Source organism: Crassostrea angulata, chromosome 9 (genome assembly GCF_025612915.1).
Source record: "Crassostrea angulata isolate pt1a10 chromosome 9, ASM2561291v2, whole genome shotgun sequence".
Taxonomy (NCBI): Eukaryota; Metazoa; Mollusca; class Bivalvia; order Ostreida; family Ostreidae; genus Magallana; species Magallana angulata.
In genome coordinates this window covers 10,347,100-10,449,514 of record NC_069119.1, presented here as the reverse complement: position 1 = coordinate 10,449,514, position 102,415 = coordinate 10,347,100, and the positions used below count along the sequence as shown (strand labels likewise).

At 32.9% G+C, this 102,415-nt stretch overlaps 8 protein-coding genes and 2 pseudogenes across 12 annotated transcripts; 2 read left to right on the top strand and 8 right to left on the bottom strand.

The window, feature by feature from the left end:
• Positions 1-1,054: 1,054 nt before the first annotated feature.
• LOC128163692 (uncharacterized) lies at positions 1,055-5,871 on the bottom strand. Its single transcript, XM_052827323.1, has 3 exons — positions 5,460-5,871; positions 4,297-4,707; positions 1,055-1,576 (listed from the first exon to the last, which is right to left on the bottom strand). The coding sequence occupies exons 1-3, from the start codon at positions 5,809-5,811 to the stop codon at positions 1,098-1,100; spliced, it is 1,242 nt and encodes a 413-aa protein (XP_052683283.1). The 5' UTR covers positions 5,812-5,871; the 3' UTR covers positions 1,055-1,097.
• Positions 5,872-9,360: 3,489 nt separating this feature from the next.
• LOC128163337 (uncharacterized) lies at positions 9,361-10,439 on the bottom strand (annotated as a pseudogene).
• A 3,041-nt stretch (positions 10,440-13,480) lies between these two features.
• LOC128162712 (uncharacterized) lies at positions 13,481-25,697 on the top strand. 4 transcript variants are annotated; one of them, XM_052825996.1, is made up of 6 exons: positions 13,481-13,582; positions 14,067-14,118; positions 18,296-18,479; positions 19,673-19,783; positions 20,694-20,952; positions 21,248-25,697. In XM_052825996.1, the coding sequence occupies exons 3-6, from the start codon at positions 18,351-18,353 to the stop codon at positions 22,615-22,617; spliced, it is 1,869 nt and encodes a 622-aa protein (XP_052681956.1). In that variant the 5' UTR covers positions 13,481-13,582; positions 14,067-14,118; positions 18,296-18,350; the 3' UTR covers positions 22,618-25,697. The 4 variants fall into 4 exon arrangements, with proteins under 4 accessions (XP_052681956.1, XP_052681953.1, XP_052681954.1 ...); XM_052825993.1 differs by having other exon boundaries at positions 19,673-19,858; XM_052825994.1 differs by lacking the exon at positions 14,067-14,118 and having other exon boundaries at positions 13,487-13,582; positions 19,673-19,858.
• On the bottom strand, positions 25,512-49,729 carry LOC128162711 (uncharacterized). The gene is made up of 18 exons (XM_052825991.1): positions 49,406-49,729; positions 46,582-47,159; positions 46,121-46,217; positions 45,221-45,834; positions 44,303-44,371; positions 41,440-41,461; positions 40,462-40,563; positions 38,884-39,023; positions 38,289-38,505; positions 36,922-36,999; positions 36,554-36,644; positions 35,956-36,027; positions 34,606-34,767; positions 33,940-33,968; positions 29,453-29,493; positions 28,976-29,044; positions 27,824-27,931; positions 25,512-26,890 (listed from the first exon to the last, which is right to left on the bottom strand). Exons 1-18 carry the CDS (start codon positions 49,680-49,682, stop codon positions 26,393-26,395), a joined length of 3,264 nt encoding a protein of 1,087 aa, XP_052681951.1. The 5' UTR covers positions 49,683-49,729; the 3' UTR covers positions 25,512-26,392.
• Positions 49,730-51,299: 1,570 nt separating this feature from the next.
• LOC128164134 (C-type lectin domain family 17, member A-like) lies at positions 51,300-54,273 on the bottom strand. The gene is made up of 4 exons (XM_052827877.1): positions 53,881-54,273; positions 53,178-53,257; positions 52,664-52,760; positions 51,300-51,568 (listed from the first exon to the last, which is right to left on the bottom strand). The coding sequence occupies exons 1-4, from the start codon at positions 54,245-54,247 to the stop codon at positions 51,327-51,329; spliced, it is 786 nt and encodes a 261-aa protein (XP_052683837.1). The 5' UTR covers positions 54,248-54,273; the 3' UTR covers positions 51,300-51,326.
• Positions 54,274-56,270: 1,997 nt separating this feature from the next.
• On the bottom strand, positions 56,271-58,613 carry LOC128163336 (asialoglycoprotein receptor 2-like). Its single transcript, XM_052826905.1, has 4 exons — positions 58,247-58,613; positions 57,824-57,903; positions 57,327-57,423; positions 56,271-56,521 (listed from the first exon to the last, which is right to left on the bottom strand). Exons 1-4 carry the CDS (start codon positions 58,611-58,613, stop codon positions 56,271-56,273), a joined length of 795 nt encoding a protein of 264 aa, XP_052682865.1.
• A 4,246-nt stretch (positions 58,614-62,859) lies between these two features.
• On the bottom strand, positions 62,860-65,518 carry LOC128162856 (uncharacterized; annotated as a pseudogene).
• A 4,616-nt stretch (positions 65,519-70,134) lies between these two features.
• On the bottom strand, positions 70,135-74,706 carry LOC128163335 (versican core protein-like). Its single transcript, XM_052826904.1, has 4 exons — positions 74,352-74,706; positions 73,793-73,872; positions 73,277-73,373; positions 70,135-70,601 (listed from the first exon to the last, which is right to left on the bottom strand). The coding sequence occupies exons 1-4, from the start codon at positions 74,704-74,706 to the stop codon at positions 70,360-70,362; spliced, it is 774 nt and encodes a 257-aa protein (XP_052682864.1). The 3' UTR covers positions 70,135-70,359.
• A 4,037-nt stretch (positions 74,707-78,743) lies between these two features.
• LOC128164046 (asialoglycoprotein receptor 2-like) lies at positions 78,744-86,054 on the bottom strand. Of its 2 annotated transcripts, XM_052827764.1 has the most exons (5): positions 85,763-86,054; positions 85,488-85,567; positions 84,560-84,656; positions 81,924-81,935; positions 78,744-79,016 (listed from the first exon to the last, which is right to left on the bottom strand). In XM_052827764.1, exons 1-5 carry the CDS (start codon positions 86,052-86,054, stop codon positions 78,790-78,792), a joined length of 708 nt encoding a protein of 235 aa, XP_052683724.1. In that variant the 3' UTR covers positions 78,744-78,789. The 2 variants fall into 2 exon arrangements, with proteins under 2 accessions (XP_052683724.1, XP_052683723.1); XM_052827763.1 differs by lacking the exon at positions 78,744-79,016 and having other exon boundaries at positions 81,527-82,023.
• A 2,411-nt stretch (positions 86,055-88,465) lies between these two features.
• LOC128164331 (protein LSM12-like) lies at positions 88,466-93,520 on the top strand. The gene is made up of 5 exons (XM_052828122.1): positions 88,466-88,624; positions 89,133-89,266; positions 89,579-89,688; positions 90,458-90,584; positions 92,808-93,520. Exons 1-5 carry the CDS (start codon positions 88,489-88,491, stop codon positions 92,883-92,885), a joined length of 585 nt encoding a protein of 194 aa, XP_052684082.1. The 5' UTR covers positions 88,466-88,488; the 3' UTR covers positions 92,886-93,520.
• The last annotated feature ends 8,895 nt before the right edge of the window (positions 93,521-102,415 follow it).

The window sequence follows — 102,415 nt, the reverse complement described above, 5'->3', positions numbered from 1 at the left end:
TCTACTTGGGACAAGGAACTTTTATTCCGTTGCCCTAATTTCATCGAGCAGCAAAGAAATTGTATGATCGTCCAGGGGAAAAAGCACTGCTCGCTGACTATATAAATGTATATCGCCTTATGAACACCAACCCTTTATACAATGTAATAAAATCAGATTTAATCCTGACCTGCTAATTGTGTTTCTAACTGGTTAGTTTTTTGTTGTTGAATATTATGATGTTGGGTCCTAATGATAGGAGGCTGTATGCCTTGGAATCCCTTAGTCGCCTTTGAGATATTTAATAACAGTACAGAATAGAAACCGTAAGGATCATTTCACGATTCCTATATGGTTTAAATTCGGTTTTGATAAGGAACGCTTATTCCCTGTTGGCACCTTATCTCAACTAGTTACAATTAAACAAAGGCTATTGTCATCTTTATTTACCCACTACTAGAAATTATTCGTTAGTTTGATATAAATATATAGATGTACATTGTTTGATCCGAAATTTAAATAAATATTATGGTGGTCTTTAATATGGTCATGACTAACACACAACTTCTTTTTGGACTAAATGTGTGTCGCCTGACTCGGCATATCAACACCAACAAAAAATGACCATGTCCATGTTAACTGTTAATTCTTTGTCTACTCCAAATATTAATATTCATAGTGTCCTTTCAAATTAGTTTTTAATGTTGGATGCAATTCATTGCAAGGTTTATGCTTTGGAGTCAATCGGGGTCGCTTAGATTATTTATTTTTCTAGCAAACTCTTTCTTAATCTTTTCAGCTAAATTATTTATCTTCCCTTCTTTTTCCTTTTTTAGTAACCACTATGATTTCCTTATCTTTCTTATGCCTTCTATTTCTAGAACACCTTTGTCACTTTTCATCACTTGCAGCTGATGTTTGCAATGTGTACTAACGTACAACATTATTTCCTGGAGGCCAAATTCGTTACAAATTTTAGTCAGTTTGATCGGCATGCCTTATAATATACTTATTTTAAGGTAGGATTAGGAACATCATAAAAGCAAATAACAAAATGATAAAACTAAAATGGTTCATGATAATTTTAATTCTGATAATAAGTGTTCTTAGACAATGTCCTAGGAAATCCGGAATCCGGAAAATGACCATCTTCCTATGTCACTGCTATGAAATGAACCCTGGCCCCCGCTTATTGACTTGGTCAATACAACATCTCCGGTTTGCAACATGAGGATGGCAAACCCAGTAGCCATTTCCTCCTCGTAATGGCTTTCCGTGTCAACATAAATAGAACCCTTGTATGCCCCGTTGTGAACCAGCTGGACAGATACCTCTCCATACTCCCCAGTTTCTCCAGCAACATGCTCACCCGAGGCAAAGGCCGTGTAGCAAAACGCGTACAACCCAGTTGAAGGCGCAGTAAAGGCACCTGTATGTTTGCTGTAGCCATTGCCTTGATTTGTAACCTCAGTATCATACAAGAAAATGTGATTCGCACCCACTCCACCGAAATCTTTAGAAATGTAGGCATAAAATGCTACAGGGTCATATGCAACTTCAGGTGCAAGGAATCTACGAACAAACTGGCTTTTGGAATCTGAAAGAAACAAAATTAAAATACATAATGAAAAATTTGAAGAGGTTATCAGATATTAAAAGAAATACTATCTTGAATTTTTTTTTTGTTGATTTTTTAAACTGTCATGCAATTATTGTATTTGTTGTAGAATTTAATGATCGTGTTAAATGACAATTCTTTTCGATAACTACGTAAGCCAGTGATAAAGACGAAATAATGAACAACAATTTACAAACGTGCTACTGCACATATGTATTCTTTGAAGAAATCGGTACCTCTCAGCTTTTATACATGTGTTAGGCAGGTTATACCTTCATTGTGCAGATGCTCTTTTTCGATCGTAGATAAGATGGTTCCATTTGGGGTGAACACGTCAGCTTGAGGTATATTAGAACTTTTATGGTTTTCATATCTTCTTTTCAGCGTCACAACCATGCGTCGGAGGTTAGTGATTTCCACCTCTTGTTTTCCAATAGTTTTGGACTGTTTTTCAATGGTATTGCTTTGTATTTCATTGACTTCGTTTAGTCTCTTTATCATATGAAGCATTTCTTCCATCCGTTCCTCCATATGGACCCTCCATTTAGCATCGCTTGATTCTGGTAACGCTACAGCAACAGTTGTTGCAAAACACAGAATAACACAGAGACTATAAGGACTATCCATGTTTTAAAATCTTAAAATTATGTCTTATCTGTGCACGTATTAGGTCCATAATCTAATAATAACAATTTCTTATCATCCGAATATTACAAACACGATAGACTGTGATTGTACATGAAAAATATGTACAATAGTATAACATGTAATATTTCAGATTCACTTCAAGTCCTTGATGCATTTCTAATAAGGTTTGTGCATTGCATGAATTTAAAATAAAACTGCACTGAGTAACGCGATGTTTGAAAAATAGCAAAGAATCAAGATTTCCTTAAAAACAAAGCATTTCAAAGTCAAATATAGATACGTACTATTAGATTCTTTCAATTGTGCCGATGTAGTTATTAATAAATGCAAAACAGTTATTATTACCGGCACATTGTTTAAATGCCGGTAGTGTATGTGGGGATTTGAATATTTGGCCGGAACTCTGTATTTCGAAAGGGTGATGAGCAATGAGGCTCCAAGTAAATAATTAATAGAAATATGAATATGTATATTGTGCTAAATTCAGCATACCTCAATTTTCAATACGTGTATTCTTCAGGAATACCTCTTTTATCAATATAACCCCTCCCCCCAAAAAAGAGAGAAGAAAATAAACATCTTTATTGTGCAGTATGAGTACACTTTTACCATCGAATTGTTATCACACCTCTTTAATATATATATATATATATATATATATATATATATATATATATATATATATATATATATATATATATATATATATATATATATATATATGCAAAAGCACAAAGGAAAATAGACATATTCCCCACTCATTCTATTGTTCATAAAAGAACAAATGGTCACAAATTAGAATGGATTTGTCGCTAGAAACATGCTAAGATTCCACAGCTGTGTATCCCCCAAAAGTTTTACTGACACCTTTCACTGGGTATGACTTTTAATTCACTCTTCAATCACCATAAGCATAATAACAAAAAATAAATAGCATGGTAAAAATAAAGGCTACCGATCAAGTTAATGAAATATAGTCTCTTTAGAATATTTTGCAATACACAAGTACTTACATGAGTTTCAATCTATTCCCCTCCATTTTTTACCCGTATTTTTTTTTCATTTGAAACTATCCCAAGCAATCATCATAAAATGGGGGAAGGGGGGGGGGGGGGTAATTAAAACAGACAGTCAACTTGAATAGTAAAACTTTCTCAAAATTTATACATAATTTTTAGCTTAAAAAATGAAATAAATCTTTAGCTTTTTTATTTGTCTTTTTTGTGATTTTTGCAATAAACATGTTTCAGTTTTTGATGGCATACAATATCGCACATGCTGGTAAATAATTCTGTGTGAGCTTTATAATTTGTTTTTAACAAATGTGAATTGCATTTATATATATATATATATATATATATATATATATATATATATATATATATATATATATATATATATATGGATTTTTATTTACCTTTGCCTTACTTTCAAGATTAATCTATTTACATGTTTCGTATCTGCGATACAAAATTCAAGTACTTAAATAGTGTACTGTATATATCCGGGTTTACAAAGACTTATTGTAATTAAATTGCCCCTAAATTGAGGTTTTTAAAAAAATTTTTTTAGCGGAATTGTAGCTATATAAATGATAATTCGAGATACTGGGCCCTATAATTTATTCATGCACAGATCTTGCGACTTATTGCACTTGCACACAAAACGATCACAAGTTTTGGGGTTTAATCACAAAACTGTAAATTAACTTTAATTCGCGGACAGGAACGTTTTAATTGCGAGAATCGCAAGTTTTCCCCAGCAAATTGAAAAATAATGTCGTTGCGAATTAAAGATGTCTATCAAATATTTAGTTTGAAAATAGTTCAATTGTAATGACGTAATAATGAAATTCTAGTTACGTGTTTTAATTGTGTAAGCATATGATTAACTCTGTTCATTACAAAACAAAAGTATTAAATGAACCAAAAAAAGGAGAAAAATTATCTGTATCACTTTAATATAATATTTTTAAAAAATATTCTTCTAGGCGATCTGGAACCCGGAAAATGACCACCTTCCTATGTCGCTGCTGCGGAAGGAACCTTGGCCTGCTTTTCTTGACTTGGTCAATACGACATCTCCGGCTTCCAACACGAGGATGGCGAATCCAGTGGACATATCTTCGTACCAGTTGGATTCAGTGTCGACATGAATAGAGCCCTTGTAGTCATTGTTATGAATCAACTTTACCGAAACGTCCCCACAATCACCGGTCTCTCCAGCAACATGCACACCCGAGGCAAAGGCCGTGTAGCAAAATGCGTACAACCCATTGGATGGAGCAGTGAAGGCTCCTGTATGCTTGTTGTAGGCATTGCCTTGGTTTGTTATTACAGTGTCGTAAACGAAAACGTGATTCGCACCAACTCCACCAAAATCGCTGGAAATGTAGGCATAAAAGCCGGTGGGAGTATTACTTCTAGGAGAAAGAACTTGCCGGATGAACAGATTTTTGGAGCCTGAAAGAAACAGATTGAAGATGTTCGGAGTCAACTCAAAGAGAAAAAGGACTTTATATGGCACGGGGCTTATACGGCTCTCTGAAAGGAACATCACCAATCTACTTTTAATAATTCTTTGCTTCCTGTGTTCAGATAAACATGACTGTGAAATTTTTTTTTCATAATTTTTATTTTGATCCAAATGCCCACAATTGTGAAATATGACATCTTTGTGTTAACCTTTTCCCGCCATTATCGCATTTTTTGCATAGGCCTAAATCGGCTTGTTGTCAAGCAGTTTTTTTTTCGAGCAATTGTTTGAACAAATAAAATATTTTCATCAAAGTTGTATCTATCAAAGACTTATAAGTGAAAAAAATATATTTTGTCAACTATTCCAAAAAATAACATAACAATTTGATGAACTTTTTAAAATTAAAAATTATGGAGGCCATACTAGGCCCACATCATATATATATATATATATATATATATATATATATATATATATATATATATATATATATATATATATATATATAAAACGTTTCATACAAATAGTGTTTGTGTTCAACAGTTTGTTTTGTGTTTTTTTTACACTTTTCATTTTTGATCAAATTAAGGCAAAATATATATCCTCTAAATTCTGCTCGTTTAATGAAACTAAGGGCAATACAGAATTCAACTGCTAAAATAATCAACACATGTACATGTATATGTATACTAATATATCATCTGTATGTATCGATATTGTGAAAAGTTCAATACACCTTCGTTGTACAGTTGTCGTCTTTCCATTGGCGATGGTAAGGTTCCATTTTTAGATGAACCGTTAAGCAGCCTTCCACTTTCTTGTTCCAAGTTATCAGATTGTCCTTCCAGTGCCTTGATTCTTTGCCGAAGATTCTCGATTTCCACTGCTTGTTTCTGAATGGCATTCGTCTGTTTTTTAAAGACTTTACTCTGTTTTTCAATGCGATTTTTATTATTCTGTATCGTCTGAAGCGTTTCTTCTAACTTCTCTTCTATTTGAACCCTCCATTTAGAATTGACAGTTTCTCCATATGCTAAAGCAAAGATAGCGAGAAACATGAAAACGCAGATTCTGTGCTGTTTGTCCATGTTATACCAGATCTGTAATGAAATGTACCAGCAAAATCTGAAAACAGCAGAAATTAAACAGTGCACGAAGCTCTTAAATAGTTGACACATTACGAAAATTACGAAATTACGAAAGCCTAGTGAGGTCAAATTGAAATGTTAGAAAAAAAATTAAAAGTCGTTATTACGAGATAAAAGGTCGTTATACTGAGATAAAAAGTCTTTAATATGAGTAAAAAAATTCGTCATAACGAGATAAAAAGTTGTTATTAGAGATAAAAAGTCGGTATTACGACTTTCAAAAGTCGTATAAACGACGTTATTACGACTTTTAAAAGCCGTATAAACGAGATAAAAAGTCTTGTTTACGAGATAAAAAGTCGTTATTACGACTTTCAAAGTCTTTACTGCGACTTTCAAAAGTTGTATTAACGACGGTATTACGACTTTCAAAAGTCGCACTAACGAGATAAAAAATCGTTATTACTACTTTCAAAAGTCATATTAACAAGATAAATAGTCGTTATTACGAGATAAAAAGTCGTTATTACGACTTTCAAAAGTCGTTTTTACGAGATGCAAAAGTCGTTAAAAAAGTCGTTATCACGGGATATTGCTTTATATATACCGTTATATACGGAAGCCTATTTAGGACCTATCAGAAACATCAAGGGCTCTTAACGTGGGGCTGAAATGTTCAGGGTCATCTACGACTGTTATATCACTACCACTGTGAAAATAAAGTTAAGTGGTCATATCTAGTTTTGTATGTTCGGGCCCCTGCTTAATTATAGAACACCATTCATTGTAACGGGATATTAAATTATGGGTTCAGAAACATTGAGGGCCCTTACCGTGGGGGCTGAAATTTTTAGGGTCATTTACTAGTTGTAAACACCACTACCACTGTAAAATATGCGATGTGGTCATCTTTAGTTTTTGAGATTTTGGCCGACACTTGTAGAACACTTTATTCAATATCATAGGGTTTTAAAGATCGGGCTCGTAAACATCAAGGCCCCCTACCCTGGGGGCTAAAATTTTTAGGGTCATCCACTAGTGGTATACTCATAACACCGTGAAAATATGGTAATGTAATCATCTCTAACTTTGAGATATGGGACCCTAAAAATCTCTTAAAACTACTTTTGATTTTGAAATAACGTTTTATCTCGTAATAACGACTTTTTATTTCGTAATAACGACTTTTGAAATTCGTAATAAGGACTTTTTAACCTGGTTACTACGACTTTTTATCTCGTAAAAACGACTTTTTATATCGTAATAGCGACTTTTATTCTCGTTAATACGACTTTTGAAAGTCGTAATAGGGACTTTTTATCTCGTAAAGACGACTTTTGACATTAGTGTTTTAATCCGTAATAAAGACATTTTATCTCGTTAATACAACTTTTTATCTCGTAATAAGGTCTTTTAATCTCGTTTATACGACTTTTATTTCTTGTTATAGCGACTTTTTATTAATTTTTAACATTCTAATTTTACCTCACTAGGCTTTCGTAAGAAATAACATTTAACACATGTATAGTATGCAATTACCAATTAATGTTACATATACTTTAAGTTTTTACGGCAAACTACGTCTAGAAGCTTTTAATTAACCTCAACAAAGTTTCTACGTATTGTTTTGACTTAGTTGTGTCCAATCAGATCGTTGTAAACAGAGCAATTACATCAGAGTGCTACCTACTTTTACAGCGATGCAGTTAAAATAGTACTGCGTGGACAGCAGACAAAAAGATGCGGGATTTTACTAGTATTCAACGCGGGCGTCAGAGAAAACATTGGATTGAAATTTCATTGCAGGAATTATGATACAATCGGTGTTGTAACAAATCAGCAAAACGCATATTATACTTTTCCATACAAGTATATAAAATAAACTTTGGACAGGTTACGCTTTTTTCTTACAAATGTCAATTACTTTACATCTAAAAGTTAATTATACTTCGGAAGCTTAAACTTTCCCAAGTTTTGTCATGTTATTGTATTACATAGAAAGAAGTTATATTCATTCCTTAGGTAAGTTTTTTATACAATTTTTAACCGGGTTTTCCAAAGGAAAAATCAGATTATTGAAATGGTGAAAATGGCGGGCGGGCGATTGCCAAAATGGTACCTCTATTGTACGGATAACCCCTCGTACTGTTTTCAAGATAGGAAAAAATTGTTGTTTTTCAGATCAATTGTTCATATATCAGAGATGTGCATATCACTTAAATTTTGATTTTTGATAATTCATGAAAAAAAACCCCAGCATTTTACTTTGGTTTTTTTTTTGAGACAAAATATGGCATATATATTCTTACACCACCTCATATCTCTGAATAGGTAGTGTTTATCGATGCAGGGTTGACAAATAGATAATGATTACTGTTCACACAATAGAAAACCCGGTTTGATGTCACATTGACAGCTTTTTTCTCCTTCTTTTGTTTTGGAATTACAACACTTTAGAAATCGTAGATGAACGATTATAAACTGAATTTAAATATCTGTTACGAAGTTCTAAACGTTACATGTACCTATACCTTAGAGTTTGGAATGTGTCTCAACTGCCTTCACTTAAAAAAAATAATCAACCAGGCAACAAATACATTTAATAACATATGTTACCAAAAGAAACCATGAAGGCGTTTTTCCTTTATACATAGAGATAAAACATATCTGATGGCGTTTGTATACAGATGTACATGTATTACCTGACTTGAGAAATAAACAGCAATTTAAAAAGTTCACCGGGATATGAAGTTGGTTGGTCACGTGATCCAATCATGTGAAGCCCGAACATAAAATATACATGTATATCTAACGTTTTTATTTGTGAAATTCGTTTTTCGCGATTTTCATGTTTCAGTTTTTTATAGCATGCAATATTAGACATACTGGTAAATTCTGTGTGAATGGTTTGTTTTTAACAAAAGCAAATATGTGGACAGCTTTTTATATATTTATATCAATTTACAGATTTTTATTCACCTTTGTCCTTCTTCCAAGATTAATCTGTTTACATGTCGCTTAATTATCTGAAATACAAGTACATCAAGTACTAGAGTAGCATACCGTAGATATGCGGGTCTGCAAGCGGGTCTAACTGTAATTAAATTGCCCTTCCCTTAAATTGAGTTTTTTTTATTAATTACTTGCGGAATTGTAGCTCTATAAATGATAATCAGATCTGGCGCCTTATTGCACACAAAGCGATTACAAGTTTGGTGATAGGTTTTGGGTTTTTTTTCCCTCAAAACTGTAAACCAATTTTATTCGCGGACAATCTGAATGTTTTGCAAGAATCGCAAACTTTGTTATTTCCAGCAAATCTCAAAATAATGTCGTTGTGAATAAAAGATGTCTGTCGAATATCTAGGTTGAAAATAGTTTCATTCTAATGACCTAATAAAGCAATCACAATACCAGTTACGAAATTCAATTGTGTTTAATGTAATAGCATATGATTAACTCTGTTCATTGCCAAAAAAAAAATTAAATGAACAAAAACAGATTTTTTTTATCTATATCACTTTCATATAACATTAAAATAATATTTTTCTAAGCGATCTGGAACGCGGAAAATGACCACCTTCCCATGTTGCTGCTGCGGAAGGAACTTTGACCTGCGTCTCTTGACTTGGTCAATACGACATCTCCGGCTTTCAACACGAGGATAGCGAATCAAGTGGACATATCTTCGTCCCAGTTGGCTTCAGTGTCAACATGAATAGAGCCCTTGTAGTCTCCGTTATGAATCAGCTTGACCGTAACCTCCAAATAATTACCAGTCTCTCCAGCAACATGCACACCCGAGGCAAAGGCCATGTAGCAAAACGCGCACAACCCATGCAGTCGAGGGCGCAATAAAGGCACGTAATAATTGGTATGCTTGTTGTAGGCATTGCCTTGGTTTGTTACTAAGTGTCGTATGTAGAAAGAAGTTGATTCGCACCAAGTCCACCAAATTCGCGGGAAATCTAGGCAAAATAGGCGACGGAAGTATTACTTCTAGGAGAGAGATCGAAATCGCCGGATTTTTGGAACCCGAAAGAAACAGATTGAAGATGATCGGGGTCATGCAACTCTAAGAGAAAAACTTCATATTTGATTTGTAGGGGGAAAATACATGTGAATTAACGCTTCATTTATAAATAATTGTGCTTAATAATTTGTTGACACAATTGATTTGTGTTCAATCAAAAACAAAACATATTCTCTAAATTCCATATTCGTCTAATGAAACTAATAACAATACAGATTCCAAATGCTAAAATTTATTATCTACATTTCGAAGTATAATAGTATTAGTCTGTATCAATTGTATGAAAAGTTCACTCTACCTTTGTTGTACAGTTGTGACGTCTTTCTATTGACGCCGAAAGTAAGGTTCCATTTTCAGATGAAACATTAGAGATTAGACATTAGAGAGCATTCCATTGTATTGTTTTTTCAAATTTATCGGATTCCAGTGCCTTGATTCTTTGCCGAAGATTCTCGATTCCCACTGCTTGTTTCTGAATGGCATTCGTTTATTTTTCGAAGACTTCACTCTGTTTTTCAAGAAACTTTCTATTATCTGTATCATCTGAATCATAAACGGCATTGCTTCCATCATTTTCTCTATTTGTACCTTCCATTTAGCATCGATAATTTCTCCTTGCTAAAGCAATGGTAAAAGAAAACATGGAAACATAGATTTTGTACTCCTTGCCCAGATCTGTAATTAAATGTACCTGAAAAAACTGATACCGATCGACAAAAAACATGTGCATGATCTTGTAGATAATCGGTATCAGGAGAAAACGTACCCGGGAGAAAACGTACCCAGGAGAAAACGTACCCAATTTCTAGGGTACGTTTTCTCTAGGAGAAAACGTACCCGGGTACGTTTTCTCAAAGAGAAAACGTACCCTATGAAAATCATAATTATACTACTGAATAATATAATTTTTAATATTTTTAAATACTATTTTGTATTTAAATGTACAGAAGTGTAAGAATTTTATAGATATATGAATTTAATACTTTATAATTTTAAAGGGGTTGGACATATTAAATAATTTTCAAATTCTACTTTAATGCATATTTTAATGCATATTTGTATAGAAATATATTTATTTTATGAATAATATCTTTATAATAATTGTAGCAACTTTTATTTTAGTACGAAATAATGACCTGTCATAAAGTGTTTTCAGTCAACTTCTAATTATCCATTTACCGTTAGCCTTACCGATTTGAGTTTCTCTATGCGAGATCCCCTGATTTTAATTAAAGTGATAATCAATTAAATACCTGAGCAGTTATTATTATATAAATAGTGCCTGTTTGGGAGGGTAACAGTTGAAATTGACACCCCGAGAAAACCATTGTCAACCGACGCGAAGCGGAGGTTGACAATGGTTTTCGAGGGGTGTCAATTTCAACTGTTATCCTCCCAAACAGGCACTATTTATTTTGTTATACTGAATGTCTTAATTTAAGAAAATTCTACTGCTTTTATATAGGAATAACGTGAATTCTACAGCGAACCGTACGCGCATAATTTTCGCGCATGTAACATTTTTTAATGTTACCCGTTGCTAAGTGCGTTGCTAACGCTGAGGGCAATAGAAAATATTATTAACTGCGTCTTAACCAATCAGATTTCGGTATTTAACATGAAAGTATAACAATATGCAATATAATGTATTGCCTCCCCGTGCAGGAGGTAGAAATATTCACCCTCCACACATTATACATGTCAGTGGCGTCGAAAGCAAATTGAATGTTCAATGTTACATCTCGTAGTAGTTTCCATATATATGAATCAAACAAATATTTAAAAGACTTGGACTTGGTTATATTAAGCAACCTTGTATTATAGATAATTTTCAAAAAAATGGAGAGAAAAAAACCCCACGACTTCTTGAGATACTCATCATATAGTTCTTCAAATGAGATTGCAATAAAAACTAATAATTTAACGGTTTCATTAATGGTGGATTAATTGTCGACTAATTAAACTGATCAGGCCATGTTCGTGTATGATATGTTACAAATTATTGTCTTAATTTAAGTACGTGACCATGGTGACTATGCATTTAAAAACAACAGCAACAAATGATACAAATGTTCATTGTATATTTTATTTTCTTTCATTTAAGAATATCTATGAAAACCATTATTTATTATTTTCATAGGGTACGTTTTCTCTTGGAGAAAACGTACCCGGGTACATTTTCTCCTGGAGAAAACGTACCCTATAAATTGGGTACGTTTTCTCCTGGGTACGTTTTCTCCTGCATTCTAGATAATCTCAGTGACTTTTAGATTAAATATGATCAATTTTTGAACAATTTGCATGATTTCAAAATATGTTCACTAAAACCCAAGGAACTTAGTATTTTTTGTTTGCTTTGGAAAGGTGACAAAATTATGGTCTAGAAATGAAATAAATCTTTTGTATAGTATGTAGTTGCCAGGGTTTTCGGACCACTCCTTTGAGATTATGGGGAGCGGAGTGGACCGAAAACCATTGGCTAGCGAAGATGTTTCCAAATGGTATTACTCTTAAGTTTGTTATTTCATGACTATACACTGATCGATTATTCTTTAGAAACTATTGAGATCAATTTGTACGAGTAGTTATAGCGAGCGCAGCTCGCCGGCGCGCAGCGCCGGCGAGCGAAGCGAGCTCTAAGAACCAGTGTGCGCGGGAAAAAGAACGAGCTAAACCTACAGTTCATCAAACAAAATTTTTTGTCTACGTCCCATAATGCTCTCTAATGTTTTCACCCGTGGTGCTATGCCAAAAATGGCCGACTTTTAACTCGTAATTTACAGTGACTTAAAGTTTGAAGACACGTTTTGAGTACCGCATATGCTCTGACGAGACTCAAAAGATTTGTTACATGCTTCCATACCTCCGTATTGAGTCGAGAAACGTAAACAAAGACGAACAAAGTCATGGATGACGTCACAGTGCACTCGCGCTATATTTCCCGCGATAAATTTAGAGGTGGATCAAACATCTGTAATGCGTGTACTAGCTATTTCAGTATAGACTGCGATACCTGCCTCATTGACATATGATTTGTTTTTATTTTTTTTTAATATACCGATTTTATGTATATATATTAGCAAGAGCCATAATTTACTGTCATATCGATCCATTTCAAGCTAATTGTGCATGCATAAGTAGGGAGGAAATAAACAATAAGACATTTTGAACTAAATAAAAAGGAATAAAATGAAAAAAATTAACAGTTAAAAAAATTATGTAGATATTGCATATAGTCAGACCATTAAATTTAAAAGTGGGAAATTACACACAAACAAACAGGTACCTATCTCTCTCTCTCTCTCTCTCTCTCTCTCTCTCTCTCTCTCTCTCTCTCTCTCTCTGGGAGGGGGATTGCGCTGTATGTATCATAACCATTAAAATTAGTACATTTGGCATACTTATTGTAGAGCAATACTCTCTCAAAAATTATTTGACGTTCGTTGATACCTAAATAAAACTATAAGTTGACAATGATGCAAGGTATGTGTAATTCGTGTTGCGCTCGCCAGAACGGTAGCACCGTAAAACATATTAATAGTGAGAAAGATTAATAAGAAATCGGCCATCTAACTCATTTCGGAACTTTCGTGTCCGTTTAGTTAGCTGAATATGGATTTGTAGTTTACGTTGCGTCGACAACTTCTGGTAGGCCTTCACCTCCTGTCGTTTTTGAGTGTCGGCAGAAAGCGAATAACAACAAAAAGTCCGACAAATTTCTTTAGGAGAAGTCTTAAGGTGAGAGATAAAAACACGATGGATGTTGTAGATAAAACTTGATGATGTCTTATGAAAGAAACTTTACGACTTAGCTCCATGTTTGTATGGTTTCTTTGTTCAGTGGTATTTTCAAAATGACCAATGCATATGTGACACTCATAGTGTAGCCTTTATTTATTGGCAATAATAAAGCCTTTCTAGTCACTTTAAATATGATTATTTTTATTTTTAGGTAATATTTCGTAATGTTGTTGCTTTTTTGTTCAGTGATAATGGTATATCTCTATATTACATTTATATTTCCTAAAGAGAATATATTCAATAATTTGTCTTTATTACCATTGAGTGTTTACCATATAAACTCATTTTGTAAATGTGGAGTTATTCTTAACTTAAGGCTGTTTAAAATTTTTACCTTAATGCATACACATGATAATGCAACTTTAAGAATCGAAGCATTTAGCGAAAATTCAAATATACTGTACAAATTTTCATTTTTTAGTGGATTTTGGTGCCCCACGTTGTGTTACGTGAACGGGATAGGGAAAAATAAGGTACATTTTGCACAGCACCTCTACATATCAAATTTATGTTAATTCTTTGACAAGATAAAATTAAAGTCCATATATATCAATGGTTTTGTCCTTTGAACTCAGTTCTATATATATAGTGTTGTAATTTTTCCTACCTATGCTTACTTTGGGGGAAGCTACATATGTATCCCAACCTCTTGCTGTGAACATTTGAACTTTAGATTATTCCTTTTTCCTGTATGCACGAGTAGTACTTAATATAGAGATAACAATTTTTTAAGGAGGAAAAAAGACCATTTACAAAGGGAGAGAAATGCTGCACCATGACTGTTAAACAAGTCCACGCATATTTTAAACGCAATCCAGTCCTGTCTGAGAAAATTGAAATTCAATTCACATGCCGAGTTCTAATTCAGATCTAGCCCATTATTTTTGATAAATTGTCATTTAATCTGAGAGACAGTATGTTATGTTTTTATATGCATTTTGAAAAATAAATTCAGCGATTCAACCATTTTGCATCAAATTGTGAAAATATAAAAATCCCTAATGCTGAATTTTAATCATATTTTCGATTATTTATATAATCTGTCAAAAACATGAAAGCAAGATTATAAAATGGCGATCTGTGCTTTCTCATGATTATATGCAAATATGAATTCCCCCAGTTTAATTAGGAATTTACAGCTGCAATATACCAGGGTATATAGAAAGCTACACAGTAAGAATATATATTACATGTAATGAATATGATTGATAATCATTGGTGATTGAGTACAGTAAGTAGATCGACCATACTACAGGGTTTTAAAAAAAATGTTGAAATTAAAAGATATAGATAACACTTCCAGATGCTATTTATAGATAATTTAATAATACAGTAAAACACGGTTATAGCGAACAGGCTTATAATGAATTGACGCTTACAGTGAAGTGATTCTCATTCTCAATGACTTTATTACATGCTGTAAACTTGAGTGATTTAATGAATTTTGCCTATAACGAATTAAAATCACCCGTCCCTGACACTTCGTTATAAGCGTGTTTTACTGGTATTATTATGGTACATTTTATGAAAAGCCCTAAATACTAGATTACATACAACCCAATCTTAATTCCTAAAGAATGTAATTAATAATAAATGATGCTAAGCCGACTTTTGAAGGGGTGGTCAGAAACAGGAGATAGTTAGGATGTAATTTATTTACATGTAAAAAGACATGCAGCTACACACAAATTAAAAGGTACAAATAATGTATGGTTATCTGTTAGCTTTAAAGTATGTTCTACTTTTTTGAAATATCCACCTTAATTGGGCTAATATGCAGTGTGGTATTTTGTTGAGACAGATGACCAAAAGTTTAATTATGTTTTGTGTCTACTTGTGTGTACTGGCTTATATTCTTAACAATTCAGATTCTAACCAACTTTTAATGAAATACTGTGGAATCATCATTGTTCGTGTGGGACAAATGTTCGTGGCTTCCGAGGGTAACCCTTGCACACGTATTTACATCCCCACGAACGTAGATACAAGCATTTGTTTAGTATTTATTTACTTGTACAAAATAGAAATTGCTACTGACGAAATTACGTCCCCACGAACCTGGAAAATTTTGGTTACCCACGAACATTGACCCCCACAATTAAAAATGATTTTACAGTATGCATATCCACCAAGAGAAAAACATTCTGACTGTTTACATGTTTTATGTATGACATTTGTAATCTGCTTTTAAATTACCACACTATACTTATGGAAAAACCCCCCAAAACAAATAAAGCACAGCTCTAAATTGAAGAAACTAAAAAACTTACAACATAGGTTATTATTATAAATTACAAATATGATATTTTATTGCAAAAATCTTCGTACATAATTTGTAAATGACAAGTCTCATAAATTGTATATAATAGGGAGTGAAAATCAAGATTTGATTTGTTGACATAAATCTGCAACATGTAAATTGCCTCATTTACAACTGCGCAGTCTTGCATCTGCTTGAAAGAACATCTGGCTTCATCTTTGCTGGTTTATACATTACTTTTATGTACTGGTACATGTATATGCATTCACTTTTTTGCAAGTACCAGTATATATTTAATATATATATATATATAGAATCAAGTGCATTGCACTTCTGTTCACGTAAATGAAATAAAAATTAGTTTGTTCTAAGGGTAAAGGTAAAACAACTGTCTGTGAACAAATTACCGGTATATGGATTAGAATTCTACTTATGACATATTTTAGTAAACATATCACATTTGTTGGGTGTGGGTTGGGGGGGGGGGGGGGGGGGCTGGGGCATTTACATGTACAATTTTTTGCCTTTTACATGCATTTTGATTTTGTATTTAAAAACACCATTTTATTGTAGGCAATACATGTCAAACCAATTATAGAGTATTTCATTTTTTAAAGAACTTTTTTTTGGAGGGGTGGGCGGGTGGGTTAGAGGTTGTTGGCCAATCCAGTTTCTTTTAAATAAGGATCGAATGATAAAAACAAAATTGGATACATATAATATATATTAGTATTTACTGTAGAATCATCATTGTTTGTTGTTGACCAATGTTCGTGGCTTTTATGGGTAACCCATTTATGAATTTACATACCTATGAATGCATATACAAGCATTTGTTGAATATTTATCAAATTATGTAGAACTTGCTACCAACGAAATTATGTCCACACGAAACAGGAAAATTTTGGCTACCCACGAACCCTGACCTTCGGAAATAAAAATGATTCCACGGTAGTTCTTTCAGTCAGTAATCACATGAGACTGAGTCCAGGTAGTTGGATTTGATCTGATCAGAAATCAATCAACCTCTCATTGATCATTGATTACGACAGAATTGATTATTTTGGCTGGGGGGATGTATATACATATTTATCAAAAGTGAAAGCTTCTCTTGTGGAAATATGAGAGTACAGTGTATAGGAAGGAAAAAATAAAACATCTGAAATTTGGCATAGCCATGCATTCCAGTGGTGAATAATGTCCAGTAGATGAGAGAGAGAGAGAGAGAGAGAGAGAGAGAGAGAGAGAGAGAGATTATTAATTACATGTATGCAAATATTATGGGAACAGACATCCGTGTTAAGACCACCACATGCATGTAAGTAAATGGTATGTGTATTAGATACTATTGTAAATTGTGTACAAACACTGCTTGAAAATGTGCAGATATGTATACGTACACATATTCACGTCGGAATTCTGTAGGTCGCGTTTTTAACATACGGATATGTTTGCCATTTAGTGTCAAGTGTACACACGTGCAGAATTCACGTGTACTGTGTGTGTGTGTCTACCGTCTCGTCGAGGTTTACGTTGAAAAATGTCGAGATAAAGACAGAGCTAACAATACACCGAGGCTTATTTAAACACCAATAATCTCAATACGTTCGAACTTTCAGACGTATATTATTGATACAACTCGTCACAACCCTTCCTTCCGAATTAGTAAGCAAGGGGTGGGTGGGGTGAAACATTCATTCTCAATTTTTGCTGACGTCGTACTCTTTCGCGGGCTTTGTTCTTGGGGGGAAAGTCGTTTATGCATGTATTAATCGAAAAGTCACATAATTTTCGTTTACGTAGATAAATAGAACATGGAATATCCCCGAAGAGTATATACATTTTTATATGCCTATAGACATCTATAAACAAGACGGCCATTTCCTCGAACGACCGCTAAATAATTAACGAAAATATAAAAGATGTTATGTCAGCAGTCGATCATTCATTTACGTAAGGTCCAAGCGTAGCCCCGCCCACTTTGGCGTGCATGTTCGCCATGCAGACTACGGCGGTTCCTAAAGTCTTCTACTGCGATCAAAACAATCCCACAATATACATCTCTTCTTAATCAGATCTGTGAGGCATTTTATCCCCCGATTTCCTTATGAATACGTCGTGTTAATATATCACCCTTGTTGATTAGCGATTGATTATGATATATTAAGATTGATTGAGTGGGCTCTCATTGGTCCGATTAGACACGAGATTTTCCCCCCTCGAGGCAGAAAGCACTTTCAACGTCGGACAATGCAAAAACACATCCACGTAGATTAGGCAATTATGATGAATTCAGATTTCAGAATAATTTTATACAGACAAACTATGTTTCAACGAACGTGATACGAACTCGGAATACTCAGTGATATCTTGTTTACTTTTTAATCCAGGTGTGATCCGGTGAAAAAAATAACAACATCTCGACAGACAGGTGTTGTTGAGTGTATGCGAGGCTCCAAGCGGGAGGCGGTGGAAATTCTTAGATCTCTAATGGATCTCTCGGTGGCGGAGAGTCTTCAAGCCTTGGAGCGAACTGCAGCATGGGTGAACCAGGTGGCCCAAATGCGGCAGATGGTAAGAGTTATATGTGTACTGTTTTTAAACGAGCACCTGTTGAGTTGGATTATTAATTCTCTCTCTCTCTCTCTCTCTCTCTCTCTCTCTCTCTCTTTCTCTCTCTCTCAAAAACATTTAAAGCCTGGGATTGTTATGAAGTAGAGATTGAGGGCATGTAAAATACTAGTATACAATGGAATAATATCTTGTATGTGACAGACAACTTTTTTCCTATATTAATAGCTATGTCTGGAGAATTCCTTCTGGCCATGGCTGGTCTCACCTATAGCTGACTCACCTGTGTCATTGTCTGCTATGTTTTGTCACGAACACACAGTTTCTTTCAAAAGAGGTTGTCAATACCTCTTGCCATTTCTAAAATGCTTTTAAATTTTTTCTTACATTCCTAACTTTCCTCTTATCAATCACATTATAAATTCAGCAATTTTGGAAGTAATTAACATTGAGTAGATATTCATTTGTATTAATCATACTGATGGATGTGTGAAGTTTACAGTATATAATGTTTTCGTATAGCCTTACATACAGTGGTATAAAAGAACAATAGACAAAAGGCGAATCTATAACAAACATGTAATTTTTTCCATAAAGTTTCAACATGTTACAACAGTAAAAATAATTGTTGAAAAGACTCTGGCCAGAAAAGGTACATGTATATTGAATTTTATTTCATAACTTAAAAAAAAAACTTTCACTAGTGGTAACAAAAAATATATCAGTAAGTTTTGGATTTATTTTCTGCAACCGAAATGATATGTACATGTAATTCAACTTCAATTGGATTTTTTGTGACAGTAATGATGAATAGCACCTCAAAATGGAATATATTGAATATATTCACTGAAATAATGACTTAACATCCTAAGGAAATTTTTGTGACACTGAAATCATAATTTCCGCCTCCAAAATGGATTTATCTTCAATCTTAGGAAGTTCTTTTTGTTTATTATTCAAAAACGGATTTTTTTCCCCAATAATATTCGTTTTCTTATAATGATGTTGCGCTGTGGTACATGTAGATTTAAATATGATACTTTACATTAAAAAGAATTGGATATTAGAACAGAAGAAGTTTTACTTCTAGTGTTAAATTAGCTAGGTGTTATATCACCCAAACTCACTATAAAAAAAAATTCTGCACACGAAAAGCTTTAATTTCAAATTAAATTTTATTTTTTTTCTATGAACAGTCCAGTTTCCAGGACATCAAGGAGGATTCGATGGGGGACAGTAATCCGGACCGTGACGCCTACAGCGACAAAGACTTCGACGATATTCCGGACAGCTACGAGGGTCTACAGGTAAACTATGATAGGGAGACGTTTGAGTCGAGCGACGGAAGCCGTCAAGCTGATGCTGGGTCATCTAGTACGATGGTTAGTTTGTATTCAAACTAATGCAAGCTTCTGTAGTGTACAAGATATTTTATTGCAAGCTTCTGTATCAGATATATCAATGCAATGTTGTCTTATTTAGTTATATATTGAAATTGATAACTAGTGATGTATGATCAGCTTCGCTAGCCGAGGGTTTACAATTCACTCTGAGCAGATCATAAACCCTTGGCTAGCGAAGATGGAGATATATGGTCATGTAGTATGATGGTTATTTTGTTTTAAACTAAAGCTATAAGCTTCTGTATTTGATATTTTAATGCTGCAGAATTTTCTTGTTCAGCTACTATAGAGATTGCTTTTCTAGTTATGCTAGGTCTAGTGTGATGGTTAGTTTAAGGTTTTGTTATTCATCCATTTTGCATGCACTGTAAAATTCTGATTTTTTATCAGTTCTTAGTTTTTGCTGGGGTATTAATTTTCAGAAATGAAGAATTCTGAAAAATGATAGAAAAAGACTTTCTTCAAATAACCAGTACTGTAATTGTTGAAACAGTGATATTCTTTTCAATCTATGTGGTAATCGTTAGAACAAATTTGAGAAAATTTCTACCATGAAAACATTTCCGAGTTTATAGCATGTATACCTGAATGACAAATTTTCGCAAATGTCTAATGTGAATTACAATCATCAACATATATAATATTATATGTATTTTTTATTTGAAATCAGCTTCTAATGAAAGATAAACACAAAAATTTGGTTTCAGTTAGAATTTTTGAGATGACATTTTTGCCTTTTTTTTAGTAATTTTTTATAGATCTTTAACCTTTAAAATAAACTGCAAGTTGCTTTAATTATGACTATTTCGTCCAGGACTTTGTGGATATTCCTGCCACCGTTCAGGAGTTCAAGGCCGCCTTGGAAAGTTCAGGGATCTCCCAGAGGTTTGCGGCCAAGTTCATCATGGATTCCACCAGTCAGGGTAACCTCAGCTTCCTGCTGGAAAAAGGGAAATCCAAACACTGGTCAGAGCTAAGCTGCAGGGGACGTCTACCGTACATCCGCATGAGGAGGTGGCTGGACAGCCCCGAGGAACAGAGGATCACCCTCAGTCAACTCAGTATGACCAAAGGTACAACCGCCATCTTTAATTTCTGTGCTTATCTCTCACATTTATTTTTCCATTTTATCTTCACCTTGATTGTTTTCTTTCACTTCTTTTTGAAGCATCTCTTAGATTTGTTTGTTCTTGTCGAATATAATTTCTATGTACATGTACCTCTTAAGTTATCTTTATCTTCTTGTTTCAATATCTCTCTGATTTCTTGTTCATGTCTATAATCTCATCTAATTTCCATACCTCTCATGTTAACTTTCTTTTTTTTTTTTCTGCTTAAGCATTCAGTATTCATTTGAAATATTTACAGAGTTCAAGAAAACTGGTCCTAAGGATGGGAGTGGCAGGCGAGGAAAATTCACACTGTTTCAGCTGATGGTGCTGTGTCGATTTTTCGAGGAAGACCAGAATCCTTCTCTTAATACCAGGATGTTATTGGCCGAAAAACTTTTGGTTTCCCTAGAACGAATTACAATTTGGTTCCAGAATCAGAGGGCTCGGGGATTTCCTGCTAAGCGCGTATTGTGTCTCATGAGTGTTGATCGACAGAACGCTGAAAGTGAGAAAGCAGAGTTCGGTAGAAAGTATAAAAATATACAGGATGACATTCAAAAAAGGACACAGGCTCTGACTGGTGCACTTCAGAACATGGCTGGAACCACAGCGCCAAGCCCAACCTTGAATGGAACCGAGTCAAATCTTTCATCAAGTTATTTCAATGGATTATCGACTGAAACTCAGAGCCCATCTGCAGGGCCAAGAACAATGGATTTATCCTCTGCTCCAGGATCAGTACGTTCTCTTTCGGCTTCGCCGCATCTGAGTCAGCGATACAAGCCGTACGATATTCCGCCGGTGTGGGGAAATAGTGACAGATATGGAAACTTTACAAACTATCTGCTGCAGCAGACGACTAGCTCTGCCGGCAACAGCATTCAAAACCCAAATGTTATTCAGTCGGACGAATCAAATGCCAGTATGAAGAAGGAGTTAGGGGACCTAGGGATGAATTTGACACCAGGGAGAAATCTCCCAGAGAAAAGCTCGGGATCAACGGATCCAAGACCAGCGTTTCTAGTGCAGAATATGGTCAATTCTTCCAGTGTTTTCAGTCGGCCTTATCCTCACAATGCATATCAGTTAGGTAATATTGGACAAAATGGCGTACCAGAGAAAGAGGGAATAACAATGACCAAGTCGTCCGATTTTCAGATCCCGATTTCACCCGCACCAAAAATGTCTGAAATGGAAATGACCTCTTCAAAAAAACATGAAAAAATAACTAATGGGAATGTTGGAAGTATTTCTGATCATGGTGATGAATCAAATGGACCCCAGTCTTTACGAACCGTCGTCAAAGAAGAGCCAAAGGGGGACCAAGGCCACATAGGATCCTCCGTTTATAACAACCCATCTCCACCGATTAATAACTCCTCTTATAATTACCCAATGGGAAATCATCTCAACGGTCACGTAAATTTTGCGTCCATCAAAGTAGAAAACGTTGAAGATGATGCTAACATGTCAAAACCAGACAGAATCACTGCAAGTCAGTCAGAGCGTTCTGGAAAAATAAATGGGGCTTACGAGAGGGCGCCATCATCTCCCTCACTGACGAATGGCAGAGCATTGAACTCTGAACTTGCTTCTTTGAAAAAAGAGGTGGATCGGTTTAATTAATTATTTAATAATTGATAATTTAAAAGTGGATAGATGGAGTTGCAAATCAGATGATACACTCCGTTTACCAAGGATTTTGGCATTAATTAAGATGGTTGTGTGGTAACCAAATGGTTAGTTACTGATATAAATCTGATTAGATGAGGATTTTAGTACTAAGATTATTGTGCATGTCATGTTAATTTCGACAGTGTTGTGTACTACAATATTTGTAGTTGTCTTTTGAGTTTTTAAGTTGTAATCCATCATAGCACATAATTTTCATGTTTTTTCTCTTTGACGATAAAGAGATTGAAGTTCAAGATGTGATAACATTTTCTGGTACAAATTTTTGATATTGCATTATTTTTTTCCTTAATCAGACTAGTGTTACTTTGTTAATTTGCTTCGACTGGAGGAATAAGTTGTGTGTCAAAATTATGCATTAATATGTATACCAGTATGCTCCAAACTCTATCTGTCGTTATCAATAAAAGCATCTTCATTATTAATAATTAAGTTAAAAATCAAACAAAACTTCATAAATACATCCCTCTCCTGTAATTTCACATTAAGTTACCTCACTACATCAAGACTTATGCTTTTCAAAAATTACACTACGTCGCAAGATGGCAATTAAATTTTTTTTTTTCATCAATCAATTTGGTTGAACAACACCATAGCTCAGTGGTAAAAGTACAGTACTGGGCTTGTGAATGGCAAATCATGAGTTCAAATCCGCCCAAGGTGTTTGTTTATACATGTATTTACTGAAATAAATTTTTGAAAATCATGATTTTTATCCAAAACTGCTAATCTTTTCACCTATTTGACTCGTATACTTCTTATGCCTCATGCTATCTATCATAATCAAGTGCATGTAATTTTTTTGCTTATCTAAGAGAATATTTCTAGGTGTAGTGAGCCACCTTAATTTTGATATTTCATTCACAGTGATATTCTCCTTTCTGATCATTTTTTTTTGGTACTTTATATCAGGAATTTATCCTCCATTCTTCAAACACGATGAACTGTTGTGCTTAGAGTCTTACTAGTCACAATGACTGAGCATTTTTGTTATCATCTCAAAAGCTGAATTCTGTTAACTCATCCTAAGCATGCACACATGTAATATATCAGTGTTAAAAGAAATTATTTTAAGGTTGCACATCCCTCAGGTCAAAAAGTGATATTGTGTGAATGGGAAATAAAGTAACTCCTGCATTACAACATGTTTAATGAACAATCTCAAGGAAAAACAAATTGTCTAACATAGCTGAGGGGTGTACAACCTTAAACTGATGGGAGAAAAAATGATATGATTACTGTATTAGTCTTGTTTGTTTAATGTTTGGATATTAAACTCCAGAATGAACAGTGCTGAAGAATGTTATAGAGCTGTTATTCAGTATATGAAAGATTATCACAAGGTTCTTGTAGGAAACTATGTGTGGATCTAAAAAGGGATTGGGGGTCGAGGAAAAACTCGAATTTCTTAATTTTGCTTTGTACCGTAATATTACCAAAAGTTATTCCTCAGAACCCTCCCCCTTTTTTCTCCTCCCCTGGAAAAAATTTCTGGATCTGCACATGGAATTTGAGAGGAAACTTGACAATAACTAAATACATGTACACACGAATTGTGTTGGATTAATCGTCTGCGTATATTTGTAATGTTTGATAAAATGTGAATTTTGTATGTAGATCTGTATCAAAAGTTTTTTTTGGAAGAAAAAACCCCCAACCAGTTTATTTGTATAGAATGATGCATGTATTTATGCCTAGTAATTTATTTCACTTTAGTATGTTTGTACCAATTTGTATTTATATATGTATGCCCTTGATGGTTGTGTGCCTATTGTTAACTATACAAAAAGTTTTATTATAAACTCACCCTTTTGATAGGTATAGTTTTTAATAACTATATATATCTCATTTTGTTAGTGTACTTGATGTGATACAATTTTACATGCAACAAAAAGCTGGAATTTTTTTTTGTAACAATCGCTCTTTGCTCAGTGAGCTTTTAAAGGTCAGATAGCAAGGTCATTAGGTCAGCAAGGACCCAGGTTCAGGGTCAAAGTTCAAGAAGCAGGACTTATGATAGTTTTCCCCATACTTGGCTATGTACATGAATATGAATGGATTAAAAAATTATGGCATTAAAAATTGAGTATATACCACACATCTTGCATTGATCATAACACTGTTAACACTTATTTCTATCAGTATGTACATTAAAGAAAATTCTTTATGTAAACTTAGAAATGTACATTATATACGACAATTTGGATTCATATGAATGTAACTTCCTGTTAATTATTTAAAACATGTAGCATTTGTCACCTATGTAAAATTTATTTAGTAATTTACTGAAGTATACATTACACAAGCATTTTAAAAAATCTATACAAGTTGTTAGATCTGTTGAAAAGTGTAGGAAAAAATGCAAGTACATACAATCATGTAATATCCAATGCAGTTAATTTTTGACATTAACTGAACTAAGAATTTTTTTTATTTAAGAAATAAGGAATCATTCTTTGAGTATTATGAGGTGATCAAATAGGGCCAGGAGTGATCAAATCCAATAAAGTCCAAAGGGCTTTATGATAGATTTTTTCGCCTCGCAGTATTTGATCACGTCATAATATTCAAATGACTCCTTGTTAGTTACATTTAAATAGATATTTATATAGATAAATATTTTTCACAATTGTACCATTAAATATTAAAATAGTCATTGATGGAATGTATTGGACTATAAATTACAAAATTGACTCGTAGTGTTTATCACAGACAAAGACATTGGAAAATATAATTATACTGGTATGAAGCTACAGAACTTTCCATATACTGGACAATGCTGCATACATTTATACTTTTATCTATTTAAGGTATCAGATAATTTTAAGAAGGAAATTTTGTTATGTGTACTTTCAGCCTATGTAAAAAACTGTGAAAAATCATGCAAATGTTTTGTGCAAAATAGCAATAACTTCAGCATCACACAAATTGAAAACCATTTTGTATTTGTGGTCACTGAATGGCATCTTCTAGATACATTTACTTGTTGAAATAAAGTATCAAAAGAAATTGGACTACTGTGTTAATGAATCATTTGAGAGTTCAAAAACATTCTTGCAAATTTGTTTCTATAATAATCTTCTATTCCCTCATTCTGTATACCGTAATTTTTCACATTATTTTTGACATATTTTTTCTGAAGAAATTCAAACTATATAAAAACATTGCAAAACAGTTTTAAATTAACACCTACAAGTTTTCAGTAGTTCACTTGTATCAACATATATTTATTGCAAATTGTAACTTGACAGACATTAAGCATAGAAAATTCAACTTTCTTTCAATTTAAAATATGAACATTTATTCAGTATGAATAAAATAGTATCTACCATAATAAAAAAGTTGTTGATTAGTTTGAAAAAATGTACAGCAAATGTACAAAATGACAACAATGTTCAAAACATATAAATATATAAGTACATGTGCATGCTTTCAAATTTAAAACTTTAATTTCCTATAAAAATGAAACAAGTACTGGTATACAATCTTGCACAAAATTTTCATTTTCAACAGATAAGCTTGTCTTGGGATAATCAAAACATTGGCATAAGATAAAATCAACCAGTCAAAAAAATTACTGATTCCAACCATGAGAATGTATTGATTCCAACCATGAGAATGTATTGCTGCTGAAACACAGGAATCTGCATGTCAATATACATGCACATGTAAAAGCACTATTGCGTAAAATGGTATCTGCAATTTTGTATCAGTATGTTTGATTCTCAGGGGGTGGTTTAGGCAGATCTTCGCTGGGGGGCAAGGGAGGTGGCACCTCTCCCTGGTTAACAGCACTGTAGCCCCACTGATACCCCTCAGGGGCCTGCTGGGGTTGGTACTGTCCCTCATAGAACGTATAACCAGGGTACTGGGTATTTGGCACCGAGCCAGGAAACTGAGGAGCTGCAACCGGATTCGGATTGTTCGGAAAACTCGGATTTATCGGATTCATATATTGCAGTCGTGAATCCAGACTTGACTCTGTGGTGCTGTGTGTGATGGGTTTGCTTAACTGTGGGCTTGTTGAAGAAATCCCCTGGGCATAGGGCACTGAGGCAGGGGCAGGGATGGGAGTTGGGGCTGTTTTCTGAACACTCTGTGTGCTGGGAGTTTTCCTGGCACCCTTGGAGGAGCCTGGCTTGGACTCCTTGGTCCTGGTTTGTACTGAACTGGTCTGTCCAGCAGCGGTGGACAGAGCAGCTGTTAGCTGTTAAAAATATTATAAAAGTAATCTATGTAAATATAGTGTTATCTGTTAGAAAACTCTAAATAGTTTATAATAATCATACAAGTAATCTATGTAAATATAGTGTAATCTGATAGAAAACTATAGTTCGTAATAATCATAAAAGTAACCTTTGTAAATATTATAGCATTGAATCATGATTTTTTGAAGTATACACTCTCATAACTGCAGCGGTGTGTGCATACAAATTGAGAAACGCGCGTTAGCGTGTTATGAAAATTTGTATGCACACACCGCTGCAGTTATGAGTGTATAATTCAAAAAATCATGATTCAATGCTTATATTTACATTTTTTTTAACTTCTTGCATTGTCTGCAAATGTGATTCATACCTTAAAATTCCTATCTTATCCTAAGGGTAAGTTAATATTAATGGAAGAGCCACAGTAACAGCCACAAACATGAACTTTGATTTTCGCTTGTGACGTTGCAGTTTACACCGTTCAACGTTTGTGACGTCATAATAAAACTCGTCAATTTGACCTCTGACTACTTGTTGCATTTAGAGGCATTTAAACATCACGGAATTTAATGGAAAAACACAGTAGAATGTAAATATAGTGATCTGATAGAAAACTGTTAAAACATGAAATGTCCATTTTAAGAAACTTGAGACAAGATTGTTTCATCCTTTAAAAAAAAAAAAGATTGAAAGCAAAACATGTAGATTAAGCATTCACAAGTTAACTGTTTTCTAGTGATTGAAACCTAGTACATTATTATTTTCATTATGAACAACAGAGTTTAAAAAATAATCGGCATTTTTGACACTCCAACTGAAGAATACTAATTATATAGAACTAAATTTGTAGTGACATGGACTTTTATTTTAAAGTGGATATATTCCTCTTTGCCACTTTTCTTGCTTATTGTGATTTTATTAAATATACACACCTCTTTGGGAACGTTTTTGAGTCTGTACTGTAGGAGAGCCTGGGTCAGTGCATTAGAGACCTGAAGGGCCATGGCTGCATCTTCTTCTGTCTTGATCATAGTTTGAGACTGAAAAAAACCCCAAAAATAATAATGAATAAACACTGCCTCCAAGTCAAATTCACTGAGATAAGCATATTTTGTAGAATAAGCATGCTTCAAATTTTTACTGCAAGTCATTTTAATTCCACAGTCATTGCATGCTTTAGAAAATTCTATTTTAATAAAACATGGTACTTATACCATGTAGTTAGAAAATACCAACACTCGTGATGGGTTTAATTGTGTAAGAAAATGGTTAATCAAGAAGAATGAAACTAAAACCACTGCGTTATTTCCTCAATCTACAGTACCGGTATAATGTAAAGCCAACTTATGTTTGAGATGACTTCATTTTGCAGTGAGGGCTTTTTAAGGAAGCTGAATAGTCAACAAATGAACATTCGGGCTGCATTTTACAAAATAACTTACGACAAAGTCGTAAATATTTACAGTCTCGTAAAATGGTTTAAGAGAACAAAATTGACATAAAACCATTTGTTAACAAATATTTCAATTCCCATAGTTATATTTTCCAGCCATAAGAATAAATCATTGATTTATAAATGATTAATTTTTTTTGGCCTTAGTTCGTGATTAATTAGCATTCATTAATTTTGTCGTAAGTCATAAGTCCTTTTGTGAAACGCAGCCCTACCTAAAATGTTCAGATATAATTTGTAGCCATAAAGTTTATTTAGTAAGAAAAATCCATATATTTATATTTCACTATTTGAATTTGGATACATTCCTATATTTTTATATAGAGCTCTCCTATTAAAGGAGATCAATACAGTTTAAAAATGGCCAAGACCATCAAGCCCTCTTAAGTGGTTTTAGTTTTAGTAATGTACAAAAGGTATGTAGAAAATATGATAAACATAATCATATGAAAGACATAAATAGACTAAAAGTAACAAGAAATGGTTGCAATAAGACAAGAATGTCACAAACCTTTTGCTCCATCATGAAATTTATTAGCACATGAATTAAACATTGGTTCACAGGATACATTTTCAACAATTTCATGGTTTAAAAAAATTTGAAGAAAAAAAAATGAAGTTTGATTCTTACCAAAGCAAACATCATATCAGCTGCTGAGTTTGAGGATGCCTCTGGAGTGGGAACTTCCTCTGGGGCTTTCTGTTGAATAATGAGTGTTTTAATTAATGTTTTAAAATTTATGTATTATCATTTTAATTAAAACTACTTGCTCTTGCACCTGTGTAGCCTCAAAGAAAATGTATTTTTGTTATAACACTAGCTTGACTATGTATATAATGTATTCTTATGTGTTCTTCTCAGGTATCTCTGAGTGAAATAGCCTGAGGTAAATTTATAAGATTTAAGTCTATATATTCATTTGACAAAACCTTGATTTTTTATTAAATAGAAAAAGAAGACTTATCTATTAACCATAAAATACTGCGACAAGATGCTTCACTTACAGTGAATAAATCATAAAAGATTATTACCCAGTAACAATGATGATTAAAATCTACTGATAATATACAACCAATCAAATTACTGGAAACAAATCATTCACATTACCTTCTCTGTTTGGATGGGAGGAGCATTCTGTGATGTCTCAGCTGAAAAAAGATGTAAGGTACTATCATGTAATTGATTATTGCTGTAATATACTGTAAACGTTTATTTGCGTGGGAAATTTTGGCGCAGTAGCGAGAGCCAAGTCATCATGATTTTTTCTTGCAGCAAACCAGCCTTTAAATGTCTCTGGTATTAATTTTCCAGATAATCAACATCTCGTTCAAAAATCTAAGACTCTGTAATTCAGTTTATTTACTCCAGTAAATTGTAAACAAGAGGCCCATGGGCCACATCGCTCACCTGAGGAACACTAGGTATGATAAAGTCAGCTTAATGGAGTCATAATCTGGACAATGTACAATAATACATGTAGATCCTGTATAAATAAAATCCATTTTCCCCCCTGGATATTCTTATGTTCTAACAGGATGATTTTGTAACGTGCAAGGGGGTCACTGCCTGTGATCCCCGCGGGCCCGTACCGGAGATCAACTGGGATAGCCCTGATTGCTGCCAATATTTACAAGAGCAGACTTTAATCACCGCTCCTGCACATATATAGGGACTCAACGTTACGCAGGCAGGGATGACCACACACCTACGCAACTCAACAGGTACCAATGTTAACGCAAGCAGGGATTGCTGCACACTGTGCTAGAAAGGCCAGAACACCAGCAGGGATGACCACACACTAGTGCTCCGCCGCAACCACCACCATTACAAGCAGGGATGATCGTACTCTTCTATTAATGCTACACAGGGCAGTGATGACCGCAAACTATGTATCATAGGTTAGAAAACACGAAATTAGATAGAGCAGGGATGTCCACACACTCAAGCTATCCCAACCTGTTCAAGTTTAACCCCAGACAGTCGCTCAATGTAACTCAGTAGACACTGTCCCTATATATGTGCCGGCCTAAAATAGTTCATAGTATCTAAAAATTGGAAATCAAAAATAAATAAACTAATCCGTCTTAACACAAAAATACTTATGCAGAACAACTTATATACATTGAATATTAATTATTGTATAAAAATAATCATCACAATAATTGGATAACAGTGGATGCATTAATCAAAATAATCAAGAAACAATAAATCAAGGGCAATAACTCAATACAGTATAACAAAAAGATTCTAATGAAAAAATAGCTGCCTGCTTCCAGTCTTCGAAATAACCCGGGAGTCCGATGCCCGGGGCCTAGTAAATTTGCAGGCGGGCATGTAAAAATTGCCAAATTACATGCCCGGAGGGCATGTGTAAATTTTCTGTCAATGTACTATGTGTTTTACTTGCCATTTCTTCCATCGTACCCAAGGTATTCGCGTAACTTGCTTTGTGCAGTCTACATTCTCAGTACAACTTGTCAAATAAACGTCAATCGTAATCATTGAAGTGTTTAGTTAAACCTATTGTATATATACGTTTGCTAAATAACAGAAAGTGAATAAAGCGATATGGAGCAAGTTCGATTACAAACCACTGTCGCCGTAGTTCGACTAAAATGATATTGAACTCACTTTAGTCGGACTTAAATGAAACGGTGGTCCAACCAACGGAGAGTCTCTGGTCTGTCTTTGGTCAGGTAGTTTAAAAATGGCGGCAGAAAGCGAAACCTCCAAAAATTGCTTTTTTTAATTAGCACAGCATGCAATGTGTTAAATTTTAGCGCGCACACATGTCAGATTTAATGTATTTACAAGGTATTGTCCGTCTTTTTCATGAACAGTAAAATTATAAGTAGCAATTAACATCTATTCATTTTTTTAACCAGACATAGACCAATGTGCATTCGAACACAGTTAATTTTCCTTCATACCGTGGTTTAACCCGGATAATGAACTCACCCATGGAGATGACAGAGCTTGAAATTGAGATGGGGCTGGAAAGAATTTGAATCATTGTCCCTAATACAATAAAATTGATATAAAACCTTTATTTATTTATTTATTTTGGTTGCACCATACATGTACTGGTAAAAATAAGAATTTTGAGTTGGGCATGTTAAAATGATGGGTCTACATGCCCGAAGGGCATGTGCTGAAAAAAATTTGTCGTGAAGACTGTGCTTCAATTTTATAGTCATATCACATGTTGAGAATTGCAGTTCTCAAAAAGATCCTTTCAAATTGTTTATATATGGGATATTCAGCTACATCAAACTCTGAACCTTCTTGTGAGACCAAAGAATTGTCCTGGAGCCAAATTCTTAACAATTACAAAGAATCATCTTGCTGATTAGTTTCTGAGAAGAAGATTCTTAAAGATTTACTCAATATATTCCTATGTAAAACTTTAACACCCCCCCCCCCAATGTGGCCTCACCCTACCTCCAGGGATCATGATTTTCACAATTTTGAATCTACACAACCTGAGGATACTTCCACACAAGTTTCAGCTTTCCTGGCTGATTAGTTTCTGAGGAGAAGATTTTTAAATATTAACTCTATATATTCCTATGTAAAACTTCAACCCCTCATTGTGGCCCCACCCTACCCCCTGGGGTCATGATTTTCACAACTTTGAATCTACACTACCTGAGGATGCTTCCACTCAAGTTTCAGCTTTCCTGGCTGATTAGTTTCTGAGAAGAAGATTTTTAAAGATTTACTCTATATATTCCTATGTAAAACTTTAACAACCCCCCCCCCCCCAATGTGGCCCCACCCTACCCCCAGGGATCATGATTTTCACAACTTTGAATCAACACTACCTGAGGATGCCTCCACACAAATTTCAGCTGTCCTGGTTGATTAGTTTCTGAGAAGAATTTTAAAGATTTACTCTATATATTCCTATGTAAAACTTCGACCCCCCAATGTGGCCCCACCCTAACCCCTGGGGTCATGATTTTCACAACTTTGAATCTACACTACCTGAGGATGCTTCCACTCAAGTTTCAGCTTTCCTGGCTGATTAGTTTCTGAGAAGAAGATTTTTAAAGATTTACTCTACATATTCCTATGTAAAACTTTAACACCCCCCCCCCCCCCCAATATGGCCCCACCCTACCCCCAGGGATCATGATTTTCACAACTTTGAATCTACACTACCTGAGGATGCCTCCACACAAATTTCAGCTGTCCTGGTTGATTAGTTTCTGAGAAGAAGATTTTTAAAGATTTACTCTATATATTCCTATGTAAAACTTCGACCCCCCATTGTGGCCCCACCCTACCCCCTGGGGTCATGATTTTCACAACTTTGAATCTACACTACCTGAGGATGCTTCCACACAAGTTTCAGCTTTCCTGACTGATTAGTTTCTGAGAAGAAGATTTTTAAAGATTTACTCTATATATTCCTATCTAAAACTTCGACCCCCCATTGTGGCCCCACCCTACACCCAGGGGGTCATGATTTTCACAACTATCAATCTACACTACCTGATGATGCTTTCACACAAGTTTCAGCTTTCCTGGCTAATTAGTTTCTGAGAAGAAGATTTTTAAAGATTTACTCTATATATTCCTTTGTAAAATTTCGACCCCCCATTGTGGCCCCACCCTACCCCCGGGGATCATGATTTTCACAACTATCAATCTACACTTCCTGATGATGCTTTCACACAAGTTTAAGCTTTCCTGACTGATTAGTTTCTGAGAAGAAGATTTTTAAAGATTTACTCTATATATTCCTTTGTAAAATTTCGACCACCCATTGTGGCCCCACCCTACCCTCATGGGGTCATGATTTTCACAACTATCAATCTACACTACCTGATGATGCTTTCACACAAGTTTCAGCTTTCCTGGCTAATTAGTTTTTGAGAAGAAGATTTTTAAAGATTTACTCTATATATTCCTTTGTAAAATTTCGACCCCCCATTGTGGCCCCACCCTACCCCCGGGGATCATGATTTTCACAATTTTGAATCTACACTACCTGATGAAGCTTTCACACAAGTGTCAGCTTTCCTGGCCGATTAGTTTCTGAGAAGAAGATTTTTAAAGATATACTCTATTTATTCATATGTTAAAATTCGACCCCCCACTGTGGCCCAACCCTACCCCCGGGGGTCATGATTTTCACAATTTAATATCTACACTACCTGAGGATGCTTCCACACAAGTTTCAGCTTTCCTGGTCTTATGGTTCATGAGAAGAAGATTTTTGAAAATTTCTCGAAAATTTTCATAAATTCCTAATTATCTCCCTTTGCAAAAGGGCGTGGCCCTTACTTTTCACAGCTTTGAGTCCCCTTAGGCTAAGGATGCTTTGTGCCAAGTTTGGTTGAAATTGGCCCAGTGGTTCTTGAGAAGATGTTGAAAATGTGAAAAGTTTACAGACAGACGGACAGACAGACAGACGGACGACAGACAAAATGTGATCAGAATAGCTCACTTGAGATTTCAGCTCAGGTGAGCTAAAAAGGTCTTTGCAAATAAAATTTGGTTTACATTAACTTAAAATGGAATTAGTGCTCTGTGAATTTGACCTCTCTAAAAGATGTTGATGAACAGTTATGTAAACAAATAAATACCTTGAACATTGCTTTGATTATTCTTCCCCCTAGAAAAGAAATTCAACAGTTACCATACTTTTTTTTAGGACTGTTGTATGAAAATTACATCTTATCCATTTGGCTATTCCAGTATGTTCCATTATTCTTAGGCTTACAAATTACAAGATCAATGAGAAATCTCAATCATTTAATACAAACTAATAAATTTGAGAAAGAGTCATTTTATATTAATTGATTGAAAAATTATCAAAACTTATGACATTGCACTATTTATCTACTGACAAAGGACTACAACTTAGAACTTCCCTTAACATTCCAACAAATTTATCACTATTTATCCAAAAATGATTTTCTCGGTTTCCTGTTACATCTGTGCTTTGATCCAAACTTTTCCACACTTTTCCATAGAACTTCCTATCGTACTTATTACATGTATATTGACTTACTGTAAATTCCTAATTAAACGCAACGAATTCATGTCCGCGTTATATTAGGACAAGCACCCCTCACGGATTTAAAACCTCACCTTTATTTTCTGAGAGTTGGTAACTATAAAAAATATGAATAAATGTCCGCGTTCACGATTTCATATTCTCGCTATTTGATACTTAACAGCGGGAATTTACAGTAATTATTTACATAAATTTCAATATTTATTTTACATCTCTGCCTTTTCATTCTTACATTTTCTTTTGCCTCTTCCACTCAAGGAATTCCTTGAACAACTCTTTGTCTTCGTCGTCTGTGTTGTTCCCTGGGGTCGGGGGCACCCTTTGGGGACCCCTATGGTCTCCATGACGACCCTGGTTATATGAGGTGAATTGGTTCTCCCCACCAGAATAACCTCTGAAATGTGATTAATACTAGGACTTGAACTTCATTCCTTCTCTTTTAAAGCAATAGTTACTGTATTAATTGCAAACATTTATTACTACATGTAATAATATTAAATAATATTGATATTAAAATACTACCATTAAAATTATGATAAATAATTTTTACTAATTAAAATACAAATTTTTTAAACACGCAAAGATGAATAAAAAATGCATTGAAATGATGGTGATGAAACAATCATATCCATAATATAAATTATGCAACATGAAAGCCCTTTATATATTCAGATTAGCAGTGTATACATGTGGCATCAGGATCCACTTGCAGCTATTTCTTACAACATTGCTGTAAAAAAGAATCTTGATATCAGACGGGAGATTTAGTAATGGATATACAGTAAAACTCGGTTATAGCAAAAGTCGTAGGGACAAATGGATTTACTTCGTTATATCCGTAACGAAGTATGTATCCGTATAAGGAATTCGTAGTAATAACTATAACAAATTCACTATAAACATGTTTTCTTATGCAAGACTACAATTTTTGCTAATTGAGGCTTAAAATAAAAATACATTCCTTTGATACCTTTAATAATCGGATTAAAAATTGAAAAATTTACATGAAAATAAATTCATTCAAACTATTATATTAAATGGTAGTGCAAACATTTTAAACAGTAAGAAATCCGTTATAAAAGTGTTAAATTTCATTATTATTCACCTCAAAATCAGTTCACTATATTCGTAAACTTGTTATATCCGAATTCATTATAACCGTAAAATTTTGCAAAGATTTGCTAAGAAATTTACAGGGGACTAAAAAAAACTTCGCTTTATCCAAAAATTCGCTATATCCGTGTTCGTACTAAACGAGTTTTACTATACATGTATGCCCAAAAACAGTTCTGTATGAAAAAATATCAGACAGTTTTGAGGCCCATTAGGGCTGAGAACTGTCTGATATTTTTTCATACAGAACTGTTTAAGGCATGTCTTGTACTTAAAACACCTCCATTGAATTTCATTGTTGATTTACCTGAGACAGTCCAATTATGAAATATATCTCTACTGTAACCCCTGGTGATGGTTTGATATTAAGAAGCTCACTATCATTGGACTGTCACAGGTAAAATCTTAGACTGCTGGAACAAAGGAATGACATCACAGCAGTGTTTTAACATTAGTGTAGATGACTGACCTTTGGTTGCCATTGTGGCTGTAGTCAAACACTGACTGGTTGTTGTAATCATCCACACTGCCATAGTTATCTCTGCATGTAAATTAAGAGAAAGATTTTTATGACATGACTGCATTGTAGTTGTATTCCTATCAACTTTATTACATGCTTAATATTAGATTTGTGGTTGTTTGAAAAATCGAAAGTAAAATCCAAGGAATTGGGGGGGGGGGATGGGGGGAGGGGGGGGGCATTCTAATACTATTTTATTCGTTCTGATTAAAAAAAACGTTTCTTTGATAGGCTCACAAAGATTGCTGCACAAGGATCAGAATTGCCAAGTAATCCAATAAAGGGTCGTGTCCCTTTGAACTTTTCAATTATCAATACTGTAAAACAACTTTTATTTGCATGTGAAAATTTTTGCGAGGCTCGTTATCTAGGTGTCATAACAACATTGATGTAGATAAGATTTGATTGCAAATATTATTTGCTGTGAGCCAGTCTATCTACTGAAAAGTGAAAATCATGAAATGCTTAAAGGTTTTAAGTGTGTATTAATATTAGTAACAGGTCAAGGAAAGATTCTCTTGTTAGGATGAACCCCTGGTTCCTATACCTGTGGCCCCTGGGCTGCTTTGAAGGGAAGTCATAGGGACTCTCTGAAGCCCTCTTGTTGTTGCCTCTATCTCTGCCACCACCATAACTCTCTGATAGGAAAAATATAAGACACATTTATACAACATGTACGATGAATTATTATAGCACGCCAACTACTCACTACGCCAACAGAATGTACTATAATTGCTGTGAAACATCAAGGTTAAAGCTGGTTAAGTTTTAAATTCCAATAAATTTCTTTGATAATTTGTTTAATTTTTAACCTATGGTACCATATAATAGCTTTACCATGCTCTATAGCAGTGTTATAGTCATGTAGGATGTCGATCTTCTCTTTCCAAGTGATTAAATATGATATAGTCTTACCTTGCTTAGCCAGGATATCTGGAGTAATTCTCTGTTTTTTCTTCTCTTGTACTGGTGGCCCTGGTTTGTTTTTAAGATCTGAAAGAAGATGGGAGAATAAGATGGTGCAACTGCCCATTTGGTTTAGTCGTAAAATACAATTTCAAATTAACCATTTTTTCAATTAAATATATTTGATATATTCTAATACAAGTTTACAAAAGGGTTATTTCTAACTATATTCAGTTTGAAATATTTCAAAAAACGATAAGAAAAAATAATAAATCCTTAAAGTTTTGATGGTATCGAACCCACAACTTAAAAAAAACCCAAGCTTTATAAAGTTACCTAATGCCTGGTGCTCTAACCACTGAGCCATTTCATTTACTACAAAGTGCGTTGTTTAAATGCTATATGAGATGTTGGCAACGAATTTACGGACTTGTATTATTTTTCTAAAATGTTCAATTGTTGGGCTACAAAATGACATTTTAAAGTATAGTGGGTCATATCTCCACATTTTTGTTGATTAAAATTGGTTCAAATTCCATTAAATCGCATTTTGACTATGACAAAAATATGGAGTTCATGCAGTCCCAAGAGAAAAGGCACTGAAGTTATAAAAGCAAGACAATTTGGAGGTTTTGACATGCATACAGCAGTTTAAATCAACCTATTACGAGTATTTAAATCAACCTATTACAAGTATTTAAAATATTCAAGGGTTACAAACTGATGTTACGTTAAATATACACTAATTTTAATCATTTTTTAAAAAAATTATCAGATTTAATAATATTTTGATTTTGCAGTATCTAATCATTCCTCATATGGGCATATTACACGCCTTATTCACCCATCTTCTTTTACATTTTATGATAAATGTGTAGTACATTATACATATAAACTAACAATGTAAAGATACAAGGATGGAAATGAAAGATACTGATTATATTAAATGAAATTTGACGCAAAATACACCAAACATTGTGCAGATTGAAAAAAATTTTCACGAAGTCATTTTTTCTCTAACAATTAGATGCAATGTGTTAAACATTTTTTGTTTACAAATCTCTTCAAAATTCATTTTCCCACTTATAATGCAGCAACAGATTTTTCCATATCTACTAGTATGGATACAGAATTATTATCGCCCCATGTTTTATTGTCCTTTCACACTTGGAAGCATTTTCGCCCCGACCAAGACACAGAAAATATACTTTTTTTCTAATCAACACTGACAGTTATTAAAAACTTGTTTTGAATTTCCTGTGTCTTAAAATCTCCCTATGACAATGAGGGCAAAAGTGGGAATATGATAAAGGCTTAATTAAGGCAATTGTTTCCCTTTATAGTTACATACATTATCATTATTCTTGACTACCGACCTTCCAGAAACGTGTCCACTGTGATTCCGGATTTACTCAGCAGATTTGCCGCTATTGTCTCTGTCGCATGATCGATCTCCAGCTTGACCTTGATTTTGCCCTGACCGTCACGCTTCATGCAGTCAAGAGCAAATTCCTCTGCAGATGCATTTTGCTCAGACTTTTTCCTGCTCGTATTGGAGTTCATATGGCTATAAATGTCTGGATGGTTTTCTTTCTGTAATAGACATTTTATAAAATGTTTTGGTTCTTCTAAGTTAACTGAAAATTTATCATCTGATAACTACTTGTATATATGAATTATCAATACAAGAGATTTCAAATGCCATGATCGAGTGTCTACAGTCGTTTTCTACAGTCAATTCAATTATCAAATGTTTTGTACAATAGATACATTTTCTGTGCAAGAAACTCCTGAAAAAACCCCCAAATAAACATGTGTATTAACTGTTTAACAAAGACTTGACTGGCCCAGAGGCTCTGACATATTGGCAGGCACACTATGCCAGTGGTTGAACCATTGAGTATTGAAACTCATATATTTTGACTGACATTCACACATTGACCGGCTTAGTACTTAAGAGTAGGTACTTACAAAGTAATTCATTCTGTGTTTGAAGCCGGTGGCATGCGACAGGACCGTATTCATGTCACACTTGGATTCACACAAGTTACAGACGTATGTCGGCCGAATAGATGGGTCAGATTTCTGGAACTCAGTGAAATATTGCAAACCTGTAAAACAGATGAAATAAAACATGAATTAAATTATAACTTACAATTTTGTTAAGATAAAATTACAGGCAAAGATTAGATGGCAAAATGTAAGCCTGTTAAAAATGATAAATATATCAATTTTGAAAATACAATCATAAACAAAGAATAGCAGGCATTCTGGAAACCTGAAAACATACCTATGACAAACAATATGAAATTATAGGCAAAGTTATATACATGACTTATGTATAATATATTGTATACTTGGTTATTTTCGCCCCTTGTATTTTTTTGCCCTTCTACACTTGCAAACAGTTTCGCTCTGTCTTGATTTCACCATGATACAGTTGTCTTACCGGTAAAAGAGATATAAATTGAGACATTGGAATTCGCCCAGTCTTAAATTTGCCCGCTGACAACGAGGGCGAAAGGATTGAAAATAAAAGGGAGGCGAATATTTCACTGCATACAAAACATGGATCACTACATCCCAGACTAATCTAACCATATTCTCTTTTAAGAAGTGGACAGGCATAGCCTCAGTGTATTGGATCAAGGCTATTAAATATATACATGTCTGTCCACTTGTCTAAAGGGTGTAGCCTTACCAATGATTGGCAGATCTGACTATTTACAACTTTATATGCCTGTCCACTTGTCTAAAGGGTGTAGCCTTACCAATGATTGGCAGATCTGACTATTTACAACTTTATATGCCTGTCCACTTGTCTAAAGGGTGTAGCCTTACCAATGATTGGCAGATCTGACTATTTACATCTTTACATGCCTGTCCACTTGTCTAAAGGGTGTAGCCTTACCAATGATTGGCAGATCTGACTATTTACAACTTTACATGCCTGTCCACTTGTCTAAAGGGTGTGTAGCCTTACCAATGATTGGCAGATCTGACTATTTACAACTTTACATGCCTGTCCACTTGTCTAAAGGGTGTGTAGCCTTACCAATGATTGGCAGATCTGACTATTTACATCTTTACATGCCTGTCCACTTGTCTAAAGGGTGTAGCCTTACCAATGATTGGCAGATCTGACTATTTACAACTTTACATGCCTGTCCACTTGTCTAAAGGGTGTGTAGCCTTACCAATGATTTGCAGATCTGACTATTTACATCTTTACATGCCTGTCCACTTGTCTATAGGGTGTGTAGCCTTACCAATGATTGGCAGATCTGACTATTTACATCTTTACATGCCTGTCCACTTGTCTAAAGGGTGTAGCCTTACCAATGATTGGCAGATCTGACTATTTACATCTTTATATGCCTGTCCACTTGTCTAAAGGGTGTAGCCTTACCAATGATTGGCAGATCTGACTATATACATCTTTACAAGCCTGTCCACTTGTCTAAAGGGTGTAGCTTTACCAATGATTGGCAGATCTGAATATTTACATCTTTACATGCCTGTCCACTTGTCTTAAGGGTGTAGCCTTACCAATGATTGGGAGGTCTGACTTCCTGATGACGTGCTCTACTCTGGAGGGTTGAGAACAGACTACCATTTTTTTCTTGTCCTCCTTAAACTCTGCTCCTGGATCTGTAGATAAAAATAATGTTAAATACCATATACAACTAACAATAAATCAAAACAAAAATAAAATACAGTATACCTTAGTCCTTGTTATACATTTTACAAAAACATTCTTTTGATAAATATTTTTTTATAAAGATTGTCAGAACAAATATGTAACTATTTCAAATGTTTTATTTTCCATAGAACAGCTTTTAAAATGTAGATTCTTTTTACTTTCGATAAATTTTTAAAATTATTGTTATTAATTGATCTTCAATTTTTTACAGTTTATATTCCTAGATCAATAAAAAAATTCTATTGAACAAATAACATATCTTTCCCTCTCTCTCAATTCACTCAATCTTGCATTCTTATAACTTGATCAGTTTATTCACTCCTTCTCTCAATATTTAAATTCATGTGTGTATGTTTTTAAGCTATTTATTTACGCATTTGTCATATTCAAATTTCAATGAACTTTAATTCAGAATTACAACAAATCTATTCTCTTGTTAGAGATTCTATAAAACATACAAATTTTTTTGATCAACAAAAAATGAATTTCGGAAAATTCATTTTTCTTATCAATAATATCAAAATGTCCCAATTTTTTCTTTTTGATCGGCATCAAATCATTATTATATGATGGACTTCAAAACATTTCAAAAATTCTGAAATGCTTCAGAATTTTTCAATTCCCAAAGGAAAAACCATTTGGGAATTATCACAATTTGATTCCAGCCACAGTTTAAGAATGCTTTATTTTCCAAATATCTAATTTGGAACTTTAAACTTCCTCAAAGGTTATCTGCCCTTTGAGTATACTTTTTAAATATACAACGAACATTCACCATTTCTAAATACCTGTTTAGAAATGTATTTTAGGTCTTTCATACTTACCCCCTTTTCCGAGAAAAAATTTCTGTTAAAGAAAATAAACAAAAATATGTAAATTTATTCATGAAAATTAAAGTATTATATTTTGTGAATCAACACAATGAAATTAGAATCTGTAAAAAATCAAATATAATGCAAGTATACACAATATAATCTGTTGAAGTCAATATATTATTTTTCCAATTAATTAGTACGATAAATTAATCAATATAATTTATCTGAAGAACTGCAGTCACTGTACTGAATTTATTTTGTTTTACAGATGTAAAATGAATTCAATTTGCATTAAAAATGAAATACATGATCTTTTAAATAATTGTTTTTAAATTTTAGCAATCGTTTCTAATCAATTTTAATTTCCAAAGATGTAAGGAAAAACAACAATTATTTATACATGTTTAATTTAGTAGAGTTCATGCCATATCATAACATATATCATATCATGTTATCATACCTCTACTTATTTTTCACTACATGAGAGTAATTTGATATATTTTACTGATTCCCTGACAAACTGATTCCCTGCAAAACAGACTGATTCCCTGCAAAAAGTTGGGTCAGTTCGATGAACTGATACACCCATATTCGGAACACTTAGTATTTTCTTTTCACCAATTGAAAGGAAAAGTTCCAAAATATTCCGAATAAAATTATGATTATTCGATTCATAACCACATTTAATTCATGTTGCTTTTTGATTGGCTATACGTATTCATCATTTTCGTATAGCATAACTTGCCTACATGTACATCAAAGTACATAGTACATCGCACGTGTAATTTCATTACATGTACATTTTTTTTTATCAGGAACTTGCTCTCTGGGAACTGGAATCTTGCTGACTCCCTCAATGGTATACTTTAATTGGAGAAGTATTGTAGATAACTCACCAAAATGTATTAATTATAGAATTTTTAAAACAAATCTCAATTTAGAAAAGTACTTGTTGATTTTACCTACAGATCTACGGATCACGTTTACAAAATTACGAACATGTAATCATCGATTCCCCATTGAAACAGGTAGATGGCATAATATTGAAAAACATTTAAGAAAATGTACAATGTGTGATTCTAATAGTATTGGGGATGAATTTCATTATATTTTAGAATGTACATATTTTGTAAACGACAGAAAAACGTTTTTACCCAAGAGATATTATGAAAACCCAAATATTATAAAATTTAACGAGCTCATGAATACTTTTAATGTAGAAAAACTAAGAAACTTTCAATATTTATTAAGAAAATTTTCAAAGTCTGTTCTTCCAGAAACCAACTTTAACAACCTATTGTATTGTGATTTTAACTTTTTTTTGGTCATTATTACTTCTACTGTACATGTGATCCTTGACTGTATTCGTGTACATTTGTATATACTGATTTTGAACCTCAAATACCAGTGAACTGGTCTTGAGCGAATAAAGAATTGAAAAAAAAATTGAATTGAATACTATTGCATTAACCTAAAATTTTAGGGTTACCGGAAAATTAATTATAATTATATTAATTTAACAATATAATAAAAACATAATTAATCAATAAAAATTGTCAAAATTAATGTTAATTAACAACTAATTTGTAAATTCAGTAATACAGAACACTGTAAAGCAACTTTATTTCCAGGTTTTAAAGAAATAAACAGCAATTTAAAGAGTTCACTGGGATATGAACTTGGTTGGTCACCTGAAAAAATCCTCTGAAGCCTGAAGGCCAAATTATGTGTGAGTTTCTTTACTCAAATATACATGTACACTTCATGTATATAAGCTTTAAAATACCACCGTTTATTTTAAAGCCTGCATGAATCCATTATTTCTTGATAAGAAATAACATCATCAAGAAATGAATGTTTTGGGCTACACACAGTACTTCTACAGGGGGTCAGTAAGACCATTAATTCAACGGCCCGGACCATTCACAACTTATGTTAACTTTGAATTCAACAAGTTCATGAATTCCATCCTCTTCAATGCCATATTCTCTAAACGTATGGGATTGAATGTGGAGAAATATATCAGAATTCTAATGGAAGACATTCTAATCATATATTACATGTATCCTAACATGCATTACACTATGACTTTTAAACTGATGTTTTATTCACAAAATTTAATGCCCTGTTTTTAAATTGGAAACACCAGTCAACAAAATTAAATAAGGTACAAAATTAATGTACGGTATGCACACAACTATTTATGCTATTCAAAATTTTTTTAAAGGAGCTTTCAGACAGAATGGATACCTAAATAACCAGAGCACATATTATCATGTCCTGTTATCCATTTCTTTGTATTGAGCTTGTGTTTTGTTTGTGTCATTTTTTTTTTTTTTTTTTTTTTTTTGGGGGGGGGGGTTCTCTTGTATGTAAAATGACCAATGTGGAATTCATGTAATACATGAATTCCACATTTATATGTTTTATTAAATATTTGAAACTGTATTTATCACATCTAAATTTTGTTGTGTAATAAAATTCAAATTTATAGATTTTTAGGTAGGAATTTCCATTTCAAATCCATTTCAAACAAAAGTTTTAATTGCTGTCTTTTTCCGATTTTCGGATTGATCAATTTTTCTGCTGTTTTAAAATGGTTTTATTTGTTTAAAAATCCTTTTAATTGTTGCACAATTACACTTCAGGAAGCAAACAACCTTATTTGCTAACAGTTTTATGCTGATAGAATCTCTCCAAAGTGTTTTAAAAATCTGTTCCAATATTTTTCATATTTTTCCCTCTTTCACTTCTTTCTCAACAATCACACACACTTTCATTATTACCAAAAATTCTTTGCAGAATAAAAATACAAAATAACAATTCAAATAACATGAAAAACTGAGTCTTCTTCTCTTCCTTGTCAACCTACCATTCTATGCTTGGTTCCTTCAACATGCATTTCAAAGTTCTTCTGACTCGTGCAGTTAACATCGCAGACCTGTGGATTAAAAAAACTCATTTTTTTAGCATCATCATTTGGTGAAGTTTTATTAGGCAGATATCAAAATAAGCTATTTTACTCATATTTCAACTTAAGTTTATTAATCACTTAAGCCCCCCCCCCCCCCCCCCCATCCTAAAAAAAAATTACATTCCCATAAATATAGAGAACATTAACTCTGCCACTGAATTGTCACCACAACAGCATCAAAGTTATTGAGAAATAGTCAATCTCTACAATATGACAGATAAAAGAACTATATATGATATGAGTTAAATTTGGGACCCATAATTCGCCATTTTCTAAAGTGTTTCTGGTACAATAAAATGTATATGTTATATTTTAGAAAAAATATATTTTTTACTTTAATATTTATTTAATTTATTTGCACTCACTGGCAGTATATGACATCAGAAGTGAAGCTGTTTTTATAATTCAACCAAAATCAGTCAAAAATTGACAGTTTTCTTATTGTTTTATGGATGGGAAAAATAGAGCGCATGCTTGAACAAGGAAATTTTTTTTTCACTAATTAGCCTTGGCTAGATACATTTCTGATTAAAATATTTTGTTTGTTCAAGCATGCACTCTATGTTTCCTGCAAGAAAAACTGCTTGAAAAATTGCAAAATTGGCGGGAAAAGGTTGTCTTCGCGATGTCATATTTCTAAATTGTGGGCAGTTGAATCAAAATGAACATTATGTAAAAACATCACATATATATCTGTACAAAGAAAACAAAGAATTACAGTAAAATGATGATGTTCATTTTAGGGGGCCATTTTAGACCCATATCATATATAGTCCTTTACCCAGCACACATATAATACATGAATTTCAAACAGACCTTGCAGTAAAAGTCACTCGGGAATTGAGGCTTTCCAAGTGTATCTGGGTCAATGTCCCTCTCGCTTGCTGGAATTTTCTCGGGGGGCTCCATCCAGTTACTTGTGTAAAAGTTGTAGTCATCCTGACCTTCCCCTCCCTCCATGTTGCTGTCGTCATAGGCCCTGCCCTGACCGTAGTTTTCCTCCCGGCGGCCGTAATCCTGGAAGTTACCTCCTCTCTCATTGTACCCAGAATACCCCTCCACTTCCTGTTCCTGTCTGCCTCTCTGGCCCAGTTCTATTGCGTTTGCATCGCTGAAATTTATACCATACCTATTGTGACCTTGGCCTCTCCCTTGTCCAAATGAACCTCTGAAATTCTGCCCTTGACTGTGTCCTCTGCCATGACCTTGATCAAAATGACCTCTGCCATGACCTTGATCAAAATGACCTCTGCCATGACCTTGATCAAAATTACCCCTCTTGGCCGGTGACTGGTACCCCCCTAGATTAATTCCCCTCCCTATGCCTCGTTTGGGATTGAATCCAACCTGACGCAAATACTCCATGTCCCTCTCTGAGGCCAAATTTTCCATTTTGGTAGTTGATGCAGGTGAAAATGTCACTGCCTCATCTGAAGTATCAAGAAGAAACATATTTTATTTCTCATGACACACTCTGCTGACCTCTTTTATGTATAATGTTATTGTAATAAGAAAAATTCCAAAACCATGAACTATGGTTTATGTGGGTTTTTTTAGCTGAATGATTTTTTAATGAAGATAAAATTCTACTGTAGCTTTAGGTCATTAAAATACAGAGCCAAACATAATACATTTATATTAAGAACTTTTGGAAAATAAATTTCATTTTATCAGTATCTCAAATTTACAAAAGGAAAATTCACCCAGACCCCATACCTTTTTCTTCATCCATTGTTTGACTTGTATTGTTGTCTTTTTCTGCCTCCATTACTTTCTGAGTGTGGAGTAAGCCTCTTGTGTGTTTCCAGTATGCCTGAAACCAATCAAATTTTTCCCTGAAGTCAAGGCATTTCAGTTTTATAGATAAACCTGTGTCATCTGAATGTCTCAATATGGTTCACTTTCAAAACATATTTTGTGAAGCATGAGAAATAAAATTGAAAAAAAACCCATAAATGTATTTTGTTGAGCAAGGTGCCCCTTAATGTGCCTTCATTGAATGAAAATGCTATGGCGACTCAATTTCACAGTGAAAGCTTTTTGAGTGTCCCTTCAACTCACCTTTGTTACATTTCATTATCAAAAGCATAACTTTTAAGATATAGAATAACCTCCAAATTTTATTGACCAATTCTACTTCAATTTCTGTTTATAAACTTCAAGGGTTAACAACTAACCTCATCACTTTCAAATGGCATTTTACAATAATGACAAAAGCCTGTATCTTCTTCCTCTCCTCCACCTTCTTCCATCCCCTGACCTCCCCATCCTCCTGAATCATTTCCTCCATAATTTTCATCTTCTACACCATGTTCTTGACTATGGAAGGTCTCTTGAGTTGACTGCTGGTGAGACTCTTCTACATCTTTAGAAAATGGCTCCTGATTGGCTGATTCATCATAGTATGGATTCTGATTGGCTGACTCCGTTGGGAAGTCAAAATCATTCTGATTGGTTGTTTGTTCAGAAAAGGAGTCCTGATTGGATGATTCATTAATGTTGGAGTCCTGATTGGATATATCTTCATAAAATGAACTAGGATTGAAACTTGGCTTGGTGATCAATTGTTTATCAGAACCTGAATTTGAATCAGGATTTTTAATCAGTGGTTTCTGAGAACTGGAATTGGAATCTGACTTGTTTATAACCTTTTTATCAGAACTTAAAGTTGAAAACGGCTTGTTTATCTGTTTTTCAGAACTTGTGTCCTTGCTTTTAATTTGCCCTGAATTATTGTTTTGTCCATCTGACACACCTAGAGTAAAAAAGCATGAAAACATGAAATAAACATTTGTGAAATTTAATATTATTATTATACAAGCATTAATCAGCCATTAAAACAAATTATAAGCACTTTTTAAATTTCAATTTGACATGCCAGAATTCTTTAAATGTGTTGGTCATTATGATGTCTTATGGTCAAGATCTAGTAAATGAAAGGTGCCTACAGGTTTATGAAATTCAAGATATAAATTCTTTTAATGATGCTTCATAACATATATTTGTTTCATAGGGTGTACCGGGGCTTTAATTTTTGGTAAACACAATGAAAAATCATGTTTTAAACAACCATTTTCTATGAAATATGAAGGATAAAAGAAACAAATATTGGAGTTTTGTCCATTTTTGACTAATGAAATATATCTAGATTGCCTGCAGTCTCTCCAAATATCGACATTAAACAAGCTCCTGACCTCCTCTTTAAATGTTTCAATGTCAAATTGAATATAGGTACCGGGATTACTTTTCCCGTGAATATAGAATGTCAAAATATTGTTTTATTTTCCACATAATTCCTTTAAAGTCGTAAAATACGGGAAAAGATTCATCAAATCAATTATGACGTCATAATGGTTCTAGCACCAAAAAGACACGCTGGATTCATTTACTAGATCTTGACCTTAATTAAATAAGTCATTTTTTTTCTTATTTCGATCCTGATGAGCTAGGAAAATTGTAGCTATGAAATGAGTTACAAGTGCATCAGCAAGGATACTTATTGTTATTTATGCTTGTGGTAAAGTATGCGTTTTCTGGAGTGAACCAATATGTGTGGGTAAAAATAAAAAACATTACATATTTTCCCTCACGTTTGCAAATTTAGTGTCACATTATGGGGCCAGTGATGGGGTTTAAAAGAAAACCAGAAGCAAGTAAAGTGAAGATACATGTACCAGTAGAAAAATGTCTGTGCATGGACATGGTGGAATTTTTTGAAATTGAATATTTGTCCAGAATGTGTTGGTAATAAGATTAATAATTAAGTTCAAAATAAGTGCTCGTGATTTTGCCCCGTAAATTGCAACTTTTTTAAAACGTTTACCAAAAACTGTATTTACCAGGTCATCCATCCAATTTCTTTTTAGACGAAAGTCTGTCCCAAGATATGTATGCCGCACATTTTCCCAAATTATACTATAATTATAAATATCTGTTTTCAAAACGATGTCCATACAATAGTATGAAAAAATCACAAGATTTCCCCTTTGGAACGCCCCTCTAGCTTCTCGGGTTTCAATACACTTCTAAGAATATCAAGTCTACACAGTACAAGGATTTTGTATTTCATGAGAGATGAAAGTACCCAGTTTATAATGTTGAAAAATTGTGCAAGGTATTTCGAGTGACTTCAGAATGAAGAAAAGATGTAAACATTTCTCTGTAAAAAATCTGTTTTCATTCCAGACCTGTGATTTTTCTGAGTGAAAAATGATTTGTTGATGAAGGTATCTTGGGAGTTTTCCCTTTCATCGATTTCAATTGCACTTTTTTCACAGGTTTGTGTATTTTTTATTAAAAATTGTCCAAATGTGTGGCATATATATCCTGGGGCAGACTATAGACGCGATAAATCTTGCTGAGATTACCTACAGTTTTGATATAGACACTTCATGGTAACTTGAGACTTAATACTGCTGAATGGCAATTAAATTAATAAATCTTGCTGAAGTTGGTGAAAAATTAAATAACGTAGATTAAACAATTGACATAATGTCATAACACCAAACTATGAGCGCTTTGATCACTAACTACAGTCGCCGCAGTTTGACTACATTAATGAGATCGAACTCACTTAAGTCCAACTGAAATAAAACCGTTGTCCAACCAACGGAGAGACTCTTGTCTGACTCTGGTCAGGTAGTTTTAAGATGGCTGCGGAAAGCAAAACCTCCAAATTTTGCTTTTTTTAAATCAGCACAACATGCAATCTGTTAAATTTTAATTTAGGCGCACACATATTATTTTATGTGTATTGTCCTTCCTTTTTCATGAACAATAAAATCATCTCATTTTTTATTACCAGACATCGAAAAATGTGCGTTCACCGTAAGTTTTCCTTCCTACTTTAGTTGATGATCGAACTGGCCCTATGTCATTCTGCCCTGCAAACGAGCATTACCGCAGTTACCATGAAGAAAAGCTACGTGTAAACTTCCAGAAATGCCATTAGCATAGCGTCTGTGTTAAAATGAAAATATAAGACAGTCTATGGGTTTGTACCTTTTACATCTGTAGGAGGTGTTTCAACCTCGCTGCGGGGAATCATTGGGGTAGCTTTAAAACCCCTGAATGGTGTATTGAATGCACCTCTGGGAATAAACTGTCGTGGTCTTGGAGCCCTCGATGCTTCAAAACTAGGTCTTGGGGGCGCAGCTAATAGCCCTCTGGACGGACGCACTGCAGGGGCTCTTGGTCGAAGGAGGGCAGGGCCGCCTGGGCGAGGGTACTGAAATCTCGCTGCATGTCCAGGGAATCTACCTCTTCCACGATACTCCATATTGATAAACTGGTTCTCTACGGTAATGCGAACCAGTCAACAACCGTGAGTAAAAGCTAACCTAGGACTGACTTTACTTCCCGGATTGATAAATTCGATTTTTGTGGTACACATATTTGAATGTATTCATAGTGCATGTATTCTTGTTTTATGTAATATCTGTGTGGTTTTTTTTTGTTTTTTTTTTAAGCAAAAACCAAGTAAGAAATTACCACGTGTTCATGAAAGAGAATAGAAGACAGCATGCAGACACGGTATCCGATACATCATATCTTAGGAACAACATGTACAAATACAAACACAAATATGTTATTGGCACAGACACAATTACAATAATTGGCAAAGGCCCAACATATGCATATTAAAAACAGAAGTATTGTTTTTATTACCTATCAATATGGAAGTTATACGTGTATAATGGATATTTTACATTCACATGAGAGGAAAATAGTTCTGACAATTAAGTTTGTGCACTGTTTTTGTATGATATACATTTATTAATAGATGAGAGAGCTATTTTCAACACTTTTGAAGATTTACAGAAAACAGAAAATAGAGCGTAGCCTTAAGGATATCTGACATATACCTGACATATCTGTACATCCACTCGAATAATGCTCCTGAAAGAATGTTTTTGTCTAAATTCATATTTTCAAAGCTTTCTCAGATTTACATGTAGCTGTGTTGTTGATTTTTAATACATTTAGAAAAAAAAGCAGCAATTCCTACAGTCCTAGTTTCTTTACAAACTGAATCAGTTTGTTGGGTTGTCTACGAATGACTATATGAACGTTCCGCCCCCATCTATAACACTGCTACAGTAACACTGCCAAATATAAACTGATGAATTGAACATACTTTTTTGTGTACAAAATTAACGCTCTCTCAACCCATCGTCTTAAGCTTCCTATGTACAAGCAAGATTATCGCAGAAGATAATATCCTCATTGATTTTTCCACATCACCAGGAATCACTTGAATTTTAGTACATGAAAACTCTCTCAACCCATCGTCTTAAGCTTCCTATGTATAAGCAAAATTATTGCAGAAGATAATATCCTTATTGATTTTTCCACATCACCAGGAATCACTTGAATTTTAGTACATGAAAAGTCGGTTTAAATTTATTCATGTATTTTTTAGGACCCTTGAAGTTATATGAATTTTGTTATTAAATTTAAATAGCTTATTAATAATCAAAACTTAAGTGGCTCAGGAGTTAATCTACATGACTTTATTAAGTCAGGCTAGACTATTTTCGATTTTGGATGTATATTTACTTAACTTCTGGAATAAAATACTAGGTTTATAATATTTTTCGTGATTGATTACTAGTAATATTTTTCGTTTAATTTGTTTTCCAATAAATTGTCAGTAGATACTGCAGGAAATTAAAATTAGGTATCTGTTTGAATAACGTCAATTAAAAAAAAAACCTGTAGCTTATGTATTACATGTACCTGAATGACAACCGAGAACATTATCTAAAATATGAAACAGATTAAAACTATATATATATATATATATATATATATATATATATATATATATATATATATATATATATATATATATATATATATATATATGGTATTTAAAAAATGATAAGATATGAAACAGACTGAGCCGTAGCTTTAATTCACATCATTTTTTCCTCATTTTACAGAGATATTGAAAACAATCAAAGTTGCAAGAATAGTCATGTATCTTTCCCAACCGATACAAGGCAACACAGTTTTCATCACCGCCCATATCTGGTTGGGATTCATCCCATTTTGGATATAGAATTGGTTTCCCGCTGGTATACGTAAATAAGGAGGATGTCAGATTGCGATGTGCACCGATCCAAAGAGAACAGCTAAAGCGCAATGGGCATTGTATATCAACTGGAATGAAATTAAATTACAAAATATAATATTACCATTATATTACCATTTAGTATCGCATGTAGGTACATCAGTTTTTATTTAAATGATGAAATGGGCAATAATTTGGTAAAAAAAGATAAATTTTAAAATTCAAACTACTTACTAGTATTATCACAAGTTTCTCTTTAACATATAGCAATGTATTTTTCTATAAATGCAAGCTTGTCGCGCTACCTATTTCATAACTTAACGAGATATTATATTATTTTAAGTTGTAGAACTTGTTTATCAGTCGTTGTCAATGAAGCTAAGTTTAACTGTAATGTTAATAACTATGATGCATGTACATCAAAACCAAATTACACGTACTAAGGTAAACCCGTGTTAATCGCAAACAGAGCACTATTTGACACACAATAAGTCAAAATAAAATCCCACTTTGTATCAAAAACACCTCAATAGACCAAAATCATTAGCACCAAAAATTTACGTTGTCATGGCCTCTGGTGTTACATGACTTTTTTCAGACCCCCCCCCCCCCCTCCCGTGTTAAATTCAAACTGATATACCGGAGAACACTCATATTCAGATGTGATTATCAATAAAATTTAAGTCTGGTAATTATTTAAAGAATAAGGAATCATTCTTTTAGTATTATGATATGATCTATTGTATGGACAGGGGTGATCAAATCCAATAAATCCCGAAGAAATCTTTGTTAAATAACACAGATAGTTAAAAAGTAAATTCAGAAACATTGGTAATGTTAATATTATAATATCTCCAATGCATCAATTAAAACGAATACTGTAATGCAAGTAAAAGTATGCTTTTTAAAATGCAAATATTTTATATCTCACTTTGAAGCAATATATGCTCATTTGAAATGCAGGTGCTACTGTATGTCTTTCAAATTTGGCTTTGATTTCTTTTTGCATGTATATATTTTAGAAATCAAAACGAATGTTAGAAAGCTTACAAATTATTTTTTAAAATAGACATAAAGTATGAAAATATAAATTGAACAATTTTGCAAAATATCAACGAAAGTAACAAAGATTCAAACAAATTTCAAGTAACTTGAATAGTTCAATTAATCACGTGATCACTTACCTCCTGTTTCTGGCAAAAGGAATGAATCTTTGACCCAGTCCACTTCCGTCTGAGAATATATTTCTATCAAGGAGGCACCACTACTATTGCAATAAGCCTGCAGTTTAAAATACTAGCAATGTTGAAAACGTTTATGTAGACAGCAATTAGCAACAACAATTTTCTTTATCATAAGACACAGTTCATCCGTTCTTTATGGGTGTTGATGTGAAAGTTAACTTTATCTGTAACAATTGGTGAAAATTGCATCCAAAAATACGAAAGTACAACTGTAACTCAACGATCAATTTTTTTTAATTTTGGGGAAAAATTCAAAAGTGAATGGTCAGTAAGGAAATGATACAAACTAAAACTCTTTGAATTAGTACAGATGGCTATTGTGCATTGAAAGTTTAAAATTTATCAATTTAAACTAAATTGTAACAGTTTAGTTTTTATAACATCTTGATTACACCCGGATGTTTCTAGAATATGCAACAGAAAGGACAGGAATTGACAATAATACAGGTATTACCTCTGCCTGGTTCCATGTTGTTCCAATGGCACTGAAATAGTAACAATAACCAGCGAAAAGTGTCCAACCTTTTCTGCATGCTAAAAAAAACCAAAGTATAAGCATCGTTATATCAATTTATTTTCAAGCACTCTCGTATCCTTAGTAATTGATTGATATGCAAAACAATCAAGCATATCAAACACGTTATCAATACAATTATTCACAATTTCATTTTTTTTAAAATAAATAAAACCACTGAATTTTGGCATGATGTATACATATATTCCTGACCAATCCATGTAAATACACGTATATCTGGTCTTTTATTTCAATGCACAAAAATCGAACTACATGTATACACATTCAATTAAGCATTAAATCCTTAGTTTTTGAAAGAAATAGTCTCATAACTCCAGCGTAGTGTGCATACACATTTCTATAACGTGCGTTAGCGCGTTATAAAAATTTGTATGCACACAATGCACACACCGCTGCAATTATGAGACTATCTCTTTAAAAAACTAAGGATTAATGCTTATATTTACATTTTTTAACTTCTTGCCTGGTCTGCAACTGTGATTTATACTTCAAACAATTTTTTTTTATCATTAGGGTAAGTTCATAATGTTTATTACATTTTACTATATATTCTGTAATAAATGTCATGTGACCAATAAAAGATCAACGTCTTGTCTCCCCTTAAGGAGAGAGATTCAGATACCTTCTTCGTCCTCAAGTAACTCCCACCCAGAAGGGATCCCTACCAGGTTTTCATTTACCAGTTTATCTGTTGGCCGACATCTGAGAAGTTTGCAAAGTTTCATGGCGTCATTATAATAAATAGCTGCGCATTCCGGAAGACGGTTAACGCATCTATAGGCACACTCCAAGCGGTTTAAAACATTGACCGGTTTTATAAAACATGTAGTAGTTTCCTTCTGCACTGCTTTGTTTGAGGAGACCCTGTTTAGAAAAATCCTTCGATTTTCTCCAAAAGCCAACATTTCTTTTAAATACAACGCCGAATACAGAAAAAGGCAAATCACTAACCATTTCTGCCTTCTCCAAGTATTCCTTTGCATCGTCATTTTTAGAACTTTGAGTAAATAGTAGTTACTCTTGAATGATCCCCTGTTTCTTAAAGTAATGTTTAAAAACAATTCAAGGCTAATATTTATCATATAGCCAATGGAGATTTCGAATTAAATTAGGCTATAAGCTTTAAGCACAATGAAAAGATTAAAGAGATTATGATGTTCAATAAAACAACCAAAGATTTTGATGATGATAAGAGTGGGATTTATTTAATTCACAAGTGCATGAATTTTTCTTATCGTCAACAAATATCAATACGTTGAACACCAAGCAATATCACAAATACGAGAGAAATGGTCAAATACCTCAGTTTCTATTGTTTGACCCTTGCATTATTTTTTACAGCGAATGACACAATGTCCGTATCGTTTTTCTAAAGCTTGCTGGATTGCTCAGTATGGCATTTTTTTGATTAGTCAGACATCACACCAAGCTTGAATCTAGGTTATATGCTTAAACATGTGTTTTAGAGAAGGAACTCACAATATTATGGCCGAGATATATAAAACCCCTTCCTATTTCCAATACCTATTCGAGAGGGCCGATGTCAACGTCCTTTTAAATGTCAATTTTGCTTATAGTTTTGCTTATTTTGTGTATCTATATCAGACCGGGAATATCACTAGTGAGCATCGACTCACAGATATCTTTTTGAATGTTGCATCCAAAGCCGGAAGGTGTCACTAATGTTTATAGACTTCCTCTTTAATTAGTCTGTTGATTTTTATAATCAAAATAAATGAACATGTGTTATGTATTGATATTCCTAGATATCTGATGGTTCTTTTAACAATGATATGCGAGTAAAACATAGTTAAAAAAGAATTTTAATTGTTGAAACATGTATATAAGCTCTTCTGTTTTGAAACCTTTTGGAATACACAGGTAAAATTCTAGATCTGCTGCAGAGATTTGAATTAAGAAGTCAGGCGAAAATCAAAATTCAAGTAAAAATAATTTTATTGGAACAAACACATGTTTGTCAAGAGATCTAAAACATTTTGGGCATGCTGTTTACAACAAAAATTCTCATGTGTCAAAAGATAAAACATCTAGAGTAAAGTATATAATGGTATTATATTCTTCTGGCTTTGAAAAAGTTTGAAATAGTTTATGATTTCATCGCCACCGAATAACACGGCTTTTTTAGGTTTACATTAACATGACCTCTATAGCTGCAGAACTGAAGATCTACGAGAAGTTCGGATTAGCGGACCGTTGAACTACAATTCCATCCATTCAAAAATGTTTATTTATTGCGCACGGCTTTGGACTTATTAATCTTTTTAGGAATATATTTAGTAAATATTTTCATAGAAAAGAATTCCAAAGAAATTTTACTACTGATTTAATTCTTAAATTGCCTTCAACATGTTCACTAACCGACCTTGGTTGTTAAATTCGCGGCGAGATTAAGAGTCACTTTTTTACCTTTAAACAAACAACGCCATTTCTTTTTACGGGGCTTGTGAGGGTGTATAAAAGGTATCCAGTTGGCAATTAAGGTAATTCATGTAGCAACTAACGTAAAATCTGCTAGTAGTTAATAAGTCATAAACATAAAGTTTTTGTGCGCAATAAAGAAAGTTTTTTGTATGGATGGAAATGCAGTTCCACGGCCTGTCAACCAGAATTTCCCGTGGAGCTGCTAAGAATTCTACAGTACTCTGATCTAATGCGGCTTATATTGTGATGTGGGATTGTAGTATATATAGCGGCAATAAAGCCTTTAATGAGTAGTACTCATCTTTAATTCAAATTGCGTTAAGTGACAATAACAAGTACGGCGAATCATTATTTTAAATGTCAAATAAAAAAAAGCCGTGTCGGTTGCAATTAATTTTCCTAGACTACCCATTCATTCAAAGATTGATTTTAATTTTTGATGATAGCAATCGTTTTGCATCTCCAAAATTCATTAATGTCCCAAATATGGGATAGATAGAAATCAAAAAACAACAAATAGTTAAAACATGAAGTAATCCGTGATAAATGACTTACAATGTACATCAAACTTTATAACACATCATTTTTCGTTTTACAGATATAATGGAAATCAGAAACAATGCAACCAGCGTCGTGAAGTTCTCCTGATCGCAACAACAAGCCGCAATTTTCAATTCCATTCTCATTATTTGGTTGAAATAAGCCCCACTTTGGGTGGACAATTGGTTTTCCGCTGTTATATAAAAATTTGGAGGTTATAGGGTTGCGCGAAGCACCGATCCAAAGAGAGCAGCTCCAATACTTTGGACATTGTATTTTAACTGGAATGAAAAAAAGATTACAATTAGAAAACAACCATACATTTGAAAATCGGAAAAATGTAGGAATTTGTACTTCGGGTTTATTCAAATAATGAAACTGGAAGATTAAAATTCGAACTATTGCGTACCAATTGTCAACCAATTTCTGTTTAAAATATAGCAATGTTAACTTCTTGGTTGGCGGACTCATTAACCAAACTGCCACGTGCACTTACTATGATACACTCAAAACTCGTATACATGTACATGTTCCATGTAAACCCAAAGTGTCAATAGCAAATTAACAAAATTAGAAAACACTCAAATTCATATACTGTGGTTTCATCAATATTCGCTGAATACCAATTTTTGTGGATTTCGTTGTTAAGTTTATCCATGAAATTAAATGTTCATTGAAATGCAATTTCTACTATCAATTTGTATTGATGGGGTCATTGGCCACGAATTTACGTATCCTCGAAAGTGTGATTTTACTTTATCCACGAAAATTGATACCCTTGAATATTAATGAAATCACAGTACATGTTATCAATAATAGATAGTGCAATCATCAGCAAGCAAAATGCCCTTCTTCTCAACTATTAGTTGTATCCACTCATTTGACAGGTACTGTGTCCTTTAAACTTTGCTCCAGTTTAATATATTTACACAAACTCTTTTACTAACGTAAACGTTACTTAATTCAAGCCAATCAAAACGAAATATACTCTTGTTTTAATACAAATACAGTAAATGCATACCCTTATCCAACCAATGGATGGAATTAATTAAAGTAAAGTCAGTTGAATTATTCGTATTTATATACCTCCGGTTTCGGGCAAAAGGAATGAATTTTTTATCCAATCCTCTTCCGTTTGAGAATAGATTTCTATCAGGGAGGCGCTGCTACCATTGCAAAATGCCTGCAATATAGGAATGACTTTAATTTGAAGCAAACAATAAGCGTGTAGGATATAGAAGAATACTGCGTGTCTGATCTTTTCTGCAAAGAGGAACTAAATCTGGAATTTTTGAAATAACTTTGTTAAATATAAAAAAATCAATCTTTAAATACAGGATTTAACACTGTCATGTGTATATTGTTTAAATCTTTTAAAACAAAATCAAAAATGCACGATCGGTTAGGAAATGCCATACATGTCCTTTTATTTGTATGACACAATCAGTTTCATGTCTTTTAAATGAAAAGTTTAAAATTTGTCAATTTAAGCTCGACTATAACATATTAGTTTTAATCTTGATCATATACGGGCGATTATAGAGAAAAAAAACCCCGAAAATCAACAATAATTAAAGTAATACCTCAGCTTTCTTCCATGTTGTTCCAATTGTACTGTAATAGTAACAATGACCAGCAAAGAGAGCCCAACCACTTTTACACGCTGAAAAGAAACACAACGGATAAAACATGACGATGGTGTTTGAACTTTGTCTTTGAGTTCCCTTTTAACATTTACCGTGTAATAAACTTACAATTTTGAATGTAAAACTAATACTTCTTTATGTTTCCAACTATTTAACATTTAATGAACAACAACATCTAGATCGGACTTTTTTTTCAGAACGAGGGGTTTTCCGTATAGAAGTTATTGACTGTAAAACATGCAATGATTTAAAATTTAAAAAAAAAAAAAATTGGGACAAACAACATAATTCAGTTTAGTGTATACATTGTATCTATTAAACCTTAAAAATGTAAAGGTATAAAACGACAAGTTTAATCACCTTCAGTGTCCTCCAATAACTCCCATCCAGAAGGGATCCCTACCAGGTTTTTGTTTACCAGTTTATCTGTTGGGCGACATCTGAGAAGTCTGCAAAGTTTCGTGGCGTCATTATAATAAATAGTTGCACAGTCCGGAAGATGGTTAACGCATCTATAGGCACACTCCAAACGATTTAAAACAGGAATAGTTTTAATGAAACATGGAGTAGTGTCTTTTTGCACTGCTTCGTTTGGAGAGACCCTGTTTAGAAAAATCCTTCGATTTTCTGCTGTAGCAAAAACATTTTTTAAATACAAAGCAGAATATAGAAAAAGGCTAATAAATAACCATTTCTGCTTTCGCCCAAATTTCATTTTCGTCACCATTTTCCTACGTCTGAATATTACAGAATCATTTGATAAGAATGATGTATTGTTCTTTTAACTTGTGTTTTAAATGCAATTTACGAATAATTCATGTAGCCAATGGAGATTTTTAATTTTTGGTGTAAATATAAGCACAATGAAAAGATTAAAAGGCAAACGTTCCTTACTATATTTATTTTCAACTTCCTTTCAATGAAAACAATTACAATGTACTCATAGATATATTGAGTTTCAATAAAACTAATATAAGGGGTATGGTATTTTTACAACAGTTATGGGGGGGGGGGTCTCATCATCATCAAAGACTTTTATAATTACATAGATTGCCAAGTAGCTTCATGTTTATGTAAGTATTAGCAAAATAACGAGAAGAATAGTCTTTTGCGTCATAATTTTAAAAAATGTTTTTGTTTCGCAAATAACAATATATAATAGCGATTTTATCATGTTGACATGATAATTAAAATAGTGTCCAAATATTACAGTATATACAGAGGAGTCTTTGTTGATAATTTCATCACGTGGATGGTGTAAAACAAACTCCTTGATTTCTGCAGGGGGTATCTTATTTCGTACTTTATTTTATCTTACATTCATCCAATGTTGGATGATCGCATTAATCTTAAAACTTTCCCTTTTAAATAGTCTGTTTTTCTTTATTGTCAAAATATATGAGCATATGTTGTTTTGATAGTCCTAGGAAGATCACAAATATAACATAAATATATTTTTTTAAAAACCACATATATATATATATATATATATATATATATATATATATATATATATATATATATATATATATATATATATATATATATATCAGGCTTGGGGTGAATTAAATTGTAAAATAATGCATTGCATTACCATTACTTCATGAATTTGGGCATTAAATTACCATTACCATTACTTAAATTTCTTGAAGTAATGCATTACATTACCATGACATGAGTAAAGTAATGAATTACCATTACCATTACTTTGTGAATAATCGACAATAAGTTTAAAAAATTTAAAGTACTAGTAATTTAAAAGCTAAATAAAAAGTTTTTGCAAATGTTTCATATATAAAACACGCTTACATATATTAATAAACATATTTACAGGTTCATGTTCACTATCAAGTTCAAATTTAATGACTTATACAAGACAGCTGTTGCACTTTATGATCAGCAAAGTTTCAAAGGTTTCATCTTTTAACTGCATCCTGTCGGGGTTGAAAATCTCAGATATGAGCGTTCAGGCAATAATATAAAAAAATACATGAATCTTGTATTTTCTGTCAGTACAAACTATTTAATATACAACACTACAACACAGATGTTGAGAGAGAGAGAGAGAGAGAGAGAGAGAGAGAGAGAGAGAGAGAGAGAGAGTGTAAGTAAAATTATTTTCAAAGAGGTTATAATACTCATTACTGGAAATAATTTTTAAAATTTCAGAGATCATGACTGGACAGTGCATTCGTTTTTGCTTTAAAGGGTGTATGTCTGTTCTTTATTCTAATGGATCTCAGTTAAGAGAAGGGTGGGAAATGGGGTGTTTAGCACCTCTTAAAACACTGGATTGTTTTGATACTTAGATTATTCTGGGGGCAATGTGTGTTGTTAACACATTCTTCATTGAATGCCCAACTAATTGGAGTAAATTTTTCCAATGATATAAAATTCTTAATAACTACACTGTCTCTTAAAATGTTTTGAAATTGTGTTGTTATATTGACAATTTAAGAATGGATTTTTTTTTAAAATTATACAACTAAACTACCTTTATCTCAATAATCATTTTTCTTCTTCAAAACAATTTTTAATCAAATACAATTTCAATTATTCATTTCATCACAGTTTTAGAAATGAACTTGCATAGAAAAGCATAGTAATGCAAAGTAATACCATGTAATTCCAGCATTACACTAGATTTTGGAAAGTAATGCATTACATTACCATTACTTGTAATGCTAATTTTGTGGCATTACACATTACTAGCATTACTTTGAAAACAGGTAATGCATTGCAATGCATTACAATTACATTTAGCATTACCCCAAGCCTGATATATATATATATATATATATATATATATATATATATATATATATATATATATAAAGCCTTGGTACAGCAAAAAATACTTTAAAAATAAATAAAACAGAATGCGACAGTCAAAATTAAATAAATTGTTTACTGTTAGCGCTTTCAGCCATGTCGGCTCTTCAGACAGTTATACAAAATTAAAAACGTTGTTTGTAACGTTGTCAATGACGTCGTGTTTTTAAAGTTCATTATGACGTCACAATGTACATCAAGGTAGCGATGGCGTGAACTTTATCAACGCAGTTAAGCAATGCATAGACATATAATACATATAAAAAATTATATATATGATAAATCTATTTTCGATTAAGTTTCGGGTTAAATATTTTAATAAAATAGTCCTCTTTGGTGGTTCGGGCGATTTCATTTGAAGTCCACATTTTGTAAAACGGAAATATTTTAAATGTTCCCTTTCCGCACTTCGCAAAATGTTCCGAACATGGAGTGTTTCTCACTGTTTCGTCCTTTATTTGTTGTTTGTGGACTCTCACTCGGGCGTTGAGCTGGTTAGTCTGGCCAATATAATTTTCTCCACATGTTGGACAAGTCGCACAATATATCAAATTCGACGATTTGCAGTTCATTGGGGCATTAGGTTTTAAAATTTGGCCGCTTTTTAATATTATTCCTTCTCCCTCCTGTATAAGGTCACATGTTTCACATCGGGGGTCGCCGCACTTTTTGATGGAAATAGTATTGCTGGACGAGAACTTTGCTTTGGAGAGAATTTTCCTCAGATTCGTTTTTAATTTTGTATAACTGTCTGAAGAGCCGACATGGCTGAAAGCGCTAACAGTAAACAATTTATTTAATTTGGACTGTCGCATTCTGTTTTATTTATTTAAGTATATATATATATATATATATATATATATATATATATATATATATATATATATATATATATATATATATATATATATATATTGTCATGACTATCATATTGTTTCGTTGTATACATACAATATCATGTATTTCTTAAAAAAGTATTCTCTTAAGTCTTGCATAAAGGCATTATTGGATTTTATCAATTTATAAAAAAAAATTGTTCTCATAAAGAATAATATGTGAGTGAAAATATTTTTATATCTTGATACAGGTATAAGCTCTGTGTGGTTTAAAGCAATCTGGAATATGCAAGTTCAATTCTACTGCATTGATTTAGATTAAAAAGTCGGGCGAAAATCAACATTTAAGAGTCGATTTAGCAAATTACGTGGTTTTCAGGCAGAAATAGCAACAATACAGTTTTTCTTATGGCAATTTTGTTTGAGGAATCAAAAAAAAAAAAAACAACAACAATCATATTATTCACTTGAAAAATCAGGATACATGGAACGATATTTCGTCAAACTAAAAAAGAAAAAAATATTCTTTGAATAAGTTTCACCTTTTTTTTTTGCATGGGTAGATGTTGCATTACCATTACATTTCATATTTTTTTGCAATACGTTTGATAGTTTTTTGGGGTTTTTTTGACGTACCGAATCAAATTGCTTTTTAGAACTCATTAAAAAATTACCAAAAATTAAGGTCAAAAAGTAATTGTCAATGAATAAACCAATTTATTAAAATACTGCTATGCACAGCTAAAATAAAACAGCATCCTATTTTTCATGTACAAAGTGTTCCTTAAAGTTCCGTTAAGCTGAACACCACTCATGAATATGCATTATCACACAGGTATATAAACCATTCGAGTTAGTCCAACCGACTGAACACATACTATTCAGAACGGTAGCGTATTTAATTTTCTTTTTTCTAAATATTGCAATATTCTATATATTTGATGTTCGCATTCTTCTGAATTAAAAAAAAAACCCCGATAATCTTAGCGCGACCGAATAACGCAGCAATATAAGATCTGAGTCCACACGATTTGATAAGAAATTTGGTTAAGTTACAATAGCGAGAAGGGTATATTATCATTTTAAAAAATATAAAAAATGTATCGGTTGCAATTAAAATTCATGGACTATCCATTCATTCAACATTTGATTTTAAATTTTAATGTAAATTTTTTTTTGAATTTTCCAAATTTATTTATATCTACACTTAGAAATGTATAATGTCTGATATTTGGAATCGAATAACAACAAATAGTTTGAATATGAAATAAACTGTGCTGAACGACCTACAATTAACGTCAAACTTTATATCATATAATATTTCATTTTACAGATATAATGGAAATCATAAAAACCGCTCCAAGCGTCGTGTAAATTTCCTAAATACAAAAACATGCCACAATTGTCAAGTCCATTACCTTACCCGGTTTATGTAATTTCCACTTTGGGTGTACAATTTGTTTTCCACTGTTATATATAAAGTTGGAGGTTATAGGGTTTCGAAAAGCACTAATCCAAAGAGAACAGCTCCAAGCCCGTGGACATTGTATTTCAACTGGAATGAAAATATCTTACAATTACAGAAGAGGCCAATGGACCACATAGCTCACCTAAACAACAGTTCCTTGTAGCATTCTATTTCATAGAAATGTTTCCTGTACATTTTTATGTTAAACTTTGAACACCTTTTGAGGTCCCAGTTATGGTCTGGGGGTCTCGATGTTACTACTTTAGAATCTACAGTAGCCACAGATGCTTGCATAGTAATCCCACATACTGTTGCACTGTAGTTCTTGAAAAGATGATTTTTAAACATGCACTCTATGCATTTGTATGTTAAACATTAAACCCCGTCTGGGGCTCCAGTATTAGTCTTGGAGTCAGGGCTTCAACAAATTAGAATTTAAACAATTTTAGGATGCTTGAATAATAATCTCACAAACTGTAGCAGTGTAGTTCTTAAGAGAAAGATTTTTAAACACTTTCCCTTTTAACTTATATGTTAAACCTTGAACCCATTCTGGGGCGCCAGTGTTGATCGGGGGGTCATGGCTTTTATAATTAAGAATTTACACAATTAGAGGATCCTCGCATAGTTCCCCACACACTGTAATGTTGTAGTTCTCGAAAAAAAGAATGTTAAAAATGTTTCGTTAATTTCTATGTTAAACTTTGAACCCCGCCTGTTACCTCAGTTTTAGTCCGGGGGTTTAGTCCTATATTATGAAAAATTAAAGTTCCCTTTAAATAACGATGCTTTGTACCAAGTTTGGTTAAATTTGACCGGGAGATTTTTGAAAAGAAGTAAAAAAAAATGTGAAAAGTTTACAGACGCACAGACGGGTGGACGGACGGACGGACGCCGGACAACAGGTGATCAGAAAAGGTAACTTGAATTTTCAGTTCAGATGAGCTAAAAAGTACACATTTTAAAAACTGATAAATATAGGTACGTGTACTTCGGTTTAATCTAAATAATGAAACTGGTGAAGATTTAAACTAGGACTATTTAGAGCAAATTATCAACATATTTCTTCTTAAAACGTCTTGCTTTGTGGATTATTTATTAGAACGCCACTGACTCCTATTCAGAACTCGCATACATGTTCTATGAAACCTGAAGTGCTAGTAGCAAATTGATAAAACCAAACAACACTCAATTTCATATGTGTTCATCAAATAAAATTTGAGTTTGGTAATAGTTATGCATTAAAAGATTTTAGTAAACAGTAGTTTCGAAAGAGCAGATGTGAAAACTATTCTCGTTATCAATATAAGATAATGTAATCATCAGCAAGCTACATTCCCATCTTTCTAAGTTGTATCTGCTAACTTGACAGTTACAATATCAGTTAAACTTTGCCTCAGTTAACTCTATTTGTAACAAACTCGGTTATTAACGTAAAAAATGTCTAGTTAATGCCAGGCAATTAAAACGAAATGTACTCTTGTTTCAATACTAATACAGTAATAGCATACACGGATCCTACCATTTTACGTAAGTAAACAAAGTAATGTCAACTGGATTATTCGTGATAACTTACCCTCGGTTTCTGGCAAAAGGAATGAATCTTTGACCCAATCCTTTTCCGTTTGAGAATAGATTTCTATCAAAGACGTGTGGCTGCTATTGCAATAAACCTGCAATTTAGAGTAACTCTTATGTGTAACCAACAATAAGCATGCAAGATATAAAGGAATACAAAGCATGACTTTTCTGCAAAAAGGAACTAAATTTGTAAGTTTTAAAATAATAAAAATTACATGGCAGGTAAGGAAATGACACAAATGTACAATTATTGGTTTCGCACATTCATCTATATATCTGTATATTAAACATTTGTCAATTTGTCAATTTAAACTTAACTTTAAGAGATTAGATTTGTCTTGCATCCATATGGGCGTATCTAGTGTATGCAAGAGAAAAGAAAAAATTAACATTGAGTAAGGAAATAACCCAGCCTGATTCAATTTGGTTCCAACCACATTGAAATAATGATAATGACCAGCAAAGAGAGCCCAACCATTCGTACACACTGAGAAGTTACAAAGCATAAAAAACGAGGGTAGAGTTTGAACTTTGTCTTTGAGATTTCCCTTATAACTATTAGCATGCATTACAATCCAGAATATACTACTACTTTTTCCCTTCAAATATTCATATGAATAGACAAAAATATCTAGATTGTAATTTTTATATCAGAATGAGGTTGTTTTTTTTACCACTTATTGACTGTAAAAAAAAAACATTTCAATGATTTGAAATTTTCAAAAAACAGTTTCAGGGGAATTAATGTAATTTAGTTTAATTTATCAAGTTAAACCTTACAAATTAAGGGTAAAATACGACAAGTTTTACTACTTTCAGTGTCTCAAATAACTCCCATCTAGTAGGAATCTCTACCAGGGTTTGATTCTCCAGCTTATCTTTTGGACGACATCTGAGAAGTTTGCAAAGTTTCATGGCGTCATTGTTATAAATAACTGCGCATTCCGCAAAACGGTCAACGCGTCTATAAGCACATACCACGCGGGTTCAAACATTGACTCTTTTAATGAAACATGAAGTAATTTTTTTTCTGCACTGTTTCGTTAGAGGAGATTCTGTGTAGAAAAATCCTTCGATTTTATCCGGTAGCAAAAGAATTCTTCAAATACGAAGCTGAATATAGAAAGAGAGTAATTATTAACCATTTTTGCTTTTGCCCAAATATCATTTTTCTATATCTGAATAATTTCATAAGAACGATGTATTGTTCCTTAAACTAGCGTTAAAAAGATTTATGTGTCGAATGGAAATTTGAAATTAAGTTGGATGGCTTGGATAGAATACTACTATTTTATTTTAAACCTTTGTTCAATAAACCCATTTAATTATAGATATATTGAATTTCAACAGGAAGAACTGTGGGGTCATTAAAACAATAATTGCTTTTTCTTCAACATTTTTTTTCATTAACAAATAAGTATTTAATTACAAAATGTACAAAGTTTACAAGTAAACTTAATTAATGTTTATTATCTTAACATCATCAAAAAGTAGAATTGAATTTTTGAAATGTTTATTGTTTGGAAAATAGCGATATACAATAACGATTCAACAATTTTGTCATGATTATTAGAATGCCGCTCAATTACAGGAGATTTAGAGAAGTTTTTAATGTTAATTTAATCACATCATTAGACTAAGTGTAAAACCAAACTCTTTGATTTCCATACTGTTTGTCCTGGTGTTTCATGGTGTTGCGTATAGTTTGGTGGAGCATGTTCGCCTGAAGTAAACCAAACAATTTCGAACAATGATCTATAGATCATTTTAACGTCACCTCTATATCCGATAAAGTAGAGTAACATTTTAGGGGGTATTCAACGGATTGAGATATAAGTGCAGAAAAGTACATTTAAATTATAGTCAACATTAAAAATTAAAAACTGCAAAGGTAAAGATTCTGACCTGCAGGTTATTACAAATAAGCAAACCAGTACAAAGCAGTTAGTAAATTGAATATAAATTGACGTTTGTGTCGGTTCAATGAAGCATCAATCATCAGCAAAACTTGTCAGAGAGAAAAACTAAGAAACAGAAGTATGTACATGTACATTTTTTTTAAAAATATGATTATAAAGATTTAATGTAACGAAATTTTATATCTTTCATATTTTTTGCGTAATGGTCCTGAACTTCACTAACCTTAAAAAAGAAATTCTGATAAAACCATTCAAAATTATTTTCGAGTTATCTCTCTTATCAAAGGGACATTACACCTTAATCTAACAAAAAAACTCCTTTAAAACCATTCATTCCTGATACAAAATGAGTAACACAACACATTAGATAGGCTAGCAACGAAAAGCAGCAGTTTTAATGATTATCAGCAAATATACTATTGGATATCAACATGTAGTCATAAATTTGATTCATGAAATACAAATTATCCAAAAAATGATAATATTTTTAACGTGTTTTAAGCTCTACGTTTCGTCCTAAATCGACTTAATTACTCGATGCTAGCAACTTGTTCTATTCACCCCTGCAAATGTATTCGGAATATTTCCTTAATCAATGCTAAGTATTTACTAAATCCAGAGGAGTTCCACTGAAAATTCACGATACTTCCCGGAGATTTGTTCACTTCCTGTGAAATTTCGAGCGGAAGTTAAAGTGTCCGGATAATATTCTCGAAATACGTAAGTACTGGTCGTTTTTCATATCATGTCTTACTTTGATTTATGTTAAAACATGAACATCTATTAAGATATATGTCTTATTTTATCAACTAGCAGTTATTCAAATGAAACGATCATATATAGAACATAATTATCCTTCGTGGTAAACCACTCTACACGTGGTTATAAATATAAACATTGGGTTGCTAGATAGGTGTCGGTTTTGTATAAAAACTTTAATATATCGAACCATTTTTAAAGAACATTCTGCATAAAATAGTAATGTTGCAACAGCAGAAAAAAAAACCTATATTTTCTATTGTCACATTTATTTCCAGAACTTATTTTAATCCACCAGTTATTGAAGATAATAAACGTCTAGAATTTATAGTTGACAACATGTACCTAAATTCTAGGAAATAGACTATAAAAACGAGGCACGATTTTTACTGCAAAAACTGAAAGGATCACATAAAACCACGTGGTCTAAATTTAAATGACAATAACATTTGCAGGGGTGTATTTATAATGACCACCCGATTGAGCATATCTGTAAAGGTGTTCAGAATGAAAACTTAATGTATTCAGAATAAAGCACTCATTACAATCAGCAAAAAAGAAATTTATTTCTGTCTAATACGTTTCCTATACGTAGTTTGGTTTGATAGTTTGATTTAAGAAAACCAAGTTTGATGATTCTACGGATTCGCTTTATTTATAACTCTATGATGTATATGGAAGGAAATGAAAACATGATTTATCTGACAAAGAATTAATATATAATTAATACCAGACGTACTACTTAAATTATTAATGAATAACGTACTACAATACTATCTCTTTTTAGATTTGTAAAATTCATATACAAGCTGCTTTGTTATTTTTAAACTTAATCTATATAGCAGAATTATACCTACATATTTCAAAATCCTTCAATACAGAAGAGCTCATGCTTGCATCAAGAACTATAAATGTATTCTCTCATATATTACTTTAAAGGTCAAAAATTATTTCTGAATCAGTGTTTTCTGTGCTTCAGTAATGCATTTTTAATAAGCAACCAAAGTCTTAGGTGTCATTCGTTGAGTTATAAGCGAGTTATAGAGCTTACAATCATTTGCTATGTAAACTAAGCTTTTGTTTACATTTTGAATGTTAAAGTGAAAATTCCAGTTTTAGACCAAAAATAACGTGTTAAACGTTAGGAACTCTTTATTTATGCTTTAGATGAATAAGAAGATAGACAAATCAGTTTGAATTTTTTTAATGGTATATTGAACCTATAAACAAACCTACAAACAAACAAACAAAATTGAACCTACAAAAACAGAGCACGAGCCCTGTTTACATGATACAGAGTTGTGAGCCCTATATCTTGCGTATAACTCTACGACTAACTCCCAAATTTCAATTGATCATCAAAAAAGTATTCCTTCAGCATTGTAAATAATAAAAACAGATAGTTTAAATTTGACCAAAATCGTGACTATGCCCCTTTAACTATTGCATGTTTTAATCAATCAAAACACAATAATGTCATTTCTATCTCCATTGAACAAGACCTTTGATATATTACGATACACAATAGTGTACATCAACAACGACAAACAACCCAATCTATATGCTTTTAAAAAGTCATGCGAAAATCAAAACTCAAAATCAAGTTAGCACAACATTTTATTAGAACAAACACATATCAGTGATTAAAGCTGAAACATCATTTTTTTTTTTAAATTACGATGTTTTAAACAAAAAAACTCGCGTGACAACAGATAGAACAGTCTAGAGTAAGGTTTTACAGATATCGATGATATACGGTAGAAAATAGTCCATAATCCAGCTTTTAACTACATAAACCTGTAAACCACAGTGTTTTCGCTAAAAAAGCGAAAATTTAGTTTCAATTATGACATTTATTTAGTTGATCGATAAATTCATATATACATGTATCTGATGACTAAAATAATGATTTTCGGAATCAAATGAATGCCAAACTGTCATATTATTTATTTGAAAAGTTACCATAATAAAAAAAAATTTCAACAAGCTTTTCAACCAAACTTTACATTTTTTTTTTGGTCTTAGCTGTGATTTTATTTTATTAAATAATTCATTTATGAACGTTTTTAAAAACGTAAGATTTTTTAACTTATCTTTTTAGCCTTGAAAATTCATCAATAAAACATATTAGGCTTAAAATCCAAAAGAAAAACAGAAAAAATGATTACACATGTAAATGCCTACGTAGCTGTCAATGAGTAAAAAAGTAAACTAAAATAAGTCTTGATATAGTTATAACAAGACAGAGCCTATTGTATTAAACGCACAAAGTATTTTTAAAAGAAAAATTGATTAAGTGATGACTTGCCCGGAGGACTGTATATCATCATTACAGCATAAACGTCATAACACTTAGTTGGTTTAACATTCCTAGACTATTAAGGATCATTCACGTTTATTGTTTAATTTCATTATATCAATTCTTTCAAAAAACAGATACATAACATTTACATGCTAATGATATTTGACCGTGAAATTAATTGAAATAAAAGTAGTTAGAATTGAAACGGATTTTTAAAACAACGAACTAATGTGAGACAAATATGTTAAATATAAAATAAAGTTTGCTGAAACATAAAACATATTGTGTTAATTAAGATCAGACTACACGTTCCTCAATTTAAGATAACTTTTTCCAGGAATTTGTTAATGGTTTACTACTACTTTGACAAGCTTCCTTGCAAAAAATTAGAGTACCTTACCAGGCATTTCTGCAAAATACTAGAGTATGCAATTTCCTATATAATCTTCTTGAAAATACACTGGAATTGCTGATATAAAAATAAATACATCTACAGCACAGCGAAATTCACTATTTTAGAAATATATCTCCGCCGGGGCGGGAATTTTGAACTCACGACCTCTAAAACCTTTACGCTACTGGCAGTGAGCGGCCACAGTTCTAACCACTCGACCATCTAGACATTTAATCTAATCCAAGTAAATTTTGATCATTTTTAAAGTAATTATAAAATTAATATTTTTTATTGGAACTCTTTATTACGAGGAGATACAAAAAAGATTCTCGAGGAACGTGTCGTCTGACCTTAAACGACATATATCAAACTTTATTTCGCATCAGTTTTCCATTTTACAAATGTATTGAAAATTGTTATAGTCACAATCAAAGTCATGCATTTTCTGCAACCGAAACAAGGCGACACAATTTTCATTTCCATTTCTATTATCTGGCTCAAATAAGTCCCATTTTGGGTATAAAATTGGTTTCCCGCTGTTGTATGAAAAGTTTGAGGTTGTAGAATTGCGAGAAGAACCGAGCCAAAGAGAGCAGTGCCAGAACCTCGAGCATTGTGTTTCAACTGGAAAGAAATTGTATTTTGTTCATTAGAATATCATACATCATAAAATTAAGGTACTTTAACTTAATCTGAATGATGAAATGACTATTGATTAATTGATAGAGATTACATTTCAAATGACTGGGTTTGTAATTTGAATTGGTTGGAGTTCTTCCCCAGATTAACATAGATATTACAACTGATTATAATGAGGAGAGCTATTATGAAACACCCGGTACTTACTACTAATCAGTCTTTCTAATCAAATTAACATTTTGTGTTTTCTTTATATGCATGCTTGATACACTTAATGACTGAAATGCCAATAAGTAAAATACATATTGAATTCATATACACATGTACTTGTTCTTAGAAAACTAAATGTCATGATTGTGCTTTTAAGATCACAATTTGAAAATACAGAGAACAATCAAACTGTCAGATCTGTTAATGGATACAATTTTTATAATAGTTTTGTAATAGTTGTGAATGAAATGTGGTGATAGCAAACAGTATTCAAAATAAAAGTCCAAAGGAAAAATACAAAACAGAGGCAGAGCAAACACGGACAACTCTACAAAAAATTAGAGGCATGATCAGGTGCCATGAAGAAGTGAGCATTCTCTGCTGACCATGCAGTGTCACCCGCCGTTGCTCTTTGCCGTAATCGAGAAAACGGAAAAATTCGTAGACAATTCGGTGATAAATAATAGTTTAACAAGTATGAAAAACGTCAGCTAGCATTTGATCTAGCGGAAAATTGTATTTGCTGACAAGTTTTCGACAACAGATCTTACAAAATGATGACTTCTGTTGTGTAAGTAGCTTGTCTCGTTTGAAACTGTTTGTAAGTTGCGTATTGAATCAACTGAGAGGTAAAAACTCCATGTGCAGGTGATGAAGGTATATTTCTACATAAGTAAGGATAATAAACGATAGAAAAACGCGGGTATGTTAAGGCTTCCCACGGTGATGTGTAAAAAGTCACTTGTCTGTACTTCATTTAATATGACGTCATATTCAACTTCGACGTCACGATTTCGATTGGTCTCAGTGAATATATCGTAACGTTAAAAGTGAATTATATTAAAACTGTATTAAAACCGCTTGTTTCATTTACATGGGTGCTGTCGTTTATGCAACATGTACAGAATTCATTCATCTCAAAAATCAGCATTAAAAATCTGTAGATTTAAAGCTTCATTTAAAGTAAAAAACTATTGATAAATTAGTGGTTTGGAGACTCTCCCTGTTACGTGTAAACAACTGAATAAAGGATTTAATAAAGAGCTTGGCGCAGGTGAAAGATCAATACAGTTCTCGAATATTTACAAGAAAAATTGGTAGAGAATAGGGGTATCAAAGTGAATCATGCTAAGGAAACCTACGGACTTACCCCAATTTTATGTAAATCGCTTTTAAATAGTAAAAATGGGCCTTATTTTGATGATTTGGCGAACTGTTTTAACAATATCTTTAATAAACGGAATATCTATTTGAAGCCCAAACAAGAGCTTCAAAGTGAATGACATTGCAAATGATTTTTCTTTAAAAAATTTATGATTTAATTTCATTAATCACCTGCGCCGATACGATTTAATCAGACAATATGCAATGTTAGAAAAAGCACGTCACATGACAAAGAAGTACATATGACGTCACAAAATGTATCAAGTATTATTTTTGATATCGTTGTCAATATATGATATAAAAATTTTAAGAGATCACATTTATCATAAAGTTTTGTTGCTATGTTACCATTTCTATATTTTTTCTAGTAAAAATAACTACTCAGTATAATACAGATTACTGGGACTCTGTGGTATCCTATAATTCAATTAAACAAAAATAATCTTAAAACATCAGAATAAATGCCTCATGACTAAAAATCTAAGGTTGTGTCAAAATGCTGAATTTATTATTCATCAAGCTAAGTCTCCCTAAATAAGTTGTGTTTGACACACCTCATGGATAATCAAAATCAAAAGAAATTTTCATTAGTTTTCGTGTAGGTTTTAAGTTTTTTCATCTAGTTGCTTTCTTGTAAATTGCATAATTAAATGTTTTCAGACAGCTTTTAAATATTTTTTCATTCTTATAAATTACATAAGAAAGAACATGTATTGTCAAACTAAGAGGACACAATGGCCATGACCATTTTGAGACTAAGAAGAAAAGCTCAATATAAAGGTTAAGGAAAACTTAAAACCCAATATATCTGGGGGTATCCTTAACTAAATGTAAGTTTATCGTCAAAAATATTGCATGTCAAAATTTAAGGCAGATTTTATGATGAGATTGTTTGCCGTCCAGTGTCCTTAAAGAAAGACAATCTAAATTATAAAGCCAGAGCAAAAACAAATACCATGAAGAATTATTGTTTAATCAATGACAACGTTTATAGCTTCTTAATGTATCTGGTAAGCACTAAACAGTATAAAACTGATTTATTCTCTTAAAATAGAGTCAAAATCTATAATATTGATGCGATTATTTTCTAAATACTACTTCCTTCAGAGGATAAAAAGTCGTTTTTTGAAGAAAAAAAAATGTCACAACCATCTAGCCCACTATTAGCAAAATAACTGAACTTTTCCAAATAGTGGCATAAAGTGTAAGATAATAAATTAATCACTACTACACTAGGTGTGTGCATATTCAATGTAAATTAAGTAAATTCAATGGAAAAAACGTACCTCCGGTTTCTGGCAAAAGGAATGAATTTTTGACCCAATCTTCTTCCGTTTGAGAATAGATTTCTATTAAGGAGGCACCAATACTACTGCAATAAGCCTGCAATACAAAATGACTTATATATGTTGCATTGCTAACATTTTGAGCTGAAGCTTTAGATTAAAACGCGAGCCGCTGTAAAAAAAATAACCATTTTGTTACGCTAAAACTTTGATTCATTGAAAAACAATTAAATCTGAAAATAAACGGGTTTATATTGTAATTCAACGATAATAATATATGTCTATTATATATTAAGTGTGAATAAGCAGGAGGCAAAACCTAGCTATTCTAGTTTTCTCCTTATGTGATCCAATTGACATTTAGGGGGCTTTATAGTTTATAGCCAAAAACTAAATTCATAGGTTTTAAATTAGAATTACAAAGATTCCTAAATATTTAGACAAATTTCTTCTTTATAAAGAGTTAAGTAAAGTCTGAAAATGACCACGGCTATTAAACTTTATGAAATGTACAACCTGTGCGTTGCTCCATTTTGTTCCAATTGCACTGAAATAATAACAGTGACCAGCAAAAAGAGCCCAATCATTCTTACACGCTGGAAAGAAAAAATGGATAAAACATTAAGATGGCGTTTGAACTTTTAATTTGTCGTGTCACGTTATCCTTATAATTATTCGCGTTTTTTCATAACTAAGTGTCGATATTATTTAGGAAACGACAAAATAAATATAAAAACAGACTCGTGATCATTGATAATATGGTATAGTACATGAGATAAGTTCTTTTTCAGGATTCAACAACATACGACTGAATCCCAACTGGGAACTCATTTTAAATCAACTACGTAAGTTCTAGTTTAACATTTTACATGTCACAATTTGTCTTTATTGAACAAATGTGTGTAAAACATGCCAGTGGTTTACTTCAGCATAAAGACATTGTAGTTTAATGCACTCAAACTGTAGATATTTATGGGTAGCAGCATGGATTATAGAACACGCTACAATGTACAATAAAAACAAACAACTGAACACATCACTGATTATTCATAACAATGGAAAAATTTTTAATCACCTTCTGTGTCCTCCCAGATTTCCCATCCGGATGGAATCTCTACAAGGTTTTCGTTTCCCAGTTTGTCCGTTGGGCGGCATCTAAGAAGTTTGCAAAGTTCCAAAACGCTGTTGTAGTAAATAGCCGCACACTCAGGGAGTTGATTAATGCATCTGTATGTGCACTCCAAACGGTTTAAAACGTTGACCGTTTTGATGAGACATGGAGTTGTTTCCATCTCCACTAATTCATTGGATGATACCTTGTCCCAAAAAATTCCTTGATTTTCCCCAGTAGCAAAAATCTCTTCCACATACCATGTTAAACATAGAAAAAGACTGTAAACGCACCATTTTTGCCTTTCTGGAAATTTCATTATCTTATTAAATTTTCTCAAATGTCAGTGAACCTCAGCTGTGTTTTTATTTTTTGGTTATGAGGCATTGCTCCTCAAAATTATATTTAAATACTAAGGTTATATTGAACTAACGTTCAATAATAATACGAAACAGAATTTATGGAGACATCGAATTTCAATTAGGCTATACTGGTGATGACTGCGACATTATAATGTTGTAAAGATTTTCATTATCATCAAAAATATAATAACAATGATTGTGAACAGAATTCTTAAACTCAAATATTATAACAAGTGCAAAATATTTGTTAGATAAGTTTAATGTTGAATAATTTATTTGGTTGTTTTCATTTTTTTAAAAAGAAAGACAATAACAGAGTAAACACGACGATTAAAAAAAGCCAATACAATGATTTAAATGACGCTAACAAATTATCACATATGAAAAAACCTTTGTTGTTGATTTCAATAGGTAATAAGTGTATGAAGATTTTTATTGACTAAAAAAATAGGCCATTGGTATATGAGGTACATATTTAACAATTATATACAAACAAGAAATATATTGACGCAGAGGTCAAATTGACGACCACAAATCACAATTGATTGTTTCTCCATTTAAAATGGAAAATATCGAGTTTTTTATGTGTGCTACAGTTTTAAGTAATGATCGAATTCTTGGCATCAGTTATTCGGAATTATGATATAAAAATAATTTTGAATATCAAAAAAAAAAAAAAAAAAAATATCGAGTTTTTTATGTGTGCTACAGTTTTAAGTAATGATCGAATTCTTGGCATCAGTTATTCGGAATTATGATATAAAATAATTTTGAATATCAAAAAAAAAATAATTTTGATAACAGAAAATATTTTTAATATAAAGAATTATAGTATCTTGCCTGATTTCAAAACTTCAATTGTTGGTATCAGATCTACATTAAAAAACGATTGACTTATTAAATGCTCCCTGTAATTCAGTTTTTTTAGTCATATCAAAAATTGTGCTTCAATCCTGAAGAGTTATATAAAGAATTATAAAGTATGCTTATGTTAATTCGTATATCATTATGGCAAATCCGTCTATATCTAAACTGATTAGCATTATTTTTCTGCCTATCTGCGATTTGTCGTAAACTGATAGAGGTACGAGCAAAACCTTTGAAAATTGACGACAGTAAACTTAGCAGGCATACAGTCAGTGCTTTCAATTAATATAAAAAGAATTTCCAACAACACTTTCAAAGTGCACATTATAAAAACTGTGCAAATACAATATGAAAGGTTTAAATAGGAGCTAACATTTATATAAATTTTGACAATGCTTTTAGTTTTTCTACATTAAAGATATTTATCAACTTCTTAAAATCATTATTTAACTTACTTGGATTTTCACAGATAGCACATCATGTTGTTTGACAGAGACACCCGTTAATTTGTGAAGAATGTTTGCTGATCTATACAGACAATCAGTAGGTAACAAAAACTTAAAATATCTAAGCTTCACTTCTATAATCGATAAAGAAGATCAACTGTAAGATAGAAGATCAACTGTAAGATATCTTACTTCTCACGTTTTGATTTTATTGCGCAGATGTTTATTATATTTTAAAGGAATATGATTTTATTAATTTAAACCTCACAGATAAATCATCATTTCATAATTACACAACATTCATAAAGAAAATATATTTCAATAAAAGAAACAAACACGTTTTTTATGGGAACTATTTTCTCGTTCATAAGGTTCTTTCGTCGAAAATGACAGAAACAAGCAATTTTATGAATTTTCAATATACTTTTCTTTTTATTATACTTTATTCATTAAGCAGTACAGTTAAGGCGGCCAATAAAAATATCGGCAATTTTTTGGTAATGAAAACACGTATACTTTAGTTAAACTGGCATGTCCTTTTTAAAATCAAAAACAGTCACTCAAATGCAATATACATGTATATTCTAAAATATAAATATATATAACAGTACCATATTTTATGTTCATAGTGGTCACGTGATATGACAGTCGCATGGTACAAGCAGATGTATTTGTGGTTTTGAGGTCATTTAAAAAATTCAATATTACAAGGGCATAATCATGTCAAAAATCACAACTGAATTATAAAATAACTTGATGTTATATCGTAGATTTTGAAAACGTTTCGAAGTTTTTAAGATAAGATTATTTGTTAGTAGAAACCGTAATTTATAATGAATATGTTGAATAATTTTGAAGGTCACAGGGTTAATTTCATTAAAAATAATTAATTTGAAAGATTTTACAGGGAACTTAGAAGCTTAAAAGTTACATAGCATATTTCAAATTCACATGTAAAAGTTAGTCAGGATCAGGTAAGTGTATGCCCTTGCAATAAAGTGATTTATTTAGGTACTCAGCTTTAAGATATTATTACTTATTAGGTTAGTTACTGACTCACTACGGAAATATACTGGGTTGATCAATCTCATAGATGGCGAGGCGTAGCCGAGCCGTCTATGAGATTGATCAACCCAATATATTTCCGTAGTGAATCAGTAACTAACCTAATAAGTGTTTTGTTTTTCCCAAAGACTATCAAGCGACATATTTTATTTACAAATAGCGATGATCTGCGCAAAGCCTTGTACAAAATGCCTAACATCTCGTCCAATTTAACTCATTTCTTCAAAATTGTCAATCTCACCTTTCAATTACTCTTTAAAAATCTTTGCTCCAACCATGTTTACTTACAATGATTTGTTGCTATTCAATTTTAAATGTTTTCTCTCTTTCTCTGCAGAGATTTGAGCAAATTTCGACGCTGCCATTTTGTTCTGCTCCAGACAAAACAATGTGACGTCAATATTCTAAGGGCAACTACTCTAATTTTAAAGAATTTCAAAGGGCAACTTCTCCAAATACTTCAAGAACTTACGGCATGCGGTTTATGTATTAAATACTATGAAATGTCGAAATGAGTAAGCGAAACGTCGACCAATGACGGTCATATTGCCTAATATTATTTTTCACCAAACAAATATAGAGATATAGGAGGCAATCACGTGCTATGTTTAAACCAATGAAAGTGTGGCATTTCAGTCCGAGGGAAAAGAAATATATATATATATATATATATATATATATATATATATATATATATATATATATATATATATATATATACATATATATATACACAAAACCGAGGTTGCCTCATTATACGCTGCATACTTATAACAAAATGAAAATAAGACTATATAGGTAGCATTGCACTAATAATACTGTTCAACAGAATATTCTTTTATAATTTTCCGGTAATCTATGACATTTATTTTTCTTTGCTAAAAAAACTGCATGATAGCCTTCAATGACTTATCTAAATGCGTCATTTTGAAGCATATGATGTCATATTTTGTTGTACAGCGAGAACATCTCGCTTATTTTCCGTGTGTACGATATAACGGACATCAAAATTGTAAGTAATATCATTTTTTGTTTTCAAATAAAAGATTAGTATAAATTAATGGTCTGCTAATAAATTAATAAGTACTTTCGAGGTTTGTGATATACTGTGATGCCATAATGCACGTTTCCTGTACTTTTTGTCTGAACGGAATTTATTGACTTTACTGTGCTGCGTATTCACATATTTAACATTTGATAGGTTTGTGCCATGGTCTATAGGTCCTGTGTGACTTCTACAAATCTAAATTCTGAGAGAGTGATAGACTGTTAGAAAAAACTCGTGCTAATATGTGAAAAAAACCTTTGAGTTTTTTTAAGCCAAATTTTGCGAGAATTTTACCTTTAAAGTCATATATCTAAAATTTGACATCATTGACCCAATGTTTTACAAGTATTATGTCAAAATGATACTGAAAATATATCTAGGCATACTGGATAAATCTTATAAAATTCTTGATATTCAAAATGTATAACTTCAAGTCAAATTGTAACTATTATAGAATTTGCAAAAAGGTTTAACTAAATTGCCCATAACTCAGAGGGATGAACACTGAGTGTGTTTCGTCTACAGATATCGTTGATATACTTCTCAAGAAATTCTTGATACAACAACATTGAGGAGTGGCATACCTTAAAGTAGGTATGCATTTATTCATGGTATTACTTGGCCTTTTGACAAAGATACTGAACAATTTCGTAAAACGCCCAGTCATTCCCTTCTCCAGACCGCATCAAACCAACACACTCCTGATCCCCATTTTTATTGTTGGGCTGGCCAATGGCCCACTTTGGATATACCATTGATTTTCCGCTGTTATAAACAAATGTAGAGGACCCATGCTGAAACGAAGCACCAATCCAGATATGACAATCCCACTGGGTGGGGCGCAATGAACGTGTAAATCAGTTATATAAGCATAGTGGTCAAATCCGGAAAATAAATGAATGGCAATTGATGGCAATGTAGTTTAGCTTTCTACAAAGCTTTTCTTATACACGGTAATTGATAATGCAATCTTATGTGCTATTCCGGCTCTAACAGTTACTACTGGGCTGGATTAAAGATCGCAGCTGCTACCCTAGTTACTATTTTAGATACCTAGGCCGTTTTGAAAGCACTGAATGAATTAGTGTTGTTATGTTAAGCTAGCAAATCGTTTTAGATAATAGTGGCCACGCATAGCTAGGTAGCTATTAAGATCTTGCTTGAATAGTAATGTCACAAATTGTAAAAATGTATATCTGAAGAACTTTTTAAAGCATGCTTCACTAAAAATAATTCCCATGCAGAAGGTTGAACCTTTCCTGTGTTCATGCTTTCAGAAAATTTGAATATTAACGTTAAATTTGTTTTGTACATGTTAAAGGGTTTTGCCCCATACATCCAAGATCTGTTCGGTATGCAATGTGTTGTGGTACAGCGCAAAAACTCTTTGCAATATTTCGGTGACGATGATACTCCTGAATAGGTCTATTTAATACCTTTCAAACGGTTTAAACACACGCCTTGAACTCCGCAAAGCTATAAACTTATAGTCAATACAATACAGCCAGTCGTTGACCACTGTTTTAAGAATGGTTGAGGATATTAAATAGAAAATTACAAAAGACTTCTGCCAGATGAATGCCGCATTTATTGAAAGATGATCAAAAACGGGCATGAGTATAGGAGCCACTCACGAATGATTATTTTTACGATATCAATTACATATGTTTTGACAAATAATAAACTCAATGCTTAATATTATATGATTTCTTAATTGTTATTTTTGTTCAAATTTCTACCTAACATATTCATGGGTCTTGAATTCTTTTTAAAAGTTTTGTTTGTTTATTTTTTTGCGGGGGTGGGGGGGGGGGTGCTTGTGCACAGATCCAGAAATCAATAACGAAGTAAATTAGTAGGGGCTGGCTTAAGTCAGACTGCCACTTCGCTAGACAATTGCAAGATATTCGTCCCGCTCCTCTATAAATCAAACCCTACAATGTTTTTTAGAACTAACATTCAGTGTTTGTGCATTTCAGCACTGAACTAACATAATTCAAAGTATTATATCGATTTGTCATTTGTGCACCCCCATCCCCCCTAACGATTTTGATCCCCCCCCCCCTTCTGCAGGCATGTCTCGGTCCGAACATATGTTTCGATCTTTTTTTCAATAGTTTATATCAAAATATTGAAAAAATATTTATAAATTGTATTCAGAACCTTTGTAAAACAGATTGTCATGTCATCTATACGACTATATTAAAATAATAGACTCGAATTTTTGGGCTTTAATACCGAGAAATCGGAAGAGTATTTTCTTTTGTTTTTTATATTTTAAACATTATTGGCACTTGAAGATTACCAATGCAACTTCATTAATTTTCTCCAAAATCGTTTCGGAGTGATTCTGCGATTTTTTGCTACATTACGGGTGTATGGTAGGCATTTTAACTGTGGTATAGGCCTGTCCCGAGACACAGTTAGATTATTCTAACTAAGCAGAGTGTAGTGAAATTAATAGCATTATTGTAGGCTTAAAGCTTTATTATGTAAATTTATGGCAACAATACGGTGTGTCGATGTATCTATTCTGTAAATGTCCGATATCATATACAATGTCAACCCGTGCACGCACGGGTCAAAGTTAAGTATATATTTATAAGTGATGAATGTTTGCTTCTAGATTGAACTAGTCTATCTAGTATTCATTAAGTAACACATACTTAGAACATTTAAGCTTCACTTTTACATGTACAATCGATAAAGAAGAGCAACTTTACATAGGAATATGTGTGGGACACCTTAACATATCAATGCAGAGAAAAGAAAGTACATCCTTTTCTAATTATAATCACCGTATTAACATTCTCAAATTGTAAAATAATCGACCAAAATATGCATTTTCAATTTTATGTCTTGAAGATTAGGGGCTAACACTCAAATTGAGGTACACTACTAGATATTTATGCAGCACATTTTCTTGAACAATTCAAAATTCGGTGAACTAGAATAAAATTGTTTTCTTTTGTGGAGACGCCAGTAAGAGTAAGGGGCGAGGCTTAAGGTTTTGTCGGTTAGTCGTGTTCGAATTGTATTCATTCTAGTGTTCAAACTTTGCAAGGGAAAGTTTAAAGTGTATGGTTGTGGTAATCAGTACTTGATAGGGTTCTTATTGAGTATACCGGTATAATGGTAATGTACTCTTGAACATATATGACAAGCTGCTTGTTAATGAAAACTTCAGAGATTTTGAGATATGGTTGATGTGGAATATTGCAGTATATTGATGTTAAATATTGCAAGTTGTGTGGGAGTAACTTACTGTAATGCAAGAACGCAAATGCAAAAAAAATTAAGGTTTTGGTTTTTTTTTACGTTTATTGTTCTTATGAAGTGCAAATACAAAAGAGCTTAAAATTTTATCCATCTCATCGTTTTCAATTGTACTTCTTTGAAAAGTTATAATTTTGTATTTTTGTTAAAAATCGTGGAAAATGACGTAAACAATAACTTGGGACATACTATCTACATAAAAATAAATATGCTATGAATGATAAAGTTTTATTGAATTTTATTGACGTATGTTTCGCATCATGTCACAATACGAAGGATTTTATGTCTCTGTAGTCTTCTAAACCACGGTTCTAATATCTTTTATTCATATGACTACTTATCCTTTTTACAGAGATACTGATAAACGCCGTAACAAGCTCTGTCATTTCCTTTTCCTGACCGCTGCAAACTAACACAAAACTGGTCTCCGCCAAAATTGCTGGGCTGTTTAAAGGCCCACTTTGGGTATACCATTGCTTTTCCACTGTTGTATACAAATGTGGAGGATCCATGCTGAAAGGAAGCACCAATCCAGATAGGACAATCTCGTGGATGAGGACACAGTGCTTCAACTGCAATGAGTTATCGGTTAAAATGCAGTAATGAATAATCAAATCAGAAAAGTAAATGGCAATGAATGACAGTTTAGTCGTAATGATCTTTCTATCACAAATCCTTTCCTATACCCGGTAATTGATTATGCAAGCTTATCATTTTATCATTATCATTATTTGGCAGATCTAGGTTTTTACGATTCTTCTAACAATTATTACTGGGCTGTGTTCAAGATCGTAGCTACCCTAGGTTTTAGGCTAGATATCTAGGTCCTATTAAAAACACCGAATATATCGTTCAAGATCGCAGAGCTACGTAGAACTAAGGTGGCTGAGAACTACGCAGTCCTGGCTTTATTTAGTTTTTAGGCTAGATATCTATGTCCTATTAAAAACACTGAATATATCGTTAAAGATCGCAGAGCTACGTAGAACTAAGGTGGCTTAGAACTACGCAGTCCTGGCTTTATTTTTCTTCCTTTTACTTTAACAAAAGCTACTAGTATATGCTCATTGAATGAGTTATAATCGCTCAACTTTGCTACAGCTCTTGTTTCTTCTTCAAAATTCGAATTCATTTTGAATATAAAACTCATGATTTTGGGAGGAGAAAGTGTAGATAGTAAATAATTTCAAATATTGGATCTACACGTGTCAGAATAATCAGAATGCTTGATTAGTAATATCACAAATTGTAATATTGTATATATTTAGAACTGTTTAAGCGATGTTAAATTTTATGTATCGTATTTTTATATAAAACTGAAAATTGCCTTTTTGTATGTAATAAACCCAAGGGGTATGTGGTAAAATTTAATATTTACATTCTATTGTTTTTTCCTAGTACATTCTATGATCTTTAAATGCCTCTAAATGCAACAACTTAATCATTGCTATGAATTTTCAAGTAAATTACGTAAGTTGTTTTAAAACATTGATTTCTATGTTATCAGTTTAAAAATCTATTAAATTCAAGTTCACTTATTAAAACACCGTGTTTTACAATTATTTAACTATAAAATTGATTTAATTGTTACAAGCAACATTTCATTTTCATGGATTATATTTGTGATAACCAGTTTAATCCGGTTTTAGAAAACAGCTGTTCTTGCTGTTACTTATTTTTAAAATCCCCTCCGTGATTTGTGATTTGTACTGATTTATTTACTAAATTAATTGATTTCATCAATGAGGGAATGCAAATATAAGCATTAAATGTATTCGTCGTGTCAGGAACTGCCATCAGTTACGCATACAAATTAGAACCATTTTAACAAGAGCTTGGACTTAAGGTAGTTGTGTCAAACAGGAATGCGACGTAGGCCTGTCTATTTCACTGCTGGCCACTCAACCATGGCTCTTTGAAATCAACAAGATTTGTCTGGCTTTTGAGCAAAGACTACGCAATCGGTGCATATTTTGCTTGAAACTGCGTCATTTTTTAACTTGTTTTGACGCAAGAAAAAGATAGTTACGTCCTGCCGAAAGTCCAAGGTCTTCTTTAAATGGCTCTATCATAAAGCTCCCTAACATGTGCATCTTTGTCAGGATTTAGGCATGTTTGGCTACTTCATGATAATGCTTCGTCACATCCATATGAACTTGTGAAGTTTGAGAGGGTTACTGTACTCTTCAGATCTAACCGGTCCCCCCATGCGACTTTTTCCTTTTTTTTTAAATTTAGCTCAGCCATCAACCGGTGCCTCAAAAGTCTACCAAAATCAGCGTACCATAACGAATTTTAAAAATGGATTCATATATTGAAACTATGTATTTTAAACCGCGGATAATACTCTGAAGGGATTCATGTTCATTTCATTAATTGAGTCGATCGAATGCTTATGAGCTATCGTGCAGTAAGCATTAATAAATATTATCGAACAAACCTCGTATTTACAAGGCAAACTAGTTGGAAATTTGAAAGATGTTTTATGGCTGAACGATGCAGTTCGTCCTAATTTGATAAAACAAATCTTCTTTTGTTCTCAATGTGTGTGGATCAATGAAAGACGTAAACTTATGAGTTAACTTTTTCATTGAAAAACTTGTTATTACATGTAGGTTACAGTACCGATCAGACCCAACCTAACACCAGAGTAAACCCCAACTAAACCCCGGGTTTACTTTCTGGGTTTACTTTGGGTTTACTCGGGGTTTACTTTGTGTTTACTCGATAATTGCTTTTGGAGTCACCTATACGCACTGAAGTGTGAAGCAGACCTGTATTTTATCTTATCATCCTACTGCCTGTGATTCCTGCCCCTTGTATATTCCGAATACACATGTAGCGTCTGCTTTCAGGGTATACTTCTGATCGGGGTTTACTCTCTGTGTCCACTCTGGGTTTACTTGGGGTTTACTCTGGTTTTACTCTGGGTCCTTTCTAGTAAACCCAGAAAGTAAACCCAGGGTTGAGTTTGGGTTAATTTTCTGTTAGGTTGGGTCTGATCGGTACTGTATCTTAAAATAATTTGGGTTTTCAGTTTAAGGTCTCCAACATTTTTAAGCTAAACAGGGTTAAACTATTCATCATCAGATAAACTTCAAGTCTTACCTCCCGTTTCTGGTAAAAGAAAAGAGTCCTTCACCCAATCTACTTCCTCTTGAGAATGTAGTTCAATCAGAGAGCCGCCTCTACTATTGCAATCAGACTGCAATATGATGATAACACAGTTAACAGAGTTTGCTCAAATAAACAAAACACATATTATATAAAAGCAATTACCGGAATATAACACATCTATGTAGGCAGCTTAGGCATTTATAATATAAAGAGCGTAATGCTGTTAAAAAACAGACATGGGAATTTGTATATCCGAAAATGCAATCTTTGTTGTTATTTGTTTTAATCTGAGTATGAATTTTGTGCTATTCTGGTTGTTTATCGTTCGTTATTCTGGTATACGTTTTGAGTTGGAGTACAAACAAAAATCACGTTGAACTTTGAACTCGTTTTGGTCCCAAGTATTTACCTGGGGGTCACGGTTTTAACAATTTAAAATTTTACTATCATAGAATCGTTGCATTGTGATCTCACAAATTATATCAAAGAAATTCTTGGGAAGAAGATTTATAATGTCTCTGTATTGAACTTTGACCCCCTCTCCTCCCATTTGGATCGAGCTCCAGTATTAGTCCAGGGGTCACAATTTTGAACATTTAGTATCTTGACTATCTTATTATGCTTGTATAGTGCAGTTTTTAGAAGGTTTTTTAAACATTTCCACATATATTTCTATGTTAAACTTTGAATCCCTCGAAGGGGTCTAGTAGTGGTCCGTGGGTTGTAGCATAGTTATATCATAAATTGTATCATTGTAGTTCTTGAGAGGAAGAATTTTTAAAAATCTCTATGTACTTCAATGTTTAGCTTTCAGGCCCAGTATTGGTCCGGGGCAAGGAATCTACACTCTCTGATTTAGATCAAACCCAGATTTTCTAGAATGGGATATGTAGTGATATTTTATAAATATAGTAATCACCACAGCGTTGTTCCATATTGTCCCAGTTGCAATGAAATGGTAGCAATGGCCTGCAAACAGAATCCAGTCCTCTTCACATGCTGAAAAAGGAACAAATGTATTGAAAAATAAAGTTAACACAAGTACTTCCATCACTGAAACTTTATTGCTTGCAAAATTATGTAAAAATTCTAAAAAAAAAAAATGACAACCCGACCTAGATTACTGTGCCTTCTTTAATTATTACAAACTTATAGAGATATTTTCAAGTTTTGTGAGGCAATCATTTTCAATACCTTTATTGTCCTCCAAAAGTTCCCATCCAGAAGGAATTCCTACCAGGTTTTGGTTCTCCAGTCTGTCCGTCGGGCGACATCTGAGAAGTTTGCAAAGTTTCATGACTTTATTGTAGTAAACAGCCGCGCATTCAGGGAAGTGATTAATGCATGAATGGGCACACCCCAAGCGGCTTGAAGCATGGACAGATTTAATGAAACATGGAGTTGTTTCGGCCTGCACAGCTTCGTTGGACGAGACCTTGTGCAGATAAATCCCTTGAATGTCTCCCTCTGCAGAGATCATTTGCATATAAACTGGCGAAAATAGAAAGATACCAATAACTGACCATTTCTGCTTGTTCTCAAATCTATGGTGCTGTGACATTTTCAAAATTTTTGAATAGCAGCTTATCTTTCTTCCGTTTTCAAGATTTTAGTAATGATGTGTTGTTCCTAAAAATAATGTTTATATATATATACATGGATGGTGTTGTCCTTTCGTTCAATAGAAGTAGCCAATGGAGATCTATGTTTTACTGTAGTTATGCTATCATAATTATAAAAGCACAATGAATAAATTAAAGAGGCCATGATGTTAAGTAAGATATTATTATAATTGAAGTTATCAATAAGTTATAATAACATAAGACGTATAAGTAATTGATACTTGAATGTTTAGTTTAAAAATCAACACAAGCACTAGCAAAGTAGATCAAATACGTTAAAGTTTGTAGTTTGGTGGTTTTTATTGTCTAATGAATTTTAAATCACCTATAATAATTATATATTACGAATTGATAATTCTGACATTATAATTAAAACGACGTCCAAATATTAGCATGTACAAAGCCCCTCTTTTGTTATTTCCACCCCGTATTGTATACGTTATTGTTAAAAACTCTTTGATTCCCTCGCAGATTGTTTGTCTCTTTGTTCAATAGAATGCCGTATTTACTGAACGTATTGATTTGAAGGAGGCTGGATGGTCTACACATTTACCATCAGATCTGCCTCATACTTTTAAACATTATTTGGCAATAAAATTTCATTTTTTTTTTTAAAAGCCCAAATATTTTAGCTTTAAAATTTGATCATTCGCCTATGCGTTTATACAGAGGTGTACAAAGAAATACCTATATTTGCTCGTTCGATACTGTCAATTCAACACAGATGGTTCTGTTTCTAAGCTATGAATATGATGATTTGTTTCTGGAATTATATATTATATGATATCACCGAAACGCGAATTTTGTGTTGAACTCGTTCATCAAAAGGAGCATTAATTTTTTTGTGTTTAACCATTAACAGGAGAGAACAGACGCATGCAGAGCATATATAGAAACTAAACACAGCCGACTAATGTTGCTTATACTTCTTTCTGACGCTTAAAATTAAAATTGACATTTTCATATTTCTGGTAGAGAACACCCCCCCCCCCCCCCGTTTTCTATAAATTTTGATAATGAAACGTTATTGTTTCTAAATTAATCATTGTTCCGATATTAGGATTACATTTATAGTTGGATGGAAGGAAGAACGCAATACAAAAGTCTACATAATATTTAAGTAAGACTGAGGCTAAAATACCAAATCATATTAGCACAAAAAAGGAAGGAAATAGAAGCGTTGTTTCTGATTTTGAGTGGATTGTTGTTATAAATTAGAAAACTGTAACATACAAGCATTCTGAGAGTATTGCATAAGCAATACACGTCCCCTACCGGTTTGTAGAAATTTGTGAAAACAATGCACTGTTTTGCAGAATATCATTTCTTACTGTCTTCCCTACCCCGAATCGAAAATAAGTCAAGCAGACGCTACAAAAGTGGAAACTTGATCTGTAGTTTGACATTTTGAAGCTGTTCAGCAAATTTCATATAATTCCTCAAACGCATAAAGAAAAAAAGTGTGGAAAACTGAAGTGGGACAGAAGACGGGCAAACAGACAGACAGACGGACGGACGGACTGACGGACGCAGAGGAAAGCTATAGTCCCCTCCGGTGAAACCCGGTAGAGGACTAATAAGAGATGCGTAAGTACGTTTCTAAATGGAAATTGTATTTACATTATCTATATAAGTTATAGACTCCAATCAAAAAATTATGGAAATAGAATGGACACAAAACCCAAATGGCTTGCGACATGCAATTAATGAACTCAATTATAACCTGATTTAATTATTTTTTTAGGTTCAAATTTCTACCTTAAATATCAATGGGTTTTGAATTCTTTTAATTTTTTTTTTTTTTGTTTATTTTCATTTTTTGGGGGGGGGGGGGGTGGTGCTGAAGCACGGATCCACAAATCAATAACGACGTGAATAGTCAGACTGCCATATCGCTATAGACAATATTTTTGATCCGCTCCTCTCTAGATAAATGAACATGTAATAAAGTACGTTAAAACATTTCATAAATTAACCCTTATAATGATCAACATTATGGCTATCGTAGAGTCCTTATGCATTTCAGTACGAAAATTAGCATATATGTAATTTAAAGTAATGGATTTGTCATTTGTGCCCCCCCGGTTTTGATCCGCCCCTCTTCTGCAGGTCTGTCTCGGTCTAAACACATTTTTCGATCATTTTTTTCAATCGGTTTGAAAATGAAATTGAAATAGTGAAAAATACTCATAAATCGTATTCAGAACCTTTGTAAATTGTAGAAAATATTTCCCTGTTATTCTTTTTCACAAATGGTCGTAAATTTGATATTTTGTGCGGGACAGGCGTCTTGAGAAAATGAAGATAGACATGGCTGCCCAAGATGGGGAATATTTTAATATCGGAAGTATTGTCTCCTGCACGACGTGTTACAACCAGAAAATCCAGGGTGAAGTGTTAGCTTTCGACGAGGGCACAAAAATGCTTGCGATCAGTATCCTTTTTATCGATGTTGCCCTAACGGAAGCTTGTAAAATCGGCTTTGTTTACACGAAACGTCAAAGAAAAGAGTGACCTGTGAACGAAACTGCGTATTGTTTACATCAAACAGTCAAGTCTTCAAAGTCGGAAACAGTATATATTTTATGAATTTGAACTAAGTTTTTGTGTTATTTTTGTAAGTACAACGATTTTAATGTATTGGTAAATGTATTATGATTAGAGTGATTAGGTACAATTTCCATGCATGTACATGCAAATAACATGCATTGATCCGAGAGATCGTAAAGCAATCATTCAAAGACTATTGTGGTAATATTAATCTTTTGACATGAATAACTAGCAACAGTAGTTTAGATTTAAACACAAGCAAAACTAATGTTATTTGTTTGCTCTGATATATGAAGGGTGATGAAATCCATGTTGTCATAATGTAAATGCAAAGCAAGGGAAAATTTTTAGAGGGAAATGACTTGCAAATCATGAACCTTAACCAATAATAGAATCATCTGCAGCCAGTGGGAAGCGAGATGTCCATGATATAAGGATGGTCAACTTGTCCTTTGTTAGCCACATCAAGGTGACAAAAGAATGCAATGACCCCCCACCCCCACTCACTAGCATCAGTATACAAAAGGTAAGAGTACTTCTGTTGATTATTTATTAAGCGGCAGGAATTAATAATCGTGTAATTTTTGCCATGAACCATTCCTTGTCTTGTAGTAGCTATGACACATACTACTCGATAAAGCTTGGTTGCAAACATAAGTCATCGCGAACCAGTTTATCGGAAAGTTAGTCTCGAGATAAAATCCCTGCGAATAAAAATTGGTTTACAGTCTTCTCACTAAAGAATAGAAAATGTAGTATAATGCATTGGATAGGTCCAATGTAATGTTGGCTCTTTTTCGTTCTTTCTATGCCTACATTGATATGAATTTCCTTGTAGATACAGAGTAGATTACGACAGAACTTGGACGAGAAGAGAAGGCAGGTGAACTACATAGGTATCGGCGTAACCCCAGAGGGCCAAAGGGCATTTAACTCAATCGTCAAAACGTAAGAATATTCCCCAGAGTGTCAAATTTTGTTCATGGATAAACTGGAGTGGGTTGATACTTGTTGAAGAAATATAAGGCTTATTTTGTTATTTCATAAAGTTATAATTGTAACGTTTATTGACATTGCTGAAAAAAATGAGGAAATGTAAATTACATATTTTTTGGTAATGATTGCAATCGGTTTATGGTAAACATGCTATAAATGCCGTGTAGTGTACATCAATATTTTGGCAAAAATTGATTTTTCAGAAAAGAAGTGTATTTCTTGATGTTCCTATTCCTATGCACATATGTATGGCATTTAGCGATGTGATAGATTTATAGTGGGAAGTTGCTTTCCGCTAAAAACGTAATAAATTTAAAGAATACTCAGCTAAATTTAATACTTTTATAATTCACTATGAAACCAGACAAAACTTTTTACAATATATTATTTGATTTACATATCTTTTTTAAAATCAGGGATATAAAATATTTTCACTGAGATTTTGTTTATCGCTTTTGGATCCACTTGTTCATGGGAATAGTGTTGTCGTTTATGAATTTCAGAGAAACACTAGCATACTTAACAATCATGACTTAACAAGCTGAAAGTCTTTAAACCATTTTGTTATTCCTGCAAACTCCTAGAGAGGTATAACTGTAGATCCTTATTGTTGCTGCAACATGAGACATTTTTTAAGAGTTCACATATACTCATACAAAATGCATGGAAACATTTTTGATTGACGATTTGATGTGCTGTACATGTTAATTATTACCAACAGATTGAATGAAGTCAGGTGGAACGGGAAAGACATAGTAGTGATGGATGAAGTCAAAATCGTGCCGCCATATGGACCAGAAAACTGCACAGGGAAGGAGGGACAACTCCTCAGTCACGTCAAAAAAATTGTAAGTGGCGACATGATTCTGTTGGATGCAAATTAAGGAGGCTGGATGGTCAACAAATTAGTCATCCGATCTTCCTTAAATTTTAAAATATAATCTCTTTAGCTATTAGATAACTATTTTTTAATTAAGAAAAATTCCATATGATTTACCTCTTAGCTATGAGCATTTTCTTATAATCTTATATAGAGCTCTCCTATTAAAGGAGATCAATACAGTTTAAAAATGGCCTCGACCATCAAGCCCTCTTAACAGTTTATCAGTTATCTAAGTAGGGTCAGATTTCATTGATTGTTCTAAGAGTATACGTGGTATAATGTTACTTTATATAAATGAAATTCTGGTATACATTTGAACATCCTTGGAGCTTCATGCTGGTATGAAGGTAGCTAGCATTGCAGTAAAAATATATGACCAGAGTTTAGTAGATAGGTTAGTATGTAATTTTTTCTGCAATGCTAGTTACCTTTATAGCCGGAATGAAGTACCAAAGATTGCATCATAGTGTTTGTATTTACATCTACCTTTTAAAAATGCTATCAATAATGTTACCATGAAATGTGAGTAAGCTATGTATATTGTTGATTACAATGTGTCACGAAAAGAACAGCCAATTTTCCATAAATGTGAGGGTCACTATAGTAACTACAACTTCTAGGAAGTCTTGGGTCAGTCCTTTGAGTTTGTGATCACAGTGTAGCTTTAGTTTCGGTTAATCAAAAAATAATCCTTGTAAAGTTAACAGAAAAATTATGAAGAATACATCAATGAACAATTCACAATTATTTAAATTAGCTACTTTAACTAAAATTTTCACTTATAAAGCTAAACAAATACACTTAAAAGCAGTTTAGAATGCGTACCAATGCTAGGTCGTTTTACTTGATCATGTAAATTTCTGTCTTGTCATACATGTACAAATTACAAGTGATTTTCTAAAAAAATTCAGAGGGAAATACTTAATGGATGTTAATACCCTGTGATGGAGACTGTTTCAATTATGTAATGATATATTTCTGTATTATTTGTGATTTTGCCATTCTTTGAGACTTTTTGCCAAAATTTTCAACTAAGTGAATGAGGTCAGGGCTGTGTTTTACAAAAGAACTGATGGCTTACGACCAAATTAATGAATGCTATTTAATCAGAAACTAATCAATGTTTCATTCTCATGGCTGTAAAATGTTGTCATGGACAACAAAGTAGCTGTATAAATATGGTTCTAAGTGTTGTTCTTTAGATATTAATCCTTGAAACTGAAAATATTTACGACTTTGTTGTAAGTTCTTTTGTAAAACGCAATCCTGGAACATAAAATGTTCAATCATCAACTTTGATATTTGAAATCTGCAATTCAAGACTAGTCTTTGACATAAGGGAGATTGGGATTCATTAATATCAAAATTAGCTACATGTTCTAAACTGCAGCCCACATGCACATTTACAAAAATAATGTTCACAAAAAGGGATAATTGCTAGTAAACAAGCAAAGTGAAATAAAAGTACACATGTTTTTTCCAGAAGTTTGGTTTGTTTTAGATACATACATCGCTTGGGGCTACATTTGGACATAATAACTGATTTTGTCTTGATCAGGCTTTGACACAGTTAAAAATATTTTGCGACATAATGTCATAAAAAAGATGATTAGATAAAAAGGTCATTATTGAATACAATACGTGTAATTTAAAATCTTAAGATGTACAGCATTTGATACTGATTAATGACTCAGACTAACAGATTCAACCAATTTCTTGTACCTCAAAAAGCAATACATATACTTGCTCGATCAACACAGATTCATCACAATATTATATCACCATGTAGGAAAACATCATAATAAATCAATTTTCTTTTTTAAGAAGAGTTTGATTTAATGATTTTTATTCTGTAAACAGAGACATCAACCAAAAAAAAAAAAAACTGGACAGACATACAATGTATGTCCAAGTCTTATGGTAGTTTTTCATCCAATTCTTCTATTGACTGTTTGCTAAAAAAAAAGTTTTGATTTGAAATATACATGTACTAGCATAGAATTAAAAAAGAAAAAGTATCAATGCTAAAAAGACTATCATAAATTAAAAGACATTAGACTGAAATGTACTAAAACAGTAGTGAAAAAATTTGCACATTGTATGATCTTTATAATATTTTTCTCCAGATGAAAAGTGCTGTTGTATCATCGATATAATGAATATTAATGAAATGGTATCTTTTTTTCAGCTACAGAAACACCACACTGAAGAGAGTCAAAAGTCTGAACAGAGGAAGTCTGCCTCCCCAGTTCCTAGTGCATCATGAACAAACTGAAACATTTTTTTACAAAGGGAGACAATTGTATACATACAAATACACACACACAGACATTAAAAAAAAAAATCCAAGAATCTTACATAAACATCTGAACTTTTTTTTTGGATTAAAAAAAAAAGTTTTTTTTAACAAGATAAAATGCAACTTGCAATATATTTGTGTGCGAATTAATGTAGAGTCTGGAGCACTTTTGTTTTTATGTTTTATTGAAATACTGAAAATGAAAAATACAACTGAAGTACGTAGGAAACACAAGAGGTCATATTTGAAAGTTGTGGAAATTCTTCAATGGTTGTTATGGCATTGTCAAGGAAGCTGGCTAAATGTCCATCAAACTAGTATTTCGCATGGCATAGTTTTTAATTTTTTGGAAAAAAATCTCAATTATGTTGTAAATTTTAAGATATGTTAAAGAAAGAACTGAATACACTATGCAATACCAGATTAGAAGGGAAGAAATTTTGAATCATGTCATCAATTTTAAGGATTTTATATACTGAGAAGAAATGTAATGAAATTGTTATAAAGGGGAAAACAGTGATTGTATGAGGGAAGAGTTATTTATTGAAACAAGAAAACTTAAGTTGTGTTGTTTGAAGATTATTAAAACTGATAATGCAGGACTATGGTGTTTCTCTTTTATGTTTGTTTGGAGGAAAAATAACTCGGTCAATGCCTTTTTATTCTGAAATCAGTAGATTTCAATGTGTCTCAAGTTTTAATGGAATTTTTAGGGTGTCCCACACTTAGGAATTAGCGTGTAAATTTTGAAACATCGCAGAATGGCTGTGGCCATTTTTAGACTATATTAATTAAATGTCCTTCAAACAAAAAGAGCTTTGTATAAAGATACTGGAATCTATTCAAATTTTAAAACTTCTCTATATTAAACAATAGTTGAAATGGTTTGGTTGGATGTTATTTTCTGCATATTAAGGAGGCTGTATGGTCAACAAATTAACCATCTGATTTACCCAATAACTTAAGATATGATCTTTAAGTCCATAAACTTTTGTTTAATAAAAAGAAGTTTTAAAGAAGATGGGTGGATAAGGCGTGTAAAATGCCCATACGCGGTCGGACAGGCTACTAAAAAATTAAAGTATCAACAAATCTGATGGGTTTTTTTGAAATCATTTAAAACAATAAATATTTAACGAATCATTGATTTGTAACCTGTAGGTATGTTCAATACTTGGAATATGTTGACTCCAACAGGCGTATACGTATCAAAACCTGCAAATATTGTCATTTTTTAGAACTTCAAGGCATTTTCTTTAATAGAGTGGGTCTGTGCTCCATATTTTTCTCATAGTCTAATTAAGGTCTAATGGAAAACAAACCGATTTCAATCAACAAAAACGTGGAGAGATGACCCACTACACATTAAAAATATCATTTTGAATCCCAACAACTGAACGTATTGAAAAAATAATACAAGTCTGGTAATTCGTGACCTTAGTCACACATAATATTTAAAAAGCCGCTTTTGTTGTGTCTGAAATGGCTCAGTGGTTAGAGTACCTGGCATAAGCTAACCGTATAGGGTTTTTATGTTACTGGTTTGATACCATCAAAATTTCCGACAATATTTTTAGGGTCTTCCGTTTTCAACGGAAGACCCTCTTGTTATTCTATTGTTTTTTTTTATTAGGGTCTTCCGTTTCCAACGGAAGACCCTCTTGTTTTTCTTTGGTTTCTTTTTATTATTATTTTATTTTTTATTTTTTTTCTGACTCCTTCTCGGCTTTATATCTCAAACAGTTTTCATCCGATTACAATGAAATTTTCAGAGCTTTTGTAAAGTTACCGTGCCGCAAAGATGTAAAAGTTTCAGCATTTACGTCACTTCCGTTCAAATTTGGCGGCCATTTTTAAATTTTAAAAAAGTGATTTTGTCCAGAAGAAATCTCCGTAACCTTTTAAGATATCGTTTTGAAATTTTGACTGATGATAGATGTATCCATTCTATAATGTACTGTGGGGTTTAAAATTTTCTTCATCAATTTTGCTAAAAACTGAAAGCAGTTCCAATTTTTAGAAATTTTCATTTTTTTGAACAAAATAAGACAATACTACAGTCTTATAGAACATGCCATGGTGAATTCAAATCTGAAATCCGTTTGAAAATCGGATGATGCATTACAGAGATATCGGGGTTTAAAAATTGATTTTTCCGGAAATTTTGATTCCGCGTCCTTGGTTTAAAAAATAGCGTAATGTTCAAAGTAATATTAATTCGTACCAAAAATAATCGTTAAGTCGTGCTTGAACACATTCGGATTTTTTTTGTCAAGTCGTTCTTGAAATCAGAAAGGTTTTTGTTAGTTCGTACTTAAAATCATTCGGATTTTGTTAAGTCGTACCAGGAATAATTCGATTTTTTCATCTTTTTATTTTAGTTACTCTTGTTGTTGGTTTAAGAGCTCTTCTTCTTACAGGAACATCCGGCTTTACTTCCGACATTGACGGAAGACCCACTCGTTGCTTTGCAACGAGCTTTGCTCTAGTTATTATTATTCTTCTTGTTTTTCCTTCTGACTTCTTTTTTGCTTTATATCTCAAAAAGTATTCAACCAATTTGCAAGAAATTTTCAGGGATTATTTTAAACTTTTAGTCATTAAGTCACTTCCGGTTTCTAGTTACATCATTTTAAAAATTTTCAAAAAGTGATTTTGTCCAGCATTTTTCTCGTAAACGGTTGTTTATAAAGACTTGATATTTTCTGTGATTGTAAATCTGCGGATTGACTTATGGCAAATGTACAGAAAAAATTATTTTGTCACTTCCGGTAGAAACCGGAAGTGAAACAAATTTTTCGAAAAAATGAATTTTCTGATCAAATCAAAAACGAATGTGTGTTTTGTAGAGCTTATTCAGCTGAATCTAACACTGAAAGCCGTTTTAAAATCGGACGATGCATAACAGAGATATCGGGGTTTAAAAATTGATTTTTCCGGAAATTTTGATTCCGCTTCGTTGGTTTAAAAAAAAGCGTAATATTCAAAGTAAAATTAACTCGTACCAAAAATAATTGTTAAGTCGTACTTGAACACATTCGGATTTTTTTTTGTTAAGTCGTTCTTGAAATCGGAAATGTTTTTGTTAAGTCGTACTTAAAATTATTCGTATTTTGTTAAGTCGTACCAGGAATTATTCGATTTTTTCATCTTTTTATTTTCGTTACTCTTGTTGTTGGTTTAAGAGCTCTGCTTCTGACAGGAACTTCCAGCTTTACTTCTGACATTACGGAAGACCCACTCGTTGCTTTGCAACGAGCTTTGCTCTAGTTTATTATTATTATTCTTCTTGTTTTTCCTTCTGACTTCTTTTTTGCTTTATATCTCAAAAACTATTCAACCAATTTGCAAGAAATTTTCAGGGATTATTTTAATTTCTTGTCCCTTGAAGCCTTCAAACTTTTAGTCATTAAGTCACTTCCGGTTTCTAGTTACGTCATTTTAAAAATTTTCAAAAAGTGATTTTGTCCAGCACTTTTCTCGTAAACGGTTGTTTATAAAGACTTGAAATTTTCTGTGATTGTAAATCTGCGAATTGACTTATGGCAAATGCACAGAAAAAATTATTTTGTCACTTCCGGTCGAAACCGGAAGTGAAACAAATTTTTCGAAAAAATGAATTTTCTAATCAAATCAAAAACAAATATGTGTTTTGAAGAGCTTATTTAGCTGAATCTAACACTGAAAGCCGTTTCAAAATCGGACGATGCATAACAGAGATATCGGGGTTTAAAAATTGATTTTTCCGGAAACTTTGATTCCGCTTCCTTGGTTTAAAAAATAGCGTAATGTTCAAAGTAAAATTAACTCGTACCAAAAATAATTGTTAAGTCGTACTTGAACACATTCGGATTTTTTTTGTTAAGTCGTTCTTGAAATCGGAAATGTTTTTGTTAAGTCGTACTTAAAATCATTCGTATTTTGTTAAGTCGTACCATGAATAATTCGATTTTTTCATCTTTTTATTTTCGTTACTCTTGTTGTTGGTTTAAGAGCTCTGCTTCTGACAGGAACTTCCAGCTTTACTTCTGACATTAACGGAAGACCCACTCGTTGCTTTGCAACGAGCTTTGCTCTAGTTTTTCTTATTTTTTTCTTAAATATATTAAAAACTGACTATAGTTAGAAATTTTGCTTTTGCAAAGTTGTATTATAATATATTTGAATAGATTTAATTGAAGAAAAATAAATTTAAAATTGTATTTCATTACTAAACCGAATGGGCATTTGCGCCATCTTATTCCCCCATCTTCTTTGAATAGATTCTTTAAAACTGGCTCCAATAAAGAACTATATATGATGAGAGTTCAGTTTGGCCCCTATAATTCACTTTTTTTAAAAGTGTTTCGGGTACAATAAAATATTATGCTATAAATTAGAAGAGTTGATATAAAATATATTTTTCACATATTTGTTTGATTTATTTGCACTCACTTGCTGTATATGACGCCAGAAGTGACGCTGTTTCTATAATTCAATCAAAATCAGACGAAAATTGACATTTTTCACATCTTTTTACGAATGGTAAATATAAAGCGCATGCTTGAACCAGGACAAATTTTTTGTCACATATTAGACTTAACTAGATACATCTCTGATTAAAATATTTTGTTGGTTCAAGCATGCGCTCTATGTTTCCTGAAAGAAAAACTGCTTGAAAACAAGCTCTTTTATGCTAAAATGCAAAAATGGCGGGAAAAGGTTGTCTTTACAATGCCGTATTTCTAAATTGTGGGCACTTGAATCAAAATGAACATTAAAGCCGACATGAATTCATAAAAGCATTTGGTCGCCATAATAGTTTCGATCGCTGCTCTTCTGCCACTGGGGTATATATACCGGTTGAGAAAGTTACGATCGGTTGGTTTCCGATCGAGGCATTCAGGTTGCACGGACTTCTAAATGCATGAACTATACATTGTAGTAAAATGTTTGTGGTAAAGAATAAAAAAAAACAACAATCAATATTTACATTCACTTTCTTTCCCTCTATTAAATTGCATTGATCGATTTGAGTGATATTTACGCATAACACAGAAGACCAAATCACCAAATTTGGTGCGTATGAATACATTCAGTCTTCCTTCAGAACATGACTGACTCTCCTCCCGACTTCAAACCGGATCACGACCTGATATTACACTTGGGCTGTTTAGTATTTCATGGATGTAAATATTTTTTAAAGATTTATATGAATTCAATTGATTAATTTCTAGCGCGCGTTATTCAATTTGTAAGCACGCACCGTTGCAGTTATGAGACCACATCTTTCAAAAAATAATGATTCAATGCTTAAATGAAATACAAAATATGTTTATTCTGTGAAAGGATTTTCCAGATATCTTTATTATTTTGCACATACAATGCTGTCTCACTACGCATTCACATCGAACACGTGTGTCGTTCATACAGAGTGAATAACGTCTGCGTCATTTTTGAAAACCCCGGCGGCACTACATCGAACACAGTAGATAAATGATAGTAAATCCAAGAAAGAGACAACGTAACATCGTTTCCATGCGTTTCACCCTTTCTAAAATCCATGCGTTCATTGACATTGCCCGATCTGCCACAGTGTCTTGTTTGCGCATGTGCGATGTTATAACATACGCAGGCCAGGAAAACAGTCTACAATTATCGAGGAATTTTATAAGTATCTGCGCCTGGATTTCAGTCTGTCTTGTTTCATCATGTATTGGATATTTCTTGCCAGTGCAGTGGTTGCCATTTTATTTTCCTTCAAAACACTTTTCTACACGTCTTTTCGTCCAAGGTAACGTGTTCGGGTGCATGAAATACCTGAATGCGGTGAAGCATGAATAGTGCTCTCAGCTTATATAGGGGGTGTGTAGCGATGAGCAGAACAAAAGAAATCGACAACTAATATGGCGGTAGTCGGAGATAAATGGGAAAAATGCGTATTTATGAATTCATGTCAGCTTTAAGTAAAAACATCACATATATATCTGTACAAAGAAAACAAAGAATTACATTAAAATAATGATATTCCCTTTAGGGGGCCATTTTAGGCCCATACCATATATAGTCCTTTACATGTAGATAATTCTGTAGTATTTCCCTTCATTCAACAGTATACAATATTAGTACGACAAAAATTGACTCCACAGTAATCATTCATAAGACAAAAATGAGACATCATGTGATTAGGAAAAAATATACTGCATGTACATGAATATGAATGACATTATTTACTTTGGCTTTCAAGATCATCAATTTCTATTGATTTTCCAAAACCAGCAGTTTTGTGAGTAATGACTCTTACAGTATGAATTTCTGTCAAGCTTCTTTAGTTGAATTTGGAAACCTGCTTCAAAAACAAAATCCACCAATATTTGCACTCGAAGATCTAACTAGAAAAATGTAAAAAAAAAAAAAAAAAAAAAAAAAAGAAAAAAAAAAGAAAGAAAGCATAAAACGTTTGACATGTATGACTTGGGGTGTACCAACCTGGTGATGCACCCAGTAGTTTCTATTCAAACATCTTTTTTTTCTCCAAAATTCTCAAAATATTTGGAAGCAATGCATTATTGATCAAACAATTGATGTGCAAAGTTATGGGGCACCTTAAATACCGTAAATGAATTCATTTACATTTAGAAGAGATTATGAAGCTTGTAAGCAACATTACTTTTTCATGGTTTGCAAGAAACATACCTCTTTGTCTGTACGTTTATATTTTAACGATCCATTCCTTTTGCCGGTATGTCTATTGTATTTCGTAGATCATGAACATATGCTTCAGGGTAGATCAGAATGTTGGTCATTGTCACCGGGGTATATACCATTTATGTATATATTCTTCTGTATAGTTCTTCCCAACAAAAATTCAAACAAAATGACTGTAAATTCAGTCTATGATTTTGACTGGTCTGCTGGTCTAACATTAAGGGGATGTGTGACCATCTTGTACAGCTGTTGTACATTTGAGTATAAGAATGTAAACATTTCTTGAACTGCATGGCTTGTTTCTTCCCGAAACTGAACAGCACTGTTGCAAGATACAAAAGCAATAAATATGAGATTCTACGTACTATTATACAATGCCTTTTTGTCACTTATAACAGCTGTCAAACTGCACAGCTACATACTTATTTTGAAGATTCAGAAATCTGAACAAATATAAAGAGGGTTCATTGGAGTCCTCTCTACAGCCATTTGTTGAGAAAATGTTTGAATCTTGAACATTAATGTTGTACTGACTTTGCCGCAAAATGGGATACCCTATTTTTATCAGTTGTCATGGGATCTATTTTTAGAACAAGAAAAATCAAGTCTATACTAAGCACTCCTGTGTCTATGGAGACAAATTAACGTTACATTTTCATAGAGAAAATAAATGTCAATTCAAAACAACCCGTGTTGAATTTGATATACATCTCTATATATGCATGGCTGTCACATATTAGTTTTACGGGTTTTTTTTCAGTTCTATAGGAATAAATTGAAGTAAATTCTTTTTAGAAGTGGGTTAGGGGTCCAAAAAAGTGATTGTCTTAAATTAAAAAAGTATACATTATATTTCAATGAAAAAATGTCTTCAATGTACTGCACAGTAGGGTACCCTACTATGAGACAAAGTTACAACTTAAATAAGCAAGCTTAGATCTTTTTCAAGACAAATGGTTGTAGAGGGGACACCAATGAACACCCTTCATATTTTAATGCCCCCTCCGAAGAAGGGAGGGCATATTGCATTGTTGCTGTCGGTTAATGATATCTAGGTCAAGGTCGATAATGGGTACGATCGAACAATTTTCGACAGCTAGAGTAAGCCTCTCGGACGGAAAAAAAAATTCTATTTTTTTGCAGTTTCCGTTCATTTTATTCGCAGTGGTTGCACGTATTGAAATGAAATTTGGAATACGGATTTATCATGATTATATCTAGGTCAAGTTTGATTTTGGGGACGAATTCTTTTTTGGACAAAAATATGCCCCCTCGTACTTAAAATAATTCCAATTTGCAGTTTCCGTTCGTTTCATTTGCAGAGGTTGCACATATTAAAAAGTATACACAAATTAAAAGTATACTATAATTTATCATAATAGTATCTAGGTCAAGTTTGAATTTAGGTACGATCGAGCATTTTTAGACAGAGTTAGGCCCCTTGGACTTAGAGAAATTCCACTTAAATTTGCAGTTTACGTTCGTTTTCTTTGCTGAGGTTGCACATATTGAAATGAGATTTGGTATACAGATCTACCTATATCATAATAATGTCTAGGTAAAGTTTTATTTTAGTACAATTGAGCAATTTTCGACGGAGTTATGCCCCTTTGACTTAGAACAATTCAAGTTATTGGCAGTTTCCGTCAATTTTCTTCATGGATGTTTCCAAGGGAGGGGGCATAGGTGTTTCACACACATCTCTTGTTTTTTCAGATTTTTAAATCTTCAAATTAATTAAGTCTGTTGCTGCGCAGTTCAACAACTATATTATAAGAAATTAAAAAGGCATTGTCCTGTTCTTCGGTCTAGAGCAACATTTGTGTCTTCAGGGTCCACAATTCTTATGTTACCCTCGTACCAAGTCGATAGCTGCATAAACTGAACAAGTTTATAATCAATCGAATATGGTAAAATGCCAAATAAATTTGTTGCTAATGGATTTTTCTCACAAAATCTGCCAACTGAATGAAGAAATCAACAAAACCTGAAGGACTATAACTTACTATTCCACAATTTTGTTGTGGGTAAACTAATATTTGAATGAGAGATAACAAAATAACATAATACTACTTGACAAAATGTAAAATTAGAGAAGCATAATTGATTGAATGCAGTATTTAATTCACAAAAATCATTGCAATAATTATTTACTAATATAGCATGATTGACAACTCAACGTATTTTCATGTGAACAGAGTTTAACTGTGTTCTTAAAGGGGCATGGTCATAATTTTGGTCAAAATTATTTTTCCTATTTTAATGTTAACAATGCTTCAGTAAGGCATTTTTAATAGGCAACCAACATTTGAGTGTCATTTGTTGAGCTATGTTAAGCGAGAGCTCTTCAATTTTATTTTTTGCCTTGTAAACAGATTTTGTTTCACATTTTGAATGTTGAAGGTAAAACTTCAGATTCAGACCTAAAATGAATGTTTTAAACGTTAGGAACTGTTTATTTATGGTTAAAATGAATAAGAAGTAAGACAAATCAACTTGGAAAGATTTTTACTGGTATATTGAACCCATGTAAACAAAAACGTGGCACGAGCCTTGTTTACATGACAACGAATTGAGAACAGTGTATCTTGCTTATTACTCTTAGACTGGCTCTCAAATTTGGTTGATTGACAGAAATGCATTCTTACAGCACTGCAAATAATAAAAACAGGAAAATAGAATTTGAACAAAATCGTGATCATGCCCCTTAAATAATATGCACAACTGTCTCTCAACACAGTGCACAACTGCTTTCCTAATATTCATAGTCACAACTGTCTTTTCACACAGTGCACAGCTGTATCTTCATA

What these genes read in the sequence shown, in the direction of transcription:
- LOC128162711 (XM_052825991.1), bottom strand. Translation starts at nt 49,682, where the DNA reads ATGGAGTATCGTGGAAGAGGTAGATTCCCTGGACATGCAGCGAGATTT. An exon ending in TGCCATTTGAAAGTGATGAG is followed by an intron (nt 46,218 to 46,581) that starts GTTAGTTGTTAA and finishes GATTGGTTTCAG; the next exon opens with GCATACTGGAAACACACAAG. An exon ending in TGGAAGAGGCAAAAGAAAAT is followed by an intron (nt 33,969 to 34,605) that starts GTAAGAATGAAA and finishes TTTCTTTTCTAG; the next exon opens with GGGGAAGAATAATCAAAGCA.
- LOC128164134 (XM_052827877.1), bottom strand. Translation starts at nt 54,247, where the DNA reads ATGACGATGCAAAGGAATACTTGGAGAAGGCAGAAATGGTTAGTGATT. An exon ending in GTTACTTGAGGACGAAGAAG is followed by an intron (nt 53,258 to 53,880) that starts GTATCTGAATCT and finishes GGTTTTTTTTAG; the next exon opens with CATGCAGAAAAGGTTGGACA. An exon ending in CAACATGGAACCAGGCAGAG is followed by an intron (nt 52,761 to 53,177) that starts GTAATACCTGTA and finishes TTTAAACTGCAG; the next exon opens with GCTTATTGCAATAGTAGTGG.
- LOC128164331 (XM_052828122.1), top strand. Translation starts at nt 88,489, where the DNA reads ATGAAGATAGACATGGCTGCCCAAGATGGGGAATATTTTAATATCGGA. An exon ending in CTAGCATCAGTATACAAAAG is followed by an intron (nt 89,267 to 89,578) that starts GTAAGAGTACTT and finishes ATTTCCTTGTAG; the next exon opens with ATACAGAGTAGATTACGACA. An exon ending in TTTAACTCAATCGTCAAAAC is followed by an intron (nt 89,689 to 90,457) that starts GTAAGAATATTC and finishes TATTACCAACAG; the next exon opens with ATTGAATGAAGTCAGGTGGA.
- LOC128163335 (XM_052826904.1), bottom strand. Translation starts at nt 74,706, where the DNA reads ATGAAATTTCCAGAAAGGCAAAAATGGTGCGTTTACAGTCTTTTTCTA. An exon ending in AATCTGGGAGGACACAGAAG is followed by an intron (nt 73,873 to 74,351) that starts GTGATTAAAAAT and finishes TTTTCTTTCCAG; the next exon opens with CGTGTAAGAATGATTGGGCT. An exon ending in CAAAATGGAGCAACGCACAG is followed by an intron (nt 73,374 to 73,792) that starts GTTGTACATTTC and finishes TTTGTATTGCAG; the next exon opens with GCTTATTGCAGTAGTATTGG.
- LOC128164046 (XM_052827764.1), bottom strand. Translation starts at nt 86,054, where the DNA reads ATGCAAATGATCTCTGCAGAGGGAGACATTCAAGGGATTTATCTGCAC. An exon ending in ACTTTTGGAGGACAATAAAG is followed by an intron (nt 85,568 to 85,762) that starts GTATTGAAAATG and finishes TTCCTTTTTCAG; the next exon opens with CATGTGAAGAGGACTGGATT. An exon ending in CAATATGGAACAACGCTGTG is followed by an intron (nt 84,657 to 85,487) that starts GTGATTACTATA and finishes ATCATATTGCAG; the next exon opens with TCTGATTGCAATAGTAGAGG.
- LOC128163692 (XM_052827323.1), bottom strand. Translation starts at nt 5,811, where the DNA reads ATGGACAAACAGCACAGAATCTGCGTTTTCATGTTTCTCGCTATCTTT. An exon ending in ACGACAACTGTACAACGAAG is followed by an intron (nt 4,708 to 5,459) that starts GTGTATTGAACT and finishes TGTTTCTTTCAG; the next exon opens with GCTCCAAAAATCTGTTCATC. An exon ending in GACCAAGTCAAGAAAAGCAG is followed by an intron (nt 1,577 to 4,296) that starts GCCAAGGTTCCT and finishes TGTTTCTTTCAG; the next exon opens with ATTCCAAAAGCCAGTTTGTT.
- LOC128163336 (XM_052826905.1), bottom strand. Translation starts at nt 58,613, where the DNA reads ATGGTGACGAAAATGAAATTTGGGCGAAAGCAGAAATGGTTATTTATT. An exon ending in GTTATTGGAGGACACTGAAG is followed by an intron (nt 57,904 to 58,246) that starts GTGATTAAACTT and finishes GTTTCTTTTCAG; the next exon opens with CGTGTAAAAGTGGTTGGGCT. An exon ending in CCTTTTGCCCGAAACCGGAG is followed by an intron (nt 56,522 to 57,326) that starts GTATATAAATAC and finishes TTTTCATTCCAG; the next exon opens with TTAAAATACAATGTCCAAAG.
- LOC128162712 (XM_052825993.1), top strand. Translation starts at nt 18,351, where the DNA reads ATGCGAGGCTCCAAGCGGGAGGCGGTGGAAATTCTTAGATCTCTAATG. An exon ending in TGGCCCAAATGCGGCAGATG is followed by an intron (nt 18,480 to 19,672) that starts GTAAGAGTTATA and finishes TTCTATGAACAG; the next exon opens with TCCAGTTTCCAGGACATCAA. An exon ending in TCAACTCAGTATGACCAAAG is followed by an intron (nt 20,953 to 21,247) that starts GTACAACCGCCA and finishes AAATATTTACAG; the next exon opens with AGTTCAAGAAAACTGGTCCT.